The 144,179-nt window shown below is 39.4% G+C and overlaps 5 long non-coding RNA genes and 2 pseudogenes across 5 annotated transcripts; 5 read left to right on the top strand and 2 right to left on the bottom strand.

Moving 5' to 3' along the window:
* Nucleotides 1-3,309: 3,309 nt before the first annotated feature.
* Nucleotides 3,310-4,175, bottom strand: LOC148163918 (WW domain-binding protein 2 pseudogene; annotated as a pseudogene).
* A 12,740-nt stretch (nt 4,176-16,915) lies between these two features.
* On the top strand, nt 16,916-18,290 carry LOC114204031 (ribosome biogenesis protein WDR12 pseudogene; annotated as a pseudogene).
* A 24,029-nt stretch (nt 18,291-42,319) lies between these two features.
* Nucleotides 42,320-55,416, bottom strand: LOC114217832 (uncharacterized). Its single transcript, XR_003611059.2, has 4 exons — nt 54,880-55,416; nt 52,384-52,518; nt 50,361-50,513; nt 42,320-45,145 (listed from the first exon to the last, which is right to left on the bottom strand). It is a non-coding gene; the product is annotated as an uncharacterized LOC114217832 (long non-coding RNA).
* Nucleotides 45,935-46,525, top strand: LOC114217865 (uncharacterized). Its single transcript, XR_015768526.1, has 2 exons — nt 45,935-46,135; nt 46,342-46,525. It is a non-coding gene; the product is annotated as an uncharacterized LOC114217865 (long non-coding RNA).
* Nucleotides 54,709-56,824, top strand: LOC114217830 (uncharacterized). The gene is made up of 2 exons (XR_015768528.1): nt 54,709-54,995; nt 55,108-56,824. It is a non-coding gene; the product is annotated as an uncharacterized LOC114217830 (long non-coding RNA).
* Nucleotides 56,825-64,678: 7,854 nt separating this feature from the next.
* On the top strand, nt 64,679-66,960 carry LOC114217819 (uncharacterized). The gene is made up of 2 exons (XR_015768525.1): nt 64,679-65,008; nt 65,145-66,960. It is a non-coding gene; the product is annotated as an uncharacterized LOC114217819 (long non-coding RNA).
* Nucleotides 66,961-76,877: 9,917 nt separating this feature from the next.
* Nucleotides 76,878-77,328, top strand: LOC114217864 (uncharacterized). Its single transcript, XR_015768527.1, has 2 exons — nt 76,878-77,024; nt 77,240-77,328. It is a non-coding gene; the product is annotated as an uncharacterized LOC114217864 (long non-coding RNA).
* The last annotated feature ends 66,851 nt before the right edge of the window (nt 77,329-144,179 follow it).

Genomic DNA, 144,179 nt, shown 5'->3' with positions numbered 1-144,179 from the left:
AATATCATAAAAGCCATCTATGAAAAACTTACAGCGAATATCATTCTCAATGGGGAAAGGCTGAGAGCTTTTCCCCTAAGGTCAGGAACGCGGCAGGGTTGTCCACTCTCACCACTGCTATTCAACATAGTATTAGAAGTCCTAGCCACAGCAATCAGACAACAAAAAGAAATCAAAGGCATCCAAATTGGCAAAGAGGAAGTCAAACTCTCACTCTTTGCAGATGATATGATACTGTATGTGGAAAACCCAAAAGACTCCACCCCAAAACTGCTAGAACTCATACAGGAATTCAGTAAAGTAGCAGGATATAAAATCAATGCACAGAAATCAGTGGCATTCCTATACACCAACAACAAGACAGAAGAGAGACAAATCAAGGAGTCGATCCCATTTACAATTGCACCCAAAACCATTAGATACCTAGGAATAAATCTAACCAAAGAGGCAAAGGATCTGTACTCAGAAAACTATAAAATACTCAGGAAAGAAATTGAAGAAGACACAAAGAAATGGAAAAACGTTCCATGCTCATGGATTGGGAGAATCAACATTGTGAAGATGTCAATGCTACCTAGAGCAATCTACACATTCAATGCAATCCCCATCAAAATACCATCCACTTTTTTCAAAGAAATGGAACAAATAATCCTAAAATTTGTATGGAACCAGAAGAGACCCAGAATAGCCAGAGGAATACTGAAAAAGAAAAGCAAAGCTGGCGGCATCACAATTCCGGACTTCCAGCTCTATTACAAAGCTGTCATCATCAAGACAGTATGGTACTGGTACAAAAACAGACACATAGATCAATGGAACAGAATTGAGAGCCCAGAAATGGACCCTCAACTCTATGGTCAACTTATTTTTGACAAAGCAGGAAAGAATGTCCAACGGCAAAAAGACAGTCTCTTCAACAAATGGTGTTGGGAAAATTGGACAGCCACATGCAGAAGAATGAAACTGGACCATTTCCTTACACCACACACAAAAATAGACTCCAAATGGTTGAAAGACCTAAACGTGAGACAGGAGTCCATCCAAATCCTAAAGGAGAACACAGGTAGCAACCTTTTCGACCTTAGCCGCAGCAACTTCTTCCTAGAAACATCGCCAAAGGCATGGGAAGCCAGGGCAAAAATGAACTATTGGGATTTCATCAAGATAAAAAGCTTCTGCACAGCAAAAGAAACAGTCCACAAAACCAAAAGACAACCGACAGAATGGGAGAAAATATTTGCAAATGACATATCAGATAAAGGGCTAATATCCAAAATCTATAAAGAACTTATCAAACTCAACACCCAAAGAACAAATAATCCAATCAAGAAATGGGCAGAAGACATGAACAGACATTTCTCCAAAGAAGACATCCAAATGGCCAACAGGCACATGAAAAAGTGCTCAACATCGCTTGGCATCAGGGAAATCCAAATCAAAACCTCAATGAGATACCACCTCACACCCGTCAGAATGGCTAAAATTAACAAGTCAGGGAACGACAGATGTTGGCGGGGATGTGGAGAAAGGGGAACCCTCCTACACTGTTGGTGGGAATGCAAGCTGGTGCAACCCCTCTGGAAAACAGTATGGAGGTTCCTCAAACAGTTGAAATTAGAGCTACCGTTCGATCCAGCAATTGCACTACTGGGTATTTACCACAAAGATACAAATATAGGGACCCGGAGGGGTACGTGTACCCCAATGTTTATAGTAGCAATGTCCACCATAGCCAAACTGTGGAAAGAGCCAAGATGCCCATCGACAGATGAATGGATAAAGAAGAGGTGGTATATATACACAATGGAATATTATGCAGCCATCAAAAGGAATGAGATCTTGCCATTTGCAACGACGTGGATGGAACTGGAGGGTGTTATGCTGAGTGAAATAAGTCAATCAGAGAAAGACATGTATCACATGACCTCACTGTTATGAGGAATTCTTAATCTCAGGAAAGAAACTGAGTGTTACTGGAGTGGTTGGGGGTGGGAGGGATGGGGTGGCTGGGTGATAGACATTGGGGAGGGTATGTGCTACGGTGAGCGCTGTGAATTGTGCAAGACTGTTGAATCACAGATCTGTACTTCTGAAACAAATAACGCAACATATTTTAAGAAAAAAGAAAAAGAAGAAGATAACAGGAGAGGAAGAAAAGGGGAGTATGTCAGAGGGGGAGCCGAACCATGAGAGATGATGGACTCTGAAAAACAAACTGAGGGTTCTAGAGGGGAGGGGGGTGGGGGGATGGGTTAGCCTGGTGATGGGTATTGAGGAGGGCACGTTCTGCATGGAGCACTGGGTGTTATGAACAAACAATGAATCATGGAACACTGCACCAAAAACTAATGATGTAATATATGGTGATTAACATAACAATAAAAAAATTAAAAAAAAACATAACATAATAAAATAAAATTTAAAAAAAAAAATAACCATCTCCTCACTTCACGGCTAGTCCAGAAGCAAATGAGAGCAAATTTTAGTGCCTCCAGGGGGCATATCACCAATTAGGCATGAAGCTTAAAGGGAAGAGGGCAGGGTGAGGGGCTGGTGAGAGGTCATGGTCAGCACACAGGCTCAGGTCAGGTGCCTCTGTTCCAGCCCACCCTGAAGCCCCCAAATGGCATGATGGAATGAACATGCATTCTCCAGTCTGAGAAGCCTCTTCTAGAGGGAAAGGAGAGAAGGTAGAGGGAAACAAAAGCCAAAAATACCTGGAGGGAAGCAGCCGCCCAGCCCGGTGCCGCCCACCCCTTGGAAGCTCAAGTTAAAGCTCCAAAAGTCAAAGTGGTGGCAACAGGTGACCAAGGACAGGACAGGGAGGCGAAGGTGAGCGTGACCTGGCTGGAGGCTGGTTGGGATTGGAATGTGGGCTGACTGTCTGGTGAGAAGGTGGCCTTCCATGGGGAGGCAGAGACCAGAGTGGAGGGAATGTGAAGGGGGCCCGGCGGGGGCCCTCAGGAAGACGCGAGGCTGGTCTGAGGGAGGTCACAAGGCTGAATATAAAGTGGATTCCAAAACGAGGGCGCTGGACTGCGGTAGAGGAGGTGGCCAGAATCCTTCCATGGGCATGAAGCTACTAGAGCAAGACAGGAGCGAGATGGATGCCCACGATCCTGAGCAGAGCCCCAGACACGGTGAGAGGGAAGCGCATCCAAGCGGCGCCGTGGGCTCCGAGCTAGCTTGAGAAGCGGGGAGGCACAGCTCCCAAGTCAAGGGCCCCCCCTTCCCTCAACACCAGTCCCTGCGAAGTGTTTTATAATAAGACCTGGAGGAAGAACAATGCCCTTCCATTGCCCCCCTAGCCCCAGCCTCAGCCCCAAGGGGAAGGGAAGGGAAGAGTGACGAGGGATGGGAGGCAGGGGCAGGAGGGGTCTACTGGGTCTTCTTATCTTCTGGGGGGTAGTAAAGAGGTGGCGGAAGCTGGTTCGTGGGCATGTAGACGTTATGTAAGTTGCCCGGGTTGTAATAGGCGCTGGCCGCTGCTTCTGCAGCCTTGGCTTCAGCTGCAGGAGTGGAGGGGACATCAGGGCCGCTGACTGGAGGTTCCATGGGCCCAAGGTAGGGTGGTGGTGGAGGCTGCACGTATCCCATGGCCCCGTCCATCATGGGAGGTCCTGGATAGAACTCAGGTGGGGGCGGTGGATAAGGGTAGCCAGGAGGGCAGGGGTACATTCCATTGGCAACGGGCGGGGGAAAGACATAGGCCCCGCTGGGCATGTGAGAATACCCATAGGCTCCATTGGGTGCTTTGCCTCGGGAGGCTTGAGATACCGCCTGTGGCATCCGCTGTCCAAACTCGATGGCGTTTACCTGCCATAAAGGTCAACTTGTATGACGCAGAGCCTTCCCAGCCACCTCCTGCTTCAGCCTGCACCGTTCCTTTGATGTAATTTGCTCCAAACACGGGCTGCTTGATCTCACAGTCCTTCATCAGATAAAACGGCATCATGAAGGACTGCATGGCATCCTTGCCTTTGGACAGAAAGATGACCCGGTACGGGGTAAGGTAGACGGTGCTTTCTTGGTCCCTTTGAAGGCCTCGGGCACGTTCTTAATGTCACTGAATGTAAGTTACACATGATCATAAGTCATCAGGATGCTCTCGGTGTTGTTGAGGATCACTCCGCCGCCCTCCGAGTGATTCTTGTTGAGCGCCATAGGCTCTCGGAGAAGGGCTATTTCAAAAATTTTAAGAAACATTTATAGTAGTTAATTGGAGCAACTATGCTCTAGACTGCGTTATCACCAGGAAGTTTCCAGGAACAGAGAAAGACACTGATCACTAGTCATGAAAAGAGCTCCAGTATATCGGTGAATCATAAAACCCTAGACGAGTTTGCACTCTTGCTACAGTGCATTGCTTAAATCAGGTGTCTAATAATTGCTCTGAATGGAATGGTGAAGCCACTATCCAGTGATCAGCTCCTGAATAGCAGTTTGGTCATCCATTATAATATATTTTCTTTCCTCTTTTGGTAAAAGAGCCAAACCTGCAATTATTTAATTCCTATTAGTTCCACTTGCATAAATAAAGAACCTGTTAAAGGGCATCTTAAAAAATTTCAAAGGCCTGGGAAGATGTCATTTGCTACCTTCTAGTCTCTCTTTCAAATTTTCTCTGACAACAATCTAGAGTGGCAAAAAAAAGGAAGAGGCTATTGCTAGCTTCGAGCTCTGTGTTCTAAACTATTAGTTCTTCCATGAACTTTTTTGATCCTTTTGAGATTTGTTTCATTATTTGTAAAGTGGGAGAGTGGTATCTTCTTTAATATTTTGTTGTACAATTTACCAATAGTGTATCCAAAGAGATTGGCAAGTAGCAGATGAGCAATTTAGGAGGGTATCTCAATAGGTACTGAAAAAGCATTTGACAAAATTCAGATCCATTCCTGAGAGAAACTCCCAGCAAATGTGGAACTGAAGGGAATTTGCTCACCTTAAAAAAAGGACTCACAAAAAATCTACATCAAAAGTCATACTTCGTGTTGAAAGAAAGTTAAATGCTTTCTCCTTAATTTCGGAAGTAAGGGAAGAATTTTGGTTCTCACTTGTATTTAATATTGAAGTAGATGCAATAAGGCACATGGAAGAAACAAAAGCCGTACAGTGTGGAAAGGAAGAACTTATCTTTATTAACAGCAGCATAATTGAGCAGAAAACTCAAGGGAATCTACAAAACAGCTACTAGAACAAACTGGTTTAACAAAATCAAATGTACAACTATCATATGATCCAGCCATTCTACTCCCAGATATGGATCCAAGAGAAATGAAAGCATACTGATACACAAATGTTCACAGTAGCTTTATTTGCAACAGTCCCACTGGGACTAATCGATATAGTCAGCAGCAGGTGAATAGACAAATTGTTTTATAGGCACATGATGGGATACTACACAACAGAAAGAAACAAACTCTTGATAATTGTGACCAATGAAGTATCTGAAAATAATTATGTTGAGAAGAGGCCAGACAAAAGAGTACATATGATTCCATTTATTGCAAAATTATAAAATACATGCACTAATTCATGACAGAAGCATTGCCTGGAAATGGGGGTGGGAGAGGGTTGAGCAAAGGATTACAAAGGGAGAAGAGGAAACATTTGGTGTGATGCTATGTTCATTATCTCCATTTTGCTGAGGGCTTTGCAAATACAAATATATGTCAAATCTTACAGAATTGATCACTTCAAATTGGACAGTTTATTTTTATGAAAAGCACACACTAATAAAGCCATTAATTATCCAAATACACTTTACAGTATCTTCCCTCAATGTTGTTCAAGTCTTCTTGTGTGCCACAAAATGCACAATATTTCCTGTGGGTTTTCATCGGTCTAAAACTATATATACATACATATATGTATATATTTTTACAGAAAGTTAAAGACAATGACTTTCTGCATCCATGTGCTATATTGTTTATTTTCAACCAGCATCATCCCAGCCTCTTTAGGATTCTCCCTGCATATCTGAACACAAGTTTGCAGCTGCTTGGTCTGAATTCCTTTTGAGGCAGGATCTGACAGTGTGATTTGGAAGGTGGAGGAGAAGGGAAGGGACACGGGAAACCAAATTTTCCAGGCCTGAATTTCTTACTGCAGTCTGCATCTGGGAAGCCTTTCCAATGTTGGTTCTGGAGTCATGAAGCTCCTCAACTTGAATGTGCAGAGAGAGGCCTCCAGGAAACAGCCTCCTGAGCTTTCATCTTCAGGTATAGAGATAAATGTTTACAGGGCTTTACAGAGGATATGCTCCTCTCCAGAACTTTATCCCGATGATCCTGATTCCTTACCTTGTGGAAAAAATTATTTGATTAACCTTTGGGAACAAAATGTGACAGATGGATGGTAATAGAAATCATCCTTGAGGGATGCCTGGGTGGCTCAGTTGGTTAAGCAGCTGCCTTCGGCTCAGGTCATGATCCTGGGGTCCTGGGATTGAGCCCCAAGTTGGGCTCCCTGCTCAGCAGGGAGTCTGCTTCTCCCTCTTCCTCCCCCTGTTCCTTCTTTCTTCCTCAAATAATAAATAAAATCTTTTTAAAAAAAGAAAGAAAGCATCCTTGAGGCTAACTTTGTTAAGAGTATATGATTATTATTTGTTGCCTGAGTCACATAAAATAGTCGTCTTATGTTGGAGTCAACAGAACAGGGAGAGCATAAGATAATAATCACAGATCAGGGAGCCTGATGCGTGGCTCGATCCCAGGACCCTGGGATCATGACATGAGCTGAAGGCAGAGGCTTAACTGACTGAGCCACCCAGGTGCCCCCCAACTCTTGGTTTTGGTTCAAGTTATGATCTCAGGGTCGTGAGATTGAGTCCTGCATCAGGCTGCAAGCGTGGAGTCTGCGTACCCTCTCCCTCTCCCTTTACCCCTCCCCTCGCTCTCTCTTCTCTCTCTCTCTCAAATAAATAAATAAATCTTTTTAAAAAAGAATCTGAGATCATTCTGTGGGATTCAACTTCATTTATGATGTATCTTCTGTCTAGAATTCATATATTCCACCATTGAATGATTCTGATTTTCCGGAATATTTGACTATTAAAATTATTGACTATAAAATAGTGTAATTTTCTTCTGAAAACCTTTATTAAAAAGATAGTATTCCTTGCATTTGGTATTATTTTGGACCCAGTAAATACTGTATATCAATTAAAGGCCATTTGTTCATTATTTTTGTTAAATGTAACAAATATTTAGTGAGTGCTTAAAAAATTACAGTCATAGTTCTAAATAATGGGGCACAGTACCAAAAACACAGAATCACTAGCAAAGACCTGGCTTCCTATTACGTTTTCTGTGTTCAACCCCAGCCCCTTTTCTGGCAGTCAGCGGGTTATAGCCTGGCCCACATGGATACATGAGAATATGAAGTACTGCAGTAAAATCCTTTAGAAGATTGTTATCTTCCCAGCTACAGAAATTCCCTGGGATGCTGTGTTAAAGAACTTCCATATCAGGTAGTGTCTTAAGAACAAATGGACCTGAGAGGTCAGGATTGCTGTTGTTCAGACTTCCAAGGGCCACCTGAAGACTGACATGTGCCTCATGAATCAGGGATGAAACAGATTGCTGCTGACTTTGGGAGGCCTCTGGCCAACATGCACGCATTTCAGTCCCTGTCCACCAGGGGGTGCAGCTTCCTACCACAATCACATTTCCTGTGTGAAATGTGGGCTTCCACTGATCATTTCTCTGTCCCTCCAATGTTTCTTCATGGTAAGAATGAAGAACATTATTTAGGTGACACTCCAGAGATGAAGTGTTCTCCAGGCTTCGTGACTGTGGTACTCTTAATGCTTGGTACGTAAAATGCCTCTTAAAACTTGGATTCTTTTTTTGCATTGTCAGCAAAACATTTAACTATAATTTTATCCAAGAACTTTACGCCCAAGGTGACAAGGTCTCTTTTCTTTTTCCTCAGAACAAACCCATGGAGACTCAGTGACCCAAACGGAGGGCCAAGTGACCCTCTCAGAAAAGGCTTCCCTGACGGTGAACTGTACTTTTTCAACGACATGGTCCCCCACTCTTTTTTGGTATGTCCAGTATCCAGGGGAAGGTCCAGAACTCCTCCTGAAAGCCTCGAGGGACAAGGAGACGAAACACAACAAAGGTTTTGAAGCCACCCTCGACAGCAAATCCAAATCCTTCCACTTGGAGAAAGGCTCAGTGCAAGCGTCAGATTCAGCTGTGTACTACTGTGCCATGAGTGACACAGTGACGGGGACTGCAGGGGGAGCTGAGCACAAACTCTGAGCAGAACAGGGGCCTGGGTGCTGAGCGTCTCTGCCTGATCCACTCTGGTTCCAGCACAGTCTGTGGTTGTTTGTCCTTCAGTGTCTGCTTGATACAAAATCATACAAAGGATCAGAGCATAGGAACCAGAAGTAACATCCCCCAACCCCAGCTGTTCCCTAGTGACACTGAGAACAGTTTGATGCCAAGAGTTCCTCAGCCAGGGCATAAGTAATTTCAAGGTAAAATCACATGACAATGAAGTGGTCTCTTGCTCATCCTTGCAGTGAACGTCCAGCCCCACAAGTTGTTCAGGGCACCCTGGTGGGTATTGCTGTGTCTTATGACAGTTTTAGAGACACACGGTGTGCCTGAGAAGGTGGTGATGCCCAATGTCTTCCTGACAGAGTATGGCAGGAGTGGTGATGGGAGAGCTTCAGCCCCAAACCAGGATTTAGTAGAGAAAGAAGGGAAGGGAAGAAAGGAGGAAGAACACATGAACCTGAGCAAGGAAAAGAGAGGCCAGTGACCTCTGCCCTGCTTTCTATTTTAGTGAATCAGGTGGCAGACTCAGGCTGATATTCAACATGAAGAGGTGTGGGCTGAATCAGAATGGTAGAAGTGGCTCATGTCCTGGCCAGCTAAATAGATCAGTTGGCTTTCTGACAGTAGGAACTCAAATGAGATTGTTCTCTGTGCCCAGGAAATACGGTGAGAGAAAATGCTCTTGCACTGATGGTTCCTCACAATATAGATAGATAGGTGACACTGGGAGGGAAATCCTATAGATTTCTCTAACTCATGTTTTGCAACCTCTCACAGAGAGTCACAAATCATGGGACTGGGAGAATGTATGGGAGTCAGTGAAGTTGTGTAATGAATAACAGAAAAGCAGTGTCTATATTGCAGTGCAAGACTTTGCCAAAAAAGTTGCAATCTTCTTTATTTTTTAAAACATTTTTAAAGATTTATTTATTTATTTTAGAGTGAGAGATAGCCAGAGCATGTGGGGGAAGGGGTTCGGGGATAGGGGGTGCGGGAGGGGGAGGGAAAATCTCAAGCAGACTCCTCATTGAGCAGGGAACCTGACATGGGGTTTGATTTCATAATCCTGAGATCATGACCTGAGCTGAAAGCAAGAGTCAGTCGCTTAACGACCCGAGCCACCCAGGTGCTCTATGATCTTTTTAAATTATTATCTACTTCAGTAGATTTTTTGAATGAGCTATGATCAGAATATTATTACATTTCCTTCTATATTAATATATATTCTTGGTTTAATGAATTTTTTTGTTTAGTTGGTTTAAAATATAAACTTTCTTGAAAACTCTATAAATATAAACACATGTCAAAATGTACTTCAAACAATTCAAAGGGGTATATAATAAGAATTTCCCCCTGACATTTGGATAAAATGGTAGACTGGGGTGCTGGCTGGCTTAGAACGTAGAACTGCTACTCTGCGTCTCGTGGTTGTAAGTTCGAGCCCCATGTTGGGTGTTGAGACTGCTTAAAAATAAAGTATTAAAAAAAACCCCATGGTAGATTAATAATGCATGTTTACCTCTTGATTTTTCTAAAACTCTATTAAGAAGATAGTAAAGACATCTGAAAGGGCAGAAAGCTGCAAACACAGAGAGAAATAGGAAAGAAGCTATCAGCAGGCAATGACGGTCAACCAGCTTTAGAAAATGAGCTGTATATGGAGAAAGGCAAACTTGCATGAAAGACTAGATAAGGAGAAACCCGGGCCTAGTCCGGAAGCACCTCAGTGTGTGCCGTGCCCTCTGGAAAGGGTCAGGGAAAAGAAGAACCACATATTTTTGGATAATTGAGGAAGATGGTGTTGCCTATGTTGCTGGGTGTGTACGTGTGTGTGTGTGTGCGTGTGTGTGTGTGTGTGTTGAAGGTATTGGGGTGGAGGGAATAAACTATGTGGGCCACGTGAGAAAATTTTAAGTCACAGAACAACCATGCACTCCACGGCCCTTTATAAGAAACAGTGATCACTTCTAAACCCAGCACAAGACTGCAAGTTGGTCTTTGAGGAATTGAGAAGAGCACATAAAAACTTTCCCCACATCTTGTGTATTACTAAGCTTTTTGATTTTTGCTCACCAGTTCAACTTTCCTTTACTTAAAGAAGTTCTTTCTTTCCTCCCTGTAACCCCTGGCAACCACTGATGTTTTTACTGTCTCCATAGTTTTACCTTTTCCAGAATGTCGTATAGAGGGTACCAAACAGAATGCAGCCTTTTCAGATTGGCTTCTTTCACTTAGAAATATGCATGTAATTTTCTTCCACATCTTCCCATGGCTTAATAGCTCATTTCTTTTTAGCACTGAATCAGATTCCCTTGTCTGGCTGGACCATAGTTTACTTACCCTTTCTTCTACTGAGGACATCTTGGTTGCTTTCATGTTTTGGCAATTATGAATAAAGCTGCTACAAACATTTGTGTGCAAGTTTTTGTGTAGGCAGAAGTTTTCCAGCCATTTGGGTAAACATTAAAGATTGTCATTGCTAGATCCTACGGTAGGAGTCTGTTTAGCTGTGTGAGAACCTGCTACTCTTGTATTCCAATGTGGCGGTACCATTGTGTATTCCTGTCAGCCAGGAATGAGGTTTCTTGTTGCTGGACATCCTTGCTGGTGTTAAAATAAAAACCAAACAGAGCAGCCTCAAAAATTCCCTGGGCAAAGATCACTTCCAAAATCAGTTTAGTCCTACAAATAAAGCTTAATTTAGTTTATTTTGTCAGACCAACTTGACCTGCAAATTTTTTTGCTCTGCCTCTGGAAATTATAAGCAAAACTTGAACTGTTTCCCAAGTTTGATCACAGGTACCCACTAAGCAATTTCTGATATCATTTAGAGCAACTCTGATACTATAACCAATCACCGTGAAGAAGATACACTGCTGGTCTCCTCACTATACGAACTGCTTTCTAACAATATACTGCTGAGCCTCATTCCATGTTTTGGTGAGTGCTCCCAGTTCATGAGCTCCCTTTTTTATGTGTGCAACATGACACTTTTACTAATTACTACTTTGGTGAAATTCACTGGATTGACCTGGGCTATTTCTGAGTTTTTGACACCAGCTTTTGGTGGTGTTAGTGTTTTGGATTTTGACCATTCTGACAGGTGAGACTGTGGTGTCTTATTTTTTTTTTTTTAATTTAATTTGTATTGTGTAAAGAACACTTACCATGAGATTTAGCCTCTTAAAATTTAGGTGTACAATACATGACTGTTGGTATGGGTAAAACGTTGTACAGCAACTCTCTATTCTTTCATCTGCTGGATCAGTAACTCCCCATTACCCAATAGCCAGAGCCCATGGCAACCTCTATTTTGACTCACTCTTTGATTCTATGAATTTGACTATCATAGATACCACATTTAAGTGGAATCATGCATTATTTGTTTTACTCTGACTGGCTTATTTCAGTTACCATAATGTCCTCAAGATTCATCTGTATGGTTTCATATTGTCGGATTTCCTTTTTCTTTTTCTTCTTAAGGCTGAATAGTACTCCACTTATGTATATAGCACATTTTCTTTATCCATTCATCTGTTGTTGGGCATTCAAGTTGTTTCCCCATCTTGGCTATTGTGAACAGTGCTGCAATGAACATAGGAGTGCTTATTATCTCTTTAAGATCCTGATTCAAATTCTTTTTGATATGTACTCAGAAGTGGGATTACTGAATTATACAGTAGTTCTCTTTTTAACTTTTTGAAGAAACTCTATATTGTTTTCCATGGTTGCAGCATTGTGCGTTCCCACCAACAGTGTGCAAGTGTTCCAATCTCTTCACATCCTCGACAACACCTGCATTTTTTGTTTTGATAATGGCCATTATTTTTTTAAAAATATAAAGTATGGATGATATCAAAGAATTGACTGTAAATGTAGAGGCAAATACATTGAGATAGTCATCATTAAAAAGGAACAAGAAAATCACACATGTTTATAATATGTGCTTTTTTCTCCCACCGTTAAGTTGTGGCTAGTACCAACATTTTAAACACTGAAGTACTTAATAGGATGGTGCTTTTTCACATATTGCATGACTGTGCGAGGTGATAATTCTTTGGGGCTTTGATTGCATTTTCCTGATAATCAGTGACATTGAGTGTTTGCTCACATATTTGTTGGCCATTTGAATGTCTTCTTTAAAGAAATGTCTATTTTAGTCCTTACAACATTATTAATTGGTTTACTAATTTTTTAAAAAACTTATTTTAGGAGTTATTTTATTGTTTGGATATTAACCCCTTATTATATATGTGGTTTGCAAATATTTTCTCCCACTCGGTAGGATGACTTTTGATGCTGTTGATTGTTTTCCTTGCTATGCTGAGTTTTTTAGTTTAATTTTTTTTTTTTTTTAGCCTTTGTCTTTTCTTTCTTAGAGCTTCCCTTTGTGAGAGTTAACTAGTTTGCTAGCTAGGTGTTCTCTTAGACACATTTTGACTATGTCTTTGGCGGAACTGACATTTCTTTGTGTTTTCTCTTTGGGTGTGGATTTAACAGGTGAGGAGGGGGCTTTAGACTTTGCACACTGGGACAGCAGGAAAATACCATGCTATCTGCTCACATTTGTTGGTTGTCTTCTTTTAGGTTTGTATCTTAAGCAATATGGATAAATAGTTTTAAATTTTGATTCAATTCAATAATTTCTTTTTTTTAAGATTTTATTTATTTATTTGACAGAGAGAGACAAAGCAAGAGAAGGAACACAAGCAGGGGGAGTGGGAGAGGGAGAAGCAGGCTTCCCGCCGAGCAGGGAGCACGATGCGGGGCTCGATCCCAGGACTCTGGGATCATGACCTGAGCCGAAGGCAGACGCTTAACGACTGAGCCACCCAGGAGCCCCCAATAATTTCTTTTAATCTATGTTTTGATTACTGAATATTTGAACTTATTTCTAATATTTTGGTTTTGCTCTATATGATTTTGCTTCTTTTTTTTCTCTTCTGTTACATTGATAGAATTTTCTCTTTTTCTCTGCTGATTTGGGAAAAGTAAAGTGTCCTTCTGTATTATTGACAATATTTTCAAATTGTGTGTACATTTTTTTCTCTGTTTAGTTTTATTCCGTAATATTTTTTCCTTGTATATACCACTGCTTCTGCTTGGGGATGTTTTTTCTCTTGCTGATTTACTATATTTAGAAAACCTCTGTGGCTGTTGGTTGGAGTAAACTATACACTATCTCTATATCAGAATTTCAGAAAGAGTTTATCAAATGATAAACTACCATTGCAATGTACATTAAGAAAAACAATAGAAAAAGAAAACCTTCCAACACAATAATCAGAACATGAATTCTCTTCCTTCTTCCTCAAACCCTTTGCTCTTGACTATCCTCGACCTGGAGTAATTTTCACCTGCTTATTCCTTCAGTTCTTCCTAGTCTCTGTTCCTAGCAAAACATGTGCTCATGTGGGGAATACTTAATAACCTTTACTGTAGTGGAATATTTCAGCAATTAAGAAATAATCTTAACCTTTAATCAATAGAGAAAAAGATGTATAAATGGAAGTATACCCACAATATGGAATATAATGGAACAGAAGGATGTGTAGGGGTTAATCTAATAAGACCACAGGATTTACAATTGAGATTATAAAGTTACAGAAAGGTATACTCAGCAGGTATATTTGCATTATAATAAAGTATAAATAAAATACTATATATTTTTGGGTGATTCAAATCTAGTAAAACATCTGGAAAACCAACTCCAAATTGTCAAGAGGAAGAAAGTATTAGGGTAATAAATGATCTAAGGGTCAGAATTGGGAATGGTAGTCAAAATTTTAGTCTATAGGTAGTGTTTTATTACTTTTAATAATTCATATATATACAAGTTCCTCCTATTTTAATAAGTAATAATAATTACTTATTAAAAGTAATAAAAATCATAAATGCCATCATAAAGACCTATCCATATTCTCTTCTATCCTTGAGACCAAAAAGGGGAAAGGAGAGCATGACTACCTTTTCGTAAGATTTTGTCCAAGGACCTAATGCATATGTATTTCTCCCTCCTCTTGGATCAGATGGTTTTTAGTTTCCACTCTTCTTATGGTCCCACTCTTTGACTGTATTATAATTATGTATATTTTTGTCTTTCCAAGTTATTAACAGTGACTCCACAGTGCACAGAGGTATAACTCTTGATCTCCACATTCTCACTTTACACCTCACTCTGATGTAAGAGGTAATTTGTTTTGACTGATTGCTGCCTTGATGCACATGAGTCCCTCAGAGGCACAGGCTAAGAGAAGAGCATTTCCCCAGTAAGTTCAGTAGAGACGTGACCACAAGACGGCAGCGCACCTGTGCTGATGCAGAACACGTGGAGGGTTCATTTTAGTGCCTCTGATTGACTAGGCTATGGCAGAGGCAGAGTCTTTTTCTTATTGGCTGGTAGACAATGTGGGAAAGGACTCTGTTAGAGGAAAGAAGGGACGGCCTGATAAGAGAAGGAGCTGAGCTGGCTGGAGGCTGCAATTCTGAAGCTGATCTTAACGGGAGGAACCATGAAGACATCCACAGGAGCTTTAATCATGTTCTCATGGCTGCAGCTGAACTGTGAGTTGAGCAAGTATGGGAACCAGAGTATATTAGTGGATATTCTTTAGAAGTCAAGACTGGCTTTACTCAGGTTTCCTTCAGTTAGTGTAGAAGAAGAGAATTCTGAAGCAGAATAACCTGGAATCTCTTCTCCTTTCTCTGACCTTTTCTTTCGGCACAGGGTTCAGCCAAGGAGAGAAGGTGGAGCAGCATCCTTCTACCCTGAGTGTGCAGCAGGGAAGCAGCTCTGTTATCAACTGCAGTTATTCAGACAGTACCTTCATCTACTTCCCTTGGTATAAGCAAGAGTTTGGAAAAGGTCCCCAGCTCCTTATAGACATTCGTTCAAACACGGCCAAAAAAGAAGACCAAAGACTCACTGTTTTTTTGAATAAGATGGCCAAACATCTCTCCCTGCACATCGCAGACACCCAGCCTGAAGACTCAGCTGTGTACTTCTGCGCAGCAAGCACACATTGCTTCCCAGGCACCTGCTGCCTGCACTCAAACCTGGGTGTGGGGCAGCCCCCTGTCCTTTGACACAGATCTTCAAGTATAGTTTTTGTGCTATTTATCTGTAGGTGGAAGCTAATGTATTAGACATTAAAAGCATATAATAAGACTATTAGGATGGGGATGACCTAGACAGGTTTAGAACATTTTGTTGGATGACTGTTTTTTAATGGATTCTTGAATGGAGTTAGTAATGTTTTATTATGTTTTATTTTGAAATTCAGGTAGGATTCTTATTTTAAAGATTTTATTTATTTGTCAGAAAGAGAGGGCGTTAGAGAGTAAGCACAAGCAGGGGGAGTGGCAGGCAGAGGGAGAAGCAGGCTCCCCGCTGAGCAAGGAGCCCGATGCCGGACTCTATCCCAGGACCCTGGGATCATGACCTGGGCCAAAGGCAGATGCTTATCCGATGAGCCCCCCACACGTCCCTGAAATTCAGGTTTTGAGATGACTTTACATTTGCTATTCAGAGTCCTCTGCTATAAATAACCACTAATACAGTCCTTATTATGGATGGGCACTTAATATTGTGTTTCAAAGGTAGCATTTATGATTTTTCTGATTCTAAAACATCACATGCAAAACATAGAAATATGGAAAGTAGAAATATGAAAGTGATAACTCTGTAATTAGATAATATTGCTAATATTCCTTTTAGTCTCTACAAATACTTATTAGAATTACATTCATGATTTTTTCACTTTATGGATTTTGATTTGAGCATTCCCCACTTCATCAATTCTTTCCCTCAAAGATCTTCTTTTTTTAATTTTATTTTTTAAGTTTTCATTTAACATGTGTTTTAAAATAGCTCTGTGAGGTATTTTCATTAATTATGGTTTCATATTAATTTTGTTCCTCTCTATTTGGGGCAGATGTTGACTGCCCAAAATTTCTATGTGCTTTGATCACTTTCTTGTTCAGAAATTGTGTCACTGGTTTTCCTTTAGAGCCCAGGGATGGTATGTACTATTTGTGTGTTTGAGGGAAATTAAGATAGGGAGTGATTTGACAATGTGAGCTTCAGATAAAACTCAGAAATTTATTCTCATTTACAAAATTTTGTAAGTCTCTTTTCACAATTACCCACTCATAGAATTTAGGAGACAGAATTTTGAATTTCATTCACTGCTATATTTTCAGTAAGTAGCACAAACTTTTTCACATAATTAATTATCAGTAGATGTTAAAGAAAGAAGGAAGGAGAATTCTGAGAATACTTACTCATAATTTTAATTTAAGCTTTCTGATTGAATTAAATTCATAAATTGATTTGTGAAAAGAAATGTCCTCATTCCGTATATCTGATAATTTGATTGCTTTGCAACATACTGTTTCTTTCCACTTATATGTGTCTCTTTCTTAATAATGCTCAGTTGTCTTTTTGATTCGTTCTCCCGTATCCCTGACTCTTACCTGGATCTAAAGCCTGAAGCTAGAGACAAGCCTTGTGTGTACTCCTAGCCACGGCTCAGCTCCAGACACGCTTCTTCACTGACAACAAGAAATATGCAGTAGATTATGTTCCCTTCTCAATTCCTGCAGCCGCTGCTGACCTTAGTAACATCATCAATAAATTGCTGGAGGCCAAAAATGAGTTCCACAAACATGTGGAGTTCGACTTCCTTATCAAGGGCCAGTTTCTGCGAATGCCCTTGCTCAAACACATGGAACTGGAAAACATCTCATCAGAAGAGGTTGTGGAATTGGAATATGTGGAGAAGTATACTGCCCCTCAGCCAGAGCAATGCATGTTCCATGATGACTGGATCAGTTCTGTCCGAGGGGCAGAGGAATGGATCTTGACTGGTTCTTATGATAAGACTTCTTGGATCTGGTCCTTGGAAGGGAAGTCAATAATGACAATTGTGGGACATACAGACGTTGTAAAAGATGTGGCCTGGGTGAAAAAAGATAGTTTGTCTTGCCTACTACTGAGTGCTTCTATGGATCAGACGATTCTCTTATGGGAGTGGAATGTGGAGAGAAACAAAGTGAAAGCCCTGCACTGCTGCAGAGGCCATGCCAGAAGTGCAGATTCTATAGCTGTTGACAGCATGGGAACTAAGTTTTGCAGTGGCTCCTGGGATAAGATGCTAAAGATCTGGTCTACAGTTCCTACAGATGAAGAAGATGAAATGGAGGAATCCACAAATCGACCAAGAAAGAAACAGAAAACAGAGCAGTTGGGACTAACAAGGACTCCCATAGTGACCCTCTCTGGCCACAAGGAAGCAGTTTCTTCGGTTCTATGGTCAGATGCTGAAGAAATCTGCAGTGTATCTTGGGACCACACAATTAGGGTGTGGGATGTAGAGTCTGGCAGTCTTAAGTCAACTTTGACAGGAAATAAGGTGTTTAATTGTATCTCCTATTCTCCACTTTGTAAACGTTTAGCATCTGGAAGCACAGATAGGCATATCAGACTGTGGGATCCCCGAACTAAAGATGGTTCTTTGGTGTCGCTGTCCCTAACCTCACATACAGGCTGGGTCACGTCATTAAAGTGGTCTCCTACCCATGAGCAGCAACTGATTTCAGGTTCTTTAGATAATATCGTCAAACTGTGGGATACAAGAAGTTGTAAAGCTCCTCTCTATGATCTGGCTGCTCATGAAGACAAAGTTCTGAGTGTAGACTGGACAGACACTGGGTTACTTCTGAGTGGAGGAGCAGACAATAAATTGTATTCCTACAGATATTCACCTACTACTTCTCATGTGGGGGCATGAAAGTGAATGATAAATTTGACTGCAGAGATTGTTTCTGTAAATGAAATTGATAAAGAAGCCTCAGATTACATCAGTGACGTTTCAGAAAGCAGCCTCTTTAAGTTTATATGATGTTTTCACCCTTGATAATAGCTATCACTGTCTATTTCTTTATTTTATATTTATTATACAATAGTTTATGTTGTTAAAATTTAAATGTGACCTGCTCTCTCTGCCATATGCAAACTCTTGAAAGTAAACTGAGTTTTTTTATTTTCTTTTATAGGTATTGGTTTGAATTAAGATTTGCTTTTGAAATGCTGTAAAAGCATATATTAAAAATATAGTAATTATCCAGATTTTTATTTCTGATGGGCAAACAAGTTTTCCAATGTTAGTTTAAAAAAAGTATCTTAAGGAAACTAATAAATTCTAATAGAGAAAAAATTAGAAATACAATTTGCTTTAGGTAAAATAGTGATGTCTAACTATAATAAGACTTTGTGGGTATTCAGAGCATTAAAACATGTAGGTGCTGCCAATTAAGAGTTTGTTGAAATATTCTAAGTGAAGTACTTTGTACTAGAGCTATGTTAGAATCCTTTAGAAATTGCATACAGATTTCATGGTAACCAGGAATCTTTTTCCCCAACCTATCCATGTATAGAATAGAATCTTTAGGCAAAACCTTTCAGTCAGTATTAGATAATAAACATTCTATAAATTTTATATCATTAGCATTTATCTTAATGGATATGTTATATTCCAAATATTTAAAGTAAATGTCTTCTTAAAGTGTGAAAAAAATAATGCTCAGTTGTTTGAAGATAATTCAATTTATTCTTGGACTTGTAATTCTTTATCATTATTATAATGAAAACCTTCCTTCTGAGCTATATGGGAAAATTTTATATGCATGTATCAGCCACCTTACTATTTTTTTAAAGATTTTTATTTATTCATTTGTGACAGAGACAGAGAGAGAACAAGCAGGGGGAGAGGCAGAGGGAGAGGGAGAAGCAGACTCCCTGCTGAACAAGGAGCCCGATGCGGGACTCGATCCCAGGACTCTGGGATCATGACCTGAGCTGAAGGCAGACGCTTAACCATCTGAGCCACCCAGGCTCCCCTCAACTACCTTACTATTATTAGTAGATTGCACGAAGGCATTTGGACGAATGACTAATGTCGAGATGATGTGTTACCAACCTCCCTGCCACGTGTTCACGTTTGATTGAATTAAACATTACTAACTACAACCTTCTTTTTTTAAAAAAAGTAATTTTCAACAGTCTTGCACCACAGATCTGTACTTCTGAAACAAATAGCGCAACATATTTTAAGAAAAAAGAAAAAGAAGAAGATAGCAGGAGAGGAAGAATGAAGGGGAGTAAGTCAGAGGGGGAGACGAACCAGGACAGACGATGGACTCTGAAAAACAAACTGAGGGTTCTAGAGGGGAGGAGGGTAGGGGGATGGGTTAGCCTGGTGATGGGTATTAAAGAGGGCACATTCTGCATGGAGCACTGGGTGTTATGAACAAACAATGAATCATGGAACACTACACCAAAACAAATGATGTAATGTATGGTGATTAACATAACAATAAAAAATTTAAAAAAAGTAATTTTCTAGTGCCGCAGAGAAATCAATGGAATGAAACAAAATGAGTAAATATTTAATTCCCTCATTCTCCCACCCCTGCTCAAGGGTAGGCTCCTTTCAAGGGCCCTCCAAGTCTTCGTAACTAACGATGGATGTAATTGGCAATTGTTACGGTGACAGTGCTTCCTCTTAGCTGAGTTATGATTGCTGGGTATTTGGTAACTGGCTTTCTCTTACTGGGGAAGTCCTCAGATTAAATTCAGTTTATCACATCTGACCAAAGGAGGTTAGTACTGTAGCCCAACATGTCAACGGGCTTGATTCTTTCCCTCCTTGTACCACCAGCTCCTGTACCGTAGAAGGAAGATGACTCTTGATTGGTCCGTTTCCTCCAAGACTGAAGATGGAGTCAGAAGGAAGCATGCTTCTCTATTATTAGTTTATTTCTTCTTAAATCAATTAGAAGTGAGAGAGAACATGCAGTTTCTATATGCTTGATCATATTTTGGTGAGAATTGATGCCGTGGAAGAAAACAAGTACTTTAGCCAGAGTGTGCATGAGTACATAGCTCTGATCCAGACACATTCAGGCTTTCAACCTTCAGCATGGTTGGATATTTGTTTCCTACTTCCTGGGACAATGTGGTACAAACTTTAAGGCCTTCTCTTGATCCTGTGAAGCCAGACTGGGTGCTGAGAGTCTCCCTTTTGTTTGCTTTCTCTAGGACAGTGCTGACTGCATATGTGTGATTTCTCTCAATCTGGCAGAGTGGAGATGCTTTCTGCACATGCTCGCTCGCTGCTTACAAAACCTCACTCTTGTTGCTGTCCTGTGTGTGCTGGTGTCAGGCCGTAGGTTGGGTGATGTATGGTTGAGGAACTGAGTGTTGTATGTGCCCATGGACCATTTGTGGGGGTCTGCAAGAAAGCCATCTCCAGTGGCTCATGAACAGATTCCTAATGGAGGCTGTGCCATGGTTTGTAGGGTCCCTGTTGGTTTACTGCCCCCCGAGAGCCCTGGGTGGCTCAGTCGTTAAGCGTCTGCCTTCAGCTCAGGTCATGATCCCAGGGTCCTGGGATCGAGCCCCGCATCAGGCTCCCTGCTCAGCGGGAAGCCTGCTTCTCCCTCTCCCACTCCCCCTGCTTGTGTTCCCTCTCTCGCTGTGTCTCTCTCTGTCAAATAAATAAATAAAGTCTTAAAAGAAAAAAAACAGTGAACCATAATTTTCAGTAAGCACCATTCAGGTAGAAAGAATAAGACAATCTTCCCCCTTTGATAGGCTACTTTCAGGCCGAATACCACATTTTTCTAAAGATGCTAATAGCTAGGATAGTTCTGCATCTACTTCTTTTTTTTTTTTTTTTTTTTTTGGCTTTCTTATTCTTAGCCTTTATTTTTGGCTTTCATTTGATTTTAAAGAGCATTTCAATACTCACTAGACCGGTCACATCTTGCCTCTCCCTCCTTTTCTCTTGTTTGTTTGTTTGTTTTCCCCTCAAGAATCTTCTTTGCTTAGCATTCTTGGAGAAAGCTTAGCCTACCTCATCAGAGGGGGGTAAATGGTTCTTATGATTCAGAGGCACTGAGGACGACAGATGAGAGCAAGGAACTTCCATTACTCATACCAGGTTGAACACCATAGAATCGCCTATTGGACCATTTTTGACCTATACAAATAAATTCATATGGTTTAAACTAATATGTAGGGGTTTGAGGCTCATATTCATACAGTGAACCATAATTTTCAGTAAGCACCATTCAGGTAGAAAGAATAAGACGATCTTCCCCCTTTGATAGGCTACTTTCGGGCCGAATACCACATTTTTCTAAAGATGCTAATAGCTAGGACAGTTCTGCATCTACTTCTGTAACCCTCACTTCAGTTCCATGAGGTGGGATTTATGACTCCTGTTTCACATATTGGAATAGTGAGGCTCAGAGAGTCCGAGTGAAGGCAGGCCTGCCTCATTCAATGCTCTTACACTTTTCCCCTCTGCTATCCAGCCTCCTGTTTGCACTACCTCTTGCCCTTTTTATTTATTTATTTTTTTAAAAGATTTTATTTATTTATTTGAGAGAGAAAGAGAGAGAGAGCACATGAGAGTGGGGAGGGTGAGAGGGAGAAGCAGACTCCCTGCCGAGCAGGGAGCCCGATGCGGGACCCGATCCGGGGACTCCAGGATCATAACCTGAGCCGAAGGCAGTCGCTGAGCCACCCAGGCGCCCCTTGCCCTTTTTAAAGCTCTTCCTAGGCCACCTGGGGGCTCAGTCAGTTAAGGGGTTAAGTGTCTGCCTTTGGCTCAGGTCACATGGAGTCCCTGCCTGTGTGTTCTCTCTCTCTCTGTCAAATAAACAAACAAAATCTTAAAAAAAAAAAAAAGCTCTTCCTAATATTCCTTTTCACCTGACTTTGCCTCAAATAAGCATAGGCAAATGATCCACCATCTGATCCTCACTGGACCCAAATTGCCCAAGACATGGCCGTGATGCCTCCCTGCTGATAAGGAAACTATAGGAAGTGCTATTTATTTATCAAGTGATGGTCCCTCATTTCCTCAAGTAGAAATGCTTCAACATTATAAATTTTTTTAAAGTTGTAGACAGTTGACCAATTTGTATGTGTTATAAACAAACTGGGAAGCCAGAGCACAAATGTATCGTGTTCATAAATGCCATCAAATAAAATCTAAAAGATTAAATTAACCTGACACATACTTAATGAAGTACATAATCATTATTGTTTCATGGTAATTAAGGAATAAATGAGATGCATTCCATGTTAGTGACTGTAATTGGCTTGACGGCACCTAGCAAGGTGCACCCCACTCCCCAGGGAGCAGTACACTTCAGTATACTGGATGGGGGTAGAAAGAAGATTCTCTTTGGCAGCATCCTCCAGAGCTGGAGGGCTATGTGTTTACTCACATGTTCTCACTTGCCTCCATGGGGAAATCAAGGCTGGAAGGTTTCTCTTGGCTCGGAGTTGTGCCACATGGGCAGGGGTGATGAAGGCAAAGTGAAATTGTTCTTTGTGCCCTCCTCAATTTATCTAATCTCAGATTTGTTTTGTTCCATGATGTGCTGTGTCTTCCCTGCTCAACTTCTTCATAGACACTCTCTTTAGTTAAGTGTATGACTGTGAAAATCAGTGGGGTTTTTTGGGGGGGGCGGTGGAGATGGTAGAAAATTCCTATTTTACCATTTTAATGTCAGTGTTGAAATTATTTATTTATTTATAATACCCCAATTGAGTTTTTTTAAGCTTTTATTTATTTATTTGAGAGAGAGAGAGAGACAGAGAGACAGAGGGCTTGTGCAGGAAGGAGGGGCAATGGAAGAGGGAGAAGCAGACTCCTGGCTGAGCAGGGAGCCAGATGCAGAACTAGATCCCGGGACCCCAAGATTATGATCCAACCTCTCGGCAGACCCTTAGCCAACTGAGCAATCCAGGTGCCCCTAAATTTTTTATTTTAAAATAATTATATAGAAAATTCACTATTTTTGGTGTACATTTCTGTGAATTTTGAAATTAAATACTTTGTATAGATCATGTAACCATCATACAATCACTGTACAGAATAGTTTCTTTGCTCTCCAAAACTCCCTTGTGCTATTCTTTTGCCATTACACACTTCCATATTCCCCACTCCTTGTAAACATTGGTCTATTCTTATTTTTGTGTTTTAAAAATGTCATATCGATGGGAGCATAGAATCCATAAACTTTTGAGAACCATGTGTCTTGGTGGGTGGAAGCACATGCCACAGGGCACACGCATGACTTCACCTCTATCTCCACTCTCAGTGTTTCCTACCCCTGAGGTTTTGAACTTTGAAGTTATTTTCATAAGAATAACTCATCATTTCAAGTATTTGAATTCCTTTACAGACTTGACTTATAGTTCTACAAAATATATTTGGCCATTGATAATGCAGAGATTGTGTTGACGTTTGGGTAAACTCATATAATCAAGATGAGTCATGTTCTGTACACAAGTTTAGTTGTACGAACTCCATCCTAAATTTTTATCAATAGATACTTTTTCACGTTTTAGGGGTAATTTAATTGATGAAGATTCATTCTAGCAGTACCAATTAGGATATGGTTATTACTTCTTTTTTCCAGGAGTTCATATGAAATAACACATCCAGTGATTCTTTTTTTAAATTAATTTGTTTTAGAGAGAGCTCAATGGGGAAGAGCACAAGAAGAGGGAGAGAGAATCTCAAGTGGGCTGCCCGCTGAGCACAGAGCCCAACACAGGGCTCAATCTCACGATCCTGAGATCAGGATCTGAACTGAAACCGAGGGTCAAAAGCCTAACTAACTGCACCACCCAGGTGCCCCTGCAATAATTCTTAATCTTTGTTACACTAGCAATGTCTGTGCAGAGCTGAACTATAGCACTAGGGTGGGTATTGTCTCAAATAAAGGCTATATGCATGCAAGTTATTTTATTAGTAAGAGAACAAAGTCAAGATAATCAGAAATATGTAATACTTTACCATTAAAATGGAAAAATACCTCCAAAATGAATAAAAATAACCACAAAAGAATGCAAAGTATTAAAATTGGTGGTTCCAAACATCTAGAGAATTCTCTTCTAATGACTTTGGTGGACCTGTCTGCTTCATGCAATTACATGTTTATTTCAAGAATCTTGCATGTACACTCACCTGTGGACTGTCTCCTTCTGTTGATTTTCTGGAGAACCTCAATTTAAGACCTCTAATATGAGTAACTTTTTCAATTCTTGTCAGTGAACGATGCATAATGTTATACTGGTTGATAAACATGTAACCAAGGATCCATTTTTGTGCTTTATCTGCCAAACTGGTAATAAATCGTACATATAAGGTCATTTCATACATCTCAATGGCAATCTTTTTCTGAGACTTTGTTCAGAGCACCAAAGGTTTAGGTCATGTAATGGTGATTAAATGAATGGCCCCAGAGCAGCCTGTACCTGGGATGAAAGGAAGAGTGTCAAGGGTTTACTTATCTAGTTCAGTTTGTGAAGGTTGGAATACATTTGGGTTGGGACATCTGAGTTATGTGGGCCACAGTGAACAGTTCATAATAAGACAGCCTAGGACTTTGTAAGGGAAGGATGCAGGGCCACAAGGGCTAAGGCTGTACCAGGCCACAGTAGTTCAAGGATAACTGCTATAATAACTCATTTCAGTTTTAATATTCTATCTGTTTCCACTTTTCCACAGGATTGGGATGTGATAGGAGAAGTGAAGTTTCTGTGTGAGGCCTAACCTTACCTAACTGTCCCAGAGAAATTTCCTCTGCTATCTAGAGAGTAATTGAAATGGAATAGGCAGTAAACACAAAATCCAGTTGATATTTGATGCTTGTGATTGCTGTGGTTTTTAAGCAAGAGAGTGGTTCCATCCATGTAGAAAATAAAATACTCTTACCCATCCATACTCATAGCTCATGTAAGGAATGCAATTGTGTAAGATCCCTTTGGAGATACTCAAATGTTTGCTTAGGACAGTATTTCAGAGCATATTTCACCTTTCCAACTTCATGGGATTTTGTTGACTTCCAGAAAGGCATGAATAGCCCCCGTTGTCTGCCATCTTAGAACAGTCTCCCCACTGGTGTTTATTTAATGTTGCAGTATATTCTCAGTGTGATGCGTTGTCTCTGGAGGATTGTAGCAAGGGCTCAGTAGAGATCATTTGGCTGCACCAGGCAGCTGTCTTGGCTTTGATATATCTTGTTCTAGTGGATCATCAAATCAATCATTCCTAGTGATTCTTTACAAAGTTTGTGCCAAATTTTCTGCAACCAAGATGGGATTATTGAACTTTTCCTTGGTTCTGTTTTATGTTTTTAAAGAAGTGGTCACATAAGGCTCTTAGTTAGAAATGTATATTCAGATGACCTGCTCAAGCATTTTTTCTTAGTTCCTACATTGTCTTTTTTGCCGTGAGACTTTGTCTTTCTGACAAAAATTTTTGAATTCCATGAATAAAAAAATATTCATGTATTTGCTGTGCATTTCTAATAGGATGCAGGAGATACATGAAAGGGTTAAGAAACCTCATTGTCTTTATAGTATTTGGAAGTTGTGACCAACATTAAAAACATATTGACCGATGCTGACCACATGATTTTTTTGTAAAATTACATATATATATATGAGATTTTCATTAATTCAGCAACTTGAATTAATGTTGCTTCTCCACGGTTTGGATTTGATAAAGGGGTCTGGAGTTGTAATTGCATGACCAGTCTGGTGTTGTCTTTTTCAGTGTTTAAGGACTCTGGCCAACATGCACCCATTTCAGTCCTTGTCCACCAGGGGGTGCAGCTTCCTACCACAATCACATTTCCTGTGTGAAATGTAGGCTTCCACTGATCATTTCTCTGTCACTCCAATGTTTTTTCATGGTAAGAAGGAAGAACGTTATTTAGGTGATGCTCCAGAGATGAAGTGTTCTCCAGGCTTCGTGACTGTGGCACTCTTAATGCTTGGTAAGTAAATACCTCTTAAAATTTGGATTCTTTCTTGCATTGTGTCAGCAAAACCTTTGACTATCATTTTATCCAAGAGTTTTATGCCCAAGGTGACGCAGGTCTCTTTTCTTTTTCCTCAGGACAAACCCATGGAGACTCAGTGACTCAGACAGAGGGCCAAGTGACCCTCTCAGAAGAGGCTTTCCTGACGATAAACTGTACCTATTCAACAACTGGTTACCCTACTCTTTTGTGGTATGTCCAGTATCCGGGAGAAGGTCTAGAGCTCCTCCTGAAAGCCTCGAGGGACAAGGAGAAGGGAAGCAAGAAAGGATTTGAAGCCACCTATGGCAGAGATTCTAAATCCTTCCACTTGGAGAAAGGCTCAGTGCAAGCGTCAGATTCAGCTGTGTATTACTGTGCCATGAATGACACAGTGACGGGGACTGCAGGGGGAGCTGAGCACAAACTCTGAGCAGAACAGGGGCCTGGGTGCTGAGCGTCTCTGCCTGATCCACTCTGGTTCCAGCACGGTCTGTGGTTGTTTGTCTCTCAATGTCTGCTTGATACAAGATCATACAAACGATCAGAGCATAGGAACCAGAAGTAACATCCCCCAACCCCAGCTGTTCCTTAGAGACATTGAGAACAGTTTGATGCCAAGAGTTCCTCAGCCAGGGCATAAGTAATTTCAAGGTAAAACCACATGACAATGAAGTGGTCTCTTGCTCATCCTTGCAGTGAACGTCCAGCCCCACAAGTTGTTCAGGGCACCCTGGTGGGAATTGCTGTGTCTATGACACTTTTAGAGACATACGGTGTGCCTGAGAAGGTGGCCTCTGCTCAGTGTCTTCCTGACAGAGTATGGCAGGAGAGGTGATGGGAAAGCTTCAGCCCCAAACCAGGGTTTATTAGAGGAAGAAGGGAAGGGAGGAAAGGAGGAGGAACACATGAACCTGAGCAAGGAAAAGAGAGGCCAGGGACCTCTGCCCTGCTTTCTTTTCTAGTAAATCAGGTGGCAGACTTAGGCTGATATTCAACATCAAGGGGTAGGGATAGAAATAGAATGGAGGAATTGGCTCATATCTAAATCACCCACCGTGCCCCTCCTTTTATTCTTGGCAAGTACATGGATCATTAGCCTTCTAATAAGTAGGCTTCGAGTGAGGTGGTTTTGCAGTGCCAAGGAAAGTTGCGCCATACATATTCCTCTCTATATCCCTTGAAGCCCTGTTAAAAAGATGGTAAAGAAATTATAAAGGGCATAAATCTACAAAGAGAACAGAAAAAAAGTGACAGTGGACAGTGATAGAAAAATTTTAGAGGATGAGCTGTATATGGAGCGTGTGTGTGTGTGTGTGTATTTTGGGGACATTTGGAAGATCATAAGAGGACTGAAGAGAAAATACATAAGTTACAGACACCCCATGTTCTTTACAGAGCCTATATAAGAAGGAGTGATCACTTTGCAAACCCTGCAGAAGAATGGAAGGTAGTCATTGTGAACTGAGGAGCATCACATAAAAAAGTCCGAAAGCCAAGGAGCACCTGGGTGGCTCAGCTGGTTGAGCATCTGCCTTTGGCTCAGGTCATGATCTCAGGGTCCTGGGATGGAGCCAGGCATGGGGTTCCCTGCTCAGTGGGGAGTCTGCTTCTCCCTCTCCATCTGCCCCTCCTCCCTGCTTGTGCTCCTGCACTTGGGCATCCCTGCTCTGTCTCTCTCAAATAAATAAATAAAATCTTTTTTAAAAAAGTGAGAAAGCCAAAACAATGAAAACAGAAAAATATCATCATTAATTATTCACTTCAGGGAAAATAAAATATTATTCAGGAAAAGAATAATATGTACTGTTAATAGTGGTGATTGGGCAGAAAACCTGTTTCCCCACACCTTGTGTATTACTGAGGTTTTTGACTTTTGCTTGTCAGTTAGGCTTCCCTAACTATTAATAATTTCTTCAATTATGAATGTGATGGAACTTCATTTCATATATTTAAAAGCTGTTTACATGTTTTCTCTATAAATTATCCGCACATATATCTGCCCATTTTCTACTATGTTACTGTCTTTTAACTATACAGATTTTGAGGAACATTGTCTGTGATTAGAAAATTGTAACATTACTGTCATATATATGTGCCTTTTTAAAATGTATATTATTATCCTTTTGACTTTCTGGGATTTTCTTGCCATCCAGAATTTTAAAAAATATTATATAGTAAATTTAACAAATTCTTTTTTATGGATTCTGAGTCGTGTGTCCTGTTTAACAATCCATAGCACTCTAAAATGGTAAACTTTTATCTCATATTTTCTTTAGTTTCTCCCAAATTATTTTTATCTTTAAATCCTTCATTTGGATGTGTGTCCATGTAAGAAGTGAGCTTGAGGTTCAAGGCTTTCTGTTTTCCTTGATTTTGTTTATTTATTTTGAAGCAACTAACTAATCAGGCTCAATGTCCATCCTTGAATGACTAATTATTCTTCATTGATTTTAAATATTCTCTTTGGGTTTTTTTCTCACTTTAATATTTTTCCTTATTAAGGTTTTCAACCTAGCCACTGTGTTTTCACCCAAAATTTATACTTTAATATTTAATAGCTTACTGGGTATGTAAAGAATATGTATGTCCACTCAGCCTGGATCCCATTCTAGAATTTAATGCAAAGAAAATGATGTGAATGGAAGAAATTCCATTAGAGAAGGAGGGAGAGGTAAACCCAGCCCATGACTTGACCAAGATGTGTAGTGAGAGGTCATTTCAGGCCATGTGAAAAATCTGCCTGTTTTTCTGACTCTTGTCAGTTGTTTTGGATTGAGAAGACCCAAATAGCTGATGCCATGCCGGCAAATGATTCATCCAAGAATGGGAAGTGGACAGCTAAGTTTGAAGAGTAAGTGCAACTTTGTATCTTTTGTGTTCTTTTTCAAGAGGAGGAATTAAATAACCGAGACTTGGGTTTGGAGTTCAGAAGAGTCCCAGCTACTTGAAATGCCTTGAAATCTACTGCTGCCTCAGTGTTTTGGATCCTGTCATTGTTTTGCAGGAAATTTCCTGACTTTTCTTCCATTACTTCATATGTTTCTTGATGAAGTTTATGAAAATCCAGTGTAGTAACTATCATGGCCTCTCTTGAGAGTGCTGTTCAAAATGGACTCTATTTCAAACATAGTATCCTTATTTTAAGCAGAATGGGTATGGACTGTTCTGTTGTCTGAGATCTTTCTCCCTTAATCCTCTCCTCTCTTCCCTCAGCCTTCTCCCTCCTGAGTTTGCGGGACCGATTCTGTGTTTTAGCTCTTCCCTGAAGTGAGTGTCTCTGAGGGATCAACCATTTCTTGGGGCTACAATATCTTCACCATCAATAGTTAAAAAACCCTTTTACTGTGAAATCCAACAAATGTTCACAAAAGTACACAACACAAACAAACCATCTGTATTATTTAGGTGTAATCAAATTTAAGACGGATTTTTTTTGAATATGAAATTTCTTCATTAATTTCTAAAAATACTCTCTATATTAGTCAGGGTTCTCCAGAGATACAGAATCAAGAAGATCAACAGGGTGTGTGTCTGTCTGTGTGTCTGTCTGTGTGTGTAAAGAGAGAGACAGACACAGAGAGATGTTGATTTTAGGGATTGGCTCATGTGATTGTGGAGACCGGCAAGTCCAAATTCTATAGGGCAGGTGGGCAGGCCGGAGACCCAGGGAAGAGTTGGTGTTGCAGCTTGTGTCCAAAGGCAGTCTGGAGGGAGAATTCCTTCTACCTCCAGGACCTCCATATTTTTCTCTTAAGATCTTCAACTGATGGGATGAGGCCCACTCATGTTATAGGGAGTAATCTGCTTTACTCTTGTCTATTGACTTAAATGTTAATCTTATCTAAAAAATATCTTCACAGGGGCACCTGGGTGACTTAGTCGGTTAAGCATATGACTCTTGCTTTCAGCTTGGGTCATGATCTCAGGGTCTTAGGATGGAGCCCCGTGTGGTGTGGAGCCTGCTTGGGGTTCTCTTTCTCCCTCTTCCTCTGCCTCTGTCTCTCAAAACAAAACAAAAATGAAAAAACCTTCACAGTGACTTCTAAACTGATGTTTGACCAAATATCTGGGTACCATGACCTAGTAAAGTAGACACATAAAATTAGCCATTGCACCTTCTTTACCTCCAATAATTCTATTCCTAAAGCCTAGTTTGTTTTCTATGCATACAGTATGCCAGGTTTCTTTTGATAAGTGTTTGCATGGTGTATCTCTTTCCATCTTTTGCATTCAGCCACTCTGAATGCAAACTATATCTCAAATTTGCAATGAAGCCTCATATATCTACACCCTCAACTATTCGTTGAGAAAATAGAAGCAATAAGAAGAGAATTTTCAAAAGCTTCTAAACTTACCACTTACCAGTGTCTATGCTCAAATAGTCTGCCCTTACCCTTACTAGATTGTAATTCCGTGAGTGCAGAGACTTTGCTTATTCTCAACACATACAAGCATACCTGACAAATAGTAGGCCTACAAAAAATTTGTTGAATTACAAATGAGTAATAAAAAATACCACTATCAGTACTAGAGCAAAAAATTATCATTAATTCATTCAATAAAACTTGGTTATGTGCCCATTTCTACAAACTGAGGGTATAGTAGAGAGTAGAACAGATATCCTAAGGAGTTCATATTTTAGTTGAGGGCTAAATCCAAACTATTCCCTGCTGTAGGCACTTTATATGCATCCTTTCTTTTGTTTAAATTTTTTTCCAGCTTTATTGATTTAAAATTGCCAAATAAAAATTGTCTACATTTAGAGTATACCACATAATGTTTTGATATATGTATACATTATGAAATGATTACCACAACAAAGCTGATTAACATATCCACTACCTCACATAGTTACTATTTTGTGTGTGTTTGGGTGTGTGTGTGATGAAAATGCTTACAGCCTACTCTCTTAGCAAATTTCAAGTATGCAATTCTATTAACTATAGTCACCATCTTGTATATTAGATCTTCAGAACTTACTCATCTGGCATGACTGAAAGTTTGCATCCTTTGACATACATCTCCCCATTTTCCCCCACCTTAACACCATCGTTCTACTCTCTGTTTCTGTGAGTTTAACTTTTTAAGATTCCTCATACAGTTTGATTCATGCAATATTTGTCTTTCTGTGTTTTGCTTATTTCATTTACTATGTGTCCTTTAGGTGCATCCATGTTGTCACAAATGGCAGGATTTCATCTCTTGGTGGACATGTATGTTGTTCTCCATACCTTGGCTATTGTGAATAATGTTGCAATGAACGTGGGAGCACAGATAATTTTTTGAGTTACTGATTTCATTTGTTTTGGATTTATACCCACAAGTGGGACTCCTGGATTATATGGTAGTTCTATTCTTAATTTTTTGTGGGACTTCCATACTGTTTTCCATAGTGACTGTACCAATTTATATTCCCACCAACAGTGTCCAAGGGCTCCCTGTTTTCTTTTCTTTTCTTTTCTTTTCTTTTCTTTCTTTTCTTTTCTTTTCTTTCTTTCTTTTTCTTTCTTTCTTTCTTTCTTTCTTTCTTTCTTTCTTTCTTTCTTTCTTTCTTTCTTTCTTTCTTTCTTTCTTTTCTTTTTCTTTCTTCTCTCTTTCTCTCTTTCTTTCTTTTAAGATTTTATTTATTTATTTGACAGAGAGAGAGGGAGCACAAGCATGGGGGAGAAACAGAGGGAGAGGAAGAAGCCAGGGAGCCCAACATGGGGCTCAATACCACGACCTGAGCCAAAGGCAGATGCTTAACCAACTGAGCCACCCAGACACCTGGCTCCCTGTTTCCTACATCCTCACCAAAGTTTGTTTTCTCTTGCCTTTTTGACAATAGCCATTCTAACAGCTGTGAGGTGATATCTCATTGTGGGTGTTATTTGCATTTCCCTGATGATTAGTTATGCTGAACACCTTTCTATATACCTGCTGGCCCATTTGTATGTCTTCTTTGGAGAAATTTCTATTTAGGTTCTTTGCCCATTTTTAAATTGTGTTATTTGTTTTCGTGCTGTTGAGTTGTTTGAGTTCCTTATATATTTTGGATGTTAGTCTCTTATTAGATGTGTGGTTCACAAACATATAATCCCATACATTGTCTTTTCATTCAGTTGACGATTTCCTTTGCCATGCAGAAGCTTTTTAGTCCGATGCAATCCCACTTGTTTATTTTTGTTTTTGTTGTCTGTGCCTTTGGGGTGATATCTAAAAAAATTAGCTGAGAGGATCAAGCTCTGTCCATTGTTCAGTGCTCTGTCTGAGACGAGATAGAAACTGGCTCAGGGAGGGTGGTTTGAATTATTGGCCATAAGGCCTCTTTCCCTTCTTTGTGGGGGTAAAACCTCAGTTCTGCACCTGTTCCCAATCTTGTAAACAGTACCAGTTGTAGAATGATACCTTTCCTTTCCTTTTGTTTCTAGCTGTCCCAAGGGATTGGGATCTGCCTGCTGTTCAGCACTGGTATAAGCAAGATAGAACTCAGCCCCATGGAGGGGGCCCTGAGAGGCTAGGAAGCCAGGTTGGGGCTCCATTCTCAATCCCCACCCTCCAAACATCTACCTCTCTGTGGCAGAAATCATGGCCTGGGCAATCTTTTTGGTACTGAGCTAACTTGATGTGGTGGAGGGACAAATATGGGTAAAGTGAAATTGCTCTTCTTACCTGTATCGGTGTAACTGTTCTCAGTTTGTGCTCCTCTGGGGTGCTTTTAATTCTTAGCTGGATTCTGAATTTGTCTTCAAGGTACTGATATCATTGTTAAATCAGTGTAGTGGTTCTGTATAGGAAGAGATGGCCTGCATCACGTCTTCTAAATCTTTGCAAAATTGTCAGATAAGTGTTACTACACTCATTCTCAGATGAGAAAGCTGAGGCTTAACTCTTCGATCCAGTATCATTTACAGCCAGAATTCAGACTGAAGTGTTCAAACATGTTTTAAGTGCTAGTCTACTGTGCTCGTACAAGCATATCAGGGCTTATATCCTATAGCACATTGCAAACGGCAATGAGAAAACCCAGCACGAATCAGAGCTTTTGAGCAACTGTAGCTTCAGCCCCAAGATGGCAGTGTTTTCAATGGCCTTGCCTATAGAAAGATTGTGTATAGGAGGGGCATGTGGTCTCTGATTGGCTGACCACACACCCTGAAAATCCCTTTGTTTAGCGTTAAAAAATGTTGAATAGACAAGTCAGCTTTGGGGGCAGCCCTGTGCAGAAGGATGGAGAAGCATCTGAGAACCTCCTTGGTGGTTTTGTGGCTTCATTTTTGTTGTAAGTTAATGCAGAGTTTTAGCCAGGTTGATGCGGGAAGTTCAGGGAACATTTTCTTAGGATTTTCAGCAAATGCGTATTGCACTGAGATAGGAGAAAGGAAGAAAATGGGGCCATTTTATAGTTTACCTGGGATTCATTGTGGAGAAAAGGAAGGGCTGCAGATTAGGAAGCATTCGAATGGATGATCTATTTCTTAAATCTCACTTTGCTTTCTGAATAGGGGTGAGTGGCAAAAACCAAGTGGAACAGAATCTTCCATCCCTGGTCATCCTGGAGGGGGAGAACTGCACAATTCAATGCAACTATACAGTGAACCCTTTTAGCAACTTAAGGTGGTACAAGCAGGGCACCGGGAGAGGTCCTGTTTCTCTGATAGTCATGGCTTACGGTGACAGCAAAAAGTCAGATGGAAGGTACACAGCGACTCTGGACACAACCTCCAAGCACAGCTCCCTGCACATCACAGACGCCCAGCTCAGTGATTCAGCCTTCTACATCTGTGCGGTGAGCGCACTGTGTTCCCTGGGCACTTGCAGCCAGTACCTAAACCTGCATCTGCAGGTTGTCAAGGAGGCTTAGGAGGTGAAGTAGAGCATTGTTTTTTTGTCGTATATAATTTCACAAGTGAGCTGGTACCCCTTTCTTGCATATGATTGAGTTTGAACTTAAGCCGGGAAGTCTGCACAGCTTAAGGTTATCTTCCTTCGGCACATAAAGTTAGCTGCCACATCTGGCTAGGCCCCAAAGGTAAGACTGTCATGTTGCATTACTGCTGTTGAAGTAAATAATAATTTTGTTTTAAATAGGATATATCAGCTCTTTCTGGGGTCCAGAGACTAGTAGAATGTCAACCAAGTGGGAAAGCAACAAGTGATGGGGCTGAGGACGGTATCTGATAAGCCTTCTTTCCTCCTGACAGATTTTTATTCCTCACTTAATGGCTATTCAAGTTCTTAGGAAGCGTTCTGTGGGGAGAGATCTGCCTTACCAATTTATCCATGCTCCACATCAAGCCACCTTTCCAGATGCAGCATCAACTCATTTATTGCCTTCCACAGCTGTTCCTTTGGAGAACATCACTGCTCATACAATTATGCCAGCATGATACTGGCAGGCACAGTCACTCTGAGGCAGCAGGGCAGCTGTCCCAGGCTCTTCAACTAATAGCATTCTAGAAAAGAAACTTAAGGGACAGAATGTCTTCATGCTATGTGTAGTCTTAGATTGCACTTATTAGCTATGATGTTCTTTTTGGAGACACTTAGAGAAATTGAAATATGGTTTGAGAGTTAGATGAGATAAATATTTATTTTATTTGAATGGTAGATATTAACTGAGAAAAACAAGAAGGATATATAATAAGATATTTAAAAAGGTAATCTCTGAGTTGCAGGAATACTTTTATTTTTGTATCTTTCCTTGTCTGTATTTCTAATTTTCTATAGTCCACAGTTTCTGCTATGCCAAAATAGAGGTTATTAAAAAAACAAAAACTAGGGACTTCCAGTTTCTTGTTCTGCATGTAAGGAGCTTTATTTTATTTTTTTAAAAGATTTATTTATTTATTTATTAGAGAGAGAGAACACAACAAGCAGGAGGGGCCGAGGGAGAGGGAGAAAGAATCTCAAGCAGACTCCACGATGAGTGCAGAGCCCGATGTAGGTCTCCATCTCTGGACCCTGAGATCAGGACCTGAGCTGAAACCAAGAGTTAGATGTTTAACTGACTGCACCACCCAGACACCCCTGCATGTAAGGAGCTTTAAAGTTACCACTTGTCCTAACAAGAAAAGAGCAGAGCAGGCTGAAAAATCAACAACTGTTCTTGGATCTGTAGAGCAGGAGAACATAGGACAAATTGCTGACCCCACGATTGGAAAGACAGACAGTGAAAAACAGGGAGTTGCAGCTTATTGGAGCAAAGACTCATGAGCACAAACTGCAATGGGAATCAGTGCCGGACAGGAAAACCCAAACTGTAATTGATGAATTGCTGGAGGCTTAGTGTGGACAAGTCTGAGAGTTAAAAACTCCAGAGCACACAGTCATAGGGGAACCCCACAATATTGTGAGATTATGTCTCAGAGCTCAAGCACAGTAACTACTGGAGAAAAATCCCCTAATGCTCTGACAAGGAGGGGTGGGGCAAGAACTACTTTGAAATGCACCAGAGCAATCTGTTCTTCCTTAACAAGGCTTGCCCTCAGGGGAATAATTAACCAGCACTTAACCTGCTACAGTTCTATCAGAGCCTAACTAACCTAGGGGAAAGGAAATACTCAACTCCAGCCACTTTAGCCATCTTGTCCCTCCTAACTAATGGGGGAGAAAGAATAGAAAAAGAGAACTAGAGAACTTCAAAATCCAGAAGCACAGGCTCAGTGGAAGACTGAGCCCTTTAACAGAACCATGGATACTTCCCCTCTTCCCACGTCTGACCACCACATTCCCAACAGCTTATTTCAGCAACTCCTTTTGCCCAGTACATCCTGTCTGGCTATTAAGAAAAAAATGACAGGGCAGACCAAAACACTAAAAGCATACTTTGGAGAGACATAGCAAGCATCAACCAGATGTGGCAGAGATGTTGGAATTATAAGACCAGGAGTTTAAAACAACTACAATTAATATGCTAAGCCCTCTAATGGATAAAGCAGACAGCATGCAAGAACAAAAATGAGCCATTTCAGCAGAGAGATGGAATCCCAAGAAAGAATCAAAAAGAAATGTGAGAGATCGAAAGCACTTAGACCAGAAGCAGCTGAAGAAAAAAATCTCTGAACATGATGGTATCTCAACAGAAACCTCGAAAACTGAAAAGCAAAGAAAACAAAGATTGGGAAACAAACAAACAAACAAAACCCAGAACAGAATATCCTAAAGACATGTAACAGCTACACAATTTGTAACATATGCCTAATGGAAATATCAGAAGGAGAAGAAACAGAGAGAGGAACAGAAGAAATAATTGAAACAATAATGGCTGCTTATTTTCCTAATTTAATGTCGGACACAGATTCAGGGAACTCAGAGAACACCAAGCAGGATAAATGCCAAAAAAAAAAAAAAAAAGCCAAACAAATAAAAAAAAACTACACTTAGGCATATCATTGTCATACATAGAAAATCAAAGATAACAACAACAACAAAAAAATCCCGAAAGAAGCCAAGGCAAAAAAAAAACACCCTACCTATAGAGGAACAAAAATAGAAATTACATCTGATTTCTTTCAGAAACCATACAAGCAAGAAGAGAGGGAACTGAAATGTTTAAAGTCTTGAAAGGAAAAAAACCCACCAACCTAGAATTCTGTATGCTGTGAAATCATCTTTCAAAAGTGAAAGAGAAATAAAGACTTTCTCAGACAAACAAAAATTGAGGGAATTTTTTTCTGCTAGACCGCCTTGCAACAGACATTAAAGGCTCTTCAGAGAGAAGGAAAAGAATATAGGTCAGAAACTGAGATTGACATAAAGCAAGGAAAAACATCAAAAAAAGAGTAAGTGAAGGTAAAATAGAAACTCATTTTTTTAGTCTTAATTGATCTAACAGACACACATTGAGTTTATTCGTTATACAATTATTTATTGAACACACAGTAAGTGACAGATATTTTTGCAGATTTGTAATGTAGAGTACCAAACAAAACAGACAAATGCAGACACCAAAAGACCTTCCTTAAATTTAGATTGGTCTATGGTGTTGACTTTCTTTTAAAGGAATATACTATTAGATTTATTTTCCAAGGTAGGCATTTTCCTTGCTTGCTTTCAGTGACTGGCATGTTTCATGCGGTGTTGAAAGGCATAGACATTGAAATCTTGCACTTACTAAATAATGTGATGACAAAATTACTAAACTTAGAGCACCTGTATTTCATTATCTATAATAACATATACCTCATCACATAGTTGTAAGGATTCAGTTCAGTTCAGTTCAATACAATTAATTGAATTAAATGAATGGCATTAGCAGAAAATGATTTTTCAACTAATGGTGGTTATTCTTGGACATAGATGGGATGAGGCAGTGAAGATAATTTAAGAAAAAAATAACAAAAAATATCAAATATAGATTAAGGCTTAGGTCTCCATCATTCCACTATTGATTATGTTATTTTACTATGGTGATGGCTGGGAGTCTCCCTTTATTTCACATTGGACTTATCCCATCCAATTATCTGAACAGACTGTAATGGCTTTTTTGTTTGTTTGTTTGTTTGTTTGTTTTTTAACTCATAGGTGTTATGCACACAAAATCACAATCTCTTGCTTCTAGTGTATTTTTTTTAAGTAGGCTCCTAGGCCAAGGTGGAACCCAAAGTGAGGCTTGAACTCACAACACCGAGATCAAGACCTGAGCTGAGATCAAGAGTTGGATGCTCAACTGACTGAGCCACCCAGGCGCCCTACTGCTAGTGTATTTTAATGTAAATTGAAGTTGGATCCACACAAGTTTTATGGAGCAGGACTCAGATGTAAATAAGATCATTGTACTGAGCTACAGTGTCACTAGCTAGATTCCTATGTGAGGGCTCATTTAGTAGATTTCTGCACTGAAAAGAGAAAAGAACCTCTCTAGGTCTTCCTTGGCAGAGGGATGCTTTTTCATTATTCAATTTATAACTTGTACATGATAGATGCTGAAGAATTTTATAAAAGAAAAAAAGGAAAGAAAACAATCTAGGGTGTAGCTCTCCAACTAATCTGCACTTGGTCTTGACATGCTGCTCTTTCCATGTGACCTCTTCAGAGGTCAGGAGTAACTTAGTGAATATGTGCAACAGGGGAATGGATCTAATTCCTGGTTGCCTGAAGAATCTCTCAGCCTCCTGTGACAACAGAAGGATAAATAGGCTTGTAGTGTCTGAGAGCTCTCAGACTCCAAGCTGCCTCCTCAAGAGTCCAACGATAGGAAAATGGAGAAGTGCTCGGGAGTTTCATTTGCTACTTTCTTAGGCAGCTGTGCTGTAAGTTTTGGGGCTTTAGAGATATGAACAAAAAGAGCAGATCCTAGTCACCTTTGCCATAAATCTGAAAGTTATAGAAGGGTGGTTAGAGCTACCATGTTCAGCTGGGGGAGTTATGAAAAGACACTCTCTTCTTGCAAAAAATAATCAGCCATTAATAAATCTTTCTCTGTGGTTCTGTTTAAACAGAGTTGAGCAGCCCATATACATTTGAGCAGAGTCCTTCATTCCTGAATATCTAGGAGAGAGCACACACCATTCTTAATTGTACAACCTCCATTGGTTCAAGCAGGATTCTGGGAAAGGATTTGTATCTTTAACTTCAATTCAATCAAGCTGGAAAGAGCATGCATACAAAAATTTTAAAGAACTGCTTGGAAAAGAGAAGTTGTATAAAGTTTTGCATATTCCAGCCTGTCATCCTGGAAATTTGACCATCTACTTCTGTGTTTTGTGGCCCCGTGTTCTCCGAGCACCTGCAGTCATACCACAACCCAACGGCTGGGCCTCTTGACACAGGTGGGTGGGAGTGAACCTGTTTTCTTTATTTATAGAGGAAATTTTCTGTATAATTTTTTGTCTCCAAACAGAAGTGAAGGATAATATACCATCTCCCTTATGTGATGAATCTGAATTTATATTGACTTCAGTTTCCTTTAGTTTCTATTGAAATTTCATTGCTCACTGCAGATTGTACTGATCCTGGACCTATGTACCCACAGAGTGCCTTCCACTGCAGTCACTGGAAGAGGGCAGACTCCTTTGTGGCTCAGGCTGTCAGTCCTTGAAACAATTTTTCAACAAGTGGTACCCTCACTAACAGCATTTTACTCATTTGTTTATAATCTTCATGATACTTTCTATATCCATATGTCCATGTATGTTTATACCATTATTTAATAATTTAATATTAAATGGACTTTTATATTAAATAGACTTTAAAAATAACTATATAAAAATTATGCTTGTTTTAACTGACACCATCTGTGAAACTGTATATTTGATATGCTGGTTGTATTTTTTCTATTACAAATTAAAACAACGTGATATATATAACAAATAAAAATGTACTGCCTAACAAACTTCTAGTATCAATCACACTTTAGGAAATACTGATTCAGCCATGACCTTTATTTAACAGTTGGAAGAATTAGGATCTACATGCATTGCATGACTTACTCAAAGCATGACTTAGAGCAAAATGGAAGCTAGAGGTAGAACCCAGACATTTTGACCCCTTATCAATTGCTTCTTCCACTAAAGATGCAAAGTAGGATCTAGAATTTGAAGGAATGAGTTATGTGTTTCAAATTTAAATTAAATTTAAAATTTTATTACTTAATTTACATGTTAACTTTAGATTAGTTAGGTGTTATAAACACTCCTTCCAAAATAGAACAGTTCCATAACTTCATGATATATAAATGATGACTTATTATGATTTTTCAAGTTTTTGTGAGTGCACACATACAGCTATTTTTTTCTATGAAAGGGACTTACAATGTACCTGGTATTTATTAGCATACTTCTTTCCCTCAACATTATAATGTAGGTATTTCCATGCCAGGAAACATATATGTATGTGATATATATATGTATTTATATTTATACTTGTAAGTTATCTCTATGCCCAATGTGGGGCATGCTCCACTGACTGAGCCAGCCAGGCACCCCCAGGAAACACAGGAAACATATGTTAAGGGCATAATTTTAAGTGACTGCTGGGTTTCCATTATATAGATGTATTTTTAAAATTAATCACTTTGTTTCCTCTTTTAAAAATTTAACTTAATTTAATTATAATTCTAGTTTTAGTTAACATTCAGTGTTATATTAGTTTCAGGTGTACAATATAGTGATTCAACAGTTCCATACAACATCCAGTGCTCATCACAAGTGCATTCCTTAATCCCCATCACTTATTTCACCCTAAATTAGCCACTTTTTGGTATTATTTCCAACTATCCAGTATCACAGACATTGCTTTTATGAACATCATTAAAGCTGTAGCTTTAAGGAAAATGAAATTGCTTGGATAAGGGAAAAGACATGACACTGAATGTCTGATTTCCCTGAAGAATTTTGTAACCAAGCTATGACTTCAATAGGAGCGTATGAGGCTGCTGATTTTCCAACACTTTACCAGATATGGATATTATTATTTTAAAGTGGTTTCCATTTTACTAAGTGAACATTTTCCATGTTTAATTTTCTTTTCTTTTAACCTGTGGGTTTATGCATTTTGTCTTTAAAAAATAAACAAAATAAGATTGGAAAACACCGGGGTACACTACACAGAGTTAGAATAAATATCCTTTCATAGAATAAGACATATTAAACAGAGTTTGAAAAACACTCTTCTGGTCCAAGCTGCCTTCTAACTGGTCTCTTTTCTCTAAAAGCAGTATATTTCCCACATCTTCGTTGCTCAAAATGTGGACCAGCAGTGTCGGAACTTGTGCAGAATCTCAGGCTCCACCTTAGATCAACTGAATTTAAGTCTGCATTTTACCAAGATCCCCAGGTGATTCTTTTTTTAAAAAAATATTTTATTTATTTATTTGAGAGAGAGAGGGTCAGAGGGAGAAGCAGACTCCCCGCTGAGCAGGGAGCCCGATGTGGGACTCGATCCCGGGACTCCAGGATCATGACCTGAGCCGAAGGCAGTCGCTTAACCAACTGAGCCACCCAGACGCTCCCCAGCTGATTCTATCACTTAAAAGTTTCAGAAGCAGCAGCCTGATTGGTAGCCCGAGTGATTGTTTAAAGCATAAGTCAAAAGCTGTCTCTACTTGCCTAAAATGCTTCATTGGTTTTCTACTGCTCCTACAGTAAAATACAAACTCCAGGTTGAGATATACAAGGTTCGGCATAATTTGAATCTCTCCTGACCCCTCGGTCTCAGCTCTTCACTCTCTTTCCCTGGCTCTCTGTGCCACAACACTGATCTCCTCTCAGTTTGCTGAACTTGCCATATCCTTTCCCACATTTGGTCTTACTCTTCCAACCATCTGAGACACTCTTCCCCTAAATCTCAGCAACCCAACTCATTTTCGGCTTTCAGCTTTCAGCTCAAATATCATTACCGTAGAAAAAGCCTTCTGACTTCTGTTGGTCTCTCTGACTAATGTGGCCACCCACAGACCTCCTCCTAACTCTCTGCCATAACACCCTGGTTATTTCCCTGATGGTAGTAATCACAGCATGCAGTTATATTGTTGACTTACGTGTCATATGTTCATTGCCTATACCTCTGATTAGAAATCAAGCTCTATGAGGCCAGAGGTATTATTTATTTTGTTCATGGCTTTGCCCTAAGTGCACAGAATAGTGACTGACCCACAGTAGTCAGTGATATGATTCAAAAGAAAACTCAGGGAACTTACTGCTCTATCATTCTACTGGTTGAATGCATGAAGGAATGGAGGAATGAATGAATGTTCTGGCCTTCCTTTCTGTCTCCCTTTTTCATTCTTCTCATCCCCACCCTAGCAATTCTCAACATTGTGTATATTCTCTTTGCTTAAGTATGTGGTACAATTTAGTTCTCTCTGGCCCTTATTCTCCAGACTCAAATCCTGGCCTTTCTTTGTGCAGTGGGGTCTGTCAAATAATTATATCCACCTGGGTCTCAGCCTGTCTCCACTCAACCGACCTCACTTTATCAGTATAATCTGAATGAGCTGGGCCAACTCAAAGGCTAGTAACCCCATCATGAAATATCTAAAAGAAAAAAGAAAAAAGACATATCCTAAAGGCTTTGGAAAGTAGAAAAGTGACCTCAAGTCAAATAATCATGAGCACATGTCAAAGTTTTATTTCAAATTATTGCAAGAGAAAAGCTCCTCAGGAAACAAATTCAAATAATTAGCCTTGTTAGAGACATTTCACAGGAGAATAGATTTTTTTTTTAAAGTCTGATTAAAGATCATTAGTATGGTCAGAGGACTGATTCATAATTATTCTACTTTTGAATGTCTGTGTACTGGATATTAAGTTCCTCAGATTATTAATAATCATTTGAGTGTGTAACACTAATTTCCCAGAAGTTTTTATTTCTTTAAAGTATATCAGAAAATTGCTCTAGCATTTTATCAGAAATGATAAGTCCCATATGGGGCTATACATTACATCCTTCAAAGAAAGTCCATTCTAGACCAGTTTGGGGAAACTTACCTCTCTCAAAGGCATTCAGATCTTAACTGTAGTATTTATAAATGTGGGCAGGACTTGGATCTTAACCTTCTTACAAGCTTACTAGCTTTTTATTGTTTCTTTGATGCTGTTATTGATGACACAGAATTCCTAGGTCAGAGACAAAGCATTTTATCTTTGCAAAGCAAGAACATTGGCATATTTGTTTCAGCTGCATTTGCTCTTAAAATCCTCATAGGTGATATAATGGGTGCACAGGGATGCTATGCAGACAGTGGAATTGTGTCATAGCTAAGGAACACTGAGCTTGGGGAATTTACTGCTTTTTTAGCAAGCAGCAAGCAAGCTTGCTCTTTGTCTCCAAGAAGACATTACCTCATTGCTCAAGGTTGCTTGCTGCAAGCACAACCCTAAAAAATGTTTCAGGTTGAGTGGTCATGGCCTTACATTACTAGCACACCCAGCAAGATGTGTAGAAGTATGAAAGATTCATAGTGGATTGTCTTTCAATAACAACCACTCCACAGGTCTTACACTGTGAGTTTCTAGAAATGTTTCATGAATATGTCAGTCCATCAGCCATCCTGATTAATCTGACTGACAGAGACCAAGACTAAATCCATTCAATTTATCTTAAACAGCAATTAATTAAAGCTGCAGAACTCTAAGCAGCAGGATGACACCAGTTTGCAGCATTAACCTCAACCGATTCAGTCAACTGTGAATAAGTCCCAGAATACAGACAGCTAGGATATAGGGTAATATTCATTATGATCCATGCGAAGGAGTTTAGACTGACACACTGATCTTTGGTTTAATTGTCAAAAAAAAAAAAAAAAAGACCAAGAAACAACCACATTCCCGATAAAAGCATGTTTTGTGGCCCCTTTTCTCCCCAGACATAAACGTATAACCCAAAGGGGCACAAGTTAATCCAGTTTGGAATTTATTGTTAAACTTGATTAGAGTCAGCGTTACATCACTTTGGTTAAGCTGTATGAGCATTGTTACTGAGTATTTGCAAACTCTATAGCAATTCATGAGGCATAACTCAAGACTGCTTGGACATCAGAAGCATATACATTGGTACCAGTCGATTGAAAAAAGGCTGTGCTGATATGTTTGTGTACATATGGGGATGGGAATCCAGGTTGGGAAGCTTCCATTGATGGCATCAGGCACAGCAGAATAGTTCAGGACAGGCCGTATTCATATCAGTTTTTCTGTTTTCATAGAATGTGGAAGAGGGTGACAAACCAGGGGAGGTCAAATTGCCAAACGCAGCTGTTGCTTGGCGCCAGCAGACCGTATGGTTGTTTTGCTGGGCAACAGTGCTGGACACTTTGTGCTAGCACCCAAAGACAGCATTCATCCCTCACCCTTCCTTGCCTCTCAGGGTCTAAGGTTTTCCTTTCCTGGGTGCCAGGGTTGTTGCTCTTTCTCCACCACCACAAAATTGGAGATTTTTATATACATGAAAACAGACACATCTTTACCCATTGTGTGCTCATTAACAACACTGTATTGTTTATGCACTTGATTTTTACATCCTACAGGAAAAAAGAGGAGATACAAACAATGTCTGGCTCAGCCATGTCATCAGTAACCAGACGTGGACCAGAAGCATGTTTGAAATATGTGAGCTCAAATGGACACAAAATTATTAACATCTGCAATATCATGAGATAAATTCCCTTTGGTTGGGAGCCTGCTCTGCAGTACTTTGAGGTTAACAAGACATATCTAAAAAATGTACTAGTGTAGAAATTGAAGACTACTTAAATCAAATGAGCGAGGGGACTGTGGATTTTCTTTTTGATTGATTGCCTCAGCACTGTCCTTCCAACATCTGAAGGAGTTCCATATATTCTTTAGACAGCATTAGGCATGGAAGCTTCTGCAGGCAGGACAACGTTGATGTTATGTGGATTTTGTCATTTTGCCAGCATGGACATGGCTTTGCATCCACCGCAGTATTAGGTCTATTAGCCATTTATATTAATTTTTGTGACAAATCTTAAAAAAGGTGGGGTGCTTCATATAAAGACTGTGCTTCAGGTCCACATTCTATTTTTAAAGATTTATATTTGGTGTTCATAAATTTCCTAAGACCGTGGTGGTTGCCATCTTCTGTGGCTGTCCCATCTCCTTTGGTTTTTACCTTTACTGAGAAATCGCTACGTGGTTTTTGTCAAATGGAATGTACTCTTAGAAAAAGACATTCTAATATTAGCATCTTTTCCCTCATTCTGTTTCTGACACAGTTTTCAATGGGAATGGGAAGGGCCTTACTGGTCCCTCGCGTCTGGAGACTGATTACATGGCTCCTGAACAGAAGAGGGCCGTGACACAGCTGATCAGTAGCCACCAGCTTCTGCGAGGACACGAGGCAGGTTGTGCAATAGGAAGGACAGCTGTTGGGTGTGCTTGTTTCTCTGTAGCCCCAGCGAAGCTTCTGGCATACATTGCCCTCTGATAAATCTGGTTTGCTGGCTAGGGTAGGATGGAGATGCAGAGGGTGCAAGACCAGGTCTGTAACTTTTGGAAATGAATCTCTAAATACTGGGGCTTTATGCAAGAAAAGGAAATAAGAGGAATTAGACAAATGAACAGGGACACTAGGTTTTATTTATAGTCTAGATATTAAAGTCAGGTCCATCTTTGTAGTAATAATAATAATAATAATAGCTCTAGTAAGCACTATTTTGACACAGATGTGTCATTGGTGCAAAATGGTATGAAGAATCCCAAGTTCCTATAGTCCTTGGTCTTGCTAAAAAAATATTGCTCAAGTTTTGAGCTGGAAATATGTTTATTTGGTCAGATTTTAAGCCACCTGTCTTGAAAAGATTCTTTTGAGTTAGAATAAATTCCTTTAAAAATTGGAAGTGAGGGAATGAGATAGGAAGTGTCTGGCCTGATGTGGAGAAGAGTTACACAATATGAAATGCTCCTTGAATTACAAGAACCTCACTGGGCTTCTAAAATAGAATACTCTATGACTGCTTTTTCAGTGCAGGAAAGTGGCTGTTTTCTATAATTGCTTTTGCTCAGACAAGCATTGCCATTTAATGTAAAACACATACACATCTCCCTCTCCCCACACACATTGACTTGGACTATCTGATTCTTAAATTTTTAATTCTACTAAAGTGGCAGATTTTTACAGCTATCAGTTCATATAATAAGGGTCTACATTTTGAACATTTCTTTGATCACTATCATGAGTCCACAAGATGGCAGTGTTTTCTCAGGGAGTGAAGAGAGCTCTCGTTGTGTGTGTGTGTGTGTGTGTGTGAGAGAGAGAGAGAGAGAGAGAGAGAGAGAGAGAGAGAGAGAAAGAGAAGGAGACGAGAGGAGGGGCTTGATGGTGTAGCAGGGGTGGTGAAAAAAGTCTGTTTTTTCCTAATTGGTAGGAAAGCAGAAGAATTTGAAATGTCTGAGCTAGACTCATTTTTTTTTTAGGGCTTAAAATCTGAATCCACAGTGAAGCAGGGGAGGAAAGAACGATGAAGTCCTCAAGAGTTTTACTAGTGATCCTGTGGCTTCAGTTAACCTGTGAGTTTTGGGAATCTCTCTGGGAATATAAAGTACAATATTTGGAGTTATTATCTATTCTGGGCCTGTGGGTAGAAACATGAATATTTTTCCCCCACTAAGGGAGGGTTGGGGTAGGAGGCCTGTGAAAATTCATTTAAACTCTGGAGAGTAAGGATTCACTATCCAGTGAATATCCTTTGACTGACCACTGTCTTTTTCCATAGGGATGAGGAGTCAACAGAAGGGAGTGGAGCAGAGTCCTGGATCTCTGAGCGTTCTGGAGGGAGCCACGGCCTCTCTCAACTGCAATTATAGTGACAGTGCTTCCCAGTACTTCACGTGGTACAGACAGTATTCCGGGAAGGGTCCCGAGTTGCTGATGTACATGTACTCCAAAGGTGACAAAAAGGAAGGAAGATTTTGGGGGCAGGTCGATACAGCAAAACAATATGTTTCCCTGCTCATCAGAGACTCCCAGCCCAGCGACTCAGCCACCTACCTCTGTGCAGTAAGCACACAGTTGTCTCCTGGCACCTGCTGTCTGCACCCAAACCCACTAGGGCCCCAGCAATGCCTGATATAGAGCCTAGGCTTCAGGGTAGAGAAATTCTGTTTGCTCCCTAGATGCACACGGGAATTAAGAGCATTACCCATAGCCATAGAATGCCTTATACCCACCCGCAGAGTGTGGGAGCACAGAATGACTTCAGATTTCCTGAGAAGAATCTCCAAATAAGTACCTAAAAGAATTCCAGACACAGAGGAGCTTTGTTATGGTGATTAAAGACCTGATTGGATCAATTATCAAAACCATATGGTATTGAAGATGTCTCAGAATATATTGGTGAGGGAAGTTGATAACACCAAAGATTATATGAAGGCTCCCCTCCCCTGACTCCTTGGCACTTTGGAATTGCCCCACAACTTATGTCCAAGTCCAGGAAAAGTGTTTGTGGCCTGATAGAAATAAGGCCTTGTAATGGATGTTACAATTAAAGGGGGAAAATGTAAAAGTCACATTTATTGTAAAGTTGAAGATGTGGGCTGTTAGACAAGACATTGTTTATGTAGTCCAAAGAGTGGGAAAACCTGGAAATGGGGAGTTAAGATTTCTGTTCAATTTTGTTCCCATAGTTACTGATTAAAAGGATGCAACCCAGTCAGGACTTGCTTCAAATTCTCAATCTGTGGACTGAAGACTCTTCACAAATATTTCTGAATCATGGAAGACAGATTTGAAAGGCAGTGAGAAGAAGCAGGAAGTTGTGCTGGATCAAGATACTTGGATTCTAGTTCTATTTGTGTTGTGTGTCTTCTGGTGTCATGGTGCACTGGAAAGAATTTGGCCTGTGGTGCCAGTTTGAATGTCTTTTATGTTACTGATGGGCCATTTGATCTTAGGCCCATATTATATATATTTCTCTTTTTTAAAAAAGATTTTATTGATTGATTGATTGATTGATTGATTGAGTATGTACAAGAGGGGGGAGGGACATAAGAAGAGGGAGAGAAAGAATTGCAAGCAGACTCCACACTGAGCTGGAAGCCTGACCTGGGGCTCGATCTCATGACCCTGCAATCATGACCTGAACTGAAATCAAGAGTTGGACACTTAACCAATCGAGCCACCCAGGTCCCCAGTCTATATATTTCTATCATATATATTTCAGGATTGATTTCTGGAATAAATGAGATTCTCTCTATATTTTACTATGCTTTTCACATGTTAGTATAGTAGCTGGACGGAGCATACAGAGGGAGACTAACATAGCTAATCCACACACAGACGTTCAGTTTGTCCCCTGTGTTCTGTCCCTCCTGCCCTCCATCATACTCTTTCTCAGCCCAGAACCTCTTCAGGGTCCTAAGAAGTAAATTTTCTTCACTCACATTTCTACTGACATCTTCTCATGCTTCGTTCTGGGCTATGCTTTTCCCCTCTCTCACTCACCACTGTGCTCACATCTACTTTCCCTCTTATGGGATTGTTGATATCTTTTATATTTTTATTATTTTCCCATTATGGATTTAAGTTCATCTCATTTATGCTTCCAAATTTTATTTCAGTGGCAATTTTGGGGAGAAAGGAGGAGAGTACATACGCTTAGTCAGATATTTTGAATCAGAAACATATCCCGGTACACTTAAAATTTCAAACTGGCTGTGTGATTTGGTTCCACGTGTGAAAGAAATCTATAGGCAGGGTCAAGAAATAAACCAGAAGCCAGAGGGAGAACTGATTCCAGGCTGGTGCAAGTCAACAAAGGATGCAGAAAGCATTGAGTTTTTCTGTCCTTCTGAAAAGGACTCCTGTTGACCAGATTGTCATTTCACCTGAGATTTCTCTTTTTAGTTATTTCAGTTTTAAGGTTTCAGTGGTCTCTAAAATAAGCCGAGGAGGGAAGTCTTCTCCCTTCAGAGTTTCGTCTTGCTATTAGAGCATAGAGCAGACTCCCCCCGGTCAATAGGCCCTGTGCCTGCTGTGTAGACTGTGTTGCTTCACTACACTGAGTGTCCCTGACGATCTACTTCCATGGCTTCGACACCCGCCCCTGGAGGTTCCTCTCATTTCCGTTATGCTGGCTGCACTCTGTCCAGCCTTGAATTCATATAGTTTCACTATTCTTTCTCTTTCCTCAATTCCTTCTAGAATCACTTATTTATATGTCATATTTTCCTTACAATTATAATTCTGCTCACTTTTCTGCAAATGCTCCTCTGTCAATGTTCTTTTTAGTGTGAGGTCCCCATCATTTGCCAAAATATATCAGTCTGTTCTGACCGTCGACAATTAGAACAGGACTCTCCCTTTCTCCACTTAAACATGGGGTGCCCACGTTACTCTCCCATAGCCTAAACACACACCAAACGTGTTCACCTGAAACCAAGGAATCTTCTTCACACTTTCTGCCTGACAAAAAAAAATTATCGCCTTAGTAAGTTTGCACTGATTAGATAATGTCACATCTTCCAGGCTAATTTTAAGTATCATTCAGCAGCACAAGGCCACATGAAGGTCAGCTCAGCTGAGGCAATTGATTTTAGTCATTCTGCCTGATGAATGGCTTTAAAAGGTAATATAGAGCCTCTCAGTGGTACACCAAAGTCTAGAATATTGTCTTCTGTGACTAATTTCTCAGTGAAGTAAATTACTCTTCTATTTTTACAAAGCTCCCATTTCTCCCTTATTTTAGGATTAATGCCATGTACTACAGAAGGTGACATCATCACAGATTCAGGGAGGAAGAAACACTTTCTGTTGAAGTTCTGATGATCACCTCTCTGAAAAGAGAACAGAAGACAGCTAGCTCTCTTAGATCTTTGGCCCTGCCTCTGGAGGCAGAGGGTGATGCTGCACAGATGAGACGTTTGTTCTGGTTGCAGGTCATCACCAGACACTCAGCCCCTCCTCCCTGCAGTGCTGACATCTGTGAAGACAGGTGTCTTCTTGTGACAAGAAGAGGCCAGAAGAGGAAGACTCCTTCTCACAGTCTGAAACTCGTCAAAGCATGGGACTTGTCTAGCCCAACCTCCCCACTCTTCCTGTAGCTCTGAAGGCTCAGTGACCTTGGCTACTGTCCCACCTGCTGAGGAGCCCGCAGTGTCTCCACTGCTCAGCCATGCTCCTGCTGCTCATCTCAGTGCTTGAGGTGATTTTTGCCCCAAGTGAGTAACATTCCCTTTCCTTTGCTTCCTAAACAAAAGTGACTGTGTTCTAATCGGATGCAGAATAAAGACACCTTCTCTTAATAGGTAAGTCTGTCTTGGACTCACTGACTCAGGATTGATGTTTCAGGAGGAACCGGAGCCCAGTCGGTGACCCAGCCCGATGCCCACGTCACTGTTTCTGAAGAAGCCTTTCTGGAGCTGAGATGCAACTATTCCTATAGTGGAACTCCTTATCTCTACTGGTATGTGCAGTACCCCAACCAAGGTCTCCAGCTTCTCCTCCAGTACGTATCAGGGAACACCAAGGTTCAAGGTATCAAAGGTTTCAAGGCTGAATTTAAGGACAGTGAAACCTCTTTCCACCTGAAGAAACCCTCAGCCCGTTGGAGTGACTCAGCTGTGTACTTCTGTGCTGTGAGTGACACAGTGCCTGGGACTGCAGGGGGAGCCGAACGCAAACCTCCTGAGACACTGGGACTTCTTGTGACTCAAAAACTCAAGAGAGAGTTTTCCAAGATCTTATTTCAGGGAAGGGAAATAGGGCAGGACAGGCTGGGCTCTGGGGAACACTTACCTCCTGAAGAGTTGCTTCAACAGCAATGCTGTGCTACATTCAGATAGACTTTGTTCCAGATGGAGGTCTTCTGATGAGTTTCTCCAGGAGAGAGGCACCCCACCAATTCCCCACCCCACTCCTACTCTGAGTGTATCATTAAGTGTCAGAGTTCTGAAATGAAAAAGGCAAGAGCATTTTTATTAAAAAAAAAAACATTTCTAGCATTCATTAAGGTAATTAGCACTGCCTCAGGTGTTGATCTACACGTGGAAAACTGAAGTACTTGGTTATAATGTTAGCTGACAAGCTATGCCATGTACATTCTCGACGAAGGCAACACGTACGGCATAGATTCTTAATCAGTTCAATATAGAGTCTCAACCTAGATTTGAAGCTTAACTTCTAGCACATACATAGTATCTGTGCAACACTAACATATTTTAAAGTAAAGTAGACATCACGATATCTAGATTTCCAATCTTGTGTAACACAAAACCAGTGAACCTATTTTACATGATTCTTAAGGCAACATTGAGAATCTAAAAGCCACCCAATCATAATTGTTTTTTGAAATAGTTATCCCAGTGATTTCCAAATTAAAAATTTGAGGCTCCTAACCCATAAATAGGTATCAAATATAATATCTGCTGAAAAACTCTTAGGTATTTTGGAAGAAATCACACTAATTCATGATATAATATAAAATCACAGACTCAACAAAGATTTCTAATCTTTCAAAACACATTAACAAATTTCATAGGAAAATCGATCTCCACGACCAAAGTTCATGGTATCAAAGATTACATTAATTCTAATAGGGATATCCAAAACCAGGGAATATTTTTATTTCCTCTGAAACAACTGTATCAAAGAGCTCACATGTTTAAGATACTATATATACATGATTATGAGTCTAAATTACTATTTGTGATTTATGTGATTAAAAAAATTGCCCCCAAAATGTTATAAAAGTTTATACACACAGAGATTAAACCTCACAGAGCAGAAATTAATTTTGAAATTAGCAATAAAGTAAGCAATTATACTTCATGTCCCCCAAATTCTTTCTACATATCTGTTCATCTCCTCTTTTTTTCAAAGATTATTTTTAAGTAACCTCCACACCCAGCATGAGGCTCAAAGTTACAACCCAGAGATTATGAGTCACATGCTCCACCGACCAAACCAGCCAGGCACCCCTATCTCCCCCTCTTTTATTTTCATCTGGGAAACATCTCTAGTACACTCCAAAAATAATATTTCTACTTAATCTATTGATAACATTCCTTTCTATCTTTTTTGGGAAAAGGACAAAATGATCACGTTCTTATTAAATCTTTGTCTAACTGTCCTCTAAGAAATGTCTGCTTATTTCTGGATTCATTTTGTACTTTTCTGGGATGTTATTTGGGATATGAATACACACACACTTACATGTTTGTCTTTCCTGCTGTACCTCAGTGTTGCTGAGCGGTGGGGGGTGGGAGGGACGGGGTGACTGGGTGACAGACATTGGGGAGGGTATGTGCTATGGTGAGCGCTGTGAATTGTGCAAGACTGTTGAATCACAGATCTGTACTTCTGAAACAAATAATGCAAGATATGTTAAGAAAAAAGAAAAAGAAGAAGATAGCAGGAGGGGAAGAAGGAAAGGGAGTAAGTCGGAGGGGGAGACGAACCATGAGAGTGGATGGACTCTGAAAAACAAACTGAGGGTTCTAGAGGCGAGGAGGTTGGGGGGATGTGTTAGCCTGGTGATGGGTATTAAAGAGGGCACGTATTGAATGGAGCACTGGGTGTTATGCACAAACAATGAATCATGGAACACTACATCCAGAACTAATGATGTAATGTATGGTGATTAACATAACAATAAAAATTAAAAATAAAAAGAGTAGTGACAATGTTTCATTCAGTTTTTGATTTCTTAAGACCTAGCACAAGATCTAGTTTAAGAAGACCTTCAATAAATTGCTGTGGACCGGAGAAATTACATGCAACCCAGAAGGTGTAATTTGACAAAATATTTTAAGATAGTAACCTTTAGGGCGCCTGGGTGGCTCAGTTGGTTAAGCGACTGCCTTCAGCTCAGGTCATTTGGGCTCCCTGCTCAGCGGGGGAGCCTGCTTCTCTCTCTGCCTCTGCCCGCCACTCCCCCTGCTTGTGCTCTTTCTCTCTGTCAAATAAAGAAATAAAAATCTTTTAAAAAAAGATAGTAACCTTTATTAAATAGCATTTTGACGAAGAAACGAGTTTACTTAAAACAAAACAAAACAAAACAAAAACCCCAGCTTGGTTTTCGACCAGTAGGGGGCACTCTAGGCATTACTCTAAATGCGCAACTTTTTCCCTCCAGTTCTGAGATTGTTGAAAGTTAGTGAAAATTTGAATGAGGGCTAGCAGCAGTTAGGAGAGCATCTGGACTAGTCATACCTTGTCAGGACAGGGAGCTCTCCATATATTCATCTGGGAGGACGGTCTGCTGCTCTGATGGGTGTGACAGAGAGGACTCAAGGCAGAATTGAGCATCATCTAGAGCAAAGGGACAGCTGGAAGCTCCAGGAGAAAACATTTACATTACTAATTTACCGTTTTGGTGTTTATGACTAAAAATTATAAAATATGAGCCTTTACTCTCACTTCAAAATTATTCCAATGATTTCTACCTTCTGTTATACCTCTTCTGAGATTAGAAAAACAGGAAAAAAAGATGAGAAGATGAAATGGAAGAAAAATAATGGGCACAGAGAGAGAGAGAGGAGAAAAGAGAGTGAAGAGAAGAGAGATTGGGGAGAAAGAAATAAGACATAGTTACTTGAATTTCAAAATGTGGCCTCTACTTCACAGTCACAGAACAGAATCAGCCAAGTATACCTGCAAGGTGTACGGGGAAAATGTTGGACAAGAGAAGAAGAGGGATAGAAATGAGGTGACCATCACACATGTTCTATTTCTTTCCATCAATCAAAGTCTTATTGGAGACATTGTATTTGTTCATGTTGACCATAAGTCTGAGATTTACAGAATTCTCCTAATTTCATTTAATTATATTGACTCCTTTAAGGGGATTGAATAAATTAACAATGCATTCAATGATGCATTCTTTCTTTGACACAGCTTTCTTATAAGTGAATTCTCAATCACTTTTCAGACTATGTGTCCTGATTTTTGGCTAAGGAAATTGGGTCACTGACCCTGATCATTTTTTTCAGGCTGTACTTGACCCAGACGAGGCCTTTATTTCTCTCTGAAGTTTCTTTTCCCTTTCTTTACTACCCTCCTGACATGTCTGATTACTGGGGGCGGTCTATGTGGAGGCGATTCTATGAGAATGAAGAACCTCGATGTTTCTGTGCCCCTGGTCAGCAGGGTAGCTGTTGGCAGAGCACTGATACAGCCTCAATGTCAGTACCCTGCTGAAAAAGTAGAAGGAAAGCTTCTTGCTCTCTGATCTCCTATACTCTTCATTAAGGACAGATGGGATTCAGCCTACTTGTTACTTCCTTTTCAGCTATTCGGGGGCTAGAGGAGAGGCTTTCTCAAAAGAATAGGTTCCTTCTTAGAGGTCCAGTGATCTCTGCAGACCAAGCCCTCTCAATGATCCATATTTTTCTGCTCTTCATCCTCGACTTCCCTGATACCTGACCCCAGATTTATATGTGACTCCACTTAGGACTCCTCACTTGAGCTCTCTTGGCATAACCTGGCTGGTCACCACAGAGGCTCCTGGCAAAGCACAGGGAATCAAGGACATTTTTTATCTATCATCTATCTAGAATTGCCTTCTTTCTAAGCCGAATGGTTGGTTCTTCCTTTATGACCTGTATTTAAAAAAACCTGTAGAACTTAAATTCTAAAGGACCACTTCCTGGTGTAGGGAAGTTCAGAATCAATGATGATGGATGGAAAATCACTTGATCTGGTAATGTTTAAACATTTCATTAGCATACCTGTACAGAAGTTTAAATTTCTATGAAATGTGATCTATCGATATTTTCTATAATGCTTTCTGACTGACATGCTTAAACAAACTATGACCATCCTAAATTTATTTAAAAATAACTTATCTTTTATTTTATTTTAAAATATTAAATATTATTTCACTTGGAATTTATTTTGTAACAGATATTAAGGTAGATGTCCACATTTGTTTGTTAATTTCTAAGTAACTCTCCATTTATGAAGGCACATTTAATTTTTTTAACTTATCTTTTTGCCATTTTTGTTATAACTAAATTTCCATCAGTAATTTGTATGTTTGAACTTTCAATTCCATCCCATTGGTTTCTCTATCTGGACCTTTATAGTAGCATGCTTTTTCAAGTAGTAAAGCATTACACTTTGTCTTATTAACTGTGGAGGAAAAACACTCTTCATTCTGAGAATTTCAAGGCTTCCTTGAAGACCAAGATTATCTGCAGTATCCGATTTTGCCTCTAGAGGAAGACGTTACACAAATTGAACTTGACAGAAAGCCAGAAACCAACCAGCTCTTTGAGGAAGAGCTTTTGCTTTACACACCGGTAAACTCACTTACCACTCTGTCAGTGTCCATGTGGCTGAACTGTTTGCAGAAAAGAGCCTCCTGTTTCCTCTGCAGCTCGGACATGAAGGCCACCCTCCTCTCAGTGCTGGGGATGATATTCACACTCAGTGAGTATAGTCCCCTTTTATTCTCTTTCTGTGGTCTTCTGATTTAGATTAGTTGAAAGGAATATTCTTCTCAGTCTGCAAGACTCTCCCTGATGCTAAATTGGTGTTACAGGAGGAACAGGAGCTCAGACAGTGACCCAGCCTGAGGACTGCATCTCCGTCTTTGAAGGGAACTTCGTGCAGGTCAAGTGTAACTACTCATATTCTGGGAGTCCTGTGCTCTTCTGGTATGTCCAGTACCCCAAACGAGGCCTCCAGTTACTCCTGAAACACATCTCAGGAGAGAGTATCAAAGGTTTCACGGCCAGCCTTAACAAGGATGAGACATCTTTCCATCTGAAGAAACAATCAGCTCAAGAGGAAGACTCAGCCACGTATTACTGTGCTCTGAGGGACACAGTAACTGGTTTCATAAGGGAAGCAGAGCACAAACCCTTTTTGGAGTTACAGAAAGTATTTCCTCATAAGTTCTTTTTTTTTTTAAGATTTATCTATTTTATAGAGAAGAAATGAGAGAGTGCACGTGAGCGGGGAGAGGAGCAGAGGGAGAGAGAGAGAGAATACCAAGCAGACTCCACGCCGAGTATGGAGCTCAACATGGGACTCAATCTCAAGGCCCATTAGATCATAACCTGGGCCGAAACCAAGACTCTGACACTTAACTGACTGAGCCACCCTGTTGCCCCTCTTCATAAGTTTTCTATATGGCCATGTGGGGCATTCTTTCTCTGGAGACTGACATTGAGTTTACCTCTTAGATATAATATCATTGGTTGTCAGTTAGCTATAGGTTAATCTCAAAAATTTGTCCAAGGAAATTCTCCTTACCTACTCTGTTTAATTAGTTTTAAAGATGTAAGTGTGTTTATTCTGTCCGGTAGTACCTGGAAAACACACTTTTGAAATAAACTATATAGCACAACATAAAAAACATTTTTTTTTCTTGGCCCAGGGCAACTCTCCAGTGGTTGGGTCTCACCTCTCCAACCCCCCTGCCACCCCATCCCACCTCACATGTGTTCATCACCCTATACCTAAGCACAGTTCCTTAAAACTACTGTACTCTTTCATGGCATGTGATTGCTGGCCCCTCTGCATAATACCTTTCCTGTCATGCACTTCATAGACTCCTACTAACTCAATCAGGAGGAAAAAAAACCCCTCAGTAATCTGAACAAGGAAAGTTTAATACAAGTAATTATTAACTGATAATAGAGAATTAGCCACTAATGAATAAAAAGAACTCTAAAGAATGTAGAAATAGCATATGTAGGGAGAAGCTCTTATCTTAAGACTAAACCAGAGTTTCCAAGTAAGTGACCGTAATTCCAAGTAATAACGTACTCTCCGAGGATTCAGATCTCGCTGGGGAGTATGTGGCTGTAGCCTGTGGAATGGTGGAGAAGCGTGCCGAGGTGCCAGAGAAAAAGGTTGGCAAGCAGAAAAACACCTACCCGGGTTCCAACAAAGTTTATAGGAAGCTAGCAAAGGAGTGCTGCTGAAGTTGCTTGGGGCACTCATGACTCTGGCCAAGAAGCTGATGTGCATCTGTCAATGAACTTTGCTGCAGGGGAATGCCACTGCTTGTCCCACAGGCTGGCCCAAAACCGCAGGAACAAGAAATGTGAAGACATACCAAAACCAGGAAGAGAAGTTCCTCCCTCCTACGGCGCCCTTCCACGTTCCTCTTATTGGCATAGCTTGATATCATGCCAGCTGGTAAAGGAGAGATCTTTCCATGGAACGGGTCCAATATCACAAAGGGGGCACTGAAGGGTGGATTTGGCAATTAGAAAGAAAGTCAATAAATCAGTAACTGACACACTTTATACCTGTGGTTACTTATCTTTCATATGCATCTCTGCACACACATTTGAACTTCTCAACAACAAGGAAATGACTCTATGTTACCATCTAACAAGCTAAAGCCGTCCTTTGAACAAGAGAAGTTCTTACCCTTTCCCCAAAATGAGACCTATAGTCCCAACAGCCACTATACATTTCTTGCTATATTAATCATTTCTAAAAATTCAGAGGAAATTCCACTGAATATGCTGTTATATACAGTCTAAATCACAAAGTTAATTTTTGACATTTTATATACAATGGTGAGAAGGAGGGAGAAAGAAGAAAATGACAGCATATAGAGAAGAACATACATGTATAAAGAACAAAGAGAAGATCGAGAAAGCTACAACATTCTTGGAGTCTAGATTTGGTCATGGGGCTGCAGCTGACACAGCTCTTTTCTGTTGCTATGCATTTTCTGTTTCCCTGCCCGAAGCCACAACCTTGCTGGGTTTGGGTTGTTTGCCTTGTGAAGTGACCCCAAACTTCATTCTCAAAGGGTCTGAGTCCTTAATGATCCTGCTTTTTCCTTTATTGCTCTGGTATTCCATTAACATTTACAATGAAGTTTCCCTTTCACCCCAGCTAGCTCACCTCCCAGTTCTCCCCAGAGGTCAGCAATGTCTCTGTTTCCTTTTATTTTTTTTTAAGATTTTATTTATTTATTTGAGAGAGAGAGAGAGAGAGAGAGATCATGAGTGGAGGGAGGGGCAACAGGAGAGGGAGAAGCAGACTCCCCTCCTGAGCAGGGAGCCCAATGTAGGGCTTAATCCCAGGACCCTGGAATCATGACCTGAGCCAAAGGCAGACACTTAACCGACTGAGCCACCCAGGTGCCCCTCGGTTTCCTTTTTCTGCTTCTCAGTATATTTTTTGTGTATACAGCCAAATAGATACAAATAGTACGGGAATTAGAGTCTTGTGAGGCAGTAGACAAGTCCCTTAATTTCTTAGAGCCAGGGTCACCTTTTAACCACTAGTCAAAAATTTCCTCACAAATTGTTTCAAAAGTATGTAGCAGAGAGCAGACAGATTAAAATGTAAACTCCTTAAATAACATCAGTTTCTTCCTCAGAAAGCTATACTATTTCTTTTTCTCATAATGATAGACACCCAGGTTTGCTGTGGTAGTCACCCAACACAAACCTTCTTCTAGAAGTACCTCCTAGCCCTCTCCAATCTCCAGCCAACAACCTCTCCCCTTCTTCCTTTCTTTCCTGCTTTCCTTATTTTTCTTCCCTCCCCTCATCCCCATCTCTCTATTTTACACACAGAATATCTTAAAGTTGGTTTCTGAAACCATTTAGAAAATACTCTAGGGGATGTTGCCATTCCTTTTCACTGCTCAACATCAGGACCCATTTTCTTTTAACAACAATAATTTTTGAGTCATTAGTGTGTGTCAGGATCTGCTCTAAATAGCATTTTATTATCTCGGCAATCATTTACAAAACTCTAAGAAAGCAATATTATTATTACTCATCATCCACATTTTATAGTCAAGAGAATACAGATATAAATGATATAAACGGCTACTGAATGGTTAGATCTAAACTTGACCTCCCTGGCCTGATGGCAAAGCTGGTTCTCTTCTTGTACCCTACCGCCTCCTGCCATAGAAACAGAAATATCAGATACTCATTGTTATGAGATGAATTGTCTCCCCACCCAAATATGTATGTTCCTAACCCCCAGTACCTCAAAATGTGACTGTAATGGGTGTAGGGTTATTAAAGAGGTAATTAAGTTAAAATGGGATTGTTAGGTTGGGCCCTCCTCCAGTATGACTGGTGTCCTTATGAGAAGAGATTAGGATTGGACCACAGGCACAGAGGGACAGTGAAGACATGGCGGAAAGGTGGGCATCCCTGCTTTATAATTGTTTCTGAATCACCCATTTTACCTTTCCAGAGTCCCGTCTATCAGCAATATGATGTTGCTACCACAAGATGACAGCGTCTCTCCTCAGACTCAATAGGTTTGAAATTGTGGGTATTGAAAGCAAAGGATTGGGTTTGCTTCTGATTGGCCAGGTGAGACTCTGGCGTCCAGAGAGAACAGATAAATATACCCCAGAGAGAGCCAACTCTTTCAATTGAGTATCCTGGCTGCATTTCAGGCCCCAGAGCGGAGTCTTCTGTGATCCCAAAAAGGAAGAAGAATGGAGAAACTCCTGGAAATGTCTTTGCTGATACTATGGCTTCAACTGGCCAGTGAGTTGGGGCTCTTGGTAACAGAAACAGTGTGACCAAATTTATGAGAACAGCGCAACCTAAGTTCAGAGCCCACAAGACTGAGTTTGGGCAAACTTTTTAAGTTGAAAATGTACCAGAAAATTATGGAAAGGAAATGTAAATACTAAAGAGTGAAAATAACAATGACTGACTCTCGGTGTCTGGGCTTCTGTTTTTGCTCAGGGGTGAAGAGCTAGCAGGAACAGTATCATTGGGTCCTGAGCATCCAGGAGGGTGAAAATGCCACTATGAACTGCAGTTATAAAACTTCTATAAGCAACTTATTGTGGTATCGACAGGACTCAGGTCGAGGCTTTGTCTGGCTGGTTTTAATCCATTCAAATGAAAGAGAGAAACACAGTGGAAGGCTACAAGTCACACTGAACAGCTCCATCAAAAGCAGTTCTTTGTCCATCATGGCCTCCCAGACTGCGGACACTGCTACTTACATCTGTGCCATGGAACACAGTATTCACCAGGCACCTGCAGCCTCTGCACAAACTGCCCGAGTTGCTGCTTTGAAGCCCCACAGTGGGTAGCATTCGCGGTTATGTCTTCCCACGAAGGAAGAGTCTACGAAAAGCAGGCAAGATGAAAGATGGACCCTCTCAAATTCACGGTTTCTTTGGAAGCAAAGAACTTGTACCAGGGCAAAGGGCATGAAGTCTAGAACAAGAAGCTGCAATGTCGGGTTCGGATCTGCCAGTCCTGGCTCTCTGGCTTTGGGCAGAGCATCATTGTAGCAGCCTCCCATTTCCTCCCTGGAAATGAAGGGTTTGGATTGATAAGCCCAAAAGACCCTTCAAGCTCTAATTTAATCAGGGAAAAAGCTAAGCACTGGACACTCCTGGAGGATAAAGGAGTTCTCAGTATTAGAAGGTCTCATATGTGTAAGCCCCTGGTAATCCAGATGGCTCCTTGAGATGCATGAGAATTAGAAAGGATCTTAGAACTCTTTCAGCCAAATTTATCATTTTAAAGCTGAGGAGTGGAAACACTGTGCACCAATAGAGACAAAACTCCAAATCTCATTCTGCATTTACTAGTCATGTGATTTCCAAGCCTCAATCTCTCCATAAATCAAATGAGAACTTATGAGATGAAGTCATAATTTCTCCCTATCCAGCTGAGAGAGGCATGCTCTCCACTGTCAGACCCTGAAATTTGATTTTTAAAAAGTGCGTACTTCTATTATCAAATACATAGCAGTTGAATACAGTTTTCAAGTATAATTAACATACAGTGTTATATTAGTTTCCGGTGTACGATATAGTGATTCAACAATTCTATACCGTATTTCAGCCATCTCCCCGCCTACCTCCCTCTGGTGACCATCCGTTTGTTCTCTGTAGTTAAGTCTGGTTTTTTTGTGTGGTGTTGTGTTTTGTTTTGTTTTGTTTTTTGCTTATCTATTTTTTCTGTGTTCACTTGTTTTGTCTTAATATAAGATGTAATGAAATCATATTGTATTTGTCTTTCTTTGATTTATTTCGCTTAGCGTTATACCCTCTAGATCCATCCATGTTGTTGCAAATAGCAAGATTTTATTCTTTTTTGTGGCTGAGTAATATTCTATTATATCTATATGTGTCTGACAGCTTCTTTATCCATTCATCATCAATGGACACTTGGGTTGCTTCTATACCTTGGCTACTGTATATAATGTTGCTATAAACATGGAGGTGCACATATCTTTTCAAATTAGTGTTTCCCTTTTCTTTGGGTAAATATCCAGTAATAGAATTATTGGATCATATGGTTTGAATGTAGTTTTCTTAATTAAGTTTTGATAATACTGAAAATGTGTTTGTGGAGAAAATTGGGCATTTGTACTTATGTACATGTTTGGTGAAAAAGGTGGGGGAAGATAGAGGAAACGTTATACAGGGCAGTGGTTCCCAAATGCCAGACTTCAACCATCAACATCACCTAGAGCACCTCTGAAGATCTGGATTATTAGGCTCTATCCCAGCTTACTCACTCAATCTCTGATGGAAACAATGAATTTGTGTTCTTAATGAACATCATCTGTATCATTTAGAGATTGGTTCAGCCTCATATTACATAAGACTCAAATGATAATATATTTTTTTAAAGATTTTATTTATTTACCTGGCAGAGAGAGAGAGACAGCGAGAGAGGGAACACAAGCAGGGGCAGTGGGAGAGGGAGAAGCAGGCTTCCCGCTGAGCGGGGACCCCGATGTCGGGCTCGATCCCAGGACCCTGGGATCACGACCTGAGCCGAAGGCAGTCAAATGATAATATTTTTAACAGGGTGAAATTTATTTTCCTCTCATATAAAGAAGCTCTATCATATGCAGGGCTGGTATGCTAGCTTCATCATTTTAGGAAGGATTGAGGATCTTTCTAGCTCACTGTCTCTCATCCTTAAGGTGTTACTGTTGGTTTTATACTTTAAAGAAACTGCTAGAGATCTGTCCACTTTATACACCCTCTAGGCAGAAAGAAAGAGAAAGTCAGAGGGCAAATAGGCACATGATGGCCGAGTCGATCTTTTCCAGAAACAACACCCAGTGGCTTCTATTTCCACTTCATTTACCTGAGTGTTATTTAATGTCTCCACCTCTCTCCCATCTGCAAGGAAGGTTGAGATATCAGGGCTATTTTTTATCTTAACATGTTGCCACGCACATTAAAATTGGGATTCTGTTAGTCAGGAAAAGGAGACAATGGGCATCATAGAGGGAACGAGCAGTTTCTGCCACAACCTCACACCAGGGTGTATTAGGACTCGTGTGCTTTTTACTTATTCATAATTATTTATTTTTGAAATACCAAATCCAATCTATCTCCCAGGTCTGTTGAATTTGCCTCCTAAAAGTCTTCCAGAAGACATCATAACCCTCACAACCCAGTTCAACTCCACAATCCTAATTAAAAATCCACCTTAATCCCTTGGTTCCCCACTCTTAGTACATTTAACATCTGACCTCATGACTCCTCAATATGGTCCTTTATAGTCTCTTGTCAGAGTGAAAATTTGATAGAGTCAGTCATCTAGATCCCTATTTGCTCTTAGAATAGAGAAAAACTTCTTAATGACCTACAAAACCTTGCATAATTTAGGATCTTGCTACGTTGCCAGTCTCATTCCACAATAGGCTCTAATGTCTCTCCCTTCTTCCCACTCTCTGTCTGCCTGTCTCTGTCTTCACAAATACTGGTGTTATTTAAGTTCCTTAAAAGCACTTTGTTCCTCCTATATGACCCTTTTGTAGCAAGTGTAGGTAATTTTCTCACTTTTTTCCTTTCTTAAAATTATTTTCCCTCCCTTCAAAAGAGTAAAAATTACCAAATGCCTGGTCTTTCTTGTTCTAAGCATAACTGAAGACAGCTCAGTGTGTACTCTTAGAGTCATAGACCCCTGCCTCTTCAAATTTGCAGTTTTTCCTTTATTTCTTTGATTATTTGATTAAAAGCTATTTCCACTACTACTCTGTGGCAGGGACCACATCTGTGTTTTTACTCCTGAATCCTCAGCACCAAAATATCTTAGGCCTTAAGATCATCAAATCTCTCTTCCCCCTTTCTATCATTTACTTATTTAATATCCTTCCTTTATTTTAAGCACCTTCAAAAGTAATATTGATAATATCGCAGTGACAGGACACAAAGGAACACATGGCTGAGTCTCTCAGACTGTAATATGTGGGACTTTGGAGGTTTATGGGGAAATTCCTGGAGCTTAGCAGGGATTGGCAAACTACAACCCACAGGTCAAAGCTGGCTACCACCTGTCTTTGTCAATGAAGATTTACTGGAAAAACAGCCATGTCCATTTATTTGTGCATTGACTATGGCTGTTTGTCCTGTAACAGCAGAGTTGGGTAGTTGCTCAGAGAGATGACTTCAAAACCTAACGTATTTACTCTTTACCCTTTACAGAAAAAAATTTTGCCAACCCCTGGGAGGTAGGAATTACGTGAGAATTTTTAGATTTGGAATTTTCTGTTTGATGACAACAAAACAACACAATAACAGCATTTTCTAATAATCTGTATGGCCAACTTAGAATACTCCCCTTGGTTTTGATACTTTTGTGTTCTTGTCACTTTTACTAAAGACAAATGGAATAACGGCATTCTACAAATAAAGGCATCACAGTTGTTTAAATGGAGAAAATGACTTAGAAAATTTTGGTTACGATACGGCACATGGTACTACACACAGGTCAAACTCCCAAGAACCTATGTTGCCATGGTTACCACAATGTTTCCATTGGAAGAGGGCGAGTCACTCACATTCATTGTTTGGTTGTATCAACATGCAATTCAATAGATGTAAGAGTAGCAGTAAATGCATAATATGTATTTTTTTCCAGTGCTGATTTTTGGGTACTTTATTACATTTATTTATTTTACTTTTGTAAAGTGGCAAGTTAAATGGATATTTTTGAATAGGAAAAGTCAATGTAATCGGAACAACTAATCATAATAATTCAGACAATAGTACTTGAAGCTCCAGATCATTTCAGTCCAATGAGTTATTGAACTACACACATCTTCAGTATTCTTCTAATGATACTACACCAACACTTTAGTTTCAGCAAAAGATCATCCTTCACGTTATTTGAATTTGAATTGGATTTTGATTGATTTTATATTTTCTTTGCATTTTTTGTTTGGCGTGATAATTGTGTAAGACCTATGAGCCTAAAACATTTATACTGAACTTCATTTTGGTGTATAATATGGCATCATAATATTTTTAAAAAATAGTATAAGAGTGGTTCCTTATATGAAGATCTGTACCTTACTCAATTTTGAGAAACACTGAACGCACCTGTTATTGAGGTCTGTGATCTGACTCTGGAAGAAGCTGGTCACACCAGAGGCCTGAGACATATGCTCTCATAGAGACTATGCTTCATAATAAGATAATTGTACCTACCAGACATAGCCACTCATTCATTTATTCACTCATTCTTCAGATATTTTTTGAGCATCTCCTCATGGCCTATATATTTTGAGAAACTGGCCACTGAGACTAATAATATTCAGTTCCTGATCTCAGGAGTACCAAGTCTAGTTTGAAAAACAGAATACAAGTGATTCTACTATGAGGTAGTAATGACAGTGTAGATATGTATACAGAGTGGGAAAAGAGAAGGGTGTCCTTGAAGACCTGGGGGTGTCCTTTCACAAGGAGATGCTGTATAAATTGGTTCTTAAAGAATGAATAGAAATTACTTAGGCAAAGGCAGGGGAGAGAAGGGAGGACATTGTCAACAGAGGGGCTCATCCCTTGGTTCGAAGGGGAACCGTGGAGGAATATGGCAAGAAAAGGTCTCAGATCATGCCTTTTTTACACTCTCAGTATACCCTAAGTATACCACGAAAGCCTCAAACTAGCTTAATACCCAGCATGAACAGACACTAGATACTGGGATTAGGGGGATTTAGGGAGCCACAGTGCCCTGCATCTTAAAGAGGGTGACAGACGATTACCCACTGTCTCAGCCTCAGGCACCACCTTGAAGTCTGCAAAAAGTTTTGGTGCTTCCTTCCTGGAGCCCTACCCCTCACCCCAGATACCTATTTCCCTTCTACGTCTACAACTTAAGCTCCGTGCCAGGGTAAATACCAGTTCAGTTGGAAAGCGGCCTGCAGGGTCAGACCGGGAACCACAAGAAGGCGCTGCTCCCTTCAGTTGGTGGTTTGACACAAATTCATCTACTATTTCTGAGCACATGTCTCCTTTTTTAGAGCCTGTGAGATGCTCTTGCAGGGCAGTTTGTCTTGCTAAACACATGAACCCAGATTTTCTAAAAGATTCTACCAAAGGATCAAGAAACTAGAGGAACGGGCCTCTCAGCTTTAAGTGTATCCCCAGATGAAACCTTCCTCTGCTTCTCCACAAGCCATGCTGTTTGCTTCCTACTCAGGACTTGTAATCCTGCTGATACTGAGTAAGTAACATTTATTCAAAATTCCCAAGATGTTCTCTTCCTTGGTTTTAGGATGACTTTTTACCCTTATTAAACTAGAAACTATCCTTCTTATATTATCACTATAACAAAGTCTTTACTTTTCTTTTTCTCCTAGGAGGGACCACTGGAGACACAGTGACCCAGACAGAAGGTTCTGTTACCCTCCGTGAGGGGACACCGCTGACCCTGAACTGCACCTACCAGAGCAGCTACTCAGTTTTTGTTTTCTGGTATGTCCAGTACCAAAACAAAGAGCCTGAGCTCCTCCTGAAGAGCTCATCAGAAAACCAGAGGGTAGAGCATCGCGGTTTTCAGGCCGATCTTAAGAGTGACAAGTCCTTCCACCTGGAGAAACGCTCAGTGCAAATGTCAGACTCGGCCGTGTACTACTGCGTGCTGGGAGGCACAGTGAGAACAACAGGAGGGGGAGCTGAGCGCAAACCCAGAGCGGCACAGGAGGCACCTGGAAGTGGGCAGCCTGGAGGGCAGAATGATGACTTATTTCTCTCCGGTCAGTGTCCTGGGCTGGGCATAACTAAAGGGAAGGAAAAAATTCCAGCTCGGATGGCTCCTCACTCAGGAACCCTGGTGCTACTTTAAGCTAGGAATGGAAAGAGGCAATCTAAGTAAAAACTTAGATTATAGATATGTCTATAAATAGAATCCTATAGTACATGGCTTTTTGTGTCTGGCTTCTTCACATAACATCATCTTCTCAAGGTATATCCATAGATCAGCACTTACTTACTTCTATGGCTGCACAATAATCCATTGTATGGACAGCCCATACTTTCTTTATCCGTTCATCCATTGATGGGCATTTTGGTTGTTTCCACTTTTTGACTATTATGAATAATGCTGCTGTGAGCATTCATGTACGGAGCTCTGCTCTTTTAAACCCTAATATGTAGTAAGTTAGAGGTTTCTCGGTATTTTTGTTTTTTGATTTTGCTTTTTTGGTACTAACATTTCTTTTGGACATAAAATGAATAAATATATGAGAAAATGCTCCTTACAAATAATGATTTATACCAAAGTAACATATTATTATTCTAAGTTATATCTACAGTCATTCAAGAAAATTTCTGAGCACCTACTCATATGTGCCAGTCATTTTAATAAGTAGTGGGAATACAGTTCAGGTAACAGAGTTTCCTGCCTTAGAATTTTTAACACAGTGCATTAAAATACCATAAAAGTCTTAAAATAATGCTTTTTTCACAAATCATTTTATTCACACACTGATTTCTATTTGTTCCCAAATATTTATGGTGCATACAGTTTTATGGGCATTGGACTAAGCACTTTAAATTCCTCCCCACCCCTCTCTAGATACTACCAAATTCTCATTTTACAGATTACAAAATTGAGGTTTAGAGATATTAAGTGACTTACATAACCAGGTTACATAACCAGCTGGGAGCAGAAGTTGGGCCAGGCCCAAATTCGATGAGTGACCAATATTCTTAACAGCTAATTGGTTGAGCCTTCTAGAAACCTGTCTTCTTTTTTCCCCAGAATGTAATTGTAATCTTAGATTTCATAATTGTTGATGTTTTCATTTGGTGGAGAAGACCCCAATGCAATAGTAAAAGCTGCAGTTTACTCAATTGGCAATCACAAGAGTCTATATACATATCTGCTTATTGAAGCCAAAAATACAGTCACCATCTTTTATGTTCTTGAACCATAAGGTTGCTCATACACTCTCTGATTGAATAGCCTGGCTATTCTAGGAGTCATCACTGAGCCCCAGTAGCTGTTATCAGGAGACATACAGGTATTTGCCATGGAAATGGGGGGTGTATTTTCCAAATACAAACAAAAATACTGGATATGGCAAATATGTCTACTCATTGAAACTGCAGGACACAATACTTTTGGTGTTGCTATAGCATATATCTTATTAAAACAAATTTGTTTTCAAATAATTAGTAAATGCAGGTATAATGTCAATATCATGTGAAAGTTTTATTGATTCTCATAGATTTTTCCAAGCACATTAATAATTGTTTCAAATAAAAAACTATCAGGGACAAGTTTCTCACTATAAAAAAACAATCTTCAAATCTAGTGTTAGCCGAGTTTGTTTTAGTGGCTTCAAGAATTTCCAGGGTTTTCAAGGTAAAGCTACCTGATGAAGCTGAGAATGAGGATAAAAAGACCATGGGGCTGAGAGATGATGGACTCTGAAAAACAAACTGAGGGTTCTAGAGGGGAGGAGGGTAAGGGGATGGGTTAGCCTGGTGATGGGTATTGAGGAGGGCACGTTCTGCATGGAGCACTGGGTGTTATGAACAAACAATGAATCATGGAACACTGTATCAAAAACTAATGATGTAATGTATGGTGATTAACATAACAATAAAAAAGACCATGGGGCTATTTCCACCTCTCATGGTAACAATACTGATTTATGAAGAATAATAACATTAAAAATTTTGATGAACCACCTCTTACAAGAGACACACATGTTCTCATGGACCTATATCTAGAGAGGCAAAACACAAGCCCCAACATTTAAGGCTACAAAGAGCTTACTGATTATAATGCAAGGGGCAAATGCCAAATAGGTATTGAACTCTGCTGGTATTTTTTATAGTATTTCTACTGTTTTTTATAATGCCGTGGCTACAAAGTTATATATTTTTAGGATTTTCCCCCTCTCCCATTTTCCACCATAATTAATGTGTGTAGTTTGGAAGAGGAGGGGGTATTTTCAGAAATATGTGTACTGAGTTATACCAGAAATTCCTAAGCTTAGGCACTGAGTAGAATTTTCTGGACAGTAGCTCCTGTGTCTACTCAGAGGTAGGTAGGGCCGCTTTATTTTCCCTAACTAAATAATTTAAGGTATATTTCCTCATATTTGCTGACAGTCCAAAGAAGAAATGCTCTGAGACGTGAGCAATAATCATGCCAGCCTTCAAACTGTATTGGTTTAAGCCTTGAGCGCTACCAGAATAAACATCTGGCAAAGTAACACATGTCAAGATAAAAGTTAACAAAGGAAACGGCATTTTCCCCTGAGGAAATATTCAACTAACAGATAAGTTGCGAGGTACTAAATCTTTATAGGTTATGGTGGTTTTTTTCCCCTCTTATTTTAAGAGTATGTAAATACTTTTTCAATACACCTGAAATTTGACTGATGGATGAATTTTTCCAGAGATGAGGTCATAATGGCAAAGAGGATACTCTCATCCTGTATCCAGTTAAAATGCAGGCTGTCTTGGGAGTGGGGTAAGCTTTCTAACCTGCCCCAAGAAACTAGGACAAAGTATCATCCACTCTTAGAGCACGAGACAGCTTCTCCTCCTCTGCTCATCAACAGAAATATGGATGCTATTTTGGTCACCGACCTGTATCTCTACTAAAATTGCTCTCATTGCACCAGACATCCTCTCTGCCTCTCTGTAGCTGACAACCTGTCTATACCTCCTGTGACCAAATTTTCTGGAAGGAAAATGGGGAGCACAGAAGGTGAGAAAAGATCTGTTTTGCTGCTGGGAGGTATGGCTTGGCACTGAATCACTGCCATTTCATAATTTCTAAGCATGATTCTTAAAACGCAGAGTGGTCCTGGAGAATGGATAGTCACCATTCTTACCTTACAAAGACTAGGTCTCCTACCAGACACGATAGGTGTAATCTATGTCAAGATGTAATGTAATGTCAAGACTGTATTGGTTTCCAATCACGGGACACCTGGGTGGCTCAGTTGGTTAAGCATCTGCCTTCAGCTCAAGTCGAGATCCCAGGGACCTGGGATGGAGCCCCACATCGGGGTCCCTGCTTGGCGGGGAGTCTGCTTCTCCCTTTCCCTCTGCTGCTCCCCCTGCTTGTGCTTTCTCTCTCTCTCTCTGTCAAATAAATAAATAAAATATTTTTTAAAAATAAACTTTCCAATCACTTAAACCTTCTTGATACTTGCCACTTGATACCTTGTCTTGTGGTCCTGAAAATTCATATCTAAAACAACACTACGAACAGAGTGGGCAAAGTGAAGAAGACAGACAACACCAAGTGTCTACAAGAGCATGGGGCAATGGGAATTCTCAGATGCCACTGGAGGCAACATGAACTGGTGCAACCTTGCAAACCATTTGACAATACCTACTAAAGCTGAACATATACATACACTGTGACCCAGCAATTATACTTATAGGTATATACCCAACAAAAAACGTGACCCCTGTTCATCCAGGAATGATGTACAAGAATAAGAACACATATAACATCAATAATTGTAATACCTTTAAGCTAGAAAACAACCCAAATGTCTATCAGCAATTTCAAGGATAAGTAAATTCTGAGAACAGACTATACAGCAAGAGAATGAATAAACTTGCAATATGCTCAATATGGAATGAATCCCACAAATATGACTGAGTGAAAAATGTCAGACACAAAAGAAGCTCAAAAATCGGTCAGACTAATCTATAAAATTATGTCAGGAGAGTAGAGCTAATGGTTATCTTTATAGGGAGATAGTGACTCAGAGATTGAACAAGGGAGGTTTCTGGGATGTTGATAACATCCGTTTCAGTCTAGGTGCTAGTAATATGGGTGAGTTCACTCTATGAGAATTCACCAAACTCTACACTTAAGTTTTGTTTATGTATGTATATCACACTTTAATAAAGTTTTTAAAAGTATACATTATTTACTCCATTAACTGAGTTCTGAGAACACAATTCATAGGCAATCTATTTTCATATCCCTGTTGCCCCTCACACTGTGCCCTCATTTAACAGATGCTTAATAAACCTTTGCTCAGTAAGACTTAGCTACTTCGGATACATATTTGCAAAAATTCTCTGCTCCCAGTCCTAGAAATATAACATGCCGGGTGGACTTGAACTTCCCCCTTAATGTTTGCTTCTCTCTAGAACTGCCCAAGTTGAGACCCTCAGCATCTCACATCTGGTTTTCTGTAATAGCCTTTGAACTAGCTTCCTTCCTAGCAAGGTCTCCTCCCTGGATCCTACTCTTTATCTCACAGAATAATTAATCTTTTTAAAAAAATACAGCATCGAGGGGCGCCTGGGTGGCTCAGTCTGTTAAACATCTGCCTTCGACTCAGGTCATAGTCCCAGGGTCCTGGGATTGAGTCCGGGGGGGTCTCCCTGCTCAGTGCGGAGTCTGCTGCTCCCCCCCCCCCCGCTTGTGTGCTCACGTGTGCTCGCTCTCTCTGTCAAATAAATAAATAAAATCTTTTTTAAAAATTAAAAACTAAAAAACACAGCATCAATCACATCAGTCCACTGTTTAACAACCTTCAGTGACCGTCCTTTGCTTGCATTAGTTAAGGTTAAAACTTTTGATGTGGCTCTCAATGGCTTCTACAGTTTTGTCAGGAACTTTCTGCTTCAGCAGATTAGGTCTGACTCAAGAATGAGATTGGGGAACACTCACTGTACTCCTTAAATAGCCCTACAGCCTGTTGCTCCTATAATCACCTTTACCTGAGCGCTTGCCATTATGACTCCTCCCAATCCCAGAGACTTTCTCAGACCATTCCTGCCTCATGAAGAAGTTCCTGGTCACTCCAGCCTACAGTGACTTCTCCTTCCCTGTGAAAAGCCCGCCACTAATTATTGCCTCTGATAAATTACCTAATATTTTTAAAATATTGCAATTGCACACTTCACTTTACAATGCACTTTCATAAGCATTATCTCATTTACTCCTCATAATAACGTTGTGAGCAAACCAAGGAACAGAGAGTTAATCTCATTTTACAATTTAAAAACCCTAAGGTTCAGAGAGGTGAGGTGACTTAAACCAGTGTAGTCAGCCAAGGGTATAGCCCAGGCTCATCCAAGCTCTCTATACCAAATAACCTAGTTGTGAGTTTATATGTTATCATCCCAGAAATATTATACATTTTTTGAAATGTGCTTATACTTTTGTATCCTTCAAGCACTGGACAAGGCATTTAGGGGACTCTGCAAAGCTAAGTTCTTCTATCTCCATATTGTCCCCACTCAGCTCAAGGATTGATAAAAACATACTACTTCGTCTCTATGAGACTTCTGTAGCAAAATCTAAAGAAACACATCACTTCATCTTCAAAATACTTAGCTTTAGGGAGTAGGGAGAAGGGAAGAGCCCTTGTAAGGCCAGGCAATCTTAATTTTACCTCTGTAACCTAGGCTGTAAATTGAAAAAAACCAAAAGGTTCAAAGGAAGCCAGCAGAAGTAGTGGCAGTGGGCTTCAAGAACCTCAATTTAATCACAATAAAATAAATTTCAAATTGATCACATTCCAGAGATCATTTCTCAAATAATTCCACTTTCAGTCAAAATGGAAAACTTTTTGATTTTGAAACTTGGTTTTATAAAATTTAATTTTATTTATGCCAAGGCTAGACAATACTAAATCTTTCTGGAAGCAAGTCAGAGAACTAATGTGATGAAATGAGAAGGGAGAAGGATCTAGGCATATGTTTAGACACCCAGCCCTGAAGGTAAATATTGCCTTCTTCCCTAACATTCTGGACTCCTTCACACTGGGTATTAGACACCTGAACAGTGAAGGTTAAACATCTTGATAAACAGGCCTAAGAAAGGAAGAGGGAGATGGAAAAGCAAAAATAAATCTAAACACTAGAAATAAGATATTCAAACAAGTTTTATTCACCCAGTGAAAAATGCATCACCTATCTATTTCCTGTCTGATCCCTCATTCCACCTGCCTGGGCCTGGGCTACAGGGAGTACAGGCAGGAAATAGAATTTGCTCTACTTATCTGATCCTCACCAACTGAAAGCAATTTCAGATAGAAATCATATCTTGTTTTGGTTTATATGCTTTTTATGGAGTTTTGCACATCATAGATAACTGTAAATTTCCAGAATGAATGCTTGAGCTTAGGGATTCCTGAACAAGCAGAATGGTTTGAGAAGCTAGGTGACATGCTTAGCTAAAGAACCTTGCCAGCATAACTCTACTCAAGACTCTAATTTTAGGAAGAGTTAAAACAAAGTTAATTTTAATTGGTGACAAAATCTATTCAAAATGAATATTTATCGTCTGAAGAGGAAGAATCATTCTTGTGTTCACTGATTTGGTCATCGTAATTGTTATTATATCAAAAACACTATCCCTCAGAGCTTATGTAAGAAAATATCACAGCTGTCTGTCAGCAATAACAAAATCCCCATGCCTTAAAATTACGTAAGCAGGGAACACTGTTTTGACTTCTTACTATACTACAATCATACTCTGCATAAAGCAAACCCAATCTAGAGAAATAGAGAAATAACAAACTATGGAAATGACCCTTTTAAATCTGCTGGGTTTGTTTCACTAGCACAAATAATTACAAAGGAAACTAGACAAACAAACCAACAGACACTGAGCCCTTAATTGACATTCGTGAATTCTCTAATAAAACAACATAGCAGGAGGCAGCTCAATACCATATACATGCCTCTGGAATGAAGAGAACCTAAGAACATTAAACATCTAAACCTGGCTTTCTAAAAGAAAATACTGGGATGTCTGGGTGGCTCAGTTGGTTAAGCATCTGACCCAAAAAGATGACGCAGGTGTTAGAATGATCAGACATGTACTTTAAAATAATTTTGGTAGGGGTGCCTGGGTGGCTCAGTTGGTTAAGTGGTTCAACTCAATTTCTGCTCAGGTCATGATCCCAGGGTCCTGGGATTAAGCCCTGCATTGGGCTCCCTGATGGATAGGCAGCCTGCTTCTCCATCTCTACCACTTGTGCTCTCTCATGTGCTCTCTCTCTCTCTCAAATAAATAAATAAAATCTAAAAAAAAAAAGATTCTCTCTCTCCCTCTGTCCCTCCCCCACTCGTGCTCGTTCTCTCTCAAAAAGCAAATAAGTAAAATAAAATAAAATAATTATGATAAAAATGCCAAAGTATTTAATAGAAAATGTAAACTATACACATGCAAAGATGTAGAAGTTTAGGAGAGATTAGAAATATGTATAAAAAAAGGAAGTAATTAAAATGAGCTAAAGAGAAACTTGGTGATAATAGAGTAAAAGATCAGTGAACTTGAAGACAGTTCAATAGAATTATCTCAACTGGAATAAAAGAGGTAAAATGGTAATAATAAATAAGTAGAACAAACTTTTGAGATCTGAGGGACATAACAAATGGTTTAATATGTGTATAATAAAAAATACCACAAGGAAGGGGAAGAATAGAGCAAAAAAAATGTATTTAAAGAGATAATGACTGAGAACTTTCACCTGTGAAGAAAGTTATTAATGGACAGATTAAAGGTCAGAGAATTCCAAGTGTAATAAATACAAAGGAGGTCCCATCTAGGTATATCACAGCCAAAGTTCTGGAAAAAAATATTAAATAAAGATCAGGTCTTAAAAAGCAGTCAAAGGAGAAAGACAGACACATTACACTCATGCAGGAACAAAGATACAAATAATAACTAACTGACTACCAAAACCAGTAGAAATAAGAAGACAATAAAACATTTTCAAAGTGCTAAAAGAATCAAAATATGATCATCTAAGATTCTCTCACTTGCAAAAATATCCTTTAAAAATAAAGGCAAAATAAATATATTTTCAGAGAGATAAAATCAAAAATTATTTATCTCCAGCTGACCTGCAGTCCAGGAGATTTTGAAGTTCTTCATGTTATAGGGAAATAATATCACATGGAAACGCAGATTCACAAAAAGAAACAAAGAATATAGAAAGGGTAGATACCTAAGTAAATTTTTTAAAGTTTTGTGGGTAATTTTAATAACTTCACTTACTTTAAAAAGCTACTATTTCTGGGGTGCTTCAGTAACTCAGTGGTTAAACATTTGACTCTTGATTTTGGTTCAGGTCATGATCTCAGGGTTGTAAGATCAAGCCCCATGTGGGGCTCCACGCTGGGCATGTAACCTGCTTAAGATTCTCTCTTTCCCTTTCCTTCCACCTCTCCCTACCCCCAGCTCTCTCGCTCTCTCTCTCTCTCTCAAAAAAAAAAAAAAAAAGAGAGCTGTTTCTTTAAAGCAACATAAAAACAATGTGTTGTGTTCTTATAGCATATTCAGATGCAGCAAGAACACATTTTCTTCATAAAGGGAAATAATATTATTTAAAAGCAGGCTAGGATAAATTAAGATGCTCATTTTAATCTCAAATGCTACTCCTAAAAATAGCACAAAACAGCAGAGAATATCTTTGAGACCTCAGAGCAGGCAGAGATTTCTTGGCATGGTACAAAATATACTAACCATAACAGAAAGTTTGAGAAGTAGGACATGAGCAAAATTTAAAATTTGTATTCATCAAACAACAATAGTAAGAAAATCAATAAGCCGTCTAAAGTCTAGACAGAAGTATTCCAGAAAGAATTATTTGGAAAAGAATTATTTCCAGAATATATAAAGAACTCCCACAAATCAACAATAAAAAGATAACACAATAATAAAATACATAAATAGGATGACTAATAAGTACATAAAATATGTTCCATGTTATTAATCATTATGAAGATTCTAATTCAATTCACATGCAGATGCCATTTACTCCCACTAGAAGACCTAAAAACAAACCATGCGACAACTTCAAATACTGGCAAATACATGGAGCAACTGGACCTTCCATGCACTGCTAGTAGAAGGGAAATTGGTACCATCACTTTGGGGAACAGCTATGGCCCAACAAGTCCAGAAATAGATATTTACTGAAGAGAAATGAAAACACAGACCAACAAATGACCCATACAAAAATGTTTATTGTGGGCTTATTCATATTTGCCACAAACTGGAAATGACACAAACGTCCATCAACAGAATAGGTAACAATTAATGGTATGTAAGGAATCTTACTCTACAATAGAAAAGAATGAACCACTGACTGATACACACAACAATAGAATGGATCTCTAAAATCTACAGTAACTGACAGAAGCCAGACCCTTCCTCCCAGACCAAATATGATTCCATTTATATGAAATTCAAGAACAGAAAAAACGACTTTGACTGGAGAGGGTCACAGGGGACTTCCTAGGGTGAAATAAATGTTCTCGATTTTGTTTGGGTGGTGATTACATGGGTATATAAAATACTCAGACTCATTGAAATGCACGTATAGGGACTGTGCATTGTTTTGTAAATAAGTTATACTTCAATAAGAAAGAACCAAAATAAATAAAACAACCCATACATGGAGAAATGTGCACCTGAATAATTACAGAGCTGGATGAATTGTCACTTACTGGAAACACCCAGGTAACCAGCACCAATATGGAAAAACAGGGCATCACCCATGTGTCAGGCCACTCCTGTACCTGCCCCCTGTCTCTACCACCCTCGGTAACCACTATCCTGACATTGACTGCACAGAATAGTTTTCTCTGCTTTTGTATTCTATGTAAACAGAATCATTTAGCATGTAGTCTTATAGCTGGCTTCTTTTATACAATCTTACCTTTGTGAGATTTATTCCTAAAATTATGTGTAGCTGTGGAGATATTTATTCTGAGAACTGTATTTTGTATAATCATCTCATTTGTATATATTTATCCTCTCAGCATTTTAAGGTCCAGCTAGTCTTTGTTGCTTCCTAGTCTCAGGCGGTTGTCGGAAGGGTTGGGAGTATACTGTAATCACAGCAGACAGACCACAGCTGTTCTGTAGCAACTAAAAATTATAAATAAATTTCTGCAACACTTACAGAAAGCTGGACAAATTAATTTTCTCTGTACACATTTTATTTTACTGTGGCTCACTATTTTTTATAGAGGTATAATTTTTTTCTACAATGAAATGCATAGATCAGTCCAGTGTGTCTTGATAGTTATATATATCTAAGGAACAAAACAATTTATAAAACATTTCCTTCACCTCAGAAGTCCCCTTGTGCCTCCTTCCAGTCAAACCCCTCCTCCTAGAGACAACCATTTTCTGATAGTTGGACCATCCTGGACTCCTAAAAAATTCTATTTTCTCATAATATAACATGGATGTTAGATGTCACTAAATTGATACATTCACTTAGGGAAGAGAAAATAAATAGGTGATTAAAAGCTGCAGTTGACTGAATCACAGTCATAAATCAGCACACTGATGCCAAGCAAATCAGTCACCAACTTCCACGCTGTGAAAATACAAAGCTATTGAGCTACTGTTTCCAGTGAAATCCTCTGAGCTGCAGCAGAGAGCTGAAGAGATATTTGCAATTTTTGAATGGCTACATTTTTGATATAAGAAAATAAGAATTCATGGTCTGGTGCATCTGACCTTATTTCGACTGGAGGGTGCAATATTCGAAAGCAAGATTTTTCTAACACACTTACTATTGACTGCTGTTAGACACGTGATGCTGGACAATTTTTGTCAATCAGGAAACTTACTGTTGTAGCATTAAACAGACAAGAAACTTTATCCAGTGGAAATTTCCTTAGAAACCAATGCCTTGGAGTATAGGAAGAAAAGTTATGACAATTGAGAGTGAATAGTTTTATCTTCTTGTCTAGAAGAAAAATCTGTGAGTATATTTTACTGCAGATTTTGGCTGGAGGCATAAAAATAAAAGCATACTCTATACAAAAAGATGGATGACTATTTGTCCTCAGAAGTCACCATAATCATAAGAAATTGTATTTGTTTTGAAACTTACCAGTCCATCGTAGATGCACTGGTTGAAGATGGCAAACGGTTGAATTAATACTAATGTCCTACAATTCCATTTAACTCATACACATGTCCAGATATAATGGTTGTGAATTAAATTACAAAAAGACTAAATAAACAAGTTAGACTCTCCCACCATGTAAACAAGCCACAGCATGACACAAGCCCATGGATAACAAGCTGCATTTCCTGTTGTGGCACAGAAGCTTCTTATAGCTCAGTCATGGTGTGTGCGCCCTGTGAGGCACAGGGCGGGTGTTTAGACCTGAATCTGAGACAGAGCAAGCACATTCACTCAGAGGAAGCACTTCCAACATGCTGCTCCCTAGCCTGCTGAGAGTAGTCATAGCCTCCATCTGCCTTGGTAAGGCTAAGAAGGATGGCCATAGACACAGACTCAAGCTCCTCTGAGTCCTGAGTCCGGGAGTAAAGACAGGTGGGGTTATTACTGTCTGGTGGGGTTTAGGAGAGGGAATAATGGGCAGGGGAATCAGAACTCTCAGTCCTACATGAGTTCCTTAAAACCCTAGGGATACTACCAGAAGAATCAGCTTAATTATCTCTTTTTTCTTTTTGCAGGATCCGGCATGACACAGAAGGTAACTCAAGCCCAGCCTGCCATTTCTACGCTGGAGAATGAGGCTGTGACCTTGGATTGTGTATACGAAGTTAGTGGTTCTAGTTATTATTTATTCTGGTACAAACAACCACCAAGTGGGGAAATGATTTTCCTTATTCATCAGGAGTCATACAGGGAGCAGAATGCAACAGAGGGTCGGTATTCTCTGAACTTCCAGAAATCAGACCGTTCCATCAGCCTCACCATCACGGCATTACAACCTGTGGACTCAGCAGTGTACTTCTGTGCTCTGAGAGACACCACAGTGATGCAGCACCGGTGGGAGCCCCACAAAAACCTCAGATCTCCACAGGAGGCACCCCCCACCTCTGAACACCTGGGAGAGTGGCAGAGTGGAAGGAAGAAGCAGGAGCTGTGCCTGGGGTGGTGGGGGTTCTGAGGTGAATGCTTCACTCGAAGGAAAATGCGATTTCTCTGGCTCAGAGAACATATCGAACAGTGTCATTCAACAAAAGCATCTTTATCTTCAATTCTTTACCTTGCAGGAGATCATTTAGCAAAAGATTAAAAAAAAAAAAACTTGGTGGTGATGACTACATTAAAATGGAAGACCCAAAATCTAAATGGCTTCCCTGTTTCGACCCGTAGTGCCAAAAGTGGTCATACGGTGCCCAAATCTGTCCTGGTGTTGTAAAAGGGACTCTAGGAAGCGTCATTTGAAGGATTTAGTGTTTTCCACAGCCTGAAGCTGAGTCTGCTGCTCTGTCTGTCATATGGATGCACTTTTGCTCTGCAGAGGGCCCCCCTCCTTATGTCCTCTTCTGGTCACTACATGCTCTTCCAGGGAAACCACAATCCCATAGATAGATTCGTTTTGTCCGGTTTTGAACTTTATATAAACAAAAGACTAAAGTTTGTATTTTTTCTATCCTATCTGGATTCTTCTCTTAATATTCTATTTCTGAGATTCAGCCATGTTGCATACAGTTTAGTTTCTTTTCACTGCTGTGTTAGTACACTACCGGTTAGCCATCTCCTACTTAAATGGTTATTTGGATTTTTCTAGTCCTTGGCTATTATCAACAGTGCTGTATGAATATTTTTATAGTGTTCTTTGGTGAACATAATTACATACTGCTTTTGGCATATATGTTGGAATTTCTGGATTAAAGGGTCTAGATACATCTGGCTTCAATTCCTCCACTAGTTAAGGCATCAGAAAGAGTATGAACAACCTCTGTGTTGTAGATCAACAGAAATTTTCGGTACTCATCATAGCTGATCTCTCAGAAACTTTTGACACTGAGTTGTGACCACTTACTCTTGTGATCACTTACTCTTAAAACTTTCTCTCCTTTTTCTCTGATGAACCACTTTGACACCTGTGCACACTCTCATCTCCCTTCCAATCACTAGCTGTTGGAAGTCCTCAAGGGTTAGCCCTGGGCCACCTCCTCTCCTTATGTTATTCTCTCTCTCTATATATGACATTTTATTCATGTCTCTATGACTCACATATGTATATCTCTGTACCAGGTCTCACCATCTACTTTCTCTTACTTTACACTCAGTTAAAAAAAGTATGTCACTGGGATGTCATGTATATACACAGGTAAAAATAACAGAATAGTCAGCACCCTGGACATAGACATAGTAAACTGAGAGAAATTGTTGTTGCAACCTAGCGTGACCCTCTAAATCCTCCAAACTCCATGACACTCATTTCAGGCTTTCTGAGCAATCTCTTGATTCTCCCTTAATGTGGCTGGAGGAAGATTGGAAATAGCACAACACCAGAGATTCACTCCTATTCTCTCCAACCCCTTAGGGAATTCTCAGTTTTCTCATATATCTCATATGTCTGGATAATAGGCTAAGGAAAGTTTAACAGTTGGGTTTTGTATATGTTTTGCAAGCATCCTCAAGCCTGTGTTGTGGTCTCTCTAAGTGTGTTCTCACGTATTGAGAGCTTTCTCCAAAGACCAAGACAAAAAGAAACATTGTAATTAATATAGACATATGTCTATATCTATGTGTATATATATATATATTTTTTTTAAAATTCCTGTTATACCCATAACTGTGAGCTCCATAGAGTAAGGAAACCTGTATGTATTACACATTACACAGTACTTGGCACATAGTGGTTGCATATTAAATATTTATCCGTTGAAGAATAAATTGACAACATCAACAGATACTGAGCTTCTATCATTTGGATGCCATTAGATAAGTATGGATTAATTATTTCTTGTATTTGCCCATTTCTATGACCATGAGAACACTCCTTCTGTTTGCATGTGCCATAAATTCCCTTTCTGTTTCTACAGATTTTTCTCATATGACACTATTTCCGGGTTTGCAATTTAGATGGTCTCTACCTTGTTGGCATAGATGGAGGCATCTTCATCACCTGAGTGAGGATATAGAAAGGATACCTGGATGTCTCTCATATATGTATGCTGATTCCTCTTGGTTTAGGCTAGAGATGACATCCCTCTGATTTATCGCTTCTCTGGTTTGATCTCCAAAGGATTTGAGTCTCAAATATTTACCGTGGCTGGAGATATGCTTCCTGTAATACTATGGGTGGTGATGGCAGGGGGTGAGTGGTCCAGGCTGAAAGAAAATCACAGTTAACTCAGTTTTCTCTGTGTCCCCATACCTTTCAATTTCATCCTAATTTCGGGAACACAAATGAAATGACCTTTATACAATAGGTGTTCTCCATACACTAGATACTGCCCTTGTGTATAATTGGATTGAGTCAAATGATCTATTGCCAATTGTCTTTACCATCGCCATGGCGTGCTCTGCTTCACTGTATATTTTTTCTCTCAAGTCTAGTGACCTAGTTGATTTACTTAGCTTTTGGGTAGACATTCCTACCACTGGAAGTCCTAATCTAAGACTTAAGGAAAATGAGCCCGTTTTTCTAATTTCCTGATTCTGGTTCCAAGGGCTGAATTATTTCAATCAAGAATACTTTAAAGCTCCTGGATTCTTAGCCCTTAAGAAAACTTTTAAGAAGCTATTATCTTCAGTTGTAATATTGGTCTTTTTAAAATCCTCTCATGAGAGCAAAATCACCCCTGACCCTGGGATGGTAGGAAAAAGCATCACTACATCCTGGAGGAACTGAGCTATTTGGCCTTGGAAATGTGTCTGTGGAAAAAGATAGATAAAAACATGGAGTTTTAGCTAAAAGTAATAATAAAGAAGAGAGGTTTTTCATTCTTGGGACCATTTGTAGAGAATATTCTTTTCTTCCAGAAACATGTGTCCAATTACCAGGAAAGAACTTAAACACAGGAAGGAGAATCTCACTTTTAGTTCAGCTTAAAGTTTGGCTTTAAAGATGATAGATGGGCATTTTTCTCAGAGAATTTTAAAATTTAAAAGAATGCGAATGTTAGGAAATATTACAGTTATCCTTTGTCGTAACATAGGTGTAACCACTTAGCAAATTTATACTAGAAAACATTTCAGAGGCTGATGAGTTTAGGAGGGGTTGGTTTGGGAATCATATTTTTAAATTTACCTTTTAGGTAGAGAAATCATGGTAAGTATAAAAGAAGAAATTTGCAGACTCACTCCTCTGTGAGAAGTCTTCAACTTACATTTTGGTTATGCTGCTTTGAGCTAGTTACATGATCAAAGTGAATAGGTAAAGCTTAAGACAAAGATAAGGACACATTCCTCTTTTTAAAAGAATCTTTAAAAAATTATAAAACTTAACTCAAAATGGATCATGGACTTAAATGCAAAATGTAAAATATGAAACTTTCAGAAGAAAACATAGGAGAAAATCTTTAAGACCTGGGGCTAGATTTGACAATAAAGTTCTAAGATTTGACACTAAAAGTATCACGCGCACACACATGCACACACATACTGGACTACATCAAAATTAAAACCTTTTCCTCTGCAAAATACCCTGTAAAGAATATGAAAAGATAAACTACAGACTGGGAGTAAACATTTACACACCATGGATCTGGCACAGGGCTTATATCTAGAATATATAATGAACCCTTATATCTCAACGGTAAAAAGAAAAATAGAAAAAGGGAAAAAGGGTCGAACAGATATTTCACCAAAGAGAACGCACAGATTGCAAATAAGCACATGAAAAGATGTTCAACATGATTATCCATCAGACAAACGCAAATTATAACCACAATGAAATATCATTACATACCACAGTGGCTAAAATAAAAAAAGAGTGATAACACCAAATACTGGCAAACATGTGGGGAAACTGGATCATTTAGAAATTGCTAGTGGGGATGTAAAATGGTAAGGCCCTCTGGAAAATAGTTTGGTAGTTTCATAAAAACTAAATATGCTTTACCGTATAATCCAGCGATTGCACACTTGGGCACTTATCTTAGAGAAATGAAAACTTATATTCACACAAAAACCTGTACATGGATATTCATAGCGCTTTATTCATAACAACCAAAATTTGGAAAAACTCAAATGTCCTTCGATGGGTGACTGATTAAGCAAACTGTGGCACATCCATACCATGGAATACTACTCAGAAATAAAAAGGAACCAACAGGTTGGAAATACACAATAACTTGAATAGATCTCATGCTTTTATTACTCACGTGGGGTGAAAAAAAAATCTCAAAAAGTTATGACTATACAAATCTATTTATAGAGCATTATTGAAATAAAATGGTAGGGATGAAGAACAGATTAGTGATTGTCAGAGCTTAATGACATCATGCTACAAAAGGGGGTAGCATGAGGAAGCCTTGGGGTAGGAAATCATTGTGCATCTTGATTGTGGCAGAGGATCTATACATATAATACACATGAATTCATGTATCTGTAAATATATAAAATTGCATAGAACTATACACACACACATACACACACACTCAAATGAGTGCATGCAACACTGTGGAAATCTAAATAAGCTCTGTGGATTGTACCAATGTTAATTTCTTGGTTTAGATATCACTGGAGCAGACTGGGTGAAAGTACATGTGACCTCCCTGTATGTTTTTTGAAGCTTCCGTGAATCTATAATCATTTAAAATTTCAAATATTTTTTAAATATTTTATTATTTATTTATTTATTTATTTATTTATTTATTTAGAGACCACACTCTCACATAAGTGGGGGGAGGGGCAGAGGGAGAGAGATACTCTGAAGCAGACTCCCAGTTGAGTGCAGAGCCGGATGCGGGGCTCCATCCCATGACCCTGAGATCATCACCTGAGCTGAAACCAAGAGCTGGACGCTTAGCCAACTGAACCACCCAGGTGTTCCCCAAAATTTAAAATATTTTTAAAAATTTAACAAAATTCCCATCAAACATGTAGCACTGGGTGATATACACAAACAATGAATCTAGGACCACTACATCAAAAACTAATGATGTACTGTATGGTGACTAATATAACATAATAAAAAAAATGAATTACTAGAAAAATAAAATAAAATAAATCAAACTCAACAACTGTGAATCATCTCCTTTGGCTCTGTTACACATCACATATTCAGCTCCCCAGTTCTTGCAGTTCCAATCCTGCACAGAGCTCCTGCACTAATCTTGCAGTTATCTTTTCACTTTCTTTCTGAGGCACACATATTCAGTGACAGGGAAAAACTGTCTTTTATATATGATTTGTAAGAGTCAGAGTTTGCTAAGTGTAGTTAGAATAAATTTTATCAGTAAATGATAAATTGTATACAAGTTAGTGCAATGATTTTTAGATCACTAAGAAATTATCCAACTCTCAAAGAAAAAGCAAAAAAATGAACATTGTACTGTTAGTACTACAAATTCTGTGTAGCTCATATTTTTTGGTTACTGAGTGAGAGGACAGATGGAGTGACATCAAAGCAGTGCATCTGAGAGCTGATTTTTTTTCTGGTGTGCAAAGCATGCTATTTGGACAAGTCTGGAGAGAACTATACAAACGGTGGTTAACTGAACAAGATAATGCATTTTCAATGACAAAATCCAATGGAGTGTCATAGAATCAAACAATTAGGCATTACTAGTTTTGCCATAGATATCCTAGCCTAATTTCAATATTAGCATTGATTAGTATTTCAATATTAGTATTAGTATTGAAATATTATGTTACCCTCTAAATTCAATAGCTCTTATTTTTTGTAGTAATGTGAGCACTGTCTAGAACATGATTACTTTGAAATTTTTACATATCTTTTTAAAACCAGACATGCTGCTTCTAAAACTCAAGTGAGGATGAAATATGCAGGAAATCAGAATCAAGTTTGCAACAGAAGAATAATGGGAATTGGGTGGACCCAAAACTCTATCATACTTCAAATAATATTTTAAAGCTGGAATAATTAAAAATAGTACTAGCAAATGTAGAACCAGAGAGACTATGGAAGAGAAAAGAGAAGACAAAAATAGAAACAAATTACAAATAGGAAATTACTATACCACACAGGTAATGCTTAGCAGAGAGAAAACAATGGAGCAGCAGATAATGTTGGGGCAGTTGTCTAGCCACCTAAAAAAAATTGGCCCCTAAACTTACTCTTAGGTCAAAGTAATTCCACGTGGTAGACTGAAAATACTAAATTTTAAACATAATAGGAAATTTCAGAATTTTTTAAAAGCAATCTTGGAATCAAGACTTTCTAAGCATGCCTCAGATTTCAAATTTCAGGCAAAATAAACAATAAATAAGAGCACATCAAAGCAAACATTGCTACATGGCAAAAACATCAAAAAGCCAAAATCAAATACCAAAATGGAATAAAAAGATTAAAAAACAGGGAAAATGTAACTTTCCTATATAAAGAGCTTTTTAAAATTAATAAGTAGATTAACTCTCCAAAAAAATTGCACCAATAATAGCTAATATTAATCAAGTATATTTGCTATGTCCTAGCCATTATTCTAATTGTATATAACTATATATATGTATGTAATCTATCTATGTCAATACATATTTCAAATGATACAGCAATTCTAGAAGGTATGTACTATTTTTTCTCTACTATTTAGAAAATCAGGGAAAAGCAGGCTCTCCGCTGAGCAAGGAGTCCAAGACTGGGTTCAATTGCAGGACGCTGGGATCATGACTTGAGCTGAAGGAGGATGCCCAACCTACTGAGCCACCCAGACCCCCAGAACACTTACTTTTACTGTATGTCATTTATTTATGTAAAATGTTTGTGATTTACATGGGTAATAGTTACCCTCCCCCAACACACACACAGTGACTTTCTGATTCCTTTGAGGTCTAGAAATGGAGAGGTCTTTTTTCCCCTCTGTTATGTTCTTCCCTCCTTCCTATAACTCTCAAGTTTGTGACCCTGCGTTTTGGTCACACCTGGTCCCTGTAGCCAGGCATAAAATTATTTGAAGAAATGGATTTCTTATATTCCCTATTTCCAATCAGTGAGGTTTTCAGACCTAGCCACACCCTATTTGGTTTCCCTCTTTTTGAGCTCTAGTCCTTTTAAGATGTCACCTGCTGAGATTCTTATATATTATACAGAGAAACACAATCCATTACACCTATACTTGGGTCCAACTCTTTTATAACCTCTGGTAGCAGTTTAAAGGCCATTCAAGGAACAATGAAAGAATTAAAAGTATAAGTAAGGGAAAGCTTTTCTGACTATTACTTTGAACCTCATGGATACTATGCTCACCAAAAGCAAAATGTCCATCCATCAATCTTTTCTTTGTAGGCTGCATAAAGTGGGTGCTGTGAGATTGTGTCGTTGACCAGGAGGTGGCAGTGGTTCTATTCCTCTCCTTCCTTGAATTCTTAAAACATCAAAAGCATGAAATTTACTTTTGATTGACTGAGACACTAACAGAAAGGCTCTCTCCTGCGTCAGAGAACAAGAGCCAAGACCCAGAGACAGCGCCTCTGAGAAGATTTGGAATCCTTAGAAATTGTACCAAGACTCAAACGTCAGGATGGAGAACATGCTGGAATGTACGTTCATAGTTTTGTGGCTTCAGCTTGGCAGTAAGTTGGAGGTTAAGAGAGGAGAACCACCAAGAACACATTTATCCAAAGCTGGGGAGAAGAGATAGGGGTTCCGTGTCAGCTCACCCCGGGGTTTTTTCTTGTCGGAATTTTTCAAAACTGCTGTACCAAAGGCTTTGTATCATTTCTGATTTTGTTTTCCTCAACAAGGTTGAGTGGAGAAGACCACGTGGAGCAGAGTCCTCAGACCCTGAGACTTCAGGAGGGAGACAGTATCAGCCTTAACTGCAGTTAACACGGTCAGCTACTCTAAAGGGCTACAGTGGTATAGGCAGGATCCCAGGCAAGGCCCGGAAGTCCTCTTCCTCCTATATTCAGTTGGTGATAAGAAGCAGAAAGAAAGACTAAAAGCCACACTATTAAAGGAGGGAAGTTCTCTGCACGTCGAAGCCTCTAAACCTGAAGACTCAACCAATTACCTCTGCGCTGTGGAGACACAGTGCTCCCAGGCAGCCCCAGCCTGCACCCAAACCCTGCAGATGCACTCTGGAATAAGGGCATCTCTGCTGTTTCTCCTCCTCAAAGAAGTACTTACTTAGCATTCAGAGCCTCTTTCCAAGTGGTCTATGGAGAACAAAGTCTTGTGACACAGCTAGATGGCACAGATTACTGTTCCTTCTGTCCGGGTATCCTGGACAGTCTCCTTTGTGTGTTCCTGCATCAGTCTGCTCTTTATAACAGCCCAGGGTTTCCCTTACATGGATACAGAAGGGATAGCTGTGCAAATGGACAGCCTTGGTTTCTTGTTTTGGGTCACTTGAAAAGAGACTGCCCAGGAGTACACACTCTTCCCAGAAATTTTTTTTTAAAGTATTTTACATTCTCTTCTAATAATCTGGTCACATCTCTATTAAGTGAATCTTTTCCATTTTAATATAGTCTTCTTGAAGCCCACATCTCCACCAGCCATATTTTTACATTTCTCTTCTCCTTAATTACCAAATTAATGGAAAGAATTGTCTGTACTCACTGTGTCCATTTCCTCAACCCCCATTCTTCACCCCCACTGGAATCCGGTCTCTCTTAGCATCACTCCAACGGAATCTTTTGCCTTCACTCCCATGGCTTTGCTGTTGTTAAAACCAATGGATGGTTGCTTTATGCAGTCCTCATCTTGTCTGAAATTCTCAGTGGTCTCTCCTCCCTTCTTTTTAAAAATAAATGTTCTTTTTTTTACTAAGATCATACTTCCTATATTTACAAAATCAAATAACACCCTTTTTGGGGTCCCACTCCTCCACAATACTCCAGTCCTGCTCCCTGATGGCATTGCTTTTAATTCTCAAGTGGTGGCAGTGACGTTTACTTCAATATTTTTAAAGGCTGTTACTTTGGGGCGCCTGAGCGGCTCAGTCGGTTAAGCATCCGAGGTTAAGTATCTGACTCTCGGTTTAGGCTCAGGTCATGATCTCGGGGGTCATGAGATCAAGCCCCACATGGGGCTCTCTGCTCATCGGAGAATCTGCTTCCCCTCTCTCCCTCTCCCTCTGTCCCTTCCCCCATTCATGCACATTTTCTCTCTCTCCCTCTCTCAAATAAATAAATAAATAAATCTTTTAAAAAATGCTGTTTCTTTGTTTTCTCTCTCTTTTTTATAATTGAGTTATAACACATATAATCAAGAGCACAAAACTTAAACCTACAGCTCAATTAAACTTGTTTATAGCTATGTAATACCGTCCAGATCTACACAGCGAGCATTTCTGTTGCTCCAGAAGATTTTTCACTTGCCCCTTCCAATTCAACAGCCCTTCTTTCCACTCTCCACCTTGAGTAACCACTGCTCTGAATTCTGTCATCTATTCTTGAACTTCACGTGCCTAGAATTGTGCAGGATGGTGCAGTATGTATTCTCATATCTGGTTTTCTTCACTCACCATATTATCTTTGCAATTCACTGATGTTGCTTGTTCTTCCCTATTGATGTGTAGAGTTTCTTTGTCTGAATAAACAATTTATTTACCCATTCTCCTTGAAATAGACATTTGAGTTGTTTGGATTGTTTAGAGTTTGGTGTCATTATGAAAAAGTCTACTAGAAATAGTCATTTAAATGTCATTTGATGGACATATGAACCTCATTACTTTTGGATAATTCCACTGGAATGGATTTACTGGGTCATAGACTAGGCATATTTTTAGCTTTCACGGCTGTTGGTAAACATTTTTACAAAGAATTGAACCAACTTAAAATCTTATGAGCAACATGTGAAAGTTCCAGTTACTCCATATTCTCACCAAAAAGTGGTATATGAGTTTTCATTTTGTTTTTAATGTAAGCCATTCTGGTGACGTATAGTGGTATCCCATAAAATTATGGTTTTAATTTGCTTCTCCTGAGGAATAATGATGCTGAGCACCTTTTTATATGCGCATTGGCCATCTGGATATTCTTTTGTATCCAGTATCTGTTCAATTCTTTTGCCCATTTGTACGATCGTTACCCACATGCATGCGTCCTTTATATATTCTGGCTATGGGCTCCTGTTAAAATTTTGTACTGTGAATTCTCTCCTAATTTGTTGCTTGGCTCTTCACTTTCATAATGATGTCCTTTGAGGTACAGAAGCTCCCAGTTTTAATAAAATCCGGCTAATCATTTTTTCCCATACTGGTTAATATATTTTGTGTGTCCTGTTGAAAAATCTTTGCCTACTTCAAGGCATGGACATGTTTTTTCATTTAGGTCCATATTCCACCTCATGCCAATATTTGTGATAATATGCAATAGGTGTCAAGGTTCTAATTGCTTCATAACCATTAAGTGAAAAGATCATCCTATCTCTCCTAGAATTGCAGTGGCATTTTTATCACACATCAAGTGACCATACACTGTTTATCATCATTCCACTCGTATGATAATGTGTTTATTCATGTGGTTTTATAGTAAGATTTGAAACTCATTGTGTTTTTCCTTCATCTTTGTCCTTCTCCATATTATTTTATCTACTCTAGGTCCTTTGCAATTCTACACAAACTTTAGAACCGATTCCTAAATTCTAAATCCTTTTCAATTTCCACAAAATTTCTGTTGCAATTTTTGTTGGTTTTTCATTAAATCTATGAGATCATTTTGGGGAGAATCGATTTCTTAGCCATTTTGAGTTTCATGTCATAAATATAGACTATCAATTTATTTAGGTCACCTTCCATTTCTCTAAGCAATGGTTTCAATTTTTAATGTAGTGATCTTGCACTTCCTATGTCAGTATAGAAATCCCATGCAATTTTTAAAATGTTATTTTCCAGTTGTTGCTAGTGTATAGAAATACAACTGGTTTTTATATATTGACCGTATATTCACTGAACTTGCTAAATTTAGTAGTTAATTCTAATCACTTGTGAATTTGTTTGGATTTTCTACCTCCATAATCATGCACCTGCAAATAAAGAAAGTTTCATTTCTTTGTTTACAGTCTTTATTATTTATTTCCCTTGCCTTATTTGCCAGACTTTATGGCAGGGCTAGCTTCCTGGGAATATTGAGATCTGCTTATTATTACAGGTCAGCAAAGGTTGAAAAATGCAAAGGATATAAACAGAATGAGTGGAGTCTGGAGGCCTGCCTTTTAAGTTAGACCAACGACTAATCTCCTCCTCATAAATGGACTCTGAACAACAGAATCAGCTGTCCCATCCCTCCCTTGTGGGAAGGGGGTGGGGGAAGGCCTAGAAATAAGGGAAGCAGAAGTGGAAGCTTCCTGATCTAGAGAGAGAGACAGAAGTATTCTTTTATCCACATCACCTGGTTTTGTTCAATTTTAGCCCATTGGGTTTATAGCTTTACAGTTTGACCAACATATTCAGGTCAAGAGATCAGAAAATAATCCTGGGATTCTTGTTTTGACCTGCCCTCATTTTGCCATCCCCATTGTGACCATTATTGTCTTTATTATCATTTATTGAACCCTTAGCACATGCCAAGTGCGTTGCCCAGCACTCTGCTTACTCATTTCATAATCCAAAAACTGTGAAGTAATATTAACACATCCTCAGATAAGGAAACTGAGGCATAAGTGGGTTGAAAGATGAAGGAATTTCTGAAAGTAAAATGTTGCAAGCACCATAACAGGAGATTAAAAAATAAGAATTGTGAGCTAAGAAGCTGGACAGTACTTCTCAAATGTTCTGGAGGTTTAAGAATCACATGAAGATTTATTTCAAAAGTGCAACTCCAATTCTGATCAATAGATTCTGAGTGAGTAGGTCTGGCATGAGATCAGGGGCCGCTTTTTTCGTGAGTTATTGATGATTTGGTCTCAAGTGACTGGGAGATCTTACTTTGAAAACCACTGCTGTTGGGAGGCTGCTGGCTTTCAGGAGGATGGGTGATGCAGACCTGCAAGTATTGGGGGTTAACGTAGATGAGAGGTGCTGAGGAACCCTCGAATCCCACCTTGGCATGCCTGGATGCAGCTCACACCTTATTTCTGGTTAAGCCATACCCTATTTTAGTTAGTAGAAAATTTCCTTTTTAATAATAAAAAGGTAATAATATTTTTTTCAGCAACAAAAAGAAATTTATCCATGGTTTGAAAAGCAACAGAGAGGAGTAAGAGATAGACAAGCCTTTTGGTTATAGACTTAACCAGAAAAAAACGCCAAAACAACTTATTTCACTCTCCAACATGGATAAAAGTCTACTCATTCTTTATTTTTTTTAAGATTTATTTATTTATTTGAGGGGGGCGGCAGAGGGAGAGGGAGAGAGAGAATATCCAGCAGAATCTGCACTGAGCACAGAGCCCAACTCACGGCCTGAGATCATGACCTGAGCTGAAATCAAGCATTGGATACTTAACCGACTGAGCCACCCAGGCGCCCTCATTCTTCATTTTTAATTAAAAATTAAAACCTCTCTATATGTTAAAGGTCACAAGTCAATTATCCCTTAATATTTTCTCCTCTCTTCCAAAATTTAAATATATTACATTTAATTTATTTTAATTAATCTTTTTACTCTCTCTGGATTCTTTACAACATTTTAACTTCATATCAAAGAAAGCTGGTTACAACACTGATAAAGAGCTGCTTGCTGCAGAATATAGCACAATAGTTTTCTAATCTCTGCCTTTATAGTTCTCCTAATAATTTCCAGTAGAGACCACAAGATGACTCATAACCATCTCATGACCATGTTTAATCTTCTGTCATAGCCTCATAGCCAGGTTTTCCCTTTCCAATATTTATGGTGAATTTTGGTGAGTGTGAGGTCTATTATTTAATTTCGTCCCCAAACTTACTTAATATTAATGGGACATTCTTAATATTCCTAGTATTATTGGAGTATATAAGATACATTTATTTGTATATTTATAATCCATATTATATTTCTATATCCATATATATTTATATAATAAATAATTTTGGGATATATAATATATAATTATGAGATATATTTATATATTATGTAATGTATAAGTATGAGACTATATGTGTATATATTTTCATGCTGTCTTTTGAAGAGTTAGAAACTTTATTTAAACTCACCTGGGGCACCTGGCTGGCACAGTTGCTTAAACCACGGGCTCTTGGTTTAGGCTCAAGTCATGATCTCAGCATGGTGAGATAAAGCCCCACATAGGGCTCCACTCAGTGCAGAGTCTGCTTGAGAGTTTCTCCCTCCCTCTCCCTCTGCCCTCCCCCTGCTTGCACTCTCTCTCTCTAAAATAAATAAAATCTTTTAAAAAAATAAAATAAAGAATCATCTATAGAATTAAATATTATTTTTCCAGTTGGATGAATAGGATGTACTGGAGGGCATTTTCCATTGTCACAAATTTGGCCACTAGGACCCAAAACTAGGGACCAAGAAACCTTAAGCATCCACCATTTTCCATTAAGAAAGGCTTACAGCCAGATACTCCCCCTAGGATTTATGAAGAAGTGAGCAAACAAGATCTATATCCCCCAACCTCCAATCTTCACCCCCCCTTAGCTGATGTGAGGAATGGGAGGAACCAAGAGAAGAAAAAGTGTTCCCCTTTCCCCAAAAGTCACTTGAGGAGTCAATACCATCCCCCCAAATGACTTTTAAAGACAAAGTCACCTGAATAAAAAGGAAAATTGCATGGCATTCTGTTTTTGCATATCTGCTTCTGATTGTGATCTCTTTTATACCAACCTGCTTAACAGAAGACAAGGAAATTGGAGAAAAATGGTGGCGTGGGGAGGGGTGGCAACAGGGCTGCCTGGGTTTCTCCATTAGGCTTGGTGAAGAAGAGCGAGTGTTCTCCTGGGCAAGTGGCACCTCTGAAGGCAGCAGGGCCTGCACTGTCCTTACAGTGCTCCAGGCAGAAGAAAAGAGAGAGCAAGAAGCTGAGGAGAATGCCCCTGCGTGGGGACCCTCTGGGAGGGGACCACTGGAGAGGGAAGAACCCAGACTTGAGGAGTCCCCTCTGGGTCCCCTGGTGCTCTCCCTCTTGGGGATGCCTGCCCCTCAGAAGCCATCTAGAAAAAAGGAGATGGGAATGAACAGAGAAGCCAAGCTGACCTCACTGTAGCCAGGAGTCAAGACTCAAGTTCAGAGAGCAAAGGAGAGATGGCAATCAGTGGAAGATATAAACAGGGCTGCAATGAGATTTACAACTGAAAATGGCCCAGAGGTTTTGCCGTTTTCTTTCCAGGATGTCTTTAAGAGAATAAGGTCCAGCATCCATCCGAAGCACCCATTAATACTTTAAGCCTCTTTGCTTGTCTTTGATACTCTTTCTTCTCCGCTTAGAAAATCTTTGCTTCACCCAGAAAATGTTGATTTTGTCTTGGTAAGTAAACTTGCATTATATCATCGTATCATCCTCTAAGTCTGCAGTTGATTTCAGATCCTTTCATTTGCCTATAGGGTTGAAACTTTTGAAATAAAATGGCAAGAAAGGCATCTGTATTTTCTTTTTCCAGTTGTATGTCCCGTCCTTGAAGTGATGAGCTGACAATTACCCCGCTGCCTGAAAGAAAGATCATGTGGTTTTTTAACAATGAAAAGAAAAAAAAGCAAAAACTCTTAATATTGCAAAAATTGTCCTGTCCCACATGGCGATCATTCTGAAACCACAAATGACCAAAATTGAAGTCCTTTCTTCAACATCATAAACACATCTCAGCAATTCTCCTCCATGTCTAGAAAGCAACTTTACTAAAGCAGGTTGGTGGACTCACCCGGGGTGGGAAAGAAGGCCTTCCTGTGTTCAGTCACAAAAGCGGGATGGATGCTCTATTGTCAACAGCATCCCTGATCAGTTGGGGGAGAGAGTGTTTGGCTAGCATTCAATGTCGAGGTTGTGCAGAGCTGTGACAAATGATATATTTTATTCTCTTCGTTATAAGCAGAACAGTCTGTGCACAGCGTCCAACATTCAGTGATTCCTGGTCTTGTCCCAATCCATTATGAAAGGTTTTCTTTCCACTTAAAATAGGATGACAGAAGAAGACGGGAAGTGTAAAACAGGAAGTTTTCAAGCCTAAATAATCTATTTTTGTCAATTTTTTGTAGTGATAGAGAAAAGTAGAATTTTGTGGGGGTGGGAAGGAAATTATTTTACTCAATCTATTTCAGTTCTCTTAAATTTGGGAAGATCACGGGAAAAAGTTTTCAAGGTCACTCTCTCCTTCTTACAGAGCTTTCTTCTCCTCGCTCCTTTCTGTCCTCCGCTGTAGGTCAGCTGTGTGTGACCATGAAACACACACACAGAGAATGGGGAAGGCGGCTTTTGAGCAGGGTTTGTGGAATATAAAAGGGGGTGCCATTCCAGGTCTCTTGTTTTCTTTATACCAACACGTGAAGTCTCTGAATGCCCTCCTAGAGATACATGATCCCTGAAGGCATTTTAGGAGACCAGAGACTCAGAAAACTTGGCTTCTAGATCAGGCTCTGACCTTCACCTTCCCAGTCCCTTTGAACACTTCGCTTTCCACATCTGAGTCTCTTTTGCTCGTTCTTGTCATTTAGACGGGCTTTCTTGGTCCTCTCATGTATATTACTTGGTGGTTTTCCTGAACTAAAGAAAAATCCTCTGAAGTCCCCGGACCATCAGTTATGGATAAGATATATTCTCTCTCTTGGGTTGTAAAAAAGCGGTAAGAAAAGGATTCTGGGTGGATGCTGTCCTTAATGTTCTTATTTTCCTCTTTCAGACTCATCCTCTTAGAGTTTAAAATTCATAAATGCTCTCGAGAGAACCCCTGGGTTAAGAGTTTATCATGTTTTTACCCTGGCTCCAGGGACATCACTAAACCGGGGAGATGCGTCAACCGAGAAGCTACCATCTCACAGCTGACTAGAGGCCTGGAATTCCCCAGCGTGACAGCGGCCAAGTGAGGGGCTGCAGTGACTCAGCTGAGTGTCTGTTCTCTTACCTCTTACCTGATGGGTGAGAAATGATATAAAGGGACTTTCCAAGAAGGTGTGAGCTGAGAGAAGCCAGCACTTCAGGGCTGAAGTGGCAAGGGGCGGGAGCAGTTCTAGGAACCTAAAGAAAGCAACTGCAAGTGGATAGTAAACATTTAGATTTCTTTTCTGATATAAGCATTTGTACTCTACATTTTTCTCTATGCATGGATATTTTGCAGTCTACACATTTGGTATTTAAAACTTTGTTGTCACTCAGGAGGAGGAGAGAGAAGCATTTCCCTGGCAATGCTGGGGTGGGTCTTCAGATGGCAGTGTTTCCATTTCTACCTCCTTCTCTGTGCAGATCGGTATGTGTGTGTGCTTGGTGGGGGGGTGAGTGCGTGCATGTGTGCGTGTGAGCGTGTGACCTTTCTCTGATTGGCTGGGCTGACGTGCTGTTTCCCATAGATGTTTGAACATAGGAGGTAGAAAAGGAGATTCTTTATCTTGTGAGCCCTTGTCAATATTCCAGACACAAGAACAAGTTCTTAGTGACTCTAAGTGACAGAAAGAATGGACAAATCCCTGGGCTTGCTCATCCTTTGGTTACAACTAGACTGTGAGTTAAAGGGATTTGGAAATGGGCAAAGAACAGACAGACCCCAGGGCATTTCTCTTCGGGGAAGAAAAAGAAAGATAAGGAGTTGTACCAGTGTGATGTTTTGCGTAGATTGAAAAAGCAAAATCAAAAGTAATTTCCAAAGAAGAGTTAACCACTAACCAGTCCCTCTGTCTGTGTTCTTTTTCTGGACAGGGGTGAGCAGTAAACAGGAGGTGAAGCAGATTCCTGAAGCTCTGAATATCTGCGAACAGGACAGTGTGGTTCTCAACTGCAGTTACACAGATGGCGCTCTTTATTCCCTTCAGTGGTTTAGGCAGGACCCCGGGAAAGGGCTCACATTCCTGTTGTTAATTCAGTCAAATCAGAGAGAACTAACAAGTGGAAGAATTAAAGTCTTGTTGGATACATCGGCAAGACAGAGCACTTTATACATTGCAGCTTCTCAGCTCAGTGACTCAGCCACCTACCTCTGTGCGGTGAGGCACAGTGCTCAACAGGCTCCTGTCACCGATACCCAAACTCTGCAGCTGGGGCTCCAGTTACGTGTTCTGTCTTGAAGCTGAGGAACCTTTCTCTATCCAGGGGTTTTCTAAATTGATTCTCTCCCAAGATAGAAGCAATTAAGTATGCAAAACCTCATCTATATATGGATCTATACATATATACGTATGTGTACATACACATACATATATAAGTACATACACATATGTATCTGAAGTTAAATTTGGCCTTTAGTTTTTTATCAACTTCAGTTTAAATAATAGCTTTACTGAGATTAATTCACATGCCATACAATTCACTCTTTTAAAATGAACCATTAAGTGGCATCTGGTACATTCACAGTGTTGTGTAACCACCACCTCTATCTAGTTTCAAAACTTTGTCATCACCCGGAAAAGAAACCACATAACCATTAAGCGGTTACTCACCATTCTCCCCTCCCCCCAGCCCCTGGTAACCTGCTTTCTGTCTCTTTGGTTTTACCTATTCTGCTCATTTCATGTAAATGGAATCATACTGCCTTTTGGGTATAGCTTCGTTCACTTAGCATACTCTTTTGGAGGTCCATCCGACTTAGGACCAGCTGGAGAAAGATGGGTATTCACCACTACCCAATCACATAGGATGCCCTACTTCTAGTTAGCCGGTTACATCTTCTCCATTTTTCCCTTGTTTTGCTAGAAGTTTGCCAGTTTTACTGATCTTTTTAAAGAACCAGCTCTTTGTTTTATTGATTTTCTCTACTGTTTTTCCATTTTCTATTTCATTGATTTCCACCTCTATTATTTCCTTCCTTACACTTGTTTTGGATTGATTGTTCTCCTCTTTTTCTGGGTTTTTGAGGCGAGCCCTTAGATGATTGACTTGAGACTTTTATTCTTTTCTAATATTTGCGTTTAGTGCTATAAATTTCCTTCTCAGCACTACTTTGGCTAAGTCCCACAAATTTGGATATGTTGTATTTTCATTTCCATTCAGTTCAATATACACTGATTTCCTTGGAGACATTCTTTGTGAGCCTTAGATTGAGAAGTGTGTTGTTTAGTTGTTAAGTATTTGGAGATTTTCCTGTTATCTTTCTGTTACTTATTTATAGTTTCATTCTATTGTGGTCAGAGAACACAAACTTAATGATTTTAATTCTTTTACATTACACTTGCTGAAGTTTGCTTTATGGCTCAAGATATGGTCTTACTTGGTATGTATTTCATGGGCACTTGAAACCAATGTGTGTTCTGCTGTTATTGGGTAGGGTGTTGATGGGTAGAGCTGGCTATTAGAGTCTGCTGGTTTGTGGTGTTGTTGAGTTCTTCTATATCCTTGCTGATTTTCTGGCTAGTTGTTCTTTCTTGTGGAGAGAGGGGTATTAAAGTCTCTAACAATAATTCTAGATTTGTCTATTTCTCCCTTTAGTCCAGTCAGGTTTTGTTCCACTTATTTTTCAGCTCTGTTGGTGGGTGCATACACATTTAGGATTGCTATGTCTTCTTGGCAGTTTATCCTTTTTATCAGTATGGAAGATTCCTCTCTGTTCCTGGTAATTTTCTTTGTTCAGAAGTCTATCTACTTATCTGTTAATAAAGCCATTATTCCTCTCCTTTGATTAATGATCACATGATATATCTTTTTCCATCCTTTTACATTCAACATACCTGTGTCATTTAAAATGAATTTCCTGTACACAGTTATAATTGGGTTATGTTTTTTAATCCATTTTTATTTTAACTGTCTTTTCATCGGTATATGCAGAGCAGTCTCTGTATCTTAATTGATGTATTTATATAATTTGATTTTAATTTCATTGATATTTTGTGGCTTAATCTGCATTTTATTTATTTATTTTCTTATTCTTATTGTTTTTTGTTTTCCTGTGTTCTTTCCTTTTAATTTCTGTGAGTTATTTGGCATTTTCTAGAATTCAATTTTAATTTATCTACAGTGTTTTAGATGTATCTTCCTGTATAGCCTTTTTTAATGGTTGCTCTAAGTACTAACAGAGTCTACTAGTGATGTCATTTCACCAATTTGAATGAAGTCTAAAAACACTGTCTCCTTTTTACACCCATTTATCCTCCGTTATTCATAATATAATTTTATTTAATATTTCTTCTATATATATTTAGAACATTAGACAGTGTTATAATTTTTGCTTAATCCATTAAATGTAATTTAGGAAACTGAAGAGGAAAAGGAAAGCCTAATGAATTTATCCATATTTTTGTTTACTGTGTTCATTTTTTCTTTCTGGTGTTCCAAGATTCCCTCCTTTATCATTTTTTTTCTCTTCTATATTGACAGCTCTTCTCCTTCAGCAATTGAAAAATATTGGGTTACTTCCTTCTGGCTTTCTTGGTTTCTGTTGAGAAATACACTGTCCTTGGAATTGTTTTTCCCTTGAGTAAGATGTCATTTTTCTAGCTGCCTTCAAAATTCCTTTCTTTCTTGGTTTCTTTCTTTGTTGTCAGATTTTACTGTGATGTGTTTGAGTATGAATTTCTTTGTTGTTTTCTGATTATTGTGCTTTAGCTTCTTGAATCTGTAGCTTTATGTCTCCTAATAAATTTGTAAGTTTTCGACCATTACTTCCTTGAGATTTTTTAGCTCTACTCTCTCTTTTCTCTCCTCCTGGGATTCTAATAATTCAGATATTGGACCTTTTGGCTTAGTCCTACAGGTCTCTGAGGCTCTGATCACTTTTTTCGGTCTGTTTTTCTCTGTTGCTCAAATGGGCAGTTTCTATGGTTTTATCTTCTTGTTCATTGATTCTCTCCTCTGCTGCTGTACTCATCGCTGAGTTTTATTATTTTTTTATTTTCAGTTCTAAAACTTCCATTTAGTTCCTTCTTATATTTCTTTGCTCAGTCTTTCTCTTTTTTTAAATTCATTTTGAACATGTTTATAGTTGCTTGTTGAAGCACTTTTTATGATGGCTGTTTTAAAACCTTTGTCAGATAATTCTAACGTCTGCATCAGCCTGGTGTTGGTATTGGTTGCATTTCTCATTCAGGTTGAAATTTTCCTTGTTCCTTCTATGATGAGTGATGTTTAGTTGCAGCCAGGATATTTTGAGTATTATGCTGAGGGACTGTGGAGCTTATTGAATACTTTTTTTTTTAATGTTATGTTAATCACCATACATTACATCATTAGTTTTTGATGTAGTGTTCCATGAGTCATTGTTTGCGTATAACACCCAGTACTCCATTCAGTATGTGCCCCTTTAATACCCATCACCAGGCTAACCCATCCCCCCGCCAGAACCCTCAGTTTGTTTTTCAGAGTCCATAGTCTCTCATGGTTCATCTCCCCCTCCGATTCCCAGCACCTTCATTTTTCCCTTCCTGCTATCTTCTTCTTCTTCTTTTTTTTTTTAACATATCATGTATTATTTGTTTCAGAGGTACAGGTCTGTGATTCAACAGTCTTACACAATTCACAGCACTCACCATAGCCCATACTTTCCCCAATGTCTCTCACCCGGCCCCCCATCCCTTCCACCCCCCACAACTCCAGCAATCCTCTGTTTGTTACTGAGATTAAGAATTCCTCATAGTAGTGGGATCATATGATACATGTCTTTCTCTGATTGACATTTCGCTCAGCATAATACTCTCCAGTTCCATCCACATCGTTGCAAATGGCAAAATTTCATTCCTTTTGATGGCTGCATAATATTCCATTGTATATATATACCACATCTTCTTTATCCATTCATCTGTCGATGGACATCTTGGCTCTTTCCACAGTTTGGCTATTGCGGACATTGCTGCTATAAACATCAGGGTGCACATACCCCTTCGGATCCCTACATGTGTATCTTTGGGGTAAATACCCAGTAGTGCAATTGTTGGGTCATAGGGTAGCTCTATTTTCAACTTTTTGAGGAACCTCCATACTGTTTTCCAGAGTGGCTGCACCAGCTTGCATTCCCACCAACAGTGTAGGAGAGTTCCCCTTTCTCCACAACCCCACCAACATCTGTTGTTTCCTGACTTGTTAATTTTAGCTATTCTGACTGGTGTGAGGTGGTATCTCATTGAGGTTTTGATTTGGATTTCTCTGATGCCGAGGGATGTTGAGCACTTTTTCATGTGTCTGTTGGCCATTTGGATGTCTTTGCAAAAATGTCTGTTCATGTCTTCTGCCCATTTCTTGATTGGATCATTTGTTCTTTGGGTGTTGAGTTTGATAAGTTATTTATAGATTTTGGATACTAGCCCTTTATCTGATATGTCATTTGCAAATATCTTCTCCCATTCTGTCAGTTGTCTTTTGGTTTTGTTGGCTGTTTCTTTTGCTGTGCAAAAGTTTTTTATCTTGATGAAGTCCCAATAGTTCATTTTTGCCCTTGCTTCCCTTGCCTTTGGTGATGTTTCTAGGAAGAAGTTGCTGTAGCTGAGGTCAAAGAGGTTGCTGCCTGTGTTTTCCTCTAGGATTTTGATGGACTCCTGTCTCACATTTAAGTCTTTCAACCATTTTGAGTCTATTTTTGTGTGTGGTGTAAGGAAATGGTCCAGTTTCATTCTTCTGCATGTGGCTGTCCAATTTTCCCAACACCATTTCTTGAAGAGACTGTCCTTTTTCATTGGACCAAATGGGTTTCACAGATATATTCAGAACATTCCACCCCAAAGCAATGGAATACATATTCTTCTCTAGTCCCCATGGAACATTCTCAAGAATAGATCACATCCTAGGTCACAAATCAGGTCTCAATCAGTACCAAAAGATTGGGATCATTCCCTGCATATTTTTGGACCACAATGCTTTGAAACTAGAACTCAATCACAAGAGGAAAGTCGGAAAGAACTCAAATACATGGAAGCTAAAGAGCATCCTACTAAAGAATGAATGGGTCAATCAGGAAAATAAAGAAGAATTAAAAAAATTAATGGAAACCAATGAAAATGAAAACACAACTGTTCAAAATCTTTGGGATACAGCAAAGGCAGTCCTGAGAGGATAGTATATAGCAATACAAGCCTTTCTCAAGAAACAAGAAAGGTCTCAAATACACAACCTAACCCTACACCTAAAGGAGCTAGAGAAAGAACAGCAAATAAAGCCTAAACCCAGCAGGAGAAGAGAAATAATAAAGATCAGAGCAGAAATCAATGAAATAGAAACCAAAAGAACAGTAGAACAGATCAACAAGACTAGGAGCTGGTTCTTTGAAAGAATTAACAAGATTGATAAACCCCTGGCCAGACTTATCAAAAAGAAAAGAGAAAAGACCCAAATCAACAAAATCATGAACGAAAGAGGAGAGATCACAACCAACACCAAAGAAATACAAACAATTATAAGAACATATTATGAGCAACTCTGTGCCAGCAAATTAGATAACCTGGAAGAAATGGGTGCATTCCTAGAGATGTATCAACTACCAAAACTGAACCAGGAAGAAATAGAAAACTTGAACAGACCTATAACCACTAAGGAAATTGAAGTAGTCATCAAAAATCTCCCAACAAACAAAAGCCCAGGGCCAGATGTCTTCCCAGGGGAATTCTACCAAACATTTTAAGAAGAATTAATACCTATTCTCCTGAAACTGTTCCAAAAAAATAGAAATGGAAGGAAAACTTCCAAACTCATTTTATGAGGCCACCATTACCCTGATCCCGAAACCAGACAAAGACCCCATCAAAAAGGAGTATTACAGACCAATATCCTTGATGAACATGGATGCAAAAATTCTCACCAAAATACTAGCCAATAGGATCCAACAGTACATTAAAAGGATTATTTACCATGACCAAGTGGGATTTATCCCTGGGCTGCAAGGTTGGTTCAACATCCGCAAATCAATCAATGTGATACAATACACTAACAAAAGAAAGAACAAGAATCATATGATCCTCTCAATAGATGCAGAAAAAGCATTTGACAAAGTACAGCATCCTTTCTTGATCAAAACTCTTCAGAGTATAGGGGTAGAGGGTACCTACCTCAATATCATAAAAGCCATCTATGAAAAACCTAGAGCGAATATCATTCTTAATGGGGAAAATCTTTTCCCCTAAGGTCTCAGCTTTTCCCCTAAGGTCAGGAACGCAGCAGGGATGTCCACTATCACCACTGCTATTCAACATAGTATTAGAAGTCCTAGCCACAGCAATCAGACAACAAAAAGAAATCAAAGGCATCCAAATTGGCAAAGAGGAAGTCAAAGTCTCACTCTTTGCAGATGATATGATAGTGTATGTGGAAAACCCAAAAGACTCCACCCCAAAACTGCTAGAACTCATACAGGAATTCAGTAAAGTAGCAGGATATAAAATCAATGCACAGTAATCAGTGGCATTCCTATACACCAACAACAAGACAGAAGAGAGACAAATCAAGGAGTCGATCCCATTTACAATTGCACCCAAAACCATAAGATACCTAGGAATAAATTTAACCAAAGAGGCAAAGGATCTGTACTCAGAAAACTATAAAATGCTCATGAAAGAAATTGAAGAAGACACAAAGAAATGGAAAAACGTTCCATGCTCATGGATTGAAAGAGCAAACATTGTGAAGATGTCAATGCTACCTAGAGCAATCTACACATTCAATGCAATCCCCATCAAAATACCATCCACTTTTTTCAAAGAAATGGAACAAATAATCCTAAAATTTGTATGGAACCAGAAGAGACCCCGAATAGCCAGAGGAATATTGAAAAAGAAAAGCAAAGCTGGCGGCATCACAATTCCGGACTTCCAGCTCTATTACAAGGCTGTCATCATCAAGACAGTATGGTACTGGCACAAAAACAGACACATAGATCAATGGAACAGAGTTGAGAGCCCAGAAATGGACCCTCAACTCTATGGTCAACTCATCTTCCACAAAGCAGGAAAGAATGTCCAATGGAATAAAGACAGTCTCTTCAACAAATGGTGTTGGGAAAATTGGACAGCCACATGCAGAAGAATGAAACTGGACCATTTCCTTACACCACACACAAAAATAGACTCCAAATGGTTGAAAGACCTAAACGTGAGACAGGAGTCCATCAAAATCCTAAAGAAGAACACAGGCAGCAACCTCTTCGACCTCAGCCACAGCAACTTCTTCCTAGAAACATCACCAAAGGCAAGGGAAGCAAGGGCAAAAATGAACTACTGGGATTTCATCAAGATAAAAAGCTTTTGCACAGCAAAAGAAACAGCCAACAAAACCAAAAGACAACCGACAGAATGGGAGAAAATATTTGCAAATGACATATCAGATAAAGGGCTAGTATCCAAAATCTATAAAGAACTTATCAAACTCAACACCCAAAGAACAAATAATCCAGTCAAGAAATGGGCAGAAGACGTGAACAGACATTTTTCCAAAGACATCCAAATGGCCAACAGACACATGAAAAAGTGTTCAACATCGCTCGGCATCAGGGAAATCCAAATCAAAACCTCAATGAGATACCACCTCACACCCGTCAGAATGGCTAGAATTAACAAGTCAGGAAACGACAGATGTTGGCAGGGATGTGGAGAAAGGGGAACCCTCCTACACTCACTGTTGGTGGGAATGCAAGCTGGTGCAACCACTCTGGAAAACAGTATGGAGGTTCCTCAAACAGTTGAAAATAGAGCTACCATACGATCCAGCAATTGCACTACTGGGTATTTACCCCAAAGATACAAATGTAGGGATCCGAAGGGGTACGTGCACCCCAGTCTTTATAGCGGCAATGTCCACAATAGCCAAACTGTGGAAAGAGCCAAGACGTCCATCGACAGATGAATGGATAAAGAAGATGTGGTATATATACACAATGGAATATTATGCAGCCATAAAAAGGAATGAGATCTTGCCATTTGCAATGACACGGATGGAACTGGAGGGTGTTATGCTGAGTGAAGTAAGTTAATCAGAGAAAGACATGTATCATATGACCTCGCTGATATGAGGAATTTTTAACCTCAGGAAACAAACTGAGGGTTGCTGGAGTGGTGGGGGGTGGGAGGGATGGGGTGGCTGGGTGATAGACATTGGGGAGGCTATGTGCTATGGTGAGCGCTGTGAATTGTGCAAGACTGTTGAATCACAGATCTGTACTTCTGAAACAAATAATGCAATATATGTTAAGAAAAAGAAAAGAAGATAGCAGGAGGGGAAGAATGAAAGGGAGTAAGTCGGAGGGGGAGACGAACCATGAGAGAGGATGGACTCTGAAAAACAAACTGAGGTTTCTAGAGGGGAGGGGCGTGGGGGGATGGGTTAGCCTGGTGATGGGTATTAAAGAGGGCACATTCTGCATGGAGCACTGGGTGTTATGCACAAACAATGAATCATGGAACACTACATCAAAAACTAATGATGTAATGTATAGTGATTAACATAACAATAAAAAACCCTTTTCATCATCTCCAAAAAAAAAAAAAAACACTAGGTGAGTTTTTTTCAAAACTCAAAATTCATGCACATGAATCTTACTAAAATACAAATTCTGATTCGGGAAGTTTGGGTAGTGTCTGAGACGGTGCATTTTGGAGTAGCCCCCAGTGATGCCCATGCTATTTAACACATTTAGATCAGTCACTTCCTACAGTGCTATCCACTCTTTCCTTTTTTGAAAACTTTCTCTCTCTGGCACTCTGCACTCCCATTTAAAAATTCAAGATCTGGGGACACCCGGGTAGCTCAGTCGGTTAAGCGTCTGCCTTTGCTCAGGTCATGATCTCAGGGTTCTGGGATTGAGCCCTGAGTCAGAGTCCAGCTCCTTGGTCAGCAGGGAGTCTGCCCCTCCCTCTGCCAGCTTCTCCCTCTGCCTATCACTCCCCTTGCTTGTGCTATCCCTCTCTGACAAATAAATAAATAAAATCTTTAAAAAAAAATTCAAGATCTGGGAGATCTTCTGCATTGTCCTTTTATACTAATCAACTTTGATTATTGCACATCATGAGCCTTCCTCCTGCTGTAGGCCCTCTTTTCTTCTCAATCCGAACACTGTACTTTGGAAATCCCATCTACTTATCTGGCTTCAATTAGGCTTTCAGCTGACTGAGGAGAGTAGAGATAAGACCGGGCTCTGGAGTTAGATCTGGATTGTAATTCCTGCTCTGCCACTTAAAAGTATTATGATCTTATACAATTTCACTTAACTTCTCTGAAGCTAAGTTTATTCATATTAAAATGAAGAATAAAATTAGTAACCCAAAAGGTTGTTATATTAAGATATTCCTTATGAAGTATATACTAACAAATAATTCCTAAACAATTGTTTTTGTGATTAGAGGCAGAATTAATGTGAGGTTAATCAAGTTTAAACTTCAGGGCCCCTTACTTGATTCTTTCCAAGACCCTGGGAAGGGCCCTAGCAATGTGCTCATGTGGTCATACATTTTGTAAATTTTTCAAAAAATAAGATATTATAACCACAGTCAGTTAAAACTCCTGCTGTTACATTCCCACTTCCTCTCATTGCAATTCTACTCCTATCAGGTGCTGATAAAGTGGCCACAAGCATACTTGAACTGGCTAAGGTGAACTTGAATTAAGGATACATTTAATTTGGATTTAGTGGGGCTTATATATGTGGCTCAGGGTCATATCAGTATATTTTTAAGTGTTTGCTAGCAAAAGCTCACAGGCTAAACATCAGAGACAAGTTTCAAACAAAATTTTATTTGACACTAATATTAATTATTTTATATTACACTGTGTTGTGGTTCCTTTGCTAATGTCCATTAACAAGTCTTTGTTTCCTTAAAGGCCTGATGGTCTACGTTGGCAACTTTCCAGTGTTTGAAACTATATCCTACCTTCCTAGCTGGTTCCAATCGACTTTCATAGTTTTACTGCCTCCTGTTACTGTATCTGGGCACTCCACTCTATACAAACCTGATTCCTTACCTTTTGCTGGAGGATGGCTTTGCTTATGTTTTCCTTTGGTCTAAAATGGCCTTGCCCAGTTTTATCTGTTAAGGTTTTTATTAATTTCTTGCTGATTGGTCACAAACTTTTTACATTTATGGGGATAATGTAAAATTCATAATATACCAGTACAATGAAGACATTAACAACTGTGGTAGGCAAATTCTAAGATGATACATAAGAGGTCTGCCCTTTGGTGTATATGCCCTATACAATCTCCTCCCCTTGAGTGTGGGCAGGACCTAGAATATGATGGGTGCCACTTCTGCAAGTAAATTACGTTATATGGCAAAAGTAAAGAGATTTTGCAGACATAATTAAAGCCCCTAATAAGCTTGATTTTGAGTTAATCAAAAGGGAGATTATCTTTGGTGGGCTTGATCTAGTCAGGTATGTTCTTTACAAGAGGGCTTAGGCTTTTCCTGAGATCAGAGAGATTCTTCTGCTAGGCTTGAAGAAGCAAGTTGCCATGAATTCTACAAATACAAGGAAATGAATTCTGCCAAAAACCACATGAGCTTAGAAGAGGACCCCCACACTTCAGACAAGACAGTGGTCTTAGTTGACTTCTTGACTATAGGCTTGTGAGTCTTGCTTAACTGTGCCCAAACTTCTGACCTACAGAAACTGTGAGATAATAAATGGGTATTGTTCTAGGTCACAAAGCTTGTGGTAAATTGCTACACAGCAATAGGAAACTATTCAGACTTAATGAACTGGTTGATGAGTATCATCAGTTCATAATATTTAAGGTTTGTTATAGCATAAGAAAACTTGAAATGTAATGAAATCTTACAGTATATAGTAACTTAATAGATGTTTTCCAAAATTTGACTATAATCCTAAAAACTTATGTAGCATTATCATAATGCACTGTGAATTAAAAAAAAATTTGTGATCAATCATGCTAGGAGTAAAGACTGAATTATCTTTTTTTTCTATCTAGGAAGTATTACAAATTTATTGTCAAATGAAGAGAAAACTAAAAAGTATGGAGCCAAAACCCAAAGGAACAAAAACTATTACATAAATACAAAAAGTACTACATAAAAGGATTTGTGTATTTATTACATAAATTACATAATAAAATGTGTATTTTTTCTAGATTTTTTGATGGTGGTATTTGTTTTATAAAATTTGTAAGTTGTGATTTTAGTTTTCATTCTAAAAATTATTTTTCAAATTTTATTTTATTATGTTATGTTAATCACCATACATTACATCATTAGTTTTTGATGTAGTATTCCATGATTCATTGTTTGCGTATAACACCCAGTGCTCCATTCAATATGTGCCCTCCTTAATACCCATCACCAGGCTAACCCATCCCCCCACCCCCCCTAAAACCCTCAGTTTGTTTCTCAGAGTCCATTGTTTCTCATGGTTCGTCTCCCCCTTCGATTTACCCCCCTTCATTTTTCCCTTCCTACTATCTTCTTTTTTTTTTTTAACATATAATGTATTATTTGTTTCAGAGGTATGGGTCTGACTCATCAGTCTTACACATTTCATAGCGATCACCATAACACATATTTTATACCCAATTTTTATTAAAAATTTTGTGTTTTTTTAACAAGCCCCCATTTTAGGTGATGGGTTTTAAGGAGGGCACTTGTTATACGATGAGCTTTGTGTGTTATATGTAAGTGATGAATCACTAAATTCTACACCTGAAACCAATGTTACCATATATGTAAACTAACTAGAATTTAAATAAAAACTTGAAGTAAAACATAAAAAATAAAAAGCCCCATCTTGTAAGTTTCAGGGCCTATGAAACATAGATCCTTCTCTGTACATAATCATAATGCTTTGGAAATTCAACCATAGAAGGTCAGGAACATGTGGGGAAGGTTCACAAAAAACATTAATGTGTCCTTAGCTCTGTTTGGGCCCTAGAGGGCGCTGTTGCCTAAATTGGAAATAGTTTTTCTGTGAAAGTTCAGAATACGCCCACAAAAACCTTTTTCCCAGCAGCTTTTTTTTTTAGTATATGTGCTGCCGAAGCGAGCACTTCCCTGCAGCTTAAAGAAGTCTTCTGGTGGCAGTTTTAGACAATGACATGTAAAGAATCTCAGACATCAGGGGCAGACGGTTTTGCCCAGAAAGCATCTCTTCCTAATAGCCCCTAAGAAGAAGGAATCTAAATCCCCTATCATTCCTCCTCAACCTCAGAGCCATCTGGATTCAAGTACCCCAGTCATCAGATTTTATTTTATTTATTTTATTTGTGAGGAATTTCCCAGAAAGAAACTCCCTGATTCTTCAGTGCTCAGCCATGACCTTCGTGTTCATCTTGACGCTTGGGGTGCTTCTGTTCCTAAGTGAGTAACATTGCATTTAATTTCCTTGTCCACAAATAAAACATTGTTCTAGTTTGACTCAGAACATACACTTTTTCTTTTAGCGGAGTTCACTGACTCAGCATTGATGTTTCAGGAGGAACCGGAGCCCAGGCGGTGACCCAGCCTGATGCCCATGTCGCTGTCCCTGAAGAATCCCCTCTGGAGCTGAGGTGCAACTACTCTTCTCTTCGGCCCTATCTCTACTGGTACATGCAGTACCCCAACCAAGGCCTCCAGCTTCTCCTCCAGTACGTATCAGGGAACACCAAGGTTCAAGGTATCAAAGGTTTCAAGGCTGAATTTAAGGACAATGAAACCTCTTTCCACCTGAAGAAACCCTCAGCCCATTGGAGCGACTCAGCTGTGTACTTCTGCGCTCTGAGTGACACAGTGCCTGGGACTGCAGGGGGAGCCGAACGCAAACCTCCTGAGACATTGTAACAAGACCCAGGGTCTCAGCCTGAACTATTTTCAGGACGTTGACATGTTCTGTGAAGATAAACAATGCAGAGAATACAAAATCCTGGGAAGTGTTTGGTTTCTATGGACATCTTAGATATTTTTCCTTTTTTCTTTCCCCTTATTTTGCAAAGGCAAGACTGCTGTTTTTTGAAGTGCAGCATTTTTACCCTCTAGAGTCAGGATTCTAGAGGGAATGAAGCCATAGGATTTTCAACAAGCTGGAGGAAATTACTTGCTCTCATGTCATTTGAGGGCACCTGGGTGGCTCAGTCAGTTAAGCGTCTGCCTTTGGCTCAACTCATGATCCCAGGGTCCTGGGATCCAGTCCCACATACGTTGGACTCCATGCTCAGCGGGGAGTCGGCTTCTCCCTCTCTCTCTAGCCCTCCTCCCCACTCATGCTCTCTCCCTCTCTCTCAAATAAATAAATAAAAATCTTTAAAAAATAAAAAAAAAACCCTTGAAATAGTGATGGGCAAAGATAGTTTGGGGTTGGCCATGTGCGTCTGCATAGGGCAGATCGGAGAATTGCTTTGCAGAAACCCAGGACAGTTGCTTATGTCAACCTGAATTATCTCCAGAATATTTTACTAGGATCCTGAGAGGCTTCTTTCCTCAAAGAACTTCAACACTATGACTAAAATATTTGAGAATGGACCTAATTAAAGCTGACATTATGAGAATACATACAGGTGACCTTTAGAACGAAGGGAAAAGCGCCTTCTTTATCCCGTGGTCCTTGATAACAGACACCCTAAATCAAACATACTGTCATGCTGGAGTTCCATGTGAAATCTTGGGCTAGTTTGTTTGTTCTATGAGTGACCAGCCTTTTTCTTTATCAGACACACCCAGGTTACGGCTCCCCTCTTTTTCTCTCCTCTAATTCAATTTCTCTAATACCCGTTGAATGCCCAACAATAATTAGTGAATCCTTCATCATCTTTTTCTCTACAGTTTTTCTTACCGTGCCGTTAGTAAACATTTGCAATATTCTTGAGCAAGTCACCTGATCTTCAGTGTCTGCAGATCACTTGACTTCAGTAAAAATATGGAGGGCCTCGTTTTCCATTCCTTGAAACTCCAAATCCATCTGCAGAGGATTCTTTTTTTTATTGTTACGTTAATCACCATACATTACATCATTAGTTTTTGATGTGTGTTTGATTAGTAGTGTTCCATGATTCATTGAAGGATTCTTGTTATTTATAGAGTCTGAGACAAGAGCACAAACTGAAATTATATTTATATGTTTTCAAACAGTTATTTTTCTTTTAAAATTATCAAAGCGAAAAAGCAAAATACAAAAACATAATAATCAACAGTTTCAATAAAATGTACTTAAAACTGAAATTTTATTTAAAAATTTTAAGCTTAGTTATAGGTGTTTTTTATAAAAATAAGGTTATTCACAGTTTTGGTGTCAATGTCCATCTAATTGCTAAAGTAAATAACACCAGTTTTTATGCAGGTTGGTCTAGAATAAATATGCATCGTCTTAAAGTAGTATTGGTAAATTCTGCAAAGTGTTCCAGCCACCATGAGCAACTGTTTTGAGTCCCATGCTGATGTGAGCAGCCTTCAGAACCACAGATGAGTACATAGAGAAGCAAGAAAATGGATCCTTAGCGCTCCCGGGAAATAATATTTCATTATGCAAGAACGTATTGTATCCATGCCATCTGAAAGGAAAGAACGGGTTAGTTCATTGATTTTTCTTTTCTTTCACCTCAGATCCCCCCAAATTCCAAATCAATATCTACAGCAACACAGTTCGCAAGTTTTTCTGATAGTCAAATACAGTTTCAGAGGCAACTGTTAAGGTATGTGAATAAGCCCTTTTCCCTGAGCCTAAACGGTATCTTAGTTAAGGTTACAGATTGTGCCCAGAGCCAAGTTACGGAGACACCTGAATGCTTTAATACACTTACTCATGGGTGTGTGTGTCTGTGTATGTGTGTGTGTGTGTGTGTGATGAGTGGTCCTGTCCACATACTTGCTCATCTTCTCTGTTCTTTGTATTTAAAATAAGAGGCCACCGTTCAAAGATCGCCCATCTTTGCTTTTGTTACTCTCCACTCTTGTCACTTGCATAGAAGGCATACAGTATCATATCCTCCACTGAGCTCCCTCCCAAAATAGAGGCTTAAAGTAATTGTTGCTGTCTTGGTGTTCGTGTAGTATTTATGGCATGCTTTTATGGCTGCATCCTCTAGGCCTTTATTCCATTTGAGAGATAATTTGTCTCCCTCACTATTATCACAAGCTCTCGGAAGGGAGATCTAGTGGCTAATTCATTTTTGTATTTTCCCAGGCCTGGAACACTCTTAAATACGTTGGCTAAACTGTATTGAATCACATTGGGGAAAAAATCACATTGGAGCTTCATTTTTTATAAGTTCCTAGCTAAGAATTAAATAGATTTTTTTCATATCATTACCTAAAAATATATTACATGAAAGTATTTATTTTCATAAAAAAGGACCATGAGGGAATCATGGTCCAATCCATGGTTCTCTCCATCCTTGTGGACACTTCTGTGGTTTCAAGTCAATCCACAGGTACACCCCTGCCAAGGATGGCTGGACTGAGCCATGTACACCTGCTAAGTAAGAGGTGTTTGTTAAGGTTCTAGCCCATAGGAGGCACTATAGGTTTTCTTAAACCAGGACTATGCTGAAGGACCTAGTTGTGAATAGTACTAGTAATAAGTAGTAAAAGAAGGCAGAATAATTGTGTATAAGGAAAAACTAAATCATTATCAGCATATAAGAAACATGCTTCTTGCTGAATATTCATTTCAATTAGTAGTTCTGCCTTATTCCCTGATTCAAGTACTGAAAGTTTCTAGCTGTAATGCATATATCTGTGTTTACATTGTTATGATCTTTATCTGCATCGTTACCTTAATCTGCCTCTATCAGAAAAGACTTCTAGATCAAACAGAGAGTCCTATAAAGCAAAAGGGAAGATGAATTCCCAAGTTCAGAAATCAGGTTTTTCTGATTTGTTTATTTTTTCCTGCCTAAGAATTTTCTGGATCGGGAGAAATAGAAACTTCTGGTCACAGATCCAAAATTATTTCTAAATCATTGCATGCCACCTTTTCTTTAGTATCCCTTCTGTCTCTTACCTACAACTAGAAAACTAAAAAGAGGGAAGACAGAGAAGCTAAGGGGGGAAAAAAAAGGAGAATATGAAGAAGTAGAAGCACACTGAGGAGGAAGATGGAAGGAAAAGAGGAAGATAGAGAAATTAGAAAAGAGATTCCTTGAACTGCAAGTATGAATCACAGGAAACTTTACAGCCAAGAATTAGAAAAACAAAATATTAAGCAGCAAAATGAATATGTAGAAATAATGTCCAAATTGATCCTATTTTTTTTCCTCACAACTTACAGTCTTATTAGGTTCAGTTCTCATAATAATATTTACCACCAGTCTTGGTAATTCCAGGAGAGCCTCAAGCCATAAATATTGCACATATTCCAATAATAGGAACTCATTAAGTATGTAATATATAACATTTATGTTTTTATTATTTGGCACAACTGAAATGACTCTCACATAATTAATTCATAGGTGAGTAAACATCTTTTTGTCAGAATGCTTGCTTGTTTTTTAGATTTTAAAATGTGGAAATTGTTTCTGTGATCTCCCTCCCCCATTAGCTTAGATGAAGCCTGGTTCCCTCCCCAGGGGGGCCTCCCCCTTTCCTTCCCTCATGATGTGACTTCCAGGATTACCAGCAAGTGTTCCTGAAGTCATAACCCCCATCCAGCCCCTTCTCAGTGGGCTGAGGGTGGGGCTGCATGTGGTAGAGGTCCGGGCCAGAGCAGTGTGTGTTGGGTGAGGCTGATTTGTCACAGAAACAGGAACAGTTCCAGATCCTAGTGGTGACACACACACCCCAGGGTTTAGTTAAACAGATCTTGTGGTGAAAAACGTCCTGGTCAACAAAGCAAAGCATCATGAAGAGGCTATTTGTCACTGTGCTGGGACTTTTGTGCACCCAGGTTTGCTGTGAGTTGGGATTGTCCCCCGTGGGAATCTGAAAGGATTTGGTAGCTGCAGTATTATTGAGGGAGGAGGGAAGGAAGGAAGGAAGGAAGGAGGGAAGGAAGGAAGGAAGGAAGGAAGGAGGAGGGAAGGGGCTTACAAGCCTTGCAGACTTTCTATGCGCATAATCTGTGGGGACGTTTTCCAGGTTTTGTAGGTGTTACAGTGACCATCACCTTGCCTGTGTCTCCTTTTCTCATCAGGTGTGACAGGCGCAGTGGTGGAGCTGAGGCCCCCGGCCCTGAGTCTCCAGGAGGGAGCCAGTTCCACGCTGCAGTGCAATTTTTCCACCTCTACGACTAATGTGCACTGGTATCGCCAAGATCCTGGGGGCCGCCTCATGCACCTGTTTTACATTCCTTCAGGGACAAAGCAGAATGGAAGATTAAACTCTACGACAGTCGCTAAGGAACGCCGCAGCTCACTGTACATTTCCTCTTCCCAGACCACAGACTCAGCCACTTACTTCTGTGCGGTGGAGCCACAGTGCTCCCCAGGCGGCCACAGCTTGTGCACAAACCCTCAGCTGGGCTGGACTCCTCCAGCCGCCTTCAGATCAGGAGCCCGCCGCACAGCATCTGTACAGCTTTACCACTCCTTACCGCATCTGCAGAGTTGGAACCAGACGCTTGTTGGTCCTACAGATTTGGGACTTTGGTCTTCATCTTCCCTTCTCAATCTGGTGTCTTTTTTTCTGCACTATAAACCTCTAACTTGGAACACGGAGAGTAGCTAATAAGAAGACAGAATTGAAATAAATATTTAAGCCACAGTAGGCTGGACTCCAAAAGGGCAAAAAGTCAAAGGAATAAAAAGAAAAAAGAAATCCCTCCAATAAAGATGTTACTAGACAATGATCCAGCTTAGCTGGGTGTCTCAGGAGTGTTCAGGTCTCTCTTAGCACAATGTGTCCCAACAGACAATTGCAAATAGTTGCATCCCATCCTACTAGTGCAGCAAAGCAAAGAAAAAAATTTTCTGCTGAATGTTCATATATGAACTTGGTCACTGAACACAAAACAAATTTATTCTTTTATAGTTTTGGACTCAACAAGTCTGAAATCAGTTTCTCTGTCTAGTAAAAGTTCTCCGCAGGGTTGAGTCCTTCTAGAGGGTCTGGAGGAGAATCCATTCCCTTGCCTTTTCTAGCTTCCGGAGGCCACCTGGATTCCTTGGCCCATGACACGTCTTTGAATCACTCCAGCCTCTTGCTTCTACTACAACTCTTTCCTCTTCTGGAGTCAAATCTCCTACTTCATTTTTATAAAGACACTTGTAATTCTATTTTGGGCCTACCCAGATAATCCAGGATAATTCATATCAAATCCTTATATTAATCACATATCTAAAATCCCTTTTGCCATATTCATTCACATATTCAGATACCCAGCATATTAAGACCTGAATATCGTTGGGGGTCATTATTCAGGCCATATATATTATAGCAATTCTGGATCTCCATTCCCCACCCCTTTTAGGGTTTGCTGTTTGCTTGTTTATTTGTTTGGTGCCTTGACTCATTCAGTTAAGCCAATTTTTCCCACGTTGCGCAGCCTCTGACATTGGTCCTGGGAGGACACTGTCTTGGGGATGTGTCCAGACATGCAGATATGATAGTGGTTTTAGCAAGACACTCTTTGGCGGTCCTTTTCCCTGATCTGTGGTAAGTAAGGTCTCTGCCCTGTTTGTATGACACCTTGTCACTAGCCTCAATTAAGTGTTGGCTGATTGTTCCATCATTTTCAACAATATCTCAGTTGGCATCAATTGCTCCAAGCCCCCTTGCAGAGGTAGTCTTTTAGATTCATCACTGAGGCTTGTTCTGACCCCTGGAGGATTCTTCCTAGCTCTCTTTCCTGTAAAATTTCTAGCTAGTTCATGATTTAGCTTATTGCTGTCTTTGAGCTACCTGACTTCTATTAATTGCTTACAACCAAAAATCTCTGCTGTTTTCAGAAGTACCCTTAAACTTGAACTTCCTAATGCTCTGTTCCAGATAAAGTCTTCTCTATGGGAGAGCTCTGTTCTTATAGCTGCTTCTCTCCCTGGGCATAACTTCTGTGCCACTACTCTGGAGTTGTGAGAAGGAACAGTGGTCTGCATTTCCCCTAGTGATATTCTTGCTTTATGAGCAGTGTGTTGGGTGGAGGCAGTAGCTTCTGGTCTTGGCTTGCCTTTTCCAGCATGGAACCACCACTCTATGAGTGAGCTGGGGTGAGTGCAACAGGGACCCAGTATTCTCAGTCTGTCATGCCTGGGGTACTGCTTTTCTGCCCTGTGAGTGGGGTGAAAAGTAGGCACTCTGTGGCTTCTCTTGCTTGCAATGGAGCCTCTGTAACAAAAAGCTGGGGGAGATAAGAGATGTTGGCAGTTAGCCTCTCCCAGGGAGATAGTGTAGCCCTATATCAGGAGTTGGGGGGACAAGGACCCCTGTGTTCTTGGTTATACCCACCCAGCATGAGCTTCCATCATCCCGAGCTGGGGTAAGGGGGGTGGGGAGTGGGTCATGGCTCCATTGCCATAGACACCTTCTGTTCTTAGAGATTTAGTAGATTTTCCTGAATAAATATTTCTCTACATGCCCTTTTTATTTGTTGTATACCCTTAGGACAATGTCCAGAGAATTTAATTTTTAAAAAATAATTTCCACCAGTTATGATTGTTTTTTTGGGGACTGTATCCGTGGATCTGATGTGGGAAACAGAGATAGAAAGAAATGTAGATAAAAATGTCTTTATAACCTGCAGCCCATTGACAAATACTTGAGGCAGGCAGAGTATAATATTCCTCCAGGGAACTCCCAACTGTCCTTATGTTGACTCCTCACTAAAGGCAAAAACAATCTTAGTTTGACAATAGCAAGGCCTCCAGGATCCTGAGAGTCTTCTTTAGCATATGAAGGTCCTTTGGGAACCTCCCTTACCTTTATTTCCCCCAACCACCAAGTATGTAATCAGTTGCCCCTCACAATCCCAGGGCAGCAGCTCTTCCTGTCCACAGGTCCTGTCTCCGCGCTTTTATAAAACCACCTTTTTGCATCAAAGACATCTCAAAAATTCTTCCTTGGCTGTTGGCTCTGGACCTCACCTCACCAACATTCCAAAACTACGTCAGATCTACTCACACTGCCATTCTGGAATGTACAGCCTCCTATTCATGTTACTAGCACATAGAATAGGCCTACACAGAGAATAGCCGAAAGTTAAACTTTTCTTTGAGGTACCTTGATTTTCTCCGTCAAGAAAGAAAGCCATCATCTTGCTTTTAGCCTAACCCTGCCCCAGATACAATTAATCAAACACACCATGTATCGTCATCATAAAACAACCGTGTATTCTGGAGAGGATTAATGATTAAAGACAGGAATACCATATCTTTTCTCAAATCAAGCATTAGTTGTTCATAGAGTTATTATCCAAAATAAATGAAGACTAAGGCTCATCTCTATGTTTCTGACTCTTTTTTTTTTAATTTTTTTATTGTTATGTTAATCACCACATATTACATCATTAGTTTTTGGTGCAGTGTTCCATGATTCATTGTTTGTTCATAACACCCAGTGCTCCATGCAGAACGTGCCCTCCTCAATACCCATCACCAGGCTAACCCATCCCCCTACCTCCCTCCCCTCTAGAACCCTCAGTTTGTTTTTCAGAGTCCATCATCTCTCATGGTTCGTCTCCCCCTCTGACATACTCCCCTTTTCTTCCTCTCCTGTTATCTTCTTCTTTTTCTTTTTTCTTAAAATATGTTGCGTTATTTGTTGTTATTTGAGAACTAGGGAAGTTCTCTGCTATAATTTGCTCCAATATACCTTCTGCCCCTCTCTCTCTCTCTTCTTCTTCTGGGATCCCAATTATTCTAATGTTGTTTCGTCTTATCGTATCACTTATCTCTCGAATTCTGCCCTCGTGATCCTGTAGTTGTTTCTCTCTCTTTTTCTCAGCCTCTTTATTTTCCATCATTTGGTCTTCTATATCGCTGATTCTCTCTTCTGCCTCATTTATCCTAGCATTTAGTGCCCCCATTTTTTATTGCACCTCATCAATAGCCTTTTTGATTTCGATTTGGTTAGATTTTAGTTCTTTTATTTCTCCAGAAAGGGTTTCTCTAATAACTTCCACGCTTTTTTCAAGCCCAGCTAGTATCTTTAAAGTCATGATTCTGAACTCTAGGTCCGACATTGTACTAATGTCCGTATTGAGTAGGTCCCTGGCTGACGGTACTACCTCTTGTTCTTTTTGCTGAGGTGATTTCTTTCGTCTTGTCATTTTGTCCAGAGGAGAATAGATGAATGAGAGAACAAAATGCTAACAGGTTTACAACGTCCCCAGCAAATATACTGTATACAAATCAGAAAAGACCTGAAACCAGGGGAAAAGAAAGGGAAAGAAAGAAAAAAGAAAGAGATAAAGAAAAAAAAAGATAAAAACAAAAACAAAACAATACAAAAAAGGCGGAATATGATCAAATATGATCAGGCTAGTGCATAGATCAATGCCACACACTAGATTTTGGGTGTATTTTGGTCTGTTAGAAAAAAGTGCCTCCTAAAATTTTAAAGGAAGAAAGACATATATGTACAAAATAAGGGTTGATACAATGAAGGGATGGAAGATGACTATAAAGATGAAAATTATAAAAGATTTTATAAAAGGACTTGGTAAGATAAGTTGTTTGAAAAAAGAAAGAAGATTTAAGAAAAAAAAAAAGGAAAAAGGGAGAGAATGTGATCAGGCAGGAGACTAGAACAAAGCCATACCCTAGTGATTTAGGGTATATTTTGATCTGTTAGAAGAAACTGTACCTCAAAATTTTAAAGAGAGAACAACTTATATATATATGCCAAAAATAAGGGTAACTACTATGAAGGGATAAAATATGACTCTAAAAATGAAAAATAAAAAATGTTTTTTTTTTTTTTTAAAAAAGGGATTTATAAGATGTTGGTTGAAAAAGGGAAAAAGAAAAATAAAAAAAAACAGTCAACAAAAATTAACTTTGATGAAATAATGAATCATGGTAAAAAAAAAAAAAAAAAAGCCATGAATCTATGTGCAGTATTCCCCTAGCGCTGGAGTTCTCCCATTCTCCTTGATCGATCAACTTGGTCTTGGCTTGCTGGCTGTTTGTGTTGATCTTCTGGGGGAGGGGCCTGTTGCTGTGGTTTCCAAATGTCTTTGCCGGAGGCGGAATTGCCCCGCCCTTGTCGGTCCGGGCTAAGGAAGCTCTCCGGTTTGCTCTCAGGAGCTTTTGTTCCCTGCAAGCTCTCGGTACAGCTTTGGAGGACCAGGGCAGAAATGGTGGCCTCCCAATCTCCACTCGGAGGAGCTGAGAACTCGGGGCCCTGCTCCTCAGTGCGCCCCCAGAGAAAAGCAGTCACTTCCGTGTCCCCGGTCTCCGGCCGCACTCCGTGCTCACCCGGCCTGTGATCGAGCGTTGCTATCTCTGGCACCCGACCCCGCGCGGAGTCTCCAAACCCAGCAGATCCCTGCAGTGCGTTCCCGCACCGCTCCTCCCCGGGAAGGAAGGGGAGTCTCCCCGGATCTGCTGCTTGTTGGGTCCCTGCTGGGGGAGCCGTGCCCCGACTGGGCCGCAGATCACAGTTTATGGCAACCCCGAGCTGAGAGCCCGCGACTCTGCTCCGTATCTGCAGCCAGCTTCCCTGCTCTGATACCTGGGAGCTCTGGCACACTCAAGCACCACCCCCGGTCTCTCTGTGACCCCAAGGGTCCTGAGACCACACTGTCCCGGGAGGATTCCACCCCCCGCTTAGCCACTGCAGCGACGTCCCTCCGCCGAGCCAACTTCTAAAAGGTCCAATTTTGTGCTCCGCGGCTCTATCACTTGCCAGAAGCGGCCGAGGGAGGCCCCTCCCCCGCCGTCTATCCTCCCGAATATCGCCTCGGATTCACTTCTCCGCACGCCCTACCTTCCAGTAAGTGGTCGCTTCTCTGTTCAGAGAGTTGTTGCTACTCTCCTGTTCGATCTCCTGTTGAGTTCGTAGGTGTTCAGAATGGTTTGATCCCTATTCAGCTGAATTCCTGAGACCAGATGAAATCTAGGTCTCCTACTCCTCCGCCATCTTGCTCCGCCTCTATGTTTCTGACTCTTTAACAGAAAACACCACTAGTGTTGATTTTTACAAAGTCCAACAGTGTAGTTTTGAGTTAGGAAATGGTTGGGGTTCAAAACTGATGGCCAAGGAAGAATTCTTGAGACGTCTTTGGTGCAAAAAGGTGGTTTTATGAAAGCAGACAGAGCCGCACCGGGGTCAGGAGGAGCGGCCCATGATATACTTTCAAGTTGGGAGGGGGTTAGGGATAACGTAAGTCTCTAAGGAATTTTGGAAGCAAGGTTTCCAGGACCTTGAGGGGGCTAGCTATCATTAGGAAAAGGTCATTTATTACTGTCTAGTAAAACCCTAGTCATGAGACCCTTCAGATGTATATTGGTGAGTCATATCCTTGGAGGATGACTGCCAACATGTGTCTTGGGGGGTAGAGATAAAGGAAGTTTCCAAAGGAATTTTTGTATGTTAAAGTAGACTCACAGGATCCTGGGGTTTGGGATAATGTTAAGCTAAGATTGCCTTTTCCCTCATCAAGGCAGCTGAGCTACCAGAGGGTCACTCTCCCTGTTTCAAGGACTTGTCAATGGGCTGTAGGAGGTAAGGAAATTTAATTTTTTCTCTTGTCTTTGCTTCCCACATTGGACACATCACCTCTACTGAAGATACCACGATTATAAGAGTATGACTGTTTTTCCACCAATAGAAAATAATGAACAACTTAAATACCCATTGTCTTAGATCCTGTTCCCCAGAGGCACACCTTGAGATAAGGATTTGTGCACCTGAAAAGGAAAGGGAAAAGGCCTAGCAAGGGTCAGATTTCAGATGACCTGATTTTGTGGGGAGCTCTAGAGCATAAATCCCACCACAGTTTGCTTTATCCTTTGACGGCAGTTAGTGCATATTTTCTTGTGAAATATTTCTTGTGAAAAATTTAAAAATTTTAAGTTTTTTACTATTTTCCCCTATACCCACAACAAACCTAACATCAAGAACATCTGTTCTTGTTTGAAACTCAACATCAGCATTAGTTGATATGATATCAGAACTCATAAAATCAACATTTGTGATTATGGGAAAATGAATTTCTCTTTGTAGCTCATTCTAGTCCGAATCATGATGTTTATTGCTCTGTATGTCTGCTAAGTCACTGGTTCCAAAGTCAGAATTTTCAAAGCAATTGTGGACTGTGTAGTGATGGGTGATTGTGTCCACATAGCAGTAAGATTCTTCACTGAATCACGAACACGCCATTAAAAAAAATCCATAAAAGATAAATTACCCAGTTTAAAAATGGGCAAAATATTTGAGCAGACTTCTCATAAAAGATATAGGAAGAACCAATAAGCACATAAAAAGATGCTCTACATCAGGAGTCAACAAAATATGGCCCACAAACCAAATCTAGCAAGCCATCTGTGTTTGCAAATAAAGTTTTATTAGAACATAGCAATGCTCATGTATTTATGTATTATCAGTGGCTTCTTTCATGCTACAATGGCAGAGTTGAGTAGTTGTGGCAGAGACCGAATGGCCTGCAAAGCCTGAAATATTTACTATTTGACTCTTCATGGAAAAAGTTTGCCAAACTTCCTACATCATTAGTCATCAGAGAAACACAAGGTAATACCACAATGAGATCATTACACAACTATTATGTTAGCTGAAAAAAAATAGGTGACTATATCACATTTTGGCAAAGATATAAAACAACTGTCTACATTAGAATTTATTTAAGGACCTGTTCTCTTCAATATGAAGGGCTCTCCCTGATCTGAGGTTGGTATTACTGGAAGAAGGACAGCCCAAGCAGTGACTCAGCCTGAGGGCCAATTTCTGCATCTGAAAAGCCCCTAGGGCAGGTGAGATTGACGGGAGCCCTGCTGCCTCTTGGTAGGTCCAGCATCACAACCAGGACCCCGAGACCCATCTGAGATAAACCTCAGTAAATAGCCATAAAGCTTTCATAGGGGAACTCAACAAGAACAAAATCTCCTCCATCTGAAGAAATCACTGGCTCAAGAAGACTCAGCCTCTTACTTCAGTGCTCTGATTGATCCAGGGATTTCTGAACACAAAGTTTTAAGAAGCTGCATAAAATTGTTCAGTGTAACTTTTCTATATGGCCACCAAGAGGCAATGCTGCTTCAGAGAAGATTAACATCGGTCTCACACACACAGGATCATCAGCTAGCCAGAACTAATATTTTAAAGAAATTTAATGAGCTATTATCTCCTACTTTGCTTAAATTTGTATCTATCAATCATCTATCTATGTATCTATCTATCTACCTACATATCCATCCATCTACCTCAAGAGTATCTGTGTTTGTTCCAGTCTAATAGTTTGAAAAATATGACTTTGAAAAGCAACAATTTTTTTAAATAATACACCTTGTTCTTCAAGGTCAGGGCCATATTAGCTTCTTTAATATGAATTTATGTTGTTTTCACCATACACAGCCAACTTCCAATCACTGAGTTAATGTGTGTCTAGAATTCTCTTATCCCATTATTTTTGCTAGGAACCTATTGATGTATAAGTCCCAGTTCAAGCATCTCCTCCATCGGAACTCTTCTCTTTCTGGGCCCAGAAACAAGAGTTCATTACTCTTTTTTTGGTCACATTGTAAAGGTACACAGTTCTCTTTTGTAAGCGTTTATCTGGCTATACTTGAGTACTGACTATGTTGACTGAAGATCAGGACTATGTCTCTTTGATGAATGAGACCCAAGTGTTGTCGATGTAGTGGGCACTTAGTAGGCAGTCGGTTCATATACTTTGAAGATATGCATTAATGAATGAAAAATGAAAAAGAAAAAAACACATCACAAATTCAGCAAACAATAAAAAATCTCTTTATGGTACTGGACTAGAATGAGATTAGATTGTAGAATGAGGAATGGGGACTCTTATCCTTGGCTCCTGCTGGACTGTGATATGTTTATTTTTTTATTAGATTTGAGATGATATCAAATACAGATACAAAATTTTCTCTGTGCCTCAGAAAAAATATGTGCTCCTTATTTCTTCTAATTTCTATTATTTATAATGCAGATCACCATTTTTTACCCTAGCTTGTTTTGGAATTTATCCTCAATTTCTGTCTCTGTGTCCTGCTGTGTTAACATCTAAAGCCAAATGGATTCTTCATATTTTCATATTTCACCCATAAGGACAAAATGTGAAGAAAAGTTTCAACGTGTGCTCAAACTCAGGTTGAGGGTTAATGCTAACTGGATTGAGTGTTAATGCACACTGGATGGTCAAGGCTCCAAGTCTTCCTAAATCTGCAGAATCCCTTAGGATCATGTAAAATATGGACATATCTGAAAGACTGTAATAAAATTTAAGTTCCCTAAGGGGAAAGAGACCATATATTCTTTTTTGTTGTTGTTTATTTTTATTTTTATTTATTTATTTATTTATTTTTATTGTTATGTTAATCACCATACATTACATCATTAGTTTTTGATGTAGTGTTCCATGATTCATTGTTTGTGCATAACACCCAGTGCTCCACGCAGAATGTGCCCTCTTGAGACCATATATTCTTTATGCTCTGCTCCATTACCCTAGCTTGTAATGGGATATGGTGCATTTTGTGTGTCTTTAATAGGCTTTAATTAGTACTTGTAAAAAAAAAGAAGAAATGCCCCTATACATGCTGATCTTGTAGCTTCATAGGCGTCCCTCTCTTCCCCACCATAAATGTAATATTTATTGACATATTAAGCTGACTTAGTATATGATTTTTAACATTTTAGGAGGTGTGAGGAAAAGGAAGAGGGGTTTTGTAGGAAAGATATTCTAAACTCATCCTAATCTGTGTGTAAGAAGGAAATCTTTGGTTCCCAGTGAAAGTATTTTCAGCCATTCTAAGTTAGGGCAAAATGAGGAAGTGCTTCCTTTGACAGAAATAGCTTCAAGTAAATGCATTTGTGAAGGGGCGGGGCCTGTTGCAGGAATTAAAAACAGGTGTGAACTTCAAGTTAGCGTCCTAGCAGGCTAGGAAGACCAGAGGACTAGCTGAGTTGTCACTGAGCTTTGGTATCAGGAGGAATGGCCAGGATCCTGAGAACATCCATTTTAATTTTATGGCTTCAACTAGGCTGTGAGTTGTGGAGGAGAAACTCCAGGATATGTCATTAATTTGGGGGGATGAGGACATTGGGATACAGACAACCTCATGCAGGTAGGGAAATATAAATTTGGGGACCTAATGACTTTTTCTTATCTTTTTAAGCAGGGGTGAGTGGCCAACAGAGTAATAAGAGTGGCCAGCAGCAGGTGAAACAGGTCCCTCAATCTCTGACAGTCCGGGAAGGAGAGATTTCTACTCTGAACTGTACTTATGAGAACAGTGCATTTGACTACTTCCTATGGTACCGACAGTACCCTGGTAAAGGCCCCGAATTATTGCTAGCCACGCTCTTGGTTGAAAGAACAAAGAAGGATGGAAGATTCACAGTTTCCCTCAATGTAAGTGCCAAACAATTTTCATTGCACGTCACGGCTCCCCAGCCTGGAGACTCAGCCACCTACTTCTGTGCAGCAAAAGCACAGTGCTCCCCAGGCACCTGCAGCCTGGCCCCAAACCTGAAGCTGAGGCTCCAGCCAAACCCTACTGTGTAGAGCAAATACTTACACACACACACACACACACACAATCTGTTTGGCCACAAAAAAGTTCTTGATACATTTAAAGGGACTGAAATTAAATAGAATTTATTCTCTGACCAAAGTGAAATTGATTGAGAAAATGAATTGCAAAAAAATGTCTCTAGAAACTTTCAAGTACTTGGAATGTAAGCTCTAAACTTTAAAATACAGTAGCCTCCTCCTAACCTCCTTTGCTTTCTGTGGTTTCAGTTACCTGTGATCAACTGTAGTCTGGAAGCCAGATGAGCCCCTTCTGGCATATTGTCAGAAGGTCAATAGTAAACTAACGCTATGTCATAATGCCTACATTATTCGCCTCACTTCATCTCATCATGTAGACATTTTTTCATCTTACATCATATAAGAAAGAAAAGGGCGGTACAGCATAATAAGATATTTTGAGAAACGACATTCACATAACTTTTATTACAGTATATAAAAATATACATATATATGGGATGTAGCTAAAATAGTACATAGAAGGAAATTTAACATTTTATTTTATTTTAATTTAATTCCAATGTAGCTAACATAGAGTATTATATTAGTTTCAGATGTACAATACACTGATTCAACAATTCTACACATGACTCAGTGTTCATCATGATAAGTGTACTCTTAATCCCCTTCACTTAGGAAATTTAACATTTTAGACACTTATATTCTTAAAGAAGAAAAGTTGAAAAACACTGCTTTAAGCTTTTGACAAAAGAAGATAGAAAAAGAAGAATAAATTAAACCCAACATAAGCTAAGAGAAAAAAAATTAGAAATTCAAACTAGTAAACTACAAAACAAACAATAAAGATAAAAAATTTAAAAGTTTATTTTCTTAAAATGATTAATAAAATTGGTATATCCCTAGTGAGAATTATCTAAGTAAAAAAGAGAGAAGACACAAATTACAAATGTAAGGAATGAAAAAGAAAACCACACCCCAGATTCGACACTAAAAGGAAATAAAAGAGTATTATTAACAACTTTGTGCTTTGAGTAAAAGTGTAGAAGTAAACCCACATAAGTGGGGACAACTGATTTTTTGAGAAAAGTTTCAAGGCAACTCAATGGAGGAAAGATAGTCTTAGCCACAAATGGTGTTGGGATAATCAGATATTCATAAGCAAATAATTGAAACTTGACCTAAATCTCACACCTTTACACAAAAATTTGAGGATAGTCTTGAAATGGTTAATACACCCAAATGTAAAATGAAGCACTATAATTCTTTTAGAAGAAAATATAAGAGAAAATCTTCATGACTTAGAGCTAGGTGAAGGGATTTTTGACAATACGCTGAAAGCACAATCCATTAAAAAAAAAATCAACAACCTAGATTTCACCAAAATTAAAAACATTTGTTCATGAAAGACAGTTAAGACAATGAAAAAGACAAACCACAGATTAGCAGGAAATATTTGCAAAATACATTTTCACAAAAGGACTGGTATACAGAATATAAAGAACTTTCTATAGGAAGGAAGCAAACAATCCAATTAAAAATGGGCAAAAGACTCATGCAGACACTTTGCCAAAGAGGTTATGTGGTAGAGAAATTAGCATATAAATAAGCATATTAACATCATTAGCCACTAGGGAAAATATAAATTAAAGCCACAGAGAGATACCATACCGCATCTATCAGAATGGCTAAAATAAAAAACACTGGCAATACCAAGTTCTGGCAAGGAGGCAGAGAAATCCAATTATCATACATAGCTGATGGGGGGTGGTACAGTCCCTCTGGAAAACAATTTGGAGGTTTCACATAAAGTTAAACATTCACTTACCTTACAATGCAGCAATCATGATCTTCAGTACATATATTAGAGAAATGATAAATTTACACAAAAAATCTGTACATGAATATTCATAGCAACTATATTCATGATGGCCAAAAACTGGAAACCATCCAAATCTTTTTCGTTGGGCAAATGGATAAATACACGGTGGTACATCCATACGGTGGAATACTATTTAGTAATTAAAAGGAACAGACTATTGATACATGCAACAAACTGGATGGATCTCAAGGGCATTATCCTGAGTGAAAAAAGTCCGTCTTACAAGGCTACACAATGTATGATTTCACTTATTGGATTATTATGATTCCATATATATGATTCCACTGGTACAATATTCTCAAAAGGACAAAATTATAGGGATGGAAAAGAGATCAGTGGTTGCCAAGTGTTGCAGGGATAGGAGGATGTGCAAAGGGAGTTTCTTTAGAGTGATGGAATAGTTCTGTATCTTGATTGCAGTGTTGGTTACACAATCCTATGCATATGATAAAATTTCATAGAGTTGTGCATTAAAAAAGGAATTCATGTATAACCTGGTGAATCAGAGTAAGATCTATGTGAATAGAGCTGTATCAATATCAGTTTTCTGACTTTGATTATTGTACTATGGTTATTGTAAGATGTTGTCATTGGAAAAAGTTGGATGAAGTGTACAAGAGAACTCTGCAATGTTTTTGCAATTTCTATGCCAGCTTAAAATTATTTCAAAATAAAGAGTAAACATGTGAAGCAACTGGATTTGTAAACATTTCTGACTGGAGTGTAAACTGGGCAACGACTTCGGCAGTTTCTCATAAAATAAACCTTCATCTACCGCAACCCAATGATTCCCTTCTAGACATTTCCCCAAGGGAAATGAAAACATGTCTACAAAAAGATTTGTATAGAAATATTCACAGCAGGGGCGCCTGGGTGGCTCAGTCATTAAGCGTCTGCCTTCGGCTCAGGTCATGGTCCCAGGGTCCTGGGATTGAGCAGGCTCCCTGCTCGGTGGGGAGCCTGCTTCTCCCTCTCCTACTCCCCCTGCTTGTGTTCCCTCTCTTGCTGTGTCTCTCTCTGTCAAATAAATAAATAAAAAATCTTTAGGAAAAAAGAAGAAATATTCACAGCAGCTTTATTCATAATAGCAGTAAACTAGAGAAAATATACATAAACAAATTAAACTATGCTGTATATATACAATGGAATATTAGTTCAGCTATGAAATGGACAGAACCACTGATCCCCATAACAACATGAATAAATGTCAGTGACATAATGCCTAGCAAAAATTTCCAGGTGCAAATCGTGCATATAGTTTGACTCCATTTATATGAAATTCTAAAATAGGCAAGCCAGTCCATAGTGAAATAAAGCAGAGCAATGGTTTCCTGTGTGGGTTGGGAACCGGGTGGGGCACAAGGGATCTTGATGGAGTGAAGGAAATACTCCATAGTTTGATAGAGGTGTGGTTTATAAGTCTGCAATTTTTCAAATGCCGCTAACTTTATACTTACAACCCATTTATTACATTGTATAAATTATACTTTAATTAAAAATAAAGTATAAAAATTAATCAAACAGCAAAAAACCAAAACAATAAATGGGGAAATCCAGTGCTATTTTTAATGAACTAAAAAATATTGATAATATTAATAATAGAAAAACTAAAAAATACTTAAACAATGTAGTAGGCTGAATAATGACCCTCAAAGATGTTCATGTCCTATTCCCTGGAATCTGTGAATATATTATCTTACATGATGTAGGGGAAGAAGTTTCCTTCTTTACTCCCAGGCTTCTTCCAGCTAGCTTAGAAATTAAATTGAGACAAGACAGAGCAACAGGAGAAAAAAAAATCAAGTTTTATTATATGCACATGGAGGCCCAATAATGAAATTGAGACTCAAAAAAATGACCAAAGCAGGCAGTTTTAATACAATTTAAACAAAGAGAACATAGGTTTGTGAGGAATTTAGACGACAAAAACCCCAGATGTTTGGGAACTTTATTAATAAGTAATTCTAAGCAGAATTTGAGCTGACAGTCACAAGGTTTATTTCTATAGTTTACCCGGCTTTAAAGTCCCTATCTTTGGTGATAAGGATGTTTTTTTACTTCTTAGTACAGGGAGCGTATTTTTCACATGAGAGATTTGTTTCCTGTTTTCAGGGGGACAGGGGAGGGGCTGAGTGTTCTTGCACCTGCTGTTTCCCAAAGGGTTTCAGTAGAGTTAGAGAAGAGATGTGAGGACAGAACCAGAGGGAGATGAGGCAGTGTGGCCCAAGGAGGCAGTGTGATGTGGAACTTAGGACAGCTTCTAGAAGTTGGACAAGGCAAGAAAACAGTTATTCCCTGTAGCCTCCAGAAGAACTTAGAGCAGTTGGCATCTTGATTTTAGCCCAGTGGAAATGATTTTAGACTTCCAAACTTCAGAGTTGTAAGAGAATACATTTTTATTATTTTAAGCCACCAAGTTTGTGGTAATTTTTTAGGAAACCAATAAAAACAATCAAATGAAAGATTAAAAACCAGACATATCTAGAAATACGGTAGAAATTAAAATTTTATTAAGAAAAAGTTATGCTGATAAGTCAACCAGAGAAAGACATGTATCATATGATCTCGCTGATATGAGGAATTCTTAATCTCAGGAAACAAACTGAGGGTTGCTGGAGTGGTGGGGGGGTGGGAGGGATGGGGTGGCTGGGTGATAGACATTGGGGAGGGTATGTGCTATGGTGAGCACTGTGAATTGTGCAAGACTGTTGAATCACAGATTTGTACCTCTGAAACAAATAATGCAATATATGTTAAGGAAAAAAAAAGAAGAAAATAGCAGAAGGGGAAGAATGAAGGGTAGTAAATCGGAGGGGGAGACGAACCATGAGAGATGAAAGACTCTGAAAAACAAACTGAGGGTTCTGGGCGGGGGGATGGGTTAGCCTGGTGATGGGTATTAAAGAGGGCACGTTCTGCATGGAGCACTGGGTGTTATGCACGAACAACACTCATGCAACACTACATCAAAAACTAATGATGTAATGTATGGTGATTAACATAACAATAAAAAATTTAAAGAAAAAAATACAAAAAAAAAAACCCTGAAAAAAAAAGAAAAAGTTATGCTGAGCCAGTAAGTTTTAAAACTCTGAGAAAAAGGAACAACTTAATAGACAAAATAAATATTAAAAATAACTCAAGAAATAGAAAAACTAAATAGATCTAGAGTCATTAATTTGATAATTAGAAATAAAAATTCCTAAAGCATTAGTAATAGAAGGGGAATTTTAGCCTGCATGAGAACCTCACTACAAAATTAAAAATGAGATGAAGGATGTATTTGTAAACCATATAACCAAGAAAATATAGGAATTATGGTTACATAGGGAACTCCTACAAATAAATAAGGCAAACATCCAATATAAAATAGATAAGAATATTAAAGACACTCTAAAGGAGAGGAACTAAGCATGGCCAGTGAACATATAAAACATCAACTTCTATACTAGTCAGAGGAAATTATATTAAAAGAAATTACTATTTCATTTCTATCAGGTCAGCAAAGAATTAAAAGTCTGATAAAAGTATGCTGACAAGAATACAGGGAGATGAGGACTATTAGACCTGTTCAGTTGGAAGAAAAACAACCACACAGAGAACAATTTATTCAAACACTTAGGAGAACAATTTGCCTAACCTAATAAAGAAGATATACATATCTAAAAAACCCAGCAGTTCCAATTCCTGATATCTACATTAAAGAAATTCAAATATTTGAGCAAGGAGACATCTACAGGGTACTCACTGCAGTGCTGTTTTAACATAAGAATAATCAATCAGTAATGGAACGGACAAATAGTGGAGTAGTCACCCAATGGAAATATAACGCTATTAAAAGCAAAAAAGTAGTTCTATGCAGATTTTCTTAGATATATCTTTTAAAAAAAAGAGCTGAGTGTGAAAAGTACCAGAATGGTATGTACTACATCACACTTATTTATGAGAAATGTCAAAATACAAACAGAGTATAATATATTATTTTATGATACATAGCTATAAGGCCAAAATTTAAAAGACATGCATGGAATATTCCTAATAGTGGTTACTACTTTAGAAACAAGAGAAGGAACAGAGGTTACTCTCTTGGTTCTGTCTGTAATGTTAGAGAGAGATCTGTAGAAAACATAGCAAAATTAAATATCTGTTTATTCTCATTGCTGGGGGCAAAGGTGTCTGCTAGATAATTTTTATACCTTTCCATGTGAAAATTATTTGATAATTTTTTTCTAGCTCTACCAGTTCATAGAATGGAGAATGAAATGCTTATTACCTACAACTTTGCCAGATGTGTTCCCAATAGGCTAAATAAATGCCAACAAAAATTCTACTAGAAAAATCTTTCAGTTGGCTTGTGAATTACAGTGTGTTCCTCTTAAAATAAACAACACAGAGACTTCCTTCCCTAGTCACACTGTACATGTTTTCAATACATAAGAAAGGAAAGTGGGAAAAAAATCAATTGGCTCAGAATTAGAGATATGCCAGAAGATGTCAGTATATGTTAGAACCAATATATGATTTCAGTAAAGTTGTGGGATACAAAATCAATCTACAGAAATCAGTTGTGTTTCTATATACTAATAACAAACTATCAGAAAGAGAAATTAAGAAAAGAATCCCATTTACAATTGCATCAAAAAGAATAAAATGTCTAGAAATAAATTTAACCAAGGAGGTGAAAGACCTGTACAATGAAAACCATAAGACATTGAAAAAAATTGAAGACACAAATAAATGAAAAGATATTCTATACTCATGGATTGGAAAAATTGACATTGTTAATATGTTTGCACTAGCCAAAGTAATCTTTGGAATCAATACAATCTCTGAAAATTCCAATGACATTTTTCACAGAAATAGAACAAATAAACCTAAACTTGTATGGAACCACAGAAGACCCTAAATAGCCAAAGCAATCTTCAGAAAGAAGAACAAAGCTGGAGGCATCAAACATCCTAATATCAAACGATATTACAAAGTTGTAGTAATCAGAACAGTATTGATATTGGCATAAAACAGACACAAATATAAATGGAACAAAACAGAGAGCCCTGAAGTAAATCCACACATATTTGATCAATTTATTTATGATAAAGGAGCCAAGAATATACAATGGGGAAGGATAGTCTCCTCACTAAATGGTACTAGGAAAAGTGGACAGTCACAAGCAAAAGAATGACACTGGACCTGTATCTTACCCCATAAACAAAATTCTACTTAAAATGGATTAAAGACTTGAATGTTAAGACTTGAAACCATAGAACTCCTGAAGAAAACATAGAGGGTAAGCCCCTTGACATCAGTCTTGGCAGTGACTTTTTGGATTTGATACCCAAAGCGAAGTCAACAAAAGCCAAAAATAAATAAGTGGGACTACATCAAACCAAAAAGTTTCTGTACAGCAAAGGAAATCATCAAGAAAATGAAAACACAACTCACAGAATGGGAGTAAATATTTGCAAATCATATATTTGATGAGTTAATATCCAAAACACACACAGAATGAAATACTTTCATTTTGAAAAATATTTATACTATTAAAAATTTGGAAGATTTTCACTGATAAAACAGCATTTTGGAAGAGGTTTTGTTTTCATGATAACTATAAGAATGGTAGAATTGCACCAAACATTATGTGTGCCTTCATGGCAACAACATGGCCAAATTTATTTGAATTTAGAGGACTCATGGATTCTCCCTTCCTATAATTTCTTTTTTGTTGTTGTTTTTTGTTTTGTTTTGTTCTTTTTTTCCTTTCTATAACTTCTAATAAATTAAGCATAGCGTTACATCATAAATGAATATGATTTTACTGCTGTTACATTTGGTATTCCAATACACATCTGGAGAGGTCACAGATGTCAGAAGCATATTTTGATATCATTTGTCTGAGCAATGTTTGCTGTTGTGAAGGTACCAGTTCTCATGGTTTGGTGGTAAGCAGGAAGGAAAGGAGGTCATGATTTCTCATTTGTATCATGTAGGGAAGCCAAAGATCAGTGAGCACATTTCACCTTAGAATCAGGTTGAAGGCAAGAGAAGAGTCAAAACATGAATAAGTATTTGCAATCACAGCCATGGTTCATAGTAAATTTGTTTCAGATAAGCCTGTCAGATCTTATCACATATTAATTTATTAAACTTGGAAATTTTAAGTAATAAATTTCCTTTTCATTATTCCTTTGGTATTAAGCTTGAGGCTTGTCCTTTACCAGATATAATCATTAAATCACAAGGAAAGATGAAACATTTGGGACGGGCCAAGTAGGTGTCCTAGCACATTCAAACTTGATCCAGCCAGAAACCACATTTCAGAGGCCACTGCTATATGCCGCTGAGGGACGTTCACCTCTACCATCAGAAATACAGCAGGCTTGTTTCAACAAGAGGGAAATCTTGCCATAATGTTGCTCCCCAGACTGCTGAGTCCACAGCACATGGTCTCCTTTGCTTAGTTACAAATAATTGCCCACCGAGGCATCAGTTACCTGTCAGCATTCTGAGGTGCAGTGGGACAGAACTAATTATAAACTCTCTTCCCTGCACCACTCACTGATAAATTACTTTGACTTTTGAATCAAAAAACTGTCATTGTTTTAGAGACCTTGCCTGCACTTTCTTATCTAATTATTTGCCTTTTGGTCCTTTCAGATTAATTCATCCATTAAAACAATGAAACCAAATAGAAGAATGACAGCTACCTTCCACATGATCAGTAACAGGATACAAAACTTCAGCCATCATCTGGTGTTGACATGTCCTAAGTATGTGCAGCATAAAGATGTCACATCTGTAGGAGCTTTGTGTCACCGAGAGATCTAGCGTGCTTATCTTGACTTTATTTTACAAAAAAAATAAATAAATAAAAATTACCCAGCCACAGAATTTAATAAGTGAGACCAAACTCTCTGGACCAAAGAGAGAAAATGGGACATAAGGATAATTCTAGGACACATGATCTAATAAGTACAATTCTACTTGTGGAGGCAATAGGATTGAAAATACTGATCCTTTTCTGTGTCTAATAAGTAAAGCTCAATGTCAGATTTCAAAAGAGTAATATCTTATTTCTGTTATAATTTCATGAAAATATAAACTAAATGGATTTGGAAAGTCAGAAGGACTGATTTTTTGTCATTTGCTTTTGAAGTAGCTTTATTTATTCTAAAAGTTAAGTAGAGCCCTAGAAGTCAGTAAGGAAGAAGAAAAAGAGATGTACCCATTGCTTTGGATAGGATTGACTTTCACTGAGAAACCAAAGATCTGTGAGGTAGTGGTGGTGTTTTTTTTCAATCGTTAGATTCTGGGTGGTGAAAAGTACATGTCGGTTAACTTAACGACCAGTAAGTAGATTTACAAGGAAAGTCCATGGCCCATAATAAATTCTATTTCCAATGGGCCCCTAAAATTATTTCCTCTGCAAATTATCAATGTATGTCAACTGATCCAACCTTCATTTCCCCTCAGCTCAAAACTTTAATGCTGATTGCTTTTTCTACCTCCCTTTTCAGGTACTGCCTTACTTAACTTTGAGGGAAAGACCCATAGACAAAGTAAAGGTTTGGGGTGAGCCAGACTCTTGTCTGTGCATGGACCATGTGGTCAATGAACATAAGAAACCCTCTTTCCCATTTGGAGGAGCAGCATCAGAACTCGGGAATTCTGTGTATGTGCTGCTGGGAACTCAGAGCTTGAGCAAAGCTAAACACATCTGTGCCAGATGTGTGCCAACCCATATGCTGCTCCCCAACCTGCCAAGGGCATTTGTGGCCTCCATCTATTCCGGTGGGGATGGTTCCAGACAAGGGTCAGAATGTTAAGGATGAAAGGACTGCATGTAGGCGTCTGGTACTTCATGTGTATTTGAGGAAGGAAGGAAGACTGGAGAAAAATAAGCATATTACATATTATGATTTCAGTTTGGTTTGTCTTTGGGTCTGAAATTAGTCTAATTCTTCTTTTTTTTTTTTCGTGAGGGGGGTGGGCAGTGGGAGAGGAAAGGGAGAATCCCAAGCAGGCTCCACACTCAGCACGGAGCCTGACACAGGGCTCAATCTCACAACCCTGAGATCATGACCTGAGCTAAAATCAAGAGTCAGATGCTTAACCTATGGGACCACCCAGGCACCCCAAATTAGTCTAATTCTTAACCATATTTTATTTACTACATCAGCTCTGTTGTCTGATTTTCCCTTCAGGATCCAGTGTGGCCAAGAAAGTGACTCAAGTCCAGCCAGCCCCATCCATGAGAGAGGGGGCAGCCATCCAGTACCCTGAACTGTCTGTGTGAAACAAGGCAGAGCACATACTATACTTTTTGGTATCCACAGCTTCCCAGTGGAGAGATCACTTTCCTTGTTCATCAGAGTTCTTTTGACCAGAATGCAAAGAATGGTTGCTATTCTATAAACTTCCAGAAGGCAACTAAATCCATCAGCTTCACCATTTCAACCTTACAGCTGGAAGACTCAGCGAAGTATTTCTGTGCTCTCCAGGAACAGAGTGTTTGAAGTGATAATAAAGCTGAACAAAAATCCCAGAGCGAAATAAGAGAGAGCCCGCTGCTGCAGGAGCCAAGTCGAAATGCATACCTGCAGATCCCAGACAAGAAATGTTAGTGAGTGTGGTTTCTTAGTCTGTGGTCTGAATCAGCTTTAAGTTCTAAGTTAAACCTTTTCCTATGTCATTTGGAAGCGGGTGTCCAGAGTAACTTTTTTTCTAATTCATTTTCAGTCTTGAATTTTTTACTTAAAATCAATCATAAAGAATATGTGCAAAGTTGTCTGAAGTTGAATAAATTTGCCCCATAATGATTTAAAGTGGCAGTGTCACTTAAAGATGCTCACATCAAATATCTGGGTCCAATTATCTGGAATCATCATGAAAATTATCTCCTTAGGCTTTTCCTTTTTTTTAAATTATTTTTTTATTATGTTATGTTAATCACCATCCATTACATCATTAGTTCTTGATGTAGTGTTCCATGATTCATTGTTTGCGTATAACACCCAGTGCTCCATTCAATACGTGCCCTCCTTAATACCCATCATCAGGCTAACCCATCCCCCCACCCCCCCTCCCCTCTAGAACCCTCAGTTTGTTTCTCAGAGTCCATAGTCTCTCATGGTTCATCTCCCCTTCCGATTCCTCCCCCCTTCATTTTTCCCTTCCTGCTATCTTCTTCTTCTTCTTTTTTAAACATATAATGTATTATTTGTTTCAGAGGTACAGGTCTGTGATTCCTTAGCCTTTTCCTTTTAGTCTTTGTGTCAGGGTACAATCAGATATGCAGAACCACCAACCACCACGAGTAGGGTAGAATCAGAGAGTAGTTATAAGGATCTGACCTCATGCAGTTGCAATAGCTGGTGGAGAAGTCTATGCAAAGCTGTTGTCTATGCACCTCGTTATTGAGCCTGAATTTACTGGAAGTCAGCTAGAGTAACATTTGTGAAGGAAATTTGGATGTAAACAAAGTCATGGACAAACTGTAATATTTTGTGACTGCCCTCCAGGGATGACAGACAAGTTAAATAGTGGTGAAGACTAGTCCCAATGGGAGCTACCATTGCTGAATCAAAGCCAGTAAACTTCCCATTGCGGTAATCATGCGAGAGAAGATTCGGGAGGGCTGGCTTGTTTTTAATCTTTTGCCTAGCCAGAAGTGAAAGTGATCGACTTTGAATGATAAATATAATACGTGGGATGATTTGGGCTGGAGAGTAATAAGATATCATGGAAATAAAGCTTGGCACTGTTGCAGAGGTTGGGAGATTTTTCTCTGTTAAGTGAAATTGTGTTTACTGCTCTTTTATTGTGGTATAGAAATATCCTGAGAAGCAGGAGCAAGAGTCAGTGTTGGAAAAAAATAATAATTGCATTGTAAGGAACCATGCTTGGTTTACTCTTTTCATGTTATAACATGCCACCCAACCTCCCAATATGACATCATAATGCCCTGACTTCCCATTAACAGTAAGAAACATGATAGACCATGGATACTTACGATAATATGTGAAATATGCTGTTAGATTACAAACACACCTCAGAAAATATTGAGCTTTATCTTGTCAATAAACTCCCCTGCAGTTTCAGATTCAGGTTAGGAAGTGTCTTGAACCCATCAATATTTTATATATTACATGCATCTGGTTGAGTGCCTAAGATAGGGAGGTTATTACACTAGGTGATTTGCATGTGTGTTCTCGTTTAATTCTTATTGGAACACGTCAAGGTTGGCTGCATCATCCTTTTAGGAGGCAGTGTACCTTGAGACCATAAACTTGGGTTGGATTTCTAAATCTACCATTCATTAGTTAAGAGCTGAGGCAAATTACTTAATAATTTTTATGCTTCAGTTTCCTCATCCCTACACCATGGGTGTTGATGGGAAGTAAATGAGATGATGCATGCCAAGCTCAGGCCACTGCCCAATAGAAAGACATTGGCTACTTACAGAAAAGAAAGTTGAGTGCAAGAGAAGTTAAATACCTCACTGGGTAAGTTACAGAGTGGAGCCCTCCCACTATATCTTATTTAGAGCAGATACTTTTCCTCACCCCAAAAGTAATTCTCTATTTCAATACAGTATTGTATATTCTTTATAATGTGCATCACTCTTTAAAATTATCTTATTTTTAAAGTCTGTTTATTTAATGTTTTTCTTTTCCCACTGCACCATGGGCCTTTTCTATCCACCTCAATACTGCATCTTCCCTGCCTGAACAATGCCTAGCCCAGAGGAGGTACAATAAGTATACATTTGTTGAATAAATGTGCAAAAGATGAAATAACAGTTGACCCTTGAACAAGGCGAATGTTGGGGACACTGAGCCTTACATAACTGAAAATCGTGTTTTTAAATTTTGACTCACCAAAAAACCACGAAGAGCCTGCTGTTGACCAGAAGCCTTACTGATAACAGTCAATTGACCTAGATTTTTGCATCTTATATGTATTATATACAGTATCATTACAAAAGTAAGCTAGAGAAAAGAAAATGTTATCAGGAAAATCATAAGGAAGAAAAAAATACATTCACAGTACTATACTGTATTTATCGATACCATAAGTGGTTTGTGAAACCATTACAATAGTCCATTTTTAAACATTTTAAACATTTTATCACCCCCCAAAGATCCTTCATATCCAATTACATTGAATCCTTATTTCCACCCCTGGCCCCAGTCAAACACTGATCTCCTTTATCTCTTTCTGTGTTCCTCTTCTGAACATTTAATATAATGAAGGATTCAATATGTTCACTCTTGTGTCTGGCTCTTTTCCTTAACATAGTTTTAGATTCATCTATGTTGAAGCATATAGTAGTATTTAACTTCATTTATTTATATTTTTATTTATTATTTAACTCATTTTTATTGCTGAATAGTATTCCTTTGATGAATATGCCACATTTCATTTATCCATTTACCAGCTGATGGACATTTGAATTGTTCCCACATTTTTGGCTATTAGGAAAAATAATCGCAATACTGATTCCCATTATTTTTAGAACATATATTCTCTAACATCTAAACCATTTACAGGGCATCACAAATGTAGGTGGCATGACAGATTCCAAACATCATAGACTCCAGATAGGTAGATAGATATATGTTCTGATTCTTATTATGCCATTTACTAGGTGTTTGACCCTGAGTTAATTACTTAATCTCTTTGAACTTTAGTTTCTTTGTTTGTACATTGGGAGTAATAATATCTCTTGCATGACTTTTGTATTAGAATAATGTAATTAAGCAAAAAGGTAATTTAGCACCTAGTAAGGATGCACATCCTCAATTTGGGGTGATTTGCAAGTTCTAAAAATTTTTTTGAAAATTCATAGAAAGATTTCTAACCAAAGTGCTTTTTGTACCCCAGATTGTTATGCCACCTGCAACTCTCTCTGCAGCTGGATAATGGCAGTCCGTGATGAAGCAGCCTTCTGCAAAGTTGTCAGCTCTCTTTATGTTACAAACCTACGGGGGATTTCCTCAACGTTTGTGAAGCTGGCATCAAGAAAACAGTGTTTGAACCACAAGAAACTAAATCTAGGGCAGAGTTGGTTGGTGTGTTCCAAGACATTCACATGAACTTGTCTCTGATTGGCTGGGCAACAAGATGCAAAATTCTCTTTTCTGAAGCAGAATATTCCACAGATCTAGGCTGCAGAACATTCCTCTGCTGAGATCCTTGCACAGGATTAATGGAGAGGAGTCCTTTGGTAGCCTCACTGCTAATCCTGTGGCTTCACCTTGGCGGTAAGTCCTTGGATTGCTGAACACATTTTGAACAGTTGTGGGTGGTGACGGGGAAGGGGGGAGATGCAGTCAGACACCCCTAGGTTTTACTTGGGAATGTGTGAAGAAAATGGAAACTGTAGAGAGACCAATTTCTATGTCTGACCCTGTCTTTCTCAACAGGAGCGGGCAGCGTATTGAATGTGGAACAGAATCCTCCATGGCTTCATGTTCAGGAAGGAGAGAACACCAATTTCACCTGCCGTTTTCCTTCCAACAGTTTTTACTCTTTACAGTGGTACAGATGGGAACCTGCAAAAAGCCCCACGTTCCTGTTCTCAGTTACTTTAAATGGGGATGAAAAGAAGAAAGGACGAGTAAAAACCACTCTTAATACACAGGAGGGTTATAGCTCCTTGTACATCGAAGGATTCCAGCCTGAAGATGCAGTCATATACCTCTGTGCTATGACACAGTGCTCTTCAGGCACCTGCAGCCCATATCAAAACCCATGGCTGGTGCTGCTCTGGCACCAGCGTTGACAAGAGCATGAGTGGGGCACCTGAGTGGTTGGTTAAGCACTGGCTCTTGGTTTCAGCTCAGGTCCTGATCTCATGGTCATGAGATCGAGACTCAGGTCCAGCTCTGTGCTCAGAGCAGAGTCTGCTTGAGATTCTCTCTCCCTCTCCCTCTGCCCCTCCCACTCGTGCCCTGTCTCTCTTTCTTAAATAAATGATAAAAGAAGTCTTTTTTTTTTTTTAAAGAGCTATGTGTAGGTGGAAAAGGCAAATTCACTGAATTACAGTGTTTTCAGTAATCAGGGGAAAGAGCAGACATAGATAAACAAGCCTTCTAGTCATTGTAGCTCCCTCACCTAACTGGACTGTTACTAAGCAACACTAACCTCAACTCCCACCAATATATCAGTCATATTACTAAGTTAGATCCCTTGCCTCCTCTTTTGGCATAACCGATTCCAGATGAACTAGATGGTTACTCCACCCTATCTAAAATAATCTGGTTAAACTAGGGCAATATTTACTCCTCATTGTTGCTACATCTTAAGAACTAGTCATCCTATCATATCTCTTCATCTCTTCACATGTATGAATGGGGAGTGTGAATATGCCCTCTTCTCACTCCTGGCATGGAGATCTGCACGTTTCATACCAGAACAGGCAATGCTGCCTCCGTTAACGCATGGAGGGTTTTGGTTTTGGTTCAGTTCAACCTTCCCCCTACGTGAACATTTGGGGATTTCATTTCTTCTCATATGTGGCTATTTGCATTTTGGACCATTTGCATTTTATTTATTTATTTATTTTTAAGTAGGCTTCACGCCCAGCATGGAACCCAATGCGGGGGCTTGAACTCACAGACCCTTAGATCAAGACCTGAGCTGAGATCAAGAGTTGGTTGCTTAACCACTGAACCACCCAGGCCCTCTGGCTATTTCCAGTTTTTAAAAATCACTTGTGAAATCTGAAAGGAGCACTGACAAGGGACGTTCACTAGGGCTCTTGGTCTATCCTCCAGCTTACACTGTGATTGTGATAAGTACCTGAACTCTATGATGATCTAAGATGTTCTTCATTTGTAATTTCCAGGCACATGAGATGGGTAAAATATCTGGTGCTTGCTTATTTTACAGATTTCCAAACAATCCACCAGTTTAATACCCCAGTGGTACTTTAGAGGCCTCTAATTCTGGAACCTTTCTGGGTTTTGTTAACATGAATTAACTTGTTTCTGGGCCTCTTCATCTACTTGTCAGCTTTCTCCTGACATCCACATTAATAACAGCCTATCCAGCTCTGGTCCAGCCTCTCAAATTATGCTACTATTGCTCTCTCTCTATTTCTTTTTATAGATTTTTTTTTGAAATCTCATTACTGTCATTATCACATGTGTAACAAAAATACTACATCTTCTGTAAACAGTTTTGAATTGCATACATACAAATCCCTCAGACTGTACCCTTGTTTAAGAGACATACATATGGAAAGATTGTTTTTCCAAAAATCATTTACAAGGTAGTAATAAATCTATTTGACCATCTGACTGGGAATAGTTGAATCTCTTATGTTATTGGCATGTGTGTAATAGAATGGGAAGTGTGTAGCATGACACCGAGTGAGGAAAACCTACAGTCCTTTGCACACTAGTGTTGGTAGGGTAAAACAACACAGGAGATCAATCACTGTTCCAGCTGCGGGTCAGCTTCCCAAACTAGATCTCCATCATTATTGGCATAAAAATCAATGGTAGGAATTTCTCATATTTTCAGTAATGATCCTGTGGTTTTAGCTAACTGAATTGGTAGAAACAAAAGGCACAGAAAGTCATCAAGGACAGAGTTTGGTTCATTTGTGCACTGCTGCAACACAAGACTTCACAGGCTTTTCTGTGTCATAGAATATAGAGAAATTGGCTACATTTACACTACACTTCCAAATAGAATGCCACTTGAAACTGGCCCCTGACTCCAACTTACTTGGGCCCCTTGCTTGTCTTTGGATGTGAGGCGAGAAAACTCTTTCCACACATGTGGTCAATTCCTGGATACAGTGGCACATAATTTGGAAAATCTATTGTTATAAGTATGGGGAAAAATGTAAATCCGGACTGCAGAGTCCTTACAAAAAATATCCATATCTTTACAAAAGTCATGTGTAACCAAGGAAATATGAACCAAAATTCTCAGTCTCTGGGTTCTAAAATTGCTCTGAAATTGAAAATAGTCTGTTAAATTTTGATTATTCACAGAAATACTGGCATGCTCTTGTAAATAGCCCCACAGTTTTGGGGGGGTTGTTTGTTTTTTAGGGTTTAGTAAATGGAATGAGAAGAACAAGTGAAGTATAAAAATGTCATTGAACAGGAAAACCTTACGTCTCCCTGTTTATTGTAGGGCCCCAACATGAGCAATTAGCCACCTGCTCTTGTGCTGTGGAGACCCAGAACTCACATTACACCCGAACACATCTTCTGTGCCAGAGCAGGAGCACAAGGACCATATTCAAAAAGAAGTTTGGTGAAATAGGCAGCTGTTCCACGTTGAGCTATTAGAGACCATCAGGAATCAGATAGTTGAAAAACACATTTTAATTCTTGCCAATTTCCCCTAAGTCCTCAACAAGAATCTGCAATGGACTTTGGTGCCCCTGTAGTTTGCTGCATAACAAACCACCCCAAAACTCAATGGTTTTAAACAGCTACCATCTTACTATCTCATACTACTTTTGCTCCATGTGACATCTGGGGCTCGACTGGACTGGAATACCCCAAATTGCTCACTGACATGTCTGGAGCCTTAAAGAATGCCTGGAACGCTGGGTTCAGCTGTGACTCAAAAGTGAGTCACAAAGCTTGCCCAGATTCACTGTGGAAGTGGAGCATGGGATTTAGGAAGCATGGATATTGGGGGCATCTTACCAAAAAGCTAATGGAATAAACACATTCTTTATGACAGATAGGTACCAGAGTGCTAATGAAGCACAATACATATCCAGTAATTTTCAAGGTCATGTCAATTTGACCTCTCAAGTAGCACACAGAGCAATTTCCTTATTTTTATAACCCTGCTACTGTCCTAATTCAGGCATTCAGCACCTCTCACTTGGATGATTGCTACAGCCTCTTAATCATCTGTTGCCTCTAGTCTCTACTTCTTTTAAGCCGCCACTAGAATTATTATAAGATATATATATTTGATTAGGTCACTTCTTGCTAATCTTTGGGTAATGAGGAACCATCAGAAGTTGTAAAGATCAATTCTATATTAAAAGATAGGAGGCCATTTACGGTTTTCCCCTAAGTTATCTTCTTTTTAAATTTATTTTTTAAAAGATTTTATTTATTTATTTGAGAGAGAGAGAGAGAGAAAGGGAGAGTGTGAGAGAAAGCCCAACCAGGCAGGGTGGTATGTGCTCGATCCCAGGACTCTGGGATCATGACCTGAGCCGAAAGAAGCCACTTAAATGACTGAGCCACCCAGAGACTCCCTCTAGTTATTTTCTAATTTTGCCTTCCCCCACTTTTTCACTATGTACTCCAGATGCATATCAGCCATTTAAAAAGCCTAACCATTTATGCACACTGAACTCTTTCTTAAATCTGTGCCTTTGCAGATGCTGGCCCCTTTGCCCAGATTATACTTTGCCCATTGTCAAATGCACACAAGTCTACTCATCCAACACGTCCAAATTTAGACAGCATTATTGATTTCTTATCTGAAGGATGTCCTCTCATGGGATAACACATAACATTTTAGTATAAATATTCTTGAATTTGTCCTCCCTTCTGATTGTTTTAACAAGAATATTTGCTACTTTATATTTATATTCAGTGCAAGCATTTCCTACCAGGAATGTAGAGATTCTTTCTACTCCTTAAGCCAATGCATGGTCAGGTCCTCTTCTCTTAACTTAGCAAATTTTTATGTCAGGCTGTAGGACCCAGAGAAAGGTTACACCAGAGACCACGGTGTGTGTTGGGGAAGAGCAGATTTCTCCTGCACCAGATTTCCCGGTGCCAGATTACATTTCTGTAACATTCTGCGACAGAATGATGAAAACACCCACAGATACCCCTTCCAGACTCTCTGCTCTTTGGAGATGGGAAGGAGTCTTCACTACCATAGCACTGATAGTTTTGTCTTCATTTTGAGACCCAAGTCCAACACTCCTATGAAGGAAAAATATCCCAATAGTGTGTATGTCCAAAAGGTTTATCTTAACCCATGGGATTTTCATTTTCTGGCACACCCTGAAACTGCTTCTTGTTCTGTTTCTGTATTATGTTTCGATTCAAATTCAGATCCACCTGTGACTCTAAATGAAGTGTTGAGATTTCTACTATGAAAACATTTACATGGTACTACTTCAAAGACATCAGAGCCCCTATAGTGGGCAAACCGATGGGTCCCCAAAAGATAAGTCCACATCTTAATCCATGGAAACTGTGAATGTGATCTTATCTGACAAAGAGCCTTTGCAAATGTAATTAAGTTAAGAATAGCAACATAAGATCATCCTGGCTTATCCAGCTGGGTCATAAATCATAAATGACAAGTGTCCTTTTAAGAGACACACAGATGAGGAGGCCTTGTGACACATTCTTGCTGGAGGTAGAGTTTAGAGTGATGCAGCCACAAGCCAAGGAATGCCTAGAAACACCAGAAGCTGGAGGAGGAGGGGAAGGATCCTTCCCTGGAGCATTCAGAGGGAGCACTGCCCTGCTGACACCTTGATTTCATACTTCTGGCCTCCAGCACTGTTAGTAAATAAGATTTTGTTCTTTTGAGCCACCACATTTGTGGTAGTTTGTTATGGTAGACCTAGGGAAAAAAATACAGTTTCTCCCCAAAGTAACATTTCTTTTTTTTTTTAAGATTTCTTTTATTTATTTGGGAGAGAGAGAGAAAGAGAGCATGAGCAGGGGGAGGGGCAGAGGGAAAAACAGACTCCCCACTGAGCAGGGAGCCTGACCTGGGGCTCGATCCCAGGACCCCAGGATCATGACCTGAGCTGAAGGCAGATGCTTAACTGACTAAACCAGCCAGGCATCCCCCCAAACTAACATTCTAAATAGCTACAACCAACCCTTGATTGTTTACCTTCACAGAAGGGTACATTTAGATTGGTCTTTGGAAAATTTTGAGTTAAACTTTCACATATTATATATGCAAACATACACATTTATTTATCATTTAACAAACATTTCAGTATCCACTCTTTGCCAGGTGTTAGAATAGTTTCTGGGAACATGGCAATGAACAAAGACAAATATTGATGGAGTGACTACCACATGTCAGGGACTTTACTCGTGATTCATCAGTGAACAAAACAGACAAAATTCCTTGCTTTCATAGACCCCACACTCTGGAGGAGCACTGTCCAACAGAACCTTCTGAGATGGTAGAAATGTTCTATACCTGTGCTGTCCACTAGCCACTAGCCCTATGTGGTTATTAAGCCCTTAAAATGTGGCTCATACAACTGAGAAACTAAATTTTAAATTTTATTTAATTTAATTACTTTAAGTAGGCTCGTGTGGCTAATAGCTACCATATAGGACAGCAAAGTTGTTGAGGATGATACAGTACACATACCCTCAAGATACATAAGGCAGCTCAGACAATGAACAGATCATTATACGACAGGGCAGTAAGTGCTGTGGTAAGTGAGAGTGACAACCTGTGGAACCATATGGAGCTATTTTACCCAAGTGCTGTGTTCTATGGAAGCATTCTTCCATAAATGGAGAAATTCATGTCTGGTGGTTAAGACCTTTTTTACAAATTATATCAATTTTTTAAAAATCCCTGATATGTGGGAAAGTAACATAGTGGGACAATAGAGATGACCTCTAAATTAGATAATTAAACAACCAGGATAATCTGTATGATGACAGAGAATTGGATACTTTTTATCTTCTACTTTGAGATCATGGGTGATCTAACAAAAATTATGAGTCTTTTCCACATTTATTAAAATGTCTGTTACCTTGTATGTTCTGTTAGCATGCACACATGATTCTGGATGAAACTGGAAATGACAAATGGAAATTTTTATTTCCTTTTGACACCCCAGTTTTAAATCACAGGATCCATTTTTAAAAGACAAAGTATTCCTGCCTAAACAATATCAGTATCAGTAAACTCTCGTTTCCCCAAGCCTTGACAAATATTTATACCATTTGAATTGGAAAACAGTGTATAAAGGAATCGGTTATAAAATCAGCAATTTTTTAGTCCAGCCACAAGGAGGCAACATCTGTAAATATAGACCCTCCTCTGAAAGCGGCTGAGAAAAACAGTCGGATTGGCTGTCTAAAACTGCAGTCACTTCTTTCCCTTTCCTTTTCAAAAGGTAGTGGTAGACTACATTTCTTTGGGTCTGGAAGACGCTTGTACAAGGGAAACGCATTTAGGAGCACTCGGATTCAGCCACTCTTTCTGAAGAGGAAGGAAAGAGATGTTACTTACAGTACTAATGTTGATCTTATGGATGCAAATATCACGTGAGTTTGAGATTTCCCTGATTGCTTCCCGAGAATCCAACACAGTGGAATATTATCTGCAGGCATCTGCAGGAATGAGGTTTTCTGATTAAGAGCAAAAAAATGGGGGGGTGGGCTGAAAAAGGAGAAAGATAGCAGGACTTGGAGAAGGGAGACAAGGAAAGAAGGACAAAATTAGACAAGAGAGAGGCCATTGTAGCTCAGAGAATAGGGATCTAATCTGATTTTCTCTGATGCCTCCCATTTTTTTTAACAGAAATAAATGGACAAGAGATAAAGCAAAATCCTCAATTTCTGCTTCTACGAGAAGGAAAGGACTTCACAATTTACTGCAATTCCTCAATCATTTTAAACAGCTTACAGTGGTATAAGCAAAGGCCTGGGGGTGGTCCTGTTCTCCTGATCACATTACTTAAGGGTGGAGAAGTGAAGCAAGAAAGACTGACAGCTCGGTTTGGAGAGACTAGAAAGGACAGTTCCCTGCACATGGAGCCCTCCCAGACTGCAGATGCAGGAACCTATTTCTGTGCGGGGCACAGTGCTCTCAGAGCACCTGCGACCTATCCCCAAACCTTGCTGTAGAGCTCCAGGAGCAGCCCGTCTTTATCTCTCCTGAGCAAACAGTCAGAGAAAGCTGCAGTCATGGGGTGCTTGGGTGGCTCAGTTGGTTAGGCTCTCTGCCTTCGGCTCAGATCATGATCCCAGGGTCCTGGGATGGACTACCACATCTGGCTCCCTCCTCCTCGGAGAGCCTGCTTTTCCCTCTGTCTCTCCCTCCTGCTCTGCTCTCTTTTGTTATCTCTCTCTCTCTCTCTCAAATGAATAAATAAAATCTTAAAAAAACAAGCTGGTCACAATGTGAAAAATTAAATGTTAAATAATAATAATAATAAATCTCCAGGCTC

The sequence above is a fragment of the Eumetopias jubatus genome, unplaced genomic scaffold, assembly GCF_037043125.1.
Source record: "Eumetopias jubatus isolate StellerSeaLion01/CBP00866 unplaced genomic scaffold, mEumJub1_p1.0 scaffold_7, whole genome shotgun sequence".
NCBI lineage: Eukaryota > Metazoa > Chordata > Mammalia > Carnivora > Otariidae > Eumetopias > Eumetopias jubatus.
The sequence above is the reverse complement of the archived record's forward strand: the minus strand, read 5'-3'. Positions and strand labels throughout refer to the sequence as shown.